Genomic DNA, 144,179 nt, shown 5'->3' on the forward strand with positions numbered 1-144,179 from the left:
TACTTGTTTCACATTTATACCATTGTTGAATTTTATTTAGATTTGATATGACTGATTTGCACACATACATGTTTTTGAGTAGCAGTGCTTTTGAGTATCGGTGCTTTTTGAAAATTTGTTTACAAAAATGTTTTTACCGAGGCTTTTTAACACGTGCAAGAAGTCATCACAAGATTGAATGAAAATAAGCCAAGAGTAATATTTGCCATATGTACATACAGTACTTTTTTATTCTACATTTCTTAACGGTTACTTTCAATATTGTGGCCCAGTAAGAAACTTTTACTTTTAATATTATTATTTTTTTCTTATTTCTGCTTGATTGGAGTCTATTAAATAAATGTCTTAAACCCTTTGCTAGGTGGATATTTTTGTAGATAAGAAAATCAATCAAAAGTTCTCTATAAGGCATCAACATTAAACTGAAAGCAAACATTTAAATAAATACTTCTGTATCATATTCTCTCATATTGAATCAATATGAATATATTGAGTCAATTGAAAAGTATCAAATATTACGCAACTTTAAAAAAATATTTCTTTAATATTTCTTATTAAAAAATGACTGAATAAGCGTATGAAGGATAATGTTTTTAATGTATGTGTAATACAAGTACCTAACAACATGAAAGAAACTCGAGATCTGTTGCTTAGTAATCTGATGCAAAAATGAGCTAAGAAGTTATCTTGTGACGCGTGAACTGTGTCGATATATACAAATAATACAGAAAATATGGTGTGATTTGATTGCATTATTTTTGTCGTCTCCCATGGGATTCCCAAATATTCTAAATTAAAGTTATTGCGTGGACAAGGCTCATTGGCCAATATTCTGATCAAATCTGAATTCATTGTCGATGAAATATACAAAATTACTAATTCTTTAATTATCGTAGATGTAAACAAAAATATTACTAGAGCCAGCACTTCTTGGTTAGAAAAACTACTTCATCAAATGTTACGGTCATTATATCTCAAAACCGAATTCGAAGGGCTTGACAAATACACATCCAAAGTTATCGCCGAAATAAAGTTTATTTATAAACAGTGTTAGAAGAAGGATAAAAGACAAACTGCTCTCTCTCTCTCTCTCTCTCTCTCTCTCTCTCTCTCTCTCTCTGATATACCCTGCATGAAATGCCAATCTATTGTTCCAAGTGATAAAAAGATCTAATTTCGGTAACTTTTGTAAATATCTTATGGAACAAATCTTTTAGTTTTAAATGAGGTCCTATTAGTGGACGGAATATCCAATAGAGTGCACGGAACGTTTAGATTCATGAACTGAATGGTAATAAAGGGACGTTATTCGTAAAAATGCATGCATTCTTATTTTGCCAATTTATTTTAAAAAATTGAACATATTTTGCATCGATTTCTTGCTTCGTATATACCTCTAAGCATTAAAAAAACTTTATTTGCATCGTTTCCATATAACGTTTTGATTACATGTATTTATTTACGGCAATCGAAATATTAGCACGGAAGTGAAGAACGCAAATAAAACAACCAGAAAAATTGTAGATTTACGTAGAAACATGTAGAAACATGTAGATTTACTTCTAAGTGTTGTTAACTGTTGAGATATTTCAGTTAACGTTGTTTACAATTGAGACATTCAACATTTGAAACGCGTTATAACGCAAATTTATAATAATTGTAAATAGAAACTAGAAAGTATAGACGCATAGAGTACAAAGAGATTTTCAAGTGACGTATTTGTTTACTTTATCTTTTGTGCGGTTTTCATTCATCATTAACAATACGTAAAAATAAGTATACTATATCAGTATCTTTGAGAGTTTGGACAATTTAATTTTAATAAGCTATTTCAATTCATAAAACTATTCATATTTATGGATAATCTAAGTTTCTCTCAAACTACGTCTTAAACAATGAAGTTTTATCATGAAATCATTTTTGTTTACGAAAAAGATATTTAAAAGTCATAAAATAAACAATTTTTCGCAATCACTATGAATTGAGCCTATCCATAAAGAATGATTTTACCAAAGAAATTGAAACAAATAGCGGTGCAGATGTGCTCAATTGTTGAAATGCTTTTGCCGACGATAATCATAAAAGCAAATTGTGAAATACATGGCCCCTGGGTCAAGTGTTCAGGCTCAAGGGTGGGGCCAATATGGCCATATAGTTAAAATGTATTAAATTTTAGAAAATCTTCTTCTCTTCTCCCATATATATTAAAATTTTGTTAAAAACTAAATGCATAGTTAAGATGTCTTCTAATTCTTCTACTTAATTGTGAAATTCATGGCCCCTGGGTCATGGGTTCAGGTTCTAGGGTGGGGCCAATATGGCCATATAGTAAAAATGTATTAAATCTTAGAAGATCTTATTCTATACTCCCACATATGTGTACAAAAAATTACTGAATACATGGTTATGATGTCCTCTAACTCTTCTACCTAATTGTGAAATTCATGGCCCCTGGGTCAAGGGTTCAGGACATGGAAGGGGGGGGGGGCAATATAGCAATATAATGTTAAAGCATATAATGTTTAAAAATCGTCTTCTCTATTCTCACACATCTGTATGAAAATTTCATGTCCCCTGGAATATTGGTTTTGACTCTAGGGCAGGGTCAAAATGGATGTACATGTGTCAATGCATATAATGTTAAAAAATTATCTTCTTTACTCCCACACACCTGAAGGGAAAACTGAATTCATGATTTTGTAGACCAGCTCTTTCAGTTTTTCGCCAAAATTATAGGTTTCATAGTGTTTTTTTTTAAAGATTTCAGGCAGGGAGGTGGTCGTCTTTACAAATTTATAATTTTTCTACTCCAGAATGAAACGTAATTAAATGCATATATGAGACTCCTCGACAAGTTTGTGTATGGGTAATATGCTACTCAGGTGACCGTTAATGCCTATTGGCCTCTTATTTATATTAATTTTAGCTCACCTGAGCTGAAAGCTCAAGTGAGCTATTCTGATCACATTTTATCTGTCGTCCGTCGGTCCGTCCGTCTGTCCGTCTGTCCGTAAACTTTTCGGATTTTCAACATCTTCTCAAGAACTACAAGGCCAATTTCAACCAAACTTGGCACAAATCATCCTTAGACAAAGGGGATTCAAAGTTGTGAAAGCATCCTCATGTAGTGTAGATTGAAAGTTGTGAGATTCTTGACCCCCGGGGGTAGGGTGGGGCCACAATGGGGGTCGAAGTTTTACATAGGAAAATATAGAGTAAATCTTTAAAAATCTTCTTCTCAGAAACTAATCAGCCAGGAAAGCTGAAACTTGTGTGGAAGTATCCTCATGTAGTGTAGATTCAAAGTTGTGAAAATCATGATCCCTGGGGGTAGGGTGAGGCCACATTGCGGGGGGGGGGTGTTAAAATTTTACATAGAAATATATAGAGTAAATCTTTAAAAATCTTCTTCTCAGAAACTAATCAGCAAGATGATTCTTTATAATTGTTAAAGACTTTGGCTCCAGGACAATTCTTCGGCCTCACAAGAAGGTTCAGAGTTTGATATAGCTAAATATCCCATATACATGTATAAACAATTGTAAAGGATCTTTTTGAGAACTGCAATAATCAACATGTGATATGACTATAAAATTGAAGCAGGCATTTATTTTTTCATTAGAATCTTTTTGTATTACTGTATTGAGTTATTGCCCTTGATTTATTGATTCTAGATTATTTTAATTAATGCATCCACTGTTAACCAATTATTGTGATGATTATTTTTATACAATAATAAATATTCAATGTAAATAAGTTGTTCTGCATAAGTAGTTTTGGGTTCGGCCGGAGTAGTTTGTTTATTTTTGATTTCCAATTTTTAGATACTATGAATTATTTTAGGCCGGCACATATATAGGGACAGTGTCTATTGCATTACGATGAGCGACTGTTTGGGGTTAAACTTGAACAGATACGGATAGATTGAGTGTGTGGACATCCCTGCTCTAACTAATCTTCATGTTTTCTAACCTACGATACAGAGTGTGCGGTCATTCCTGCCCTGTATCCCATTAATACAAGTGTGCAGTCATACCTGCTTGTATTGGTGGTGGTTGCGGTGGAGAATTAGTGTATTGTCATCCCTGCTGTTGTTCTGGCCTTTCTAGCGCAAGTGTGCGGCACTCCCTGCTTGCGTTAGGTTGAGCTGTTGGCGCAAGTGTGCGGTTATCCCTGCTTGCGTTAACGTTGGTACCTGTTGAGTTGCGTAGGTGTGAGGTCATTCATGCCTGCGTAACGTCGAGTCCCTATATATGTGCAGGAGCGGTGATTAAAGTCTGCTCTTGTAAATATTGACAGCAATCAGGGCTATCCGAGTTCCAAGGGGGAAAAATGGATTTTATTTATACAAGATCTACATGTATTATTGTACATTGTCCAGATTGTTTGTATTATGACTCCATTAAGCTGACTTTATCATTATACCTATTGTTCCTCAGGTGAGCGATGTGGCCCATGGGCCTCTTGTTTGTATTATTTAATCTAGTAGGAATACAATGTAAATGAGGATTTTTGTGAGATTGACTATATTTTAGAAGAAAATCATTATAAAAAATCAAATTGGTTACCAGAACTGTGTTTCAAGTGAATATTATGCCAAGGGGTTCTCCCTTAAATTACTTCCAGTTTTTGTAATATTGTAATTCTAACACGAATCTTTTTTTCTATGTGTATTAATCAAACAAATTCACACCTACAAAAAACAAAATTACAGTTTCATTTGGACTTTCTGATATCACTGGAAACACTTAACATTAAGGAGTCGGCTAATTAGCTATCTAGATAGCATTTCTATATCATACACGTTTGAGTTACCTCCTCTCTTACACAAACAAGTATCGATCGATAATTTTTCTGACATAAAAATATAGTGTCTATTTAAATAAAACGAAATATAACCCGTGCGCAAGAGCTGTGACGACATTTAATCCCAAATATATTTAAATCTCATCAAGGGAATAAAGAAGAACATCATGAAAACAGAAAGAAATGCAAATGCCCCAAAACATCCCCAAATTTAGTCTGTGTTTATAACATGAAATTCAATTCAAGGGCTGGATCGATATCCCCCAACCCTTCCTCTTGATATGAAAATGTCATTCTAATAGTAGAGATCCCGTTACTAAGCTAAGAGTAAATGTTGCTGCAATACATGTAATTGATTCAAAAGTGTTTACAACAGTAAAGGCTTAGTTTGGTTGTTTAATAATGCAATATCAATATATGATTCCATTGATTAGCTAATATACGGAATTAATTAATTAAAATGAATCAATGTGCCTCTTTATACGGTAATAAACATGAGCGGATCCATTTTTTTTTCGGGGTGGGGGGGTCGGGGCATTTAAAAAAAACCACTGCTATGCAAACTTCAGAAATTTGAATTTTCTGGACGAGGAGAGAAGGATATCCGGACTTAGACTCACCTCATGATTCGTGCATGAATAACGCTAGCTCATGGAAACGTTTAAATACACAATAAACAGGCCGGATACCTGTCCTTTGAATACTCGGATTAAATAATGTTTATCGACAGCAAATCAAACAAACAAGGGTCATTTTCTTTTATTTCAATCCTGAAAATAAATTAAATTTGAGAGTGGATATTTTATGCTTTCCGATGGAAATTTAGATAAAAAAAATTACTGCCCCTTTACAAAGGCCAAGAAAGGAAGGAGAACAAGGGATGTTTAAATCACTTGAGACGTACATGAGAGAGAGAGAGAGAGAGAGAGAGAAAGAGAGAGAGAGAGAGAGAGAGAGAGAGAGAGAAGAGGGGATGGTAACCGATGGAAGTGCCGCCTGTTGTTCAATTGCCTCATGCGTCCCCCCCAAGCTCGAAGATATAATAAAAAAAACATTTCATTCACAAGCTACGTATAAATATTGCATGGATCAGAGCAACTAACATTAACCTGGTTTCACAATGAATATTCTAAATCAAAATAGCTCAAAGATTTTTTTTAAAACATGCGCATTTTGAATAGGAAGTCGAAAGAGCCGTCGTCATGATGTGTCAATGGTTTTTCCAACCACAAGGCTGACTCATTAGAGGTAATATCAGGTTATGCACAGAGATTTTTCCATAAAAACTGTTTAATTTTTATTAATTTATATTTTTTTTTTTGGGGGGGGGGGGGGTTATCAATAAATGATAGTTATCTGTTTTCAATATGAACTTGAAAAACGAAAAGTAATATTGTTCTTGAAAAGCAGAAATAGATTCTTGTTGTAGAATTTCTACTTTTCATCATCAAATTTTGGGTAACCCATTCGTTTAAAATATCTGCACTCTATCTAAAAATACTTAGTGAAACTGTTGAAAGTAATCTGAATATAAATGAGACATAAATAACCCTGACAAATAATAAGTTTTAGGTTTCGTTGAAAATGCTGCTTTTTAAATTAAATATAGTTTACTAGACAAATATAGAAACTATTTAAATAGCTTCGTTTTAAGACAATTTTTAATTCTTTATAGCTTCATGTAACCTGTTGAAACGCAAGAATCGGGTATTTAATAAATGCAAAATGCAAAAATGTCTAGTAATTGAACTATATTAAATTGAATTCATATTGACGGAATCATCATTTTTTTAATGGCAAACCTTAACAAAAAAGGACATAAAGGCTCGGACAACCACCAGGCAATTTTTTTTTCAGCTGCCAGACAATTGCAAATATTATTAGAAGAGAGCACTCTAAATGACATTCCAACTTTAATTCTATAACGACATATTATAAATTGTTTACGATAAAACAAATGAAAACTTTTTAGATTGCAACATGTTAATTTATTGTCCAAAACAAGTTTCCCCTATATGAATTAAAAGTTATCTAAAATTTCAGTACATTGTACTTGAATGACAAATGTATTATACAAATGTATTGCGTGCAAATATACCCAAATGTTTGGTTTATTGCATGTAACGTCATTTGTTACTCGTTACAGTTTACCTTCTTTTTTTAAAACACAGTCATTTCTAGGCATTTTAATTGCAAAAAGTGACATACAAATGATATAGTTCGATCAACGGTTGAAAAAGACGGCGACAGTTGTTTTATTGTAACTGAAATTTTTTATTAACTATTGATCATTTTCTTTCAGGAGTTATTAGGATCTATAATACAGGAAAGAGACAGATCAAAGAACATTACTATGGAGCGACATATGAATGTCAGGAATCGCACGGGGGTCAAGGAACGGTATTTTATTATATAAATATTTTTACAGAAGTATAATAAATGTGTTTAAAATCAGTTCTATATATAAAACATAAGTCATGCGACATAGGTTTCAGGGTTCCTGTTCATTTAGATTATAATGGTGTACATGCAGTATGCAGACGTAAAAGGTATCGGTGTTAATTTCTTTATATTATATAGAGTTATCACATCATTTTTATTGAACGGCTTTTAAAGGGACTTTGACACGATTTGACTTAAAATTTTCAAGTTTTATTTTTCCATTTTCAAATTTTATTCTGATAAAAACAGAAGTTAATAATGCTATGTCAAATTTGTAAGTCAAAAATCAAGTTATAAGCAAGTTACAGAGTTCCTAATTCTTTGTTTTGTAAACAAAGCCGAATATTGTCATTATTACATATGTGTTGCATTGGTGAAAGTTTCAATCAAATTATCTTTCTTTTGTTGATAATGGTATTTATGAAAATGCTGAATTAGTTTAAATTTGTATTTACATGTCATTTTGTCTAAGAAATGGTAATTCTCTACATTACATTTTTTTTTTGTAAACAACTATAAGACTCGAGCTTTGTTTACATAACAACCAATTCTTACCTCTATATCTCGCTCGTAAGTTGACTTTAACATTCAATATTTTGGTTAATCATTTAAAATGCACCAGTAAAACATTTTGTACATAAAAAATAAAAATAAAATTTTTGATCACAAATCGTGTCCAAGTCCCTTTAAACTGTTTCCATTTAATGCTAACAGTCGTCAGACATTCTTTAAAAAATATCAATTACCGGATTTAGCGGATTTACAAAAGTAAAAATTCCCATTTTTAAATGGATTTCCCTTCCCGTGGACATTTCTTTTCAGTATTATTTTGCTTTTAAATAGATAGGAAATTAAGAAAAAAATTGTCACGTAAATGACGTGCCGAGTGGTTAACTACTCAAAGGGCTCAATGACAGTGGCCTTTTTATACTACAGTGTAAATAAATCTCCTTCAGAAGAGAAGTTCTGTGTTAAAGTTACAGGATAACATATATGTAACATTAATTTATACGTAATTCATACGTAACAAAGTTTAGAAAGTTTAGTGTTTTTAAAAAATGGTTAATAATAATAACAAATAGTTAGTTTTAAGCAGTAGAGGGACGAAATAGTTCTTAAAATAAATAGAAATAAAGAAAATTGTTATTATGAATCTTTGCATTTGTATCATGTTAAAATGTGTTTTAGAATGAGATTATCATTTGTTTGTTTTGACAAATGTACTTATTTGTAATTCATTTTAAAACAGACGTAAGCAAACGACTTTGAATATATCTCGGATAAAATATTTGTAAACATTACATGTATTGTTAAACGATTTATCATATAAAAGCAATTTCAGGTTTCAACTATTTCTGTTAACCCATCCACATATCTCCTCAAAATTATCTTTATGCTTTAAGATTGATCATAAAGTTTGTCAATTACAATCAAGCGAATTTAACATTCAACACATCAAACAGAACCATGTAGAAATGCATTATTATGTATCTTAATTTCATAATAGTAGTGTTTGCTATTGATTCAACATGAAAAGAAAAAATGTACATTTTTATTGTAAATGATATTCTTTTATGTTGTAGATGTACATGAGGCGTTGTTCATATCTAAAAACAATTAATATTTATTTTAAAAATAACAAAAATATTTCCAAAAACGTTTTTCAATTCCAGAATTCCGGAGTCAGTCTGCTGTTTATCTGAACGTTTATGAAGTTAAATAAAAAGCTTTTAACTTCTTGCCACACTGTAATTTATTGTACATTTGTATGCATTGAATAAAAAATGTTCTGCCTCCTTCCTTGTACTTGTATAAGAATTAAGATAGAAACTTTAAAACCATTGAATTTGTTTAAAGTAGCATTTGTTAGGATAGAATTGGTAGAAAATATTACTTTTGGAAAGAAATCAGAGGTTGTTATGAATTTCTCAGAGAGAGAGAGAGAGAGAGAGAGAGAGAGAGAGAGAGGGCGTTTGGACAAACGACAAACAGTGGAACCAGCTCCGCTTTGAGATATCATCTTTTCCAAATATTTCATCCTTCATTTGCATCCTTAAAAAAGATCTTGAATATAATAACAAAACATGCAATATTTCTCTTGTACGTTATTATTATGAATGCTAAAAGAATCCCTACCTATACATGCAATTTCTTTACCCCCAATTATCGATATGATGATCAATATCTTTCCTGATTGCTACTATCAAATTTATTGAAATCAGTTCTTCTATGATGAGTTGATAAGATCTACTGATTGATAAATCCTAAATCGTTATGCAAAACTTTACTTTCTTCTCTCTTCCTTTTAGAAGAATATTGTAATATTGCGATCATGTATATTCCATACATAGTAAGTATAAAATATGCCTCTCTTTGAGTATTATGACGTCACTCCTAGAGTATTATGAGGTCGTGTGTTTTTTTTTTTTGTTTTTTTATAAAACAACATTTTTACTGTTATTCTTCATTATTTGCCATTTGTGCAAAAGATAGTCAAAAGTAAGATATAATCGTTACATTGTTAATTTATGGTCAGTTAATTCCATGAGGCCAAAATAATAGATAATATAACTTTTTTTTATTTAAAAATTTAATACATTCCTTTTATATTCACATCTAATATGTTTATAGATTTAATTTGGGAATATTATGAATTCTGTACAATCAAATTAATTAGAAATTGTCAGGTAACAAAATTGACCTAACCACCGTCAAAACTAAACACCCAACAATATCAACATGTATTGTGTCTTAAAGTTATTTTTAATAGTATTCAATATTTAAGTTTAATTGAAATAAAAATCAATCTTTTAGCAAATAATATTTGATTTTGTAAATTGTGAGAATTTGAGAGAATCTTGATTAATCAAAAATTAATACTTTTGATGAATTTTCGACTTTGACACTTTGAATTATTTACTTAATTGTAAAACTTTTCTTTAAGAATAAAATTTACATTAAATATACATATACATTGAAAATCTTCTTTCAACGTAACTATTAAAATTCCGTAACAAACTTCCGAATTCTTTTAATTTGAAAGACCTACTTATTATTTACCAAAAGTTTTGAATGAGTAAGCTAATAAATATACATCATGCTGGTAAAGCATTGCACTTCCTTGTCATGAAAAATAAAACAGTGGTGCTCTAAAGACACATTATTATGACAGGTAACAAGGCTGTACCAAAACTACAGTGATGTGCATAATATTTTGTTTGGATAATCAATTTACCTGTGTGTTTTGTGTCTAAACATTCTAAAATACTAATCATACTTAATAACAAAATTTTAAAATATCTCATAATTATTAAAAGTAATGATCTCTTCTTCTTTATTCTTTTTTAAAGTAAAAACAAGAAATGTTAAATTTCAAATATCAATTTCAATATAGAACACTTGCAAATTTCTTTTACAATACCTAATCTGAAAAAAAAATCTATATTTTTTAATAACACAGGACTCAATTGATCTGAAAGTTATGCCCATTTTTTTCAAAGGCCCCCATTAGAGAGTTTACATATTAGCCACTGTCTATAACTTATTTATTGACTTAACCATACTTAAGGGAATGACACCATCAAAAATGTGAAATTCCTTAACACGTCGATTATGTATCCGAAGCTTTGCTATAGTTGGAGTCTCATTAACCTCTTGTACAGTAAGCTCATTACAAAAGGGTGTGTATTATCACCATTCCAGTCCCCTCTAAAACTTTGTTTAGTACAAACCCCTTATCTGCCATAATAAAGTCACCCTGCTCAAGTAAATCCATCTGACCACTAAGCTTGGTTATCTCTACAGCTGACCTGTAGCCAGTGTAGATACTCGAAACAAAGGTATAGGGGCACCATGAGATGCTGTTTCAACCACTCCCTTCCATGTGTGTGTACTTTTTTATGAGGAATAAAATTTAGAACCAAGCACTAAAGAGGAGGGTTTCTCAGTTTTGATATCTATACAATCGATTATAACTCGTGTCGTGGGGTACACAAAGCCCTAAAGCAATCCGGCATTTTCCTATCAATCTGTTATCGAGTTGGCCAAAGATTTATACTGCCTACAGCGATATACACAACATTTGCCCAGGTATGGTTTTCCTGCTTACTGTTTAAAAACATGACAATTGAATCGAACAGCAAGATATTGCCCAATCATACATGTACCACATTTTAGGCGGCACAAAAACATGAAGATTTTATCAATAAGAAGCTTATTTTCCGTGTCTACCAGTCAGACTTGGACAAGTGATAGCTGACATTTTAAAATAATGACTTGTCATGGAGGACGCTGCTGGCTTAATTAATTTAAAAACAGTTTTAAAAGTGTAGTTCATAATCATCGAATAATCTTTTGAAAATCTCTCAATCCGTAATCTTTCCATGGCAAGCTCCTGCTGAAGTCTTTTAATGGTTTCATCTTTTCTTTGATCATGCTTTCCAGCATCTGGACACCGTTTCACAAAAGCGTCGTAAATTAGGTACTACTTAACGAGTAACGACCTTCTAACGTCCTCCGTATGCACTTAGTTAAGGCCGTTCCACAAAAGGTACTTTGTTCCGAAGTAACTTTCTCGTATTTACATTTGTCTTAAATTACCGGAAGTTAATTTCAATATGGCAGACGAACTCGTAAATAAAATAAAAAAGGAGATGAAAAAGAATTTTTCTGTCATGGAGATTGACATTTTGGTAGAAGAAGTTAAGAAAAAACGAGCGATCTTGTTTGCCTCTCATAAAGATGTCAACACAAATCAAAAGAAAAATAAATGTTGGAAGGACTTTTGAGATCTACAACACCTTTTATATTTAAATGTCTTGCATGCTATGATTGACAAAATAGTATTAAAATAGCGTATTTTTGTATTTCTCTCAAAATAAAAACCCAAAATAACATGTTTCCACTGTATATTAAATTCTATAACTAAGCTTAACATGTTCACACTCAAAAATCAAATGTTTTACATCTTCAATTTCGCTACACATATTACAAAAAGCAGAAGACCTATATTTGCATTTAAAAAGAAAGCTGTTACAGCACACTATATTGTTCAATATTTTTAGTTATATTCACATATTCGTTTGTCATATATATCTTTTACTTTGTTTTTGTATATGTCATTCCAATATTCTTTTCCCACTGAAAACAACCTTTTCAACAATGCCTGGTGACAGGAGGCTTGAATTTTTTGAATAACAAATTTCGTAGAAAAATTTACATTTTTTGTCTTCAATGCAAGGTAAACCATTAATAAAAAGAAAATCACAATTGGATATTTTTTGTATACATTGACAACATTTCATATGAAATTTTAGTGATTTTTGATATATTGCATTTCTAACTATTCTATATTCATGCATCCAGTTATCTTTTTGCTTTAGTGTAGATGACAATTCTTGAAGAGTTTTGAATTGGCCATCAGCATTAAAAAGATCCTTTACATACAGTATGCCGCTTTGAATCCAACTTTTATGACAGATTGTTTTATTAATGTCAATGGATTTTTTACAATCATTGAAACTACAAAATACTTCTCTATAAAAAAAGGGAGTTTAAATATTATTCCAAGATTTGAGTTATTAGTCTCCGATACGTTTTATACATTAATTGATATCTACATTTAAAATTCTTAGATAACTATCAACTATTTTGTTAATTATGCATGTTTTGTCAATCAATATTCTACACCATGCAGCTTTCAAGGCCTTAAATTTCGATTCAATATCAACAACTCCTATACCGCCATCTTCTTGCCTTCCAATCACAGTATCTCTTTTTATTCTATCTCTTTTATTCCAAATGAAATTAAATATGCTCTTTTTCAGTTGTTTAATATACTGGAGGTCAGGCATAGGTAAAATAGAACCAACATAAATTATTCTAGATATAGCTAGTGAATAAACAATGCATTATTTTCCAAATATAGTTAATTTTCTTTTTCCCGGGACTCCATATTTTCCATATTTTGATAAGAGTGTAACCAATTAAGTTCATAACATTGATTTTTATTATGTCCAATGTAAATACCCAAACATCTAACAGCATCATTGGTTACATTAATGCCGCTAATATTACTATATTTGTCTTTTAAACTACCAAGAAGTATACATTGCGGTTTTTTTATATTTACTTTTGATCCAGAGTGTTTACAGAATTCTTCTACAGTCTTTATTGCAATATTTAAAGAAGAAACATTTTTTAAGGCTTAAGTGGCATCATCCGCATGTTGAATAGTTTTTAAATTGTCTACCATGTTTTTTATATTTATTCCTTGAATTTCTGATATGTTAAAGTAAACAAAAGTTCATATCGTATTTCAAGGCAAGATCTGTGCGTCAGTACCACGATGGCATATCCAATATTTTATCAAGTTAGGAAACATTTCAATATAAACAATTTCGCACGAAATTAAATCTCAATGTGATGACAAACGGTTAAAAAATGAAAAGGTCACATAATGTGGAGAACCTCCTGGTTGCATGCACTGATACAAAACAAATAAAACATTGTACACATCTAGACACGGCTATATGATATATCCGATACAAACCTTTAATCTTAATTTGAAACAAATCATCTAACCTATCATTTTTAAAGGTACCCAAAACAGTATTTTTTTTAATTTGTTGATTTAAGTATTCATTTCTCAGAGATGTCCCAGTTGATTTACACGAAACTTTAGAATCCGATAGATGTTTTTATAAAAACTACATACATATTTTTTTTTATTTTGATAATGTCACTTCCGTATTTTACGTATTCGCGTTTTTTCTAATTTCAAAGGGTCAGCTTGAATTGGAATCTCCTCCTTAACCATAATAGATATCGAATTTCCAGCTTTCAGGAATTATAGAAAAGAGATTGTAGATCTACTATTAAACATATTTGTCCATCTTAAAAGCGTTAGAACTCGCCTGGACTGAACATTGAGATTTAAAAAAGTCTTTTTTTGTTGTTTTCTTTTTGTTTTTTCTTTTCTTAAAAATATTTTGTTAAACCATGTAGAGCAAATTAAGTTTATATTTTATAAAAAAAAATTCCTTTCATATAAAGAAAAAAGGGCTTGACCCTCAAATTAGGGGCAGAGAAGGATCTAAAGACATTCATCCATAGCGCTTTACTGAGGAATATTTTGTGATAGATTATATATAGAAGCACAAATAGCTATCTTACAGTAATGTCCCCAAACAACATAATGATTTTGTCATGTTTTACGTAATTAAGGGTTTTAAGGGGCAAGAATACCAAAAAGGATATTGACCGTTGGTTGCCACGTTGCTACAATAGTACATGTACCACCTTTTAGTCATCTATGCATCTATTAAAATTAGGTGAATATGTAACAACACTGCTGTTGCTGATACATGTATCAAGTGACCTATTAGATTCATAGGGATATAATGTGGTTTCATTTAACATGTTTTCTAACTATACCAACTATTATAAAGAGCAGATGATCAGCTGACATCAACGCATGCAGAACTTTACATGTGGTTCCACTTCTTGATAAAGAACTAGCAGCAAATATGGAAAGAGGTAAGATAAACTGAAAAGTGAAAATATTTTTACATTTAAAAATTTAAAAGGGTTTAAAAAGCATAATTTAGATAAAAGACGTTATTAATAAGATAAAAAGGAATCTATTAGACTCTAAGAAAAAGTAAAATTTGTTTAAAAATGAAATTTATTCCTTTACAAATAATTAAAATGAAAAGGCTTTAAAATCTAAAACTAAGTTTATATTTCGCTTTTGATACTCATGCAATGCCTGTTGACACAATAAAAACTAAATGTCGTTCTTATGTATTAAATGATACAGCAACCTAGTGAAAGAAATTACTCAAAGGATAATGTACATTCAAGTTTACCCTTGATTTATTATTCAAGACTTAGTAGATTACTTTTATAGCAAAAAATATATTTAAAACAAATAATTGTTTTAAAACAACCCCTAACGCAATTTCTAAAACAATTCAGACGTAAATTTTCTAAATCTTTATTACTTAGGCAATAAATTTTTGTAGTTTATGCCTTAAATGCTTCGGAAAATTAAACAAAAATAGCACAATATGTGAATATGAAAACTGGTATAAAACATTGAAAGTTGATTTAAAAGGAAAGGACTGTTCTATTAGTAACATAAAAAAGTCCTTCGGGGAACATTGCAAAAATATAACTGGTTGATTAAGTTCCTTTTGCTTACAAGAAGATTGGAAGATACATTTGCATCCGAAATTTTTTTAGATAATGTTTAATATCCTTAATTGAATACATACTAATTATAAGATCTGAGTCTTGTATCAAATTGCAAAGATAAAAGCAGCCACAGTGATTTTTTTCATCAGACACAAATTCGTGAGATTCATAACATGAACTATTATTGAACACAATAATCAAAACTTACAAATTTTAAATAAAATATGCTTGTTTTATTAAAACTAATGTTTCATCTGCATCACCTTTAAATGCCCAATATCTCTCTCTCTCTCTCTCTCTCTCTCTCTCTCTCTCTCTCTCTCTCTCTCTCTCTCTCTCTCTCTCTCTCTCTCTCTCCACCAACTCCATATTCTACGATCTGATAGGACAAGGGTAAGTTAAAACATAACGCTGAAACTTCTCTGGAGTTAATACCTATTTAAGGTTTTTACTTTTTCACTAAAATTGGTAGATGGAAATGTTCATAGTTCCTGTCTCAGAATACAAATATAGTTCATCTCTGGCATAACCAAATTAAATTACTGGTCGAGGTTGTAGAGATAACGTAGAATATTATTTTAGATTGTCTTAAATTTAATTATACCGTGTATCTCGCAACGATCTCCTACCATACATGTTACCGACCTTAAGGTCCAGGTGAGTGTCATGTAAATGTCTCTTCATTAATGTTGTACATTGCAAAAAGGTTATTTTACTCTACTTAATTTAGAACAACTAGAAAAAATTTAAAAAGTCCTTTATAAAATGTTGATTTACAGTAGAAACTTAATTCAAAAATGGTATAGGTAATTTTGACAAGATATATCCATTATCATCCTTAAAACTCATTATAGCATATTTTAACACTTATTCGGTGCAGAGTCTACGGTGACATAAACAACATGCTTTTTCTGCTTGAAATAGTGATGCTAGATATTACAGTTACAGTGGTATTCAAAGCGGTGCCTGGAACTTTTCAACAGACTATTGGTTGTGGATTACCACTCATAGAAAAAACAAACAAACATAAAACAAACGGAAGTTTTTTTTTTTATCAATTTGCAGTCTTAAAATTAATGCTTTACGGTAAAAATCTGATCAAATATATAATGATAAAAAAGATAATCGACAATCTCCTTCTCACGGAGTCTCTAACGACACTCAAGTTCCTGAGTACATGTTGATACTCCTAAAGGCAAACTTGTTCTGCGTGTTTTTAATTTTTAACAAATCAGATTCAGCGGGATATGTTACATTTTGTCAATATACAATGTAATCAGATATATGTATTTTCTTACATGTGCATAAAATGATAGGTTAAAGAGATACTGAATCAAGTTACAAGGATCATTGTCGAGAATTTGACTAAAAATGTGGAGTTTCTTTTTTCAAAATATGAAAAGATAATATTTAAATGAAACAACAAGATACTAAAATCCCTATTTTATTGTTATGTTTTAAAGCTTTCCCAACCTTGACACTTGAGGACACTAAGGACTGAATTGTAGAAAGATGTACATGTAATTAACAAACATCTTTAAGTGATATTTTTATAGGCATCAAATAAGTCAGCAACTGTTACTGGTAGGACATTATCAGATCTTTTATTTATTTGCATAATAATAACATTTTTTTTTGTTTCCAAACATTTATTTAATCATATATATGTAACAAAACAGAAGGTAGTGGGCCTGCGCAGAGGCTTAGTACAGCATACATTTTGGAGTTTGTTTGGTACTACAATTTAGCACGAAAAAAAAGGAGAAAAAAATGTTCATTTACAAGTAAATTTCCGCACATGAAATGTTTCATGCTAAGTATGTCATTAATACAGCAAAGATAGAAGGGAAAAATAACTAGGTTATTACATGAAAAATATATAGATATCAAACATATATTTAGATTTGTACATACGTATTTAGCAGGTTTGTGTAACAGTATATTTCTCTGTTAGATGCGTAGGGGGAATAACAGTATAAGTGTCCAGAGAATTCCCCTTCTAGTTTTAAAATCTAAAGTTCTGGTCACCTTTAAAGTTATATTTTTAACAGTGGCATTCATTTACAAGTAAAGTTTCAACTATAAGCATAATATTTAAATTTGTACATAAATAAAGATAATACATGTAACAGCAAAATAGATATGTGTAGGGGAAATCAGTATAAGTGTCCAAAGACTCCCCCTACCAGTTTAATAATCTAAAGGCCAGGTCACCTTTAGATAAACATAATTAAGGTCTTCCGTTTTCAACGGAAGACCTTATAGTGATTGTAATGTTTTTTCTTTCTTTCTTTCTTTCTTTTTTTTTTTTCCCCTTTTTTGTCGGCAAAATTTCTCAGAGATGGATTGATAGATTTCTCTGAAATTTTCAGGAATGATAGAGAATAATAATATCTCTAGCCGTTTTTTTCATTTTTTACAATATCATTTCCGGTCGTCCGTTTCCTGTCCCGCGTCAAAAAACCTTGTTCCCTCGAGATCTCAGAATCGGCAAGCACGTGGACATCCAAACTTTGTGGGATAATAGACCTATAGCTGTAGATGTGTTTAAACTATTTTGTTTTGTTCGGCGTAACTTCCGGTCGTCACCGGAAGGACTTTAAAAATAAAAAATTTTCAGCATTAAATTTCTTTTCCATATAATAAATATTTAAGTATAAATCTATACATACGTTATATATGCGATGTTATATCAACAAAAAAATTCGACTTCCGGTGAGATATCTCAATTATCTCAGGTAGTTTTTTTAAACCACATTTTGTACCCACGAGATCTCAGAAACTAAAAGTGATCAAAGCGAAAAACTTTCACGGATGATAAACATTTGATTGAAGATGTGTTTAACCACTTTCATTTTGTCGACCGTCACTTCCGGTCCGCACGGGAAGAGTTCAAACAAATCAAGTTGTTTATCCGTTTAACTGTTTTCATTCGATAGTTTCAGTTACTTTCATAAATAATAATGTGAGATAGGCAAGTAAACAAGAAATAATAAATTTAATTTTCATTGAGGAGTTCCGTTTGTCCGTTTCCTGTCTAGAGACTAAAAACCTTATTTCGACGAAATCTCTAAAACGGTGACGACTTGAACAACCAAACTTTGTGGGATAATAGACTTATGTTTGTACATGTGTTAATGCTATTTTGTTTTATCCGGCGTAACTTCCGGTCGACACAGGAAGTACACCCAATTTTGATTTTTTTTTAAATTTGTCAGTTATTTAGCAAAGGATAACACTTAGCTATAAAAATACAAAAGTCATCTACAGATGGTAAAAAAATAAATTCTACTTCCGGTGAGAACTCTCAAATATCTCAGGTAGCCTTCTTTTTTAAAAACAAAGTACCTACAAGAGCTCAGAAACTGTGAGAGATCAAGACAAAAAACTTGTATGGATAATGGACATTTGATTGAACATGTGTTCAAGAGGTTTCATTTAGTCGTACGTCACTTCCGGTTCTCACTACGAAACGTTCAAGCAAGAGAAGTTTTTATTCTTAACTTTAGATTTTATTGAACATTTTACTCAATGTGATGAACAGTAACGTATCGTACGTAAATGTACTAAAATATGTACTTTCAATTTCTTTAATCACTTCCATTTGTTCGTTTCCGGTCCCGAGACAAAAACCTTTTCTCAAAGAGATATTAACAACAAATTAACAAAAACTTGACCGTACAAACTTTGAGGAAAGACAAAACAATGTATTAAGATATGTTTACTTTGTTCTGTATGATCACGCCTAACTTCCGGTCGTCACAGAAAGTACTCAAAAATTGACATTTTGTCTTTTTGTTTTGTTTATTTTTTGGGAATTCCTGTACAGTCTATATTATATCCATTTTCTGTTCACAAGATAAATGAATGTTTTATACAGATTAATACACGAGGAACGGAAGACCTTTTTGTTGCGATAGCAACAAGAGTCTAGTTTGAAATATAATTACAATTTTTCATTCAATCTATTAAGAATATCAAAATTAAACATAATGCTTTTTGCTGATTTAACTGTCATATAAAACTGTGTCAGTGCAATTTTCAAAAAACATAATAAACCATTATATGTTACAATGTCGTTCAAAACTCTACATTTCATTTTATATTTGTACATTTTATAAGCTACAAAAGATACAACATTATTAAAGATAAACGTGTTTTTGTTGCAATATGCTGGAAAACCAATAAAAATAACTTTCCATGTAACATTTATATTTAAGACATCAGATACTTTCTTCCAAATGGGGTTAGATATACAACAATCAAAAATTAGATGTTTAATGTCTTCTTCTACATTACAGTTCAGACAGTTTTTGTCAAAATTTTCTTTCCTTTTACTTACACATTTATTACAAGATAAAATATTGTGTATTAATTTGTAATTAAATTCTGATACATTTTTATCAAATATCTTTTTCATTTTTTCTTGTTGGATATTACTCCACAATTGACAGTCATCAATGCAAAAAAGTTTGGACCAAAAATTTTCCATTCTAGGCTCTTTTGAGTTTTTTTGTATTAAGATGTGGTAAAAAAAAATTAGATTTTTTTCCTTTGACATGTTCGAAATAGCCATGAAAATTGAAAAACAACTTTGTACTTCTATTATGTGTAATATTCTGTAAGTTAATTTTAGCGGCATATTTTTTAAGGGCACTTTTTAGAGTTATATATTCACATAGGTAATTGTTTGTAGATATCAGACTCTCTTTGATTTCGTTTATTGGTTTGAATCCATTTGAATTGCATAAATCACTCACATACTTAAAACCGCTTTTAATCCAATTTGGAAAAAACACTGTTTTTCCTTTGTACGTTTTTTTTTTCTATTGAACCATATATTCTGAAACTGGATATTTTCTCGATCAGTGTTTTTACATTCATTTAAAGCGCATATTACTTCCTCATAAAAATTTGGGAGGTATTTGATTTTTAGGTCTAGTGCGTTTGTAATATTAGTGTTTAATAGATAAGAGATATCTAAATTATATCTTTCTATACAAGCGTTCAAGAGTTGATTTAAATCATTGTTAGAATGAATAAGTTTTGAAACCCATGATGCTTTTAAAGCTTTGAGCTTAGTTTCAAAATCGGTGATCCCAATCCCTCCATCGGATATATGTCTTATTAGAGTTTTACGCTTTATTCTTTCTCTTTTCCCCCCTAGAAACGAGAAAATAATTTTGTTTACTTGTTTAAATATAGTTTTATCAGGGTTTTCAAGTATTGTTGCGACATAAAGAAGCTTAGAAACAATTAAAGAATTAATTATCTGGCATTTTCCGAAAAGAGTTAGCTTTCTTGTTCGCCAAAGTCCAATATTTTTTCAGCTTACATAGCCAGTTTTTTTTCATTACACTCTATTTTATTATGCCCTATGTAAATACCTAGACATTTTACTGTATTTATGTTTATTTTGATATTTTTTATGGTTGTATCCTCCTCAAGAATGTTTCTAATTTCTCTAATACTATACATTCAGTTTTTGATAAATTTAATTTTGTTCCTAAAACATTTCCAAAATTTTCTATGATTTGGATTGCTTTTTCTAAAGAGGTTATGTCTCTTAAAGGAAAGGTGCTATCATCGGCATGTTGAATACATTTTATTTCTTTTTCCATATTTTCTAACCTAAAGCCTCGAATTGAATTTGAGCTATTAATTTTTTCATTTAGAATTTCCATTACAAATAAAAATAATAATATTACTGATACGGGACATCCTTGTCGTATTCCTCTGTGCATTTTACATTTTTTAGAAATCCAACGATTATTTTTGATACAGAAATTTGGATTGGTATACAAAATTTTTATCCATTTAATAAAGTTATTCCCAAAATTGAATTTTTCTAGTGATTTTATTAAAAAATTCCATTCAACTGAATCGAACGCTTTTTGGAAGTCAGCAAATAAGAGAATTCCTTCTTTATTTGTATTTTCGCAATACTCGAAAATATCCAGAATAAGCCTAGCATTATTGACAATATATCTTCCTTTTATATAACCCGATTGATTTTTACTTATTAATCTATCAATTAATTTTTGTAATCTTCTGGCAAATATAAATGCAATTATTTTATAGTCACAATTAGTGAGACTTATTGGTCTGTAATTTTCTAGCTTATCTAATTCCCCTTTTTTATGAATAAGTGAAAGAACTGAACATTTTTGTGTAGAAGTTAATTCTTCTTCGATATACATTTGGGATATAGCTTCATATAGAAAATTCCGGATATTTTTCCAAAACATCCTATAAAATTCAACAGGTAAGCCGCCTATTCCAGGTGACTTATTTTATTCTTATAACATTTTTATTTCAACGAATAAATATAATACACATGTAACGAGTAAGTTTATTTTTTATTAATTTTTTAACGAGTATTTTTTTTTATCTTTTCTTTTTTTCCATTCATATTATTTTGAATTAATTTTATTGTTGTTTGTCAAATCATAGTAAAAAAATGTGCTACATATTACACTCAGTAAATAAAAAATAATTGCACATATCATTACATTAATCTAGATAAAAGAGCTTTTGAAATTTAAATAAATAATATTCATTGATATATGACTGCCGTCATGAGAAAAGGCACCTTATCTTTTGACGTCACAATGCTCAGAAAACGACGTCAAAGTTGCGGCATTGTAAACGCGGTTTTTTAATTTTCTGTTTCTATTTTTTCCTGCGTCTGTATTGTATTTTCTGAATAACTAGAGTCTGGCCTTGCTTTAATACTGCGATTAATATTTTGAAAAGTCAAATATTACATGTTGATTTGAAAAATAAACATTTGATGAATGAAATTTACACATGTAACGTAAATATCTACACATTTCGAACGCGTAATATTGCACACAAGTTAATGCTGAGACGTCTTAAAATTGCTGTTTTTGCATCCGCTGTGTTTAAATACCACATTTTACATTCTAGTGTGCTATGAAAATATGCTCTAATTGGGAAATCTCTTGTTTTAAAAATCATTGTTAGAAACGAAAGACCAGTCTGCCATGCGCGTATAATTAAATGCGAGACTGGTCGTGGATTTTCGATGATGATTTATAAAGTAATCTGAGTAAAATTATACAACTATAGTTTGCTTGAGCAATACATGTATGATTTAATAAAGTAAAAAACAAAAAACAAAAACTAAACGGCACACTCGTTTTTGATAAGAGGGATTGAAGGCTGAGACATACCGAATCGATGCATAGCAGTATTTTTCAAATCTAACAGTTATCTGTGCAGTACAAGTCAAATATTTCAAATCATAAGTTTGGAAGTTCACCTAACGGGAGACGATTCTACACTTTTTAGAATAGTCGGAAGGAACACGAGAGAAACGGCTATGTCTCAATTATAGTGCTACTGCCAACACAATACATTCTCGCATATTCTATTACAATTAGAGAATTTGCGATCAAATTTTGAAATTAATTAACGAATTAAAAAGCTATAACTAACGGATTCGAAGAGTTTGAGAAATATTTTCAAAGCGTAAAAATCTACTCTGATATATCCATTTGACTCCAAGGAAAAATCTTATTCTTAGTGACATTTTCATGTAAAGTGCCTTTAATGAAACAACATAAAAGTATATATACCTGTACGAATGAAAAACTTGTTTATTATTTGAGCGCAGCATAGTTTGTTTTCTTGTGCAATTTAACAACCCAAATCCACATGTTGTGTGTACTTTTTTAGCTTAGTTACCTAAAAAAATCAGTCATAACATGCCTGAAAACTCACAACATTTTCATGGATTTATAGCATTTTCTATGATTATATTCATCTCAAATCAGTTAAGTACATGATTTAAAGTTCCTTGAATTAAACAGGTTTGTGAACGCAATTATTATACTAATATACGTTTGATATCAAGTCGATATAATTACCGTTTTATAAATAAATTTATGTTTATCGATAAATATAAACACTGCATGTGCGTCATTTACAATTAATAACATGCATGTCCGTACAATTCACCTTAATAGATGATGGTTTCTCATCTTCTTTTTTTTTTATACCAGAAACAAATTTCGATGATACTGAAGTCAATGTTTATGTGTGTTTGTTACAATGTACAGCAATAAAATAATCCGAGAATCGCGATATTTCTTAAAGCTTCGGAATACCGTAGGCAACTTTATGCACTCTATAAATGTCTATCATTTAATTTGTCATTTTGTTTAAAATTGATAATCACTTGGACGATATTTGTATTCAGAGAGAGAGAGAGAGAGAGAGAGAGAGAGAGAGAGAGAGAGAGAGAGAGAGAGAGAGAGAGATTCATTCATCGTGTAACATCGATAATAATTTAGAAAATTAAATTTAGTCAACATGTAAAAATATTACTTCTCACTGAGTATAAGCTACGTCTATCGGCACTGTACTACCAATTAATGCAAGAAAAATGGACATAATTAATGCAGAAGTCTTATTGAAATTTACTTGCAATCTTGCATTTTGAAAAAAAAGAGTGATTAATGCTTATATATAATTAATTTTTTCAACGATTAAGGTTTTTAAAAGTCGCATAACAAAAATACAACGGTAAGCGTGAATTACAAAGCGATTGAATTGAAGTGTAGATTCAGCACGTGGGGTGGCTTTTGTATTTTGTTAGTCTGTCGTATTTGATACACTTAATTATAGGTGTGTACGAGTATATTTAAACAATAAACATAAACAAAAAGGAGCGATCAATACCGAAGAAATTAATGTGACCCGCGTTCTTTAATGTGGCTTTCTTTATAGCCCGCATGTATCACCGAAGACAGCATTTTATTGTTTATATTTACATCTTTCTTTTAATAAACTTATGAATTGGATTGATCGTAAAGAGTAATTAATGTCATTAAATTATTGTTAATGTACACCAGAACGAACGATGAAAGCTGTAGCCAAAGCGTCTTATATGGGAATTTGAGTTTGGCATTATCATGATTATATAGTTCGTGCAATCCATGATTAATATTTTCTTAGGTTGCTGAAGATTTCGACCGATCGATAAACTGCATGGTTAGAACTGGGCCGAGTTGATTTCAGTCCTGTCTGTTTCTATACAGCTGTGAATTACAATCAATTTTCGTAAGAAATAGAGGGAATCATACTTAGTGGATGTAAATTTTAATCTATAGATATAAAGGATGCCATTTTTTGTTAAAATCTTTTCTCTCAAATCAACTTTCCACATTCTTGTAGTTGTAATTACTTTTCAGCGAGACAGTCAAAGCCGAATTTTTCCATCGGTAATTTTATAAGAATTAAGTGTTGATAACGTATAAAAGAAAAGAAAAATCATGACAATAATTTAACACCATAACACCCGAGGTTAAAAAAAAGCTTTAATTGATTTGGAACTTGCTTCAGAACTATGAAGAGACTTAAAAAATAATAACAGTAAATATTCGACATAATTTCCGGTTAATTAAAAAGAATAAATATTTCTCTTTTTGAAAATGAATTCGTGTATGCATTTTTACCATCTTTATGACTGTGACATGTTTGCTTATTTAATTTGTTTCCTATGTTCTCGGTAGCTTAAATAACTTTAATGTATTTAAATGTTGGGGAGAAGTTTGATATTTGTTTTCCTTAGATATCCTTTATCTAAATGTATCTATCTTATGTTCGGGGTGGGGGTGGGGGTGGGGGGGGGGGTTATTGCATGTGGAGTCATCAGAAGTGTGCAGGACTTTAAATATCTGGATATTCAAAATGTGTTGATCTCTTTTGTTAAAATTGTAAGAAATCTGGAATTGTAGAAAATTATTAATTCATTCTACTACAATCAATTAAAGACGATGAAACAGACTATAGAGGAATAAATCAAAATGAAAAAAAAAGTTGACGTTCGTGAATCGTGACGTCGTTCGACGAGCTACGTCAAAGTGGCGTTAACACCTCTTACTAAAATTGTCATAAAATGCTTAAAATACACAAGATCTTGGACATCTTTTCTTTGTATATTTGTATTCAGAAGGAGTTGACTAATCAGAATTGACAAAAAAGTGAGTTTGTGAAATTTTGACCTTAAGGGCCCTTTTCTCGTGACAGCAGTCATATATATATATATATATATATATATATATATATATATATATATATATATATATATATATATATATATATATATATATATATAACTTAAATAAGACTACACAATAGGGAATGTCTATGCGCTTAAATAAACCACAAACATAGGGAATGTCTATGCGCTTTATTATATATTAAACTTAAATAGACTACAAAGTATGGGAATGTCTATGCGCTTTATTATATATAAAACTTAAATAGACCACAAAAATAGGGAATGTCTATGCATTTCAATATATATATAAAACTTAAATAGACCACAAAAATCGGGAATGTCTGTGCATTTCTTTATATATAAAACTTAAAAAGACCACAAAAATAGGGAATGACTATGCGCTTCATTATATATAAAAGTTAAATAGACCACAAAAATAGGGAATGTCTATGCGCTTCATTTTATATAAAACTTAAATAGACCACAAAAATAGGGAATGTCTATGCGTTTCAATATATATAAAACTTAAATAGACCACAAAAATCGGGAATGTCTATGCATTTCTTTATATATAAAACTTAAAAAGACCACAACATAGGGAATGACTATGCGCTTCATTATATATAAAACTTAACTAGACCACAAAAATAGGGAATGTCTATGCGCTTTATTATACTGAATTTAAAAATTTTGTTTTTTGATAAAAGTTCTAGATATTATAATTCACCTGAACAATATCCTCATCACGTACAACTGTACTTGAAGCCTTAACATTCTCGTTAAATAAAATTGAGCCGTGTTGATTTCAGTGTATATGCTATTGATATTCTTAAATGTAAATTATAGAGTACAAAATTGAAATATAAGCACCACAAAAAAATCTATTTGCGTAGTATTAGTAACCAACCGAATGACAGGAGACACGCTTCATCCCATATCAGTTTACTTCTGACCTTGTGATTTAATTTAATCTGCTTTTATTAGGAACTAGTAGCTTTGAAAACCAAATAAAAGTATGAAAGAAAGCACTTTACGGATAATTCAAAACTTCTTCTTTTAATCAAAGTACTGAAGTACTGACGGGAGTTGATTTTATCGATTATCATTTATTTTAAAATCAACTTATCTTTCATGGCAATTAGTTTCTAGTTTGTATTTGAATTACGCACTTTTTTATTATATGAATTTTAGACTGTTCCGACAAAAATTTCGAGAAACCCCATATAAATCATGTTTTGTAATATTTAAAGATGGATTTCAAACTATGAATAAGTAATCGAAGCAATTCCTAAAATTGTATAGATCCAAGTACTATTGATATCGAGCTCTAGTGTTGTTCAACCAGACCCTCGACTGTCTCCGTTAATCTCCGACAAGCAAGAGAGCCTCTCTGCTTGTCGGGGATTTACAGCCGAGCGTTTGGTTGAACGAGGCTATATTAAACTCTGGTGTAGGAATACATGAGACTATAAAAATAACTGAGTTGTTAGTATTATATAAAATACTATTTTTTAAGTGTTTATTGATTAGTTTTCTTGAAAAACAATGGTTCAGCTTTTATTGCATCGAGTTTTTTTATTATTTTCAAGAATTAAGTCTTGTCAGCGGTGATGATTTGTGCTTAGGTCCAAACACTGTTTAACATTCGGTTTTCCAGAGTAACTGCATAGGAGAGTTGATTAAAATCAACTTCCAAAAATTGGTGTAATTTATATTCAATTTATGTTAGTTCCATTACTAACACGAATAAAAAATTAAATGATACATAACTATCTAGTCATCATACATTCATACTTTCTAGACTAATTCCCAAGTTTTTTTTAGAAATAGTTATAATATTCCAAAGATATCAACTCAATTGTTCATTGGATTAATCATATCAAATCAATAAATCCTTTTATTTGGTACTATTTAAACGCTAATAAAGTCTTCATACATTTGGGGTCTTGTTTTTATTTCTGAAAAAAATGTCCTTAAAGTAAATGCCAAGGTAGGCTTGTTATCCAATGTAAATTCGTCGTTTATCCCGACACCCATTGACACATTTCCCATTCACTAGTAAGAGCTTCAGCGTAGCAAACATTTTTCCGTTTAAATACTATTTCTGAAAAAAATATGCTAAAATCCCAATGTGTATTAAAGCCACAGACACCAACATTTCCACGTTAAATTAAGCCCCGTGTGGAACAGACGACATTACAATACTTGCATGGTGTTTTAAATTTGGGGGCATATGCCCTTTGTCATGTATTGCCTATTACACTTGAACAGCCGTGCCAGATTATCGCTAGATTTGAGATAATATTGAAAGAAAATTAAAAATGTTTTACTACTTGTGTTGTGTCGCGCACTTTTCTGAGTCAATATTATAATAATAAAGAAAATAGTGTTATGTTGTGAAAGTACAATGCTTGAAAGCAGTTAGTCAGGGGCTCTTATACTGTGAGTCGTGCACTATGTAACGCTTTTGAATGCAAGAGAGATCTTCTTATCAAATTAATCCAATTCTTAACCTAATACTTAATTGTTGATTTAATTTAATAGATACATAATAAATCGACCCATGTGTTTTCTTCTTATCAATTTGTCAAAAGAAAGTGTTAAATTTAATACAACGCCATTTAGATCGACCACAGATCGATTGACCGATAAACTGAATCTTGTATTCGTATTTTGAGAAGTCATTGAATACGACCTTAATTAAGCTAAAGTTCAATATTCTGCATATTTTCCAAATAATGTTATACACAATCTCTAATTAAAATTCCACTCTTTGTTTTTTTTTTAACTAGAATTTAACAGATACACGCACAGGTTGACCGAGACAGTCGAACATAGTTTTAAAAAGAAGTTAATTAAAAAATTATTGGAAATTTATTTCCCATAAGACTTTATAGGTGGAGAATGTGAAAGCTTTTCACTGGGTTACATGGTCTTCATCCCCGGATATTCTTTAAATGTCAGGCTATCTTAATACATTCATGGCTGCCATACTGAGTTTGTGAAATAATGCAATTAATTTTATAGGACTAAAAATGAGTCTCTTAAATTTAAACGAGATTTGTTTTCACTGGCATTGTTTTTTTTTTCATACAAACTGAAAAACAGAATATGATCAATTTGTAGCATGCATCAATTTATGGAACATGTTTACACATCTGTATGATTTTAAAGGGACTTGGACACGATTTGGGATTCAAATTTAGAAAAAAAAAATTCTGTATAAAATTGTTTATTGGTGCATTTTAAATGATTGACCAAAATATTAAATGTTAAAGTCAAGTTACAAGACAGATACAGAAGTAAGAATTGATAGTTATGTAAACAAAGCTCGAGTCTTATATATGTTTACAAAAAATGTAATGTAGAGAATTACCATTTCTTAGACAAAATGACATGAAAAAACAATTTCAACTAATTCAATATCTTCTTAAATACTAATATCAACAAAAGAAAATCACATTTGATTGAAATTTACACCAGTACAATGAATATGTAAAAATAACAATATTCGAGCTTTGTTTACAAAACAAAGAAATATGAACTCTGTATCTTGCTTATAACTTGGTATTTGAGTTTTTAAATTTTGACATAGCATTATGAACTTCTACATCTATCAGTATGAACATCAAAACTGGAAAAATAAGATTTAAAAATTTTGAGTCAAATCGTGTCCAAGTTTTTGGTAAAAAGTCTGACTTGCTTGAGTGAAGTCTGGCGGTCGCATAAGAGGGCCTAGTCACAAAAAAGTAAAGTTTTTAAATTGTATATGCTATATTAAAATGGCAAAATTAAAGGCCTTTCTATAATTGTCTTTTATATGGGGGAAGTTACAGAAGGAATATGGGGAAATGTGTAGCACAAATGCCGATTCGGGTTTAGTCGTAAAATATAATTTTGAATTTATTTTCCCCAATTAGATATATTCAAGTTTACATAAGTAAATTGGCCAGTTCGTTTTTTCCCAATAATACTGTACCTAAAATGCAACAAAGCTTATTTCTTTTTCCAATCTTAAACGTTTACTTCAAGTTGCTGAACATCATATGTTTTAAAAGTAAAAACTAGGGGTTCTGGACCTTCTTCTCGTAATCAATAAAATTATTTACTGGTAATTGATCTGTATCTTTGGTTAAACCCAACCCCGTCCCCATCCCCACTCTTAAAGACGGTAAATTAGATTCACGAGTGTTAACAAATCATCATACCATCAACAAATTAGAAATTCAGTTCCAAATTTGTGATTTATACATATTTTTTCAAGGCGCGTTATGAGTCTTGATACTAAAAAATGTTGATGTACATTTATAAGGCACTGTGAGAAAAAATTTCAAAGTGGGTTACCTTGGTCCAAAATTAAACGCACTTTGAAAAAAAAATCAAAGTGCGTTGATTTGATCCTAAATTTAACGCACTTTGAATAAATTGAATAAAGTGCGTATTATTTTCAAAGTTCGTTGCCACAGACCAATCGACGTCATTGACTCACCTTTTCTTAACAAGCTTTTTAAAAGGTATAAGAATAAATAACAACAAGAAAATAAAACGAATGGCTTTCAAAAAGATTTTCAAAATAATGCTTAATAATTGAAAAGTTCCGAAAAAAAACAAGACAACTTATTGTCATCATTGCACACCATAGAAAGCTTGCATGGCAGATAAGGCAGCCATAGCAAGCAGATTTCCTGGTACCTTAAAAATGCTTATGAAATAAATGCAATTTATCCCGAAGTAGACTAATGAGAATAACAATTATTGTTCAAAAAAAAGATATTGAATCAGATCATAACCGTTAAACCACTTTTTAGAATGGCAATTCTCAACTCAGTAATACATGTACATATAAGAGAATGATATTTACTTCAAATGCAGAACAAACAATCCCTACATTTAAATCATTATTAATTACATTATACCTGAACTGTCTCTTGAGTTGAAAAGGCCGGTGTCACTTTTTTTTTCTCATACAGTTCTTCAACAACAAATTATTGAACAAGTATAGTTTTCATATTTTATCCAAAATATACATGGACGTAAAATTTTAAATGACCAAATCTTAAAACGATATTTTATTTGGGATTTTAATACGTCTACTTCCGTCAACTGAGTTGAATACAGGTTATTTGCCAGAAGGAATAATTTTACCATTCCATTACAGTCTTAACTGTGAAAAAATTGAACTTATTTTGAATTAAATAAAAAAAAAAATCTTAATCTAAAGATAAATCATACAAAGGAACTTCATTTCTTGTGTAAAACATGTACTAAGTATGTTGTTAATTTTTATTCTTCGACATTCGATTTCGTTCCTCACTTCGCTTGGCATTTCATGGTTCTCGAAAATATGTTTATAAACGTAGATTGACATTAACCGTGGGTCTTACATAAAACGTGATGTGGTCGAAGAGTGCTGATAGACCGCAAAACGTAAGACTGGTCGAAGATCCGCTAATAATCGTCGATGACAGATATATTTTTTTTTCGAAGGTTTAGACTTTACAGGTGAACATGACTCATAAATAGGCACTTAAACCCTTCAATTTTGCTAACCACCATTGCAAACCTGAAACTTGCTGTTGGCATGTAGTATTCTCTTTGTGATTTTAAATTATGTGTGTTTGTATTGTGTGTTATTTACTGTTTGTAATCAATGCATTGACCTGTACTTTTTTTAACGGGCCGGCGGAAGGCGGTCCGTTATTTGATATACATTTAAATATTGTTACTGCGTTTCTGCGGGATAGTTCTTTTTTAATAGAATTAATATTATGCTTATTTTTATGAATTAAAAGTAAATTTACGTGTAGAAATATGTAATTTGCCTTTTCAAAAATATCACATATCTTTGGTTTTACTCGTAAATAAAAAATAGGCCATACTTAGTAGATTGTCGTGTTTGGTGCGTTTTTATCAAGACTATAATCTATTCGGAAAATTTCGGAGTTCTTCATTCTTTTCAAAACAATGCATCAGGATCGGTATGCGGGACATACTGAAGACCTGAAATACTAAAGACCTGAATGTCATTAAATTTTATATAAATGATATATTTGAATTTCTTTGTGTCGTGTTAAATGAAATGACTTTGTGTGTGTATTTTCATATTTCCATGTAAAATGTGGCAGAAAATATCATTAAATGACATCCATATCAATTATTTACGAACAATATGACAGAAATGAAAATTTGAATTGACTGGAAAATTTGAACTAATCCGTTTTTATTTTATCATGTGGTCTCTTGAAATCATATAAACTAACACACTAAGTTTTCATTCAATACAATGCAACAAAAAAAACCAAAATGGTTTGAAATACATAATCTCCAAGAGAAAAAAGATGAGTTGAACTTTGTACTAGAGTAATGTACGAATCAATGTGTTCTCCATTACTTCTTGACATAGGAATGCAGCGATCAGAGATATGATGGACAATGCCTAAAACAAGTCTTGTTCACTTCAAAGTTTGATAAACTTTCAATTTGTCAGATATATAAACATCCATTTTTGGGGGCAATTTGATTCTATTTTCACAACAATGTCATCAGAATAATGTGAATATTGGTAAAAGTGTCAAATTCATGAACGATTTATTGTTGAACTTAGCTGTTAGAATAGGACAAATTAAAAACCTTGCATGTTTTACATGCATGTATTACAAAACATTCAAAACTTAAATCAAAAATCGATAATTATCAATTTTCCAATGTGTTGTATCATTGCATGTTTAAATGGTGCCTCACATGTGTAATTATGATTTAATATTTTAAGTTTTAAAAAATTAAAGAAAAGTGAAATAAAAAGAATAGGTAACTTTTATATGTTTGATAAATTTAAAACATTACCTAAGATGGTTAATACTTGTTTACTAGTTTTAACATTCTTTTATGAAATATGCTTTTAATTTTTTTTTTTTGGCAATTTTGTGAAGGAATTAAAGAAAACAATATTCATTAACATACACAAACAAACATACACAAACACACACACACACACACACACACACACACACACACTCACTCTCTCTCTCTCTCTCTCTCTCTCTCTCTCTCTCTCTCTCTCTCTCTCTCTCTCTCTCTCTCTCTCTCTCTCTCTCTCGTTCTCACACAGAAAGCAAATAAAACTTTAGATTGTAAACAACATAAAACTGTTAATGCATAAGGATGAATTAACACAGATGAGCTAAGACTGCAATCACTTTCTTGGATCGATATTTAATGATCCAAAGCGTCAGTGAACTGTGAAGCAATCAAAAATGAATTATTTGTTTTTTGCTCGGCATGTCGTAAATTTGGTTGATGTACTACCAATTAAAATTTATACTACGCTTTCTTAATTTCAGGAACAGAATCGAAGACACCAAAGTATTTCTATTTCAAAGCAAAATATTTCCAAGCTTTTCATTATATTTACAAACTTGCAAGGGACTGTAAAAGTCGTATAGAAAATGTTCTTAAAAACAATGACAGACGAGATGAAATGACTGACGATGTCTTCATCAAAATAGGAATCGTAGGAAAGTTCACGGATGCCGACCTTAAATTAATATCGACAGGAAGAGGTAAGAAAATTCAATAGCAGAATTTGCTTTCAACTGTTTTGTTTTTTTTAATTTGTTTTGTATTTTAACAAATTGATATTAACTTAACTTAACAGTGACACAAGAAATACCAAATGATGGCAAAATCTGGGCGGTACGTCCACTTGTTTGCTTTCATCCTAATCTTTCACTTCTATCGGGGTTTGAGGTATGTCGATTAATTCATAATTCAGCACATTGAAACTAACTATTAAGACCAATTCTATGTAAGAATCAAAATTCGGTGGCCACGTATAGTCACGAATGTTCTTCATACTTGACAATTTGATAGATTTTGGTGAGTAAAAAAGCCTAACACCATTTGTTTGTTGCTATGTGGTCCCGTTGCCATGGTAACCGAGGGTAAAGATGTAAAAATGGCATTTTAATGCTTATTTGAGAACATATTGTGAGGAATGTGCAGAACTTGGGGTTTCCAGGGTAGAATATATTATTAAAAATAGTTGTCATTTTTCTAAAGAAAGACAAAAATTCATGGAGAAACGCATATTTTTAAAGCGTTTCCATGGTTACCTAACAGAAATTTTAAAATCTGTTTTCTTGATTTAATTTGAATAAAAAGTGCAAATCTTGGATTTTTTGGTAAACACCATTATGATTGTGCAATTAAGAATTCAAATATGAAAATTGAGAACCGTTGCAAAAAACTTATTTCAAAAATTTGTAACGGTTTCCATGGTAACATTTTTAAAGTATTGGTTTTTCCGTGAATTTTCGGATATAATTAAATAATTGAAAATAGGACGAAGGCTGTTTTATGTCTTTGGTAGTTTACATTAGTGGGCAAAACCTTCTTATATGGCTTTAAAGTAAGTAAGTTTTGCTATTTTTCCATCTTTAGCCTCGATTACTCTGGCAACGGTTACCCCTAGCAACCAACTTTTAGTGGGTTTTTGCGTTTTGCACCTAGGTGTGTCTATGTATGAAATATAAGGAAAATTGGTGACTATGCGCGGCCAGACCCTTTTATAAATCTTTGATTCTTACATAGAATTGATCTGAAAAGCCTGAATTTATCAAACCTAATTCTATTATACGCATACAAACGTCGTTTTAGGGCTTGCATATCTTGGATCTAACTGGATCTAATGCGATACTTATCATCAAATGCAAAGACAACGAAAGCGACAAAGGAGATAATTCCCATTTTAAAGACGATGACATCAAAAATCAACTTATCAGAATTATAACTATATTTTTGAATAAACCGTTAAGGGAAATGCTAGAGGGTTGGTTGGAAAATCTAGGAACTGAGGATTTAAGCAAACAAGTAGCGGGAATAAAAGCAGAAATAGAAGCTATCTGTAAACAGATGGAATTTGACGATGGCGACGAATCAGCTGCTGTTTCTGTACCGATTGTTTATAACAAATCCCATGTACCAGACGATGTAAAGGAATATTTATTCAGGTAACGTTTTGAACTCAAACGGGTTATAAATTAAATTTTAAATCACAGCAATAATTTCAAAGAAAAAATTAGTTTTCTATAGGGTGTAGGATATGTTTTCATGTATAGTATATAAAGTGAATATTTAAAGAATAAAACATAATTGTTTTTTTTTTAAATATACACTTGTACACATGTAATTACTACATGTTAAAAGTCATAACATCAGCCATTCAAGAATTTGCTTTGATGGTACAGATGGATATAAAATTGTTTGCAAAAAGTTGCTGAAAAGTGATCGGGCGGTTTTTTTTTTCCATTTTACTCCATAGCTTTCATTTTATGATATCGGATATAGTCGCTATACGATAGGTTATTCATAACATTTTCTCCTCAAACAAATATAAAAAAATACATTGTCTTTTATAACCCGAAAATTGATCACTTTTTTTTAGAAGGTCATTTAGTAACAAAATAGCACTTTCGTTTTTCTGTTCACATGTTTAATACTTCTACTTCTATAGCGAAATAAATATGTACATGCTGAACAGTTTATTAGCAATCTGGTTGAAACGATGATAAATGGTTCAAATAAAAGCAGATACAAAATGTTCGTAGATATAACGTGCACTTTTATCACATTATCACTTCTGATCAATCTGAGTGTTATAATCTCCGATAGTAAATAAAAAGTTATCTAACTAATTTTGAAATAGGTAAATTAAGTCTGAGAATATATGAGATTATAGGGAAATATTAGAAAATGGGTTCTTGAAACAACAAGTCACAGTCCAGACCGATATGCTTTTGTTTCAAATGAATATAAAAATATATGTGAAAATTCCTTCTGAACACTATGAAAATACTTCTTAAAGACTTTCGATGTATTTTTCACACTCATTCTCATTGAGCAGAGCAGTCTTAGATTGTTTGTAAATTCAATTATAAAATCTTATTATTAAATTGCGACATGCGTTTAGGGATATTATTACCGTTCCCCATGCATGAGATCGTTATGGTATAATTTTTATTTTTTGGTTTCTTACAGAAGCTTAGATGTTAGCTCATTTGGATTATGGAGGAGTTCGTCATTTAAAGTATTTGTCAAGAAGAATACCCATGAAGAAAGATTGAAGGATGATCTAATGAATTTAAGCCCAAACTTCTTTGCAAAATATCATCTTGAAATAGAAAAAAGAAAAATGGTTATGAAACAGACCCTTAAGCAAGGTGATTCAATACTAGCAAAGACACAACGTGACGATGAAAAATATTGTGAAGGTACACTTGGAGGGTTTGTCACAAAAGTTGGTGATAACACGAAAATATTTGCTTTGACCTGTAATCATTTATTTGCAGAAACACATCAACCTGCGTATATGGAAGACGATCAAAACTTGAAAGAAATCGGATTTTGTGTGTTCACAACAAGGGAAAAATCTTGTGATTTTGCTGCCATTGAAATAAAGGAAGCCCTTGCAAATGAGTGCGACATAGCCTTAAGAAGAGAAGACAAAAAGAAAACCAATGCAAAAGTAAATACCAAGAGGTTAGAGAATGTCGGCATCGTACATAAAATAGGAAAGGCAACAGATGTGACCACTGGACTTGTCCTAAGTCCCGAATATTATGATAAAGAAATGGACGACAGCAATAGGGAATACCTTTTCTTAGTGAAAGGCACAAGCGGAAAGTTTTCTGAAGACGGTGACAGTGGTTCGCTTGTTTTTTGCAGGCCAAGAAGTGTGCAACAAACCCACATTGATATTTTGGGCATGGTATATGCCAATAATCTTACAGTTGATGATGATGATCAAGAGGAAGATGATGATCATGGAAATGACGAACGGACCAAAAGTTCTCCAAGTGAGGGTACTGTGGAATTGGAAGTAAACGCCGAAACTGCTTCATGCAAATCCTTATCTTTCAAAACTGACAGTATTGCTTCAGCTGATAATGCCCAAGACCCCGAGCATATCTCGTGTTGTTATCGAATTGACACAGCGCTTAAACTATTTGAAGATCATTATTGTGGGCAATTAAAGGTTAAATTTCAAGATGACTTGTCACAATTATCAAACTCAGACGATTCAAATGAGGAAACATAGGACTGAAATTCTAAATAACTTTTTCAAACTGAAAGCTCTGCTTTGCTTATGATATGATGTGTTGTACATTAATTAACGTTTGTTTTTAATTTGGAACCGAACCTTTGACAAAAGTACAAAAAACAACGGTCATAAAGATGATTAATCTTCCATTGTACATGTAACTAGGAAGATATATTATGAAGTTTCCGCTATTAATCTATTTTAAATCTTAAATTAAAATTTGTGCGTTATATGTTTATATACATTGTTGTTCGTATCTTTTTTAAGATTTTCAATTGTAAAACTATATTCTTGACCAAGGTGATTTAAAAATTGTCATATTGTTAAGATTTGAAATTCATTCACTCGTAACTTTACTATTTTACACGAATGTTTTGTTAATTAATATAAATTAATATGAAAGAATACTCCGTTAAGGTTCTCCGATCCTCAGCCTCAAAGAATTTCATAAAAATGTTATTTATCTTTCAAACTATATAAATGAAATGAAATAAAATGAAATTTTTATATGGTTTTATTGCTTTTTTCAAGTTATTGCGAATTTATCCTCGATGAATATAATGGAAAAAGTATACAAGTTGAAGAAAAATAAAATGTTGCATCGGTGGCTCGAACCCCTTTACCTATATGTATATGTACACGTAGTTGATATCCTTGGATCTTGAATTTTGAATTCAATGATTTTGTTTTAACGCCCTGCCTTTATCTTAGTATGCAAAATGGTCTAGATATTTACACATCTTCCACAGAACTAAGATTCCATAGTTTTATTATGATAAGCTTAGCATTATCAAGGTATAATCTATATATTAACTAAATACTTATAACGGAACACCGAGTTATGCCGTTGATCACAAAAGAATGCACAACATGCAAGAAATGTATTCAACAGAAATGTTCAAACACCCCACAATGTTTCCAGCTGTTTCGATTTTGCTTGACATACATTTCATGCTATTGTAGTTCTTACTAGTACTTGATACTTGTATAGTGAAAATCAATATATTTATTGCCCCTTCAACGAAACAATAAAAAACAGACGATATCAATAAAACAAAAACTTTGAAAATGAGACAAAGAGAACAATAAACTTCTACTGAACTTGTTAACTTTAACTTTTACTTATGTCTATAAACACGGTCCTTTGATATTCTCCCTCATTAATACATGTTATTGGTGTCAAACTGCTTATCAAAGTTTGCATTTTTACCCCATAAATAAGAAATATAGAAAGGACTATATATGGTATGGGCCTAAAATGGCCCCCTAACACGAATATCATTATTTTACGGTAATTTTTTGTGTTCTTTGTACAGATATATATGTTTTGTCTTTACTAAATGATCATTTTGATTCAAGTGCCCACAATTTAGATATACGGCATTGTAAAGACAACCTTTCCCGCCAATATTTGCATTTTAGCATAAAAGAGCTTGTTTTCAAGCAGTTTTTCTTTCAGGAAACATAGAGCACATGCTTGAACCAACAAAATATTTTAATCAGAGATGTATCTAGCCAAGTATAATAAGTGACAAAAAAATTGTCCTAGTTCAAGCATGTGCTCTATATTTCCCATTCGTAAAAATATGAGAAAAATGTTAATTTTCGTCTGATTTTGATCAAATTATAGAAATAGCGTCACTTCTGACGTCATATACTGCAAGTGGGTGCAAATAAATCAAACAAATACGTGAAAAATATATTTCATATCATCTCTTCTAAATTATAACATATAATTTTATTGTACCCGAACCACTTTTAATAATAATGAATTATGGGGGCCAAATTTAAACCTATCATATATAGTTCTTTATATTCAAAATTATTTTGCATGAATAATGCGACCAACTGAACAAAAATCTATTTACAATCTGTTTTATCGTTTGTGTTTTGATGTGTTTTACATAGATTAAAGAAGATAAATATCGCCGTCAGAAATACATGAATTCCTCAATTTGCAGCAGATTGCAGTTGTTTGAATTTGTGAAGCTGGAAATGTACAAACATGCATGGTTTATCTGAGTAAATTTACTTTCTGATAGACAACATCTATGTAGTTTTTTTTAATCAAGTTTTCCAACAATCTGTTGGCATTCTCATGGGTTCCAATTGTTTCCCAATGTTAGCAGACCAATTTTTGTATTCATATTAAAAAATCTTGTACGTGAAAAAAAATCATTCGCCGTGGCCTTCAACTCAACATTCAGGTATATCGACGACACATTATCAATTAACAATAATTTTTGTAATTTCCATACTTACGTCGACTCGATATATCCCAATGAACTTGAAAAAAAGACACCACAGAGTCTACGTTATCTGTTTCAGTTATTTCGCAAGGGTATGCTCTTCGTATGATCAGTTTCTAAAGCGAGGCAAGCTACTGACAAACATAAATCAGTTATTTTGATAAAACAGGACTATCAACAGTCTCATTTGAAGTCATCTTTTCGTAAGTTTTATGGTCGATAGAACAACCCTGTCAGCAAATACAATCTTCTTATTGGTCGCATGTTGACTAACGTTTTTCATACTAATTGTTAGACCATAATTAATCACCTTCTTGTCTACGGACTTTTCCGTTCTTTCCTGATTCCGAAAAAAGATCACACGGCGGGTGTAACAGGTCTGCAGATGATGCTCACTCCTCTAAGGCACCTGATCCTACTTCTATCTTTTTAGATGTCCGTGTTACTCTGTTTTGAATTTGTTCTATTGATTTTTAAGATGGTTGACAGTTTTTTATTGTCATTTTTCATTAAAAAAATACCCTATAGTATTAGAAAGGTATACAGGTACCTGGTATATAAACCCTTAGATTTCGTTACACCCGATTGAACACCTGAAACTCGTTGCCGACCTGTAGTATTAATTGCATTTATTTCTTATGATATGCATAGGCGTCGGAAGCAAATTGAAAGTGGGGGGGCTAGACTAATCCTCAGAAAAAAAAACCTCCCAAAATCATGGAAATCCTAATCCGTGGGGGGGGGGGGGGGGGGGGATAGTATACCTATGCTTCAAAAAAAAAAATTCTTACCCATATTTTTTTTTTCAAAATCATGGAAATCCTAATCCGTGGGGAGGGGGGGGGGGGGGAAAGCTAGTATGCTTCTGAATCTAACTTCTCAATCTTTCAAGCTAAATTTAGGAACAATAATCTTTCCTGCGAGAAAAAGTGGGGGGCTGAACCCTCTATCATGCTATGTTTCTAATGGATAGGTATAACTTGGCAAAAAAAGTGGGGGGGCTAAGCCCCCCCTAGCCCCCCCGGTTCCGACGCCTATGATATGTGGTTATTCTGTTTGTAAGTAATGCAGTACAACATCTATTTGACGTTATAATTTTGCTGGCTTGAAAAAAGTGCGTACAATTTTATAATTTCCTCGTTACCGAGTATTACGGCGAGACAAGTTGTATGCCCACACAGGTGAGACCTCTACAGCAAAGGACTTTGAACTGTTTAGAGGTCTGCGCCCTCATATGGGTTGTAGGAACAGTATAGGTGAAAGATAAATATGGCGGACAGTGCCTACTCACGAGCAGTGTTCAGCTTTAACTGACTCTTATCCCGATTAAGATTGTCAAACCTGATCTTGATGAGAGTTAAAAACTTCAGATGAAAAGTTGTTGCGAAAATATTTATTCATGAGTAGGTCGTCGCAAGCACAAATTTACTTAAGAAAAAACTAAAACAAATCATGAAAAAGAGATAGATGCATAACGAGGAATTTAGCAAAATATTAAGACCTACTATCATTGGATAATTTTATATGGACACATTGCATATGCGACTTTGTTTGCGTTGTCAGGAGATTTTCCTTTCATTATTTAGCAGAATTTCCATTATCATCCAAGATCTAGGCGCGAGTCTTTAAGTTAATCCCTCTTCGATGTATCATATGATTTATTGTAGTTTTTTTTTTTAAACCTGTTTAACCTCTTGCTTTCTGGAGGTTACAGCTCGTCACTGTATACTTCATTCATGATGCCTGTGTAACACTGTTAATTGTTTAATCAACTTTTTTCTCACTCAAATTTCCCTTTTTCGGATCAAAGTCTTTAAAAAGGAAATAATTAATACATGCATTTTCCCGTAAAATGGCTGTAAATACAAGATCAATTATATCAATCATTCAAGTGGCTTTTTACATCATATTTAACTCAATACAGTACTGCAAACTGAATATCTAGTTCAACTAGATTCAGCGCTAAATAAACAAATTTGCCGTACCACATGGAATAGTCTGTTTTTATGTGCCTCTAAAGATTTATGTCTGATCGCCTAAAAACAATCTGTGTCCAACTTGTTGATACTGCCAAAGAAAAAAAAGCAATTGAACGCTGCTTCTCTTGTAATATTCATTTGTAAAAACAATAAAAGCCATTACTTAAAAAAATATATTTTGCATAATTTTGTTGCTTTTCAACTCTCTAAGATAATGTTAATTTAAATTCCATGGTTTCATGCAAATCGCATTGATTCTAAAAATTGAGTAAGGGGATCAAAGTCAACTATCATTCAAACTATTAATGTACTAAATGCTAGAAAAATGCAAAATCGTTCATAAAAGCATCTAACACTATTTCTATACACATGCATTAGTCGACTAGCATCACTACACTTGTGAAATGAATTAAACAAAGCTGTGCTGAGCTTTTGTGGAACTGGCAAATCGTCAGAAATGTGTTTTTTTTTCTAAAGTAAAGACAAGTACACGGAAGATTTTATCCTTCATTTTTTAAAACTTAAACAAGTTGACATTTTCCTTATGGACTTTAAGAACTAAATAACACAGATAACCCTGTATGATAATTTTTATGTTAAAAAGCTAAGAGTGTTGTGCTTGCGAATATACAATATAGATTGACAGATGGGTTTTTTCTTATATTCCAAAGTTCGTTTGAATAGTTTCTGTATGTGGATTGAAATTTCTATAATTTTTTTTAGCACTATTCATATTTTAGACTTTCACTCTGAGAATCTTCATGTACTCCTGTTCTTTCGATATTATCGTTTAAAATCTCAATGTAAACATGGTCTTGCAAATTGTCAGTAGTCAATTTCGATTCATCTCTAGTTTGTGAACAGATATGTGGATTGTGCATTGGAATATCTGCTACGATTTCGCTTTCCGCAAAAATATTTGTTTCACTTTTCTCATCGTTTCTTAACACAGGTGTAAGATAAGTCAACTCCAAATTAGCCTGTTGCTCTTGTTCTGAATGTAACGGGCTCTCATATTTCACTGCTTCAAAACTCAAGGATTTGTATTCAGATTCACATTGGTTGCTTTTAAGTCTTTTACCATCAATCGTATGCCGGAAGCACTTGAAATATATGTAAGTGACAACGCATGCGGCAAAAAAGAATACGAAAACTCCCACTAGACTCACAGCAGCTTGAAATAAATTAATTACAAAGCTATTTTTGAATAAGTCAATATCTGTTGGTAAATATATTAATGTAGAATCTTCATGTTTGTCGACATCTACGGAAAAATCTTGATCAACGGTTTGGTACAAACTTGTAACGTTTGACACCGTGAAGGTTACCGATGCACTGTGTCTATCTAATATATCCCTCGTTGAACCTGTAAAATGAATTGCATGAAATTCAAAGGAACATTTATACTGACTAAAAATGGCGATTTTTTTTTAAAGCAAAAACAATCAACATTGTTTCCAAAAAATATTATTGGGATCGTCGTTGTGAATATTGCAGACACAAGAAATGAAATAAAATACAGTTCATTGAATCTCTAAATGGAATAACTATAAACAATCTGGTTATACTATCGTTAGGAAGGCACTGTACTCCACCACTTTTATCAAATCTTGTTAAACAAATGTTTTACCAAAAATCACACGTGTGTTTATTTTATAAAGTTCATTTACAATTAAGAGCCTGCAGTTTTAACCGCTGCGATTGGAGCAGCAACTTGCTGTTGCAATCAATCAAAAACATAGAGCTTGTCACCGCTTTATTGTAAAGAGATCTGCCAAGGGTTTATAGGGACCCGTCGGAAGTGAACCGAAAACTTGGCTAGCAAAGATGGTATATTTAACTGTTTCATATGTATTAGTGTATGGTCTAAAACTGGTATAAGAGTATTTACATAATTATTATTAAAACTTGATATAACAATACTTAGTTGCCAATGGTACGTTAAAGTTTCAGTGTTCTGGAAACATCCCGTTACAAAATGACAGTCAATATCAGGGCATTGGCATACAGACTGACAGTCTTCTCCATAGTTTGGGGGGCTGCATTTTTCAGAACAGTGGTCGCGATAGTATCCTATCATACACTCTGAAATAATATGTTAATATAATGACGATAATAGGATACATTTAACACAAATAGTTGATGTTGCAGGGACTTTGCATTGCTAAATGTAATTTAAATGCATTAATAGATAAACAGCTTTGTACGTTTGACGAGGCTAGATGCATTTGATTTAGGATATTTTCTATCTCCGAAAAAAAAGTTATTGTATAATTAGGCATCATTCAAATTACAGTTTAACAAATGTAGTTCAAAACCAATCAATAGAAACTCAAACATTTATGTAGAAAAAGATAAGGATTTATTCAAAAATATGTTGAAACCCCTTACTTTGGCATAGTCCAGTTGTTTGATTCAGCACAAATCCATCACAACAGGCCTTTCCACTCACTCTAAAACAGACAATTTGGAACCAAATAATTTAAGAATCAGAAATATTTTAAAAATGTATTAATAAAAGAACTTACCCCCAACATACACGGTTTTCTATTAATTGAAACATATTAAAAGTAAGTAACAACATTAGAATTAGAAGCAAAACCATCATCACTTTGAAAAATGTACAGGGAAACATTTTTTATCATCAAATTGCTAGTTAAACCATGCGTAAGTTCTTCTTCCTGTATCCTTGATCCTCCTTAATGATATGAAAGGTTCAAGTGGTACTGTGCATGTGCGTGTGAAAATATTTTTAATGTATATATAACTTTAATAAATCAAAATATTATTTTCATTGATCAATGTCCTGTGTACTTCTAAAACCAAGTTTTATTTTATTAAAATAACGCGGTTTGGGTAATATAGTCACGTTTGTGGTTTTCAATTGGATTTGAAAAAAAATGCACCATCGTCATCTGAAATGATCAATGTAATGTACATGTAGGTAGAATGAGCCAAAGCTAATCAAGATTAGCAAAGCAACAAACAAACAAACAAAAAACAAAAAACAAAAAAAACAAAAAAACAAACAAACAATATCAGTAGAAAGAGTTTTAAGAGGTCTGGAAATTGTTGAATAAAAAACTACAGGTACATGTTATTACTAGATCACTGAGTTCAAACGGTTAATGCAGAAACTTATCTTTAAAACCTTTTAATTATGATAGTATACGAATGAATAGATACATGAATGATGACTTCTATACAGAGTGTTATGATACTGAATGTAGCATAATAAAGTGTTTTATTTGATTTATAATTGATAGTAAGTATTTTATATCTCTTGTTTTTTTTACATTTCTTCAACTATAAGAACCAGCTCTGTGGAACACTATTTTAACTCTTTATAACCGATCTGTAAAATAACAAAAAGACATTCGAATATAAAAAAAAATCAACCAATCTATTAAAATTCATTCAAACCCAATCGAATGAAAACAACATGTGAAATAAAATAAGTTATCTCAACAAAGGAGCTATTGGACGATGAGACGATAGTTGCTTTTGTTAAAAAGGATTGAACACATGGAACCTCGATTCACGAGTTTATTAATGGATATAAAATTTATATCAATTGATTTGTTATACGATAAAATTTCTGCAACATGAAAAAAATGATCTGAAAAAAACTTGAAGCTACTTGAACTCAATTCTATGGATTTGTAAATGTCATTCAAAGCAAAATTTATAAATTCGAATATAAAGACAATTACAATGTATGATTAAGGTTTAAAGCTGCTGAAAATAAAATACCCTCACAAGTTAAAAAAATAAATATAATGGTGCTTTATGTCAGGTTTAAATTGTTAAAACAGGACTTCAGAAGAACGATTGGACAGAAAAATAGACTCCGAATATAAGTTGTTTAGATAAAGTTATACTTGACTAGTCAGCTTCCTAGGTTTCTACATTTTAATTGAACACATGAACTAGTTCCTCTGCAGAATTAATACCAAAAACAAAATATATGATAAAAAGGGTTATAGATGACCAAAAAAAAAAAAAACTAAAGATAAAACTAAACTTTATAGCAAGTACAAATAATAAGGAAAACCCTGGGACCAGATGTTCATCTGGGAAGATTAAACCATACTCATTTAGACTAGGTATATATAAACAAGATAAATCCAGATAAGCACTAATGGTAAGCCGGAATATCCGATAAGCTCAACACCTGTTCTTCAAAAATGACAGCAGTGTCGGAAGTGAATTCAAATCTTCATTAAGACAACGATTAATGAATTCATACGTTCATAATTCGTAGGAGGGGGAACCATATCTATAAGGGAGTAAGATTAATAATCAAATTGCAGTCCAGAGTTAAATGTTTTTAAAAGTGAAAATATCAATCAATATTTTTAGCCTGCTCTCTAATACCAATGACAACGAGGGGGGGGGGGGAAATGTTGTGGCTATAATATTACAAGCTTCTCTTTCCTTTCCAATGAGAAGAAAAAATATAAGTGGTGTTATATGTTATTGTCATAATACATTGAACCCCCCTGTCCAATAGCAACAGAAAATAGGCGATGGGTCAATATTTCGCTGCTATAATATTTTTAACCTCTGGATAAATTATTTCAAAGGGGTTCAATAATTTGAAACGAAATTTCAGATAAAAAGTGTATGCTATAGACGGATATTGCTGTGTGTCAAAAACAGAATCATCTTGATCAAACTTTACCATACAGTGATGATTGACAATGATTTTTGATTAGGTAACAGCACTATTTAACTTATTTTGTCTGAGTAAGTGTGTAGGAGATTTGATTAAAATCAACTCTCAAACATAGCATTAATATTTTTCATATCCTTTAATTATACTGATGTTATTACGACGCTTTGTAACCAAATTATTATTATACGTTTTGCGATGAAACACAATTTGAGAAAATGTCTCAAAATCCTTTTATATGCAGTCGATTGAATTGAGTACTAGTGTTTTATAAACTGTATATATAAGGCGCAGCTAGAACATAATTTGCATTTTTTATTTACCTTAATGCGTTAAAATATAATTAAAAGAAAGGTTTAGCAAAGTGTACACGTATGTGTACGCGTAGAATGAAAAATGTGCATTAGGCCATATGTTTTTGTGTACGAATTACTTTTAACTAGGAGATTGTGTATTATGTGTACGTCATTTTTTCTGCATACCGCGTAATTCCACAAGTTGTACACAACGTGTAGAATCAAAAGTACATGTAAATGAAAACTTGTAGCATATTTTAAATAAAGATGTAGACTAAGTGTATATCAGATGTTGTGTAAAGTAAAACAGACGATAAATTGAGGACGACACTGCTTTTGTTTTCATTAAATTCACAGAATTATTACATAAACAAATCTACCCGTAGACATACATGTATACGTTCAAATGCTTAACCTCTCTGTTTACACCTGTGAACGCATGTGTAGATTGCGATGTACACTTAAGGTCTAAATTGTAGCTTATGTATACTTGTTGGCTATATATTTGAACAAATGTTTTTATATTCTCTAAAACCATGGTATTTGATGCATCTGCTGATATAAAGAAAGCTAAATTTTCACTAAAATATGTTGTGTTGTAAAGTTTGTAATGCACTTACCGCTTCTTGCAAAAGATGCAATGACTTTTTATCATCTTTTTTTAAAAACATATACGTATAAAAAAAACGATGTTTTTTTTTCAAACATTTATTCAATCATATATATGTAACAAAACAGAAGGTAGTGGGACTGTGCAACAAATGTTTTTGAACTTTTTTGTACTACAGTTCATTTACAAGTAAATTTCCGCATATGATTTGTTTCATGCTAAGTATGCCATTAATACAGCAAAGATGGAAGGGGAAAAATACCTGGTTGTTACATGAAAAATATATAGATATCATACATATATTCAGATTTGTATATAAGTATTTAGCAGGTTTATGTAACAGTATATTTTTCTGTTAGATACGTAGGTGGAATAACAGCATAAGGGTCCAGAGAATCCCCCTACCAGTTTTATAATCCAAAAGTCTGGCCACCTTTAGAATTATATTTTTCCGTTACAAGATATTTTAGACAAAATGGCATTCATTCACAAGTAAAACTATAAAATAGAGAAGAAAACATCAAAATATTTAGATTTGTACATAAATATAGATAATACGTGTACATGTGACAGCAATATATTTTTCTGGTAGATATGTGAAGGGGAAATCAGTATAAGTGTCCATAGACTCCCCCTACCTGGGGCCCGTTTCACAAAGCTGTCATAAGATTTATCATAAGACATGTCATAAGATTGTCATAAGATTTGACTAATGATTATCATAAGATATGACATAGCTGTTTCACAAAGCTGTCATAACTTTAACTTATCATAAGATAATCTTAAGATAATTATTATAGGAGCGATTGCATAAAATTCAATTAGTAAATTGTAAAGTAAAGAATTTATTTACGAAATCTGCAGTATAAATGTATATTTAATAACATAATGATTACTGGATACCTTATAATGTACCGTATATTTTTGTACTTTCTTTTGATAAGAACAATAAAAACAAATCAGTGAAGAAAATAGCGTTGTTTTATTGATTGATGAATAATAAGGTGGCTGAATGTTTGAAAGATAAATCTATAAAAATAGAAAATGATAATTTTGAAACCATAGAATCCTAATTTTTTCTATAGTAATTCAAAATTGTAATATACTGACCATTTGGCCTTCTAAATACCTGTATACAAATGCATGTCTCGCATTAAAATGATGAAATATCTTTAAATTACTATTACTTTATCATTTATCATTATATAAAGCAAAAGAAACAATTTAGAAATTTTAATTTAATTTGAAAGAACACAATATTCAAAGGAAAGATGGCATTTACTTAGTTCTCAGAATCGAGTTTAAATTAATCTTCTTCTAACTTCAGCACCGTCATTGTTTACTCCTTGGTATATAACATTGTCTGGTTGTTGAAAAACACGATAATTATTTATGTCTCGGGGCACATGGACGTTATTTTTTATGCAAATGTTATGTAGCACCACACAAGCAGTGTCACGATTCCACAAGCTTTTTCGGGCCGGAAAAATAGGTTTCCTCCGGAGCGATCGATGCATAGGAACCCCATTTTAAGGACACCAAACGCTCGCTCAATGGGGGCCCTGGTTTTTGCGTGGGCATCATTGTATGCCTCCTTATGGGGGCTGCTTGGGTTCAAGACGGCTGTTAGTAAGTGATTCTTTAACGGGTACGCACTGTCACCAAATAGACAACCTCTAATGATGTTGCCATTCTCAAACATTTGACACAAAACAGAATTTGAGAACACAAATGCGTCATGAGATGATCCAGGCCGCTTTGCTACCAAATTCAAAAATTTCAAATTGGAATTGCAAACTGCCATCACATTTATTGAATGAAAGTTTTTTCTGTTAACAAACAAATACTCACGAGTTGAAGGTGCCTGAATAGGAATATGTGTCCCGTCTATTTTCACATTTGGGAAATTACATACATGTATATGAGCGAAGTCCAGTATAGTATTGTTTATATTTCTGTCAGTAGAAGGAAATTTAATGTAGACAGGACTTAGGCAACTAGAGTAGATGTAACAGCGTAAACAATTCTGGACACACTTGCTTAACTTATACCATAACGATCTGCACATACAGCTTGAAAACTTCCACTTGCATAAAAGCGAAGCGCAACCATGACTTGCAATGGAGTTGAAGGGCATATGTGATTTTTTGGTGGGGTGCTCTAAACGATCATTGAGCTCATTTCATAAGTCAAAGATAACATGTCGTGGCAAACGGAACTTCTCTATTTTTTTTTTCAGTTTTCTGAACTCATGACTAATTGCAATTGTAAATCGCTAAGAAAATTATGTGTATTTATTCCAAATATTGTTGATGCTCTCTGCTCCTCTTAGTTGTTTTCCTATTATGATCCTTTATACCAAAATCTTACATACGTAGTGATTCTATAGTCTGTCCTTTTTTATTTATATTTTTCCCTGTATGAAAATGTACCTGTTTGTGTGTACCTCTGACGATTTGTATTTGTGTCTATTATATTTATGTTCCTTTTGTACCAAATTATTTGGTTTGAGCGAATAAACTGAACTTGAACTTGATCTAAGATGTCACAACCGTCCATGTAATCTAATGGGTTGATTCTGTCCCTGAATACACGCCCGAGCCTTTTAAGCTACTCATACCTATTACTTACCGCCACCATGTTTAAAAATTGACTTAAAAGAAGTATCTGGGTGTCTTAAGATTTTGAACAATCTTAAGATTATCATAAGTTAAGACACTTTTGTGAAACAGCTATGATAAAAACTTATGAAAAATTTTGGCCTTAAGACAGATATTTGTCATAAGATAGCTTTGTGAAACGGGCCCCAGTTTAATAACCTAAAGGCCAGGTCACCTTTAGACAAACATAATTTGAAATATAATTACAATTTTTCATTCAATCTATTAAGAATATCAAATTTAAACATAATGCTTTTTGCTGATTTAACTGTCATATAAAACTGTGTCAATGCACTTTTCAAAAAACATAATAAACCGTTATATGTTACAATGTCGTTCAAAACTCTGCATTTCATTTTATATTTGTATATTTTATAAGCCACAAAAGATAGAACATTATTAAAGATTAAAGTGTTTTTGTTGCAATATTCTGGAAAACCAATAACAATAACTTTCCATGTAACATATATATTGAATCTATCAGATACTTTCTTCCAAATGGGGTTAGATATACAGCAATCAAAAATAAGATGTTTAATTTTAATTAATTACTGTTCAGACAATTTCTGTCTAAATTTTCTCTCCATTTACTTACACATTTATAACAAGCTAAAATATCGTGTATTAATTTGTAATTCAATTCCGATGTTAATAAATGAAAATATCACTTGCTATCCTCAGTTTCGACTGTGATTATCAATACCAAGATTAAAATGTTAGAATTTAAAACACTTACCAGTACAAGTACGCGTTATAACTGGTAAACAAGAAAAGCAATGTGAACTGGTACATGCATATCTCTCTTGAATCCTACACGTACAAGTACACGTACCTGTTGGTTTGCTAAACCTCTCTATTATCTATATGAATTTTATTTTTTATTTTGCAGAACAAGTAGTTGAAGATGACATCCTTTGTCCACGTGTCATTGGTATTGATACTTGCAACGATATTACCTGAGGTAATGTGATCCAAACATATATTATATTCAATTGTATACCCTCACTATTTAACTCCATATCGACAAATTGTCAATATTTGTAATGTTTGCTTTTCCAAAATTTTGATAATTACGAATTGTTATGTACAGTTCATTAAATTCAAATGACGTGGTGTAAAGGTACCATAGGGTTTGCATAAATAAAAAAAACTGACATAATTATGTTAATGTTTAAATGTTTAACTGTACAATGTTAAAATGTTATCGATATACCTAAAATTAAATATTATGAGGTGACGAGTTCTTTCGATATGTGATGAACTTTATCACAAAGCGCTTTGGGTTTTATTGTATTTGACCACGCCCAAACCAAAATAATCACTCAAAATAATCAAAGAATGATTTCCTTAAAAAAATCCAAAACCAAAGCAAAACATTTATATATTAATAAAATTAATCTAATATTTCCCAAAAAAAATAAGATTTTCATTTCATGTTAATGTTGGACAATCGTTTTGTGATAAGATAGAAAAGGATTGTACATTAAGTGAATTATATACATTCATAAAACAAAACTTTTTTCAATCTTTTCTATTAAAATTCTCCGATATTCAGCCTCAATTTTTTTTATCTTAAGAATGTATGTCCTTCAAATTTATAAATGAAATGAAAAAAAAGAAAAAGAATTTTATTGATTGTATCTATACAATTTTTACCACGATGGATGTAATGGAGGAAATGTAAAAGTTGTATCGGAGCACCGATTGCTTGAGCCTCTTTTTCTTTATGCAGTAAATCTCCGATGATCCACTAAGCATAAAACTGTTGAATAACTAATTTGATATGTACACTAGAGAACTAAATAAATTTGTCTAAATACTAGTAAATGGAAGATTAAATATAGAATTATCAAACATGGCTGTGGATCGTTTAGCTATGGCTCTGGGTTTAAATAGCAAGATGGGCCTTTATATTAGTATATTCTCATCTATGTGAAATTTAAAAAAAAGATATTTGTTTTGATTGAGTATTCATAATTATTACTTTTAGGAGTATTAGTAAACTGAATTAAATTATTCATTTCATGTCTTGTAATCTTATTAGATTTTAACTGGTGATCAAGAAAAATGCAGAAAAAAATTTCACAGTGTAGAAGTTGTGGCATCCTGTCCGACGACCAAACGCGAGTTCAATATCGCTGTCAGGAGGAAGAACTGTACAAACCTACCCTTCGCTGTAGAGAAAATGTGTAGAAAACCATTCGTCTACCACTGCATCATCAACGAATTTAGAAATCAAACGTTGGAAGTTTGCGCACCAGTAAAATTTATATTCGGTAATAATAGAGAGGTTTAGCAAGCCGACGTGTACGCTTACGTGTACGTGTAGTAGGGGATTCCCCCGGTAATGTGCGCATTGTGTCATCAGTTTTGCTATTGACGAAATTCTACAAATTGCTGAAAACGTGTGAACTAGCGAGTACCCGTAAGTCAAAACTTGTAGCTTGTATTTTCTTTATTGTTATATATTGTGATAAAAGTGTGTGTTATCCTTAAACTTGGAGACGTATTACGATATTTTTTACAAAAAATTTAATTTCTTTCGTTGAATATTTTTTATCGAGTGTTTGAAACACCCATCTCGTCTTTAATTATAGGCTTCTGAAACACACTGAGCTGTGACGAATCGTGTATAATTTAACTTTTCAAATTATAGAAAAGAGTTATTAATAATAAATAACGTTATGTTAATTATGTTAAAAAATAGCTTAGCTTTTTACGAGAGAGAGAGAGAGAGAGAGAGAGAGAGAGAGAGATCTGTTTATTTGTTTTCACTTCTGGTTTTTTTTACAGTTAAACATGTCGGAGCGTAAAAAGCAAATTAATACGATTTTCGGAGAATGATGATTTGTCATTTTTGAAATAAGTGTTAGCAAAAAATCCATTTAAAGACCGGACTTCTAAAGTGGTCTGAAATTAGCAATGCAGTCAGCAGGGTTAGCTTTTTTGTGGATGACAGACGGGTCAGGGAAAGGACGACTCCACTGTTGGACCATCATAAGAAGAGCGATGCCGGAAGCAAGAAAAAGTAATTGAATATATACACATGTGTCAACAAATCAATGTATTGTAGATTAATCTTATTATAATAATATACTATAGAGTTCTCAAGTTAATTTCATGATTATGAATTTCTAAATAATTGTAATTGTATTTTAGCTGTAAATTAATTTTTATAACTTCGGTGTCGCATAATGTTAAAACAAATGTTTTGTTGAAGACTATGACGAGAACACGGCATTATTATACGACATTTAAGAATTAAAAGAGAAAGAGGAGAAAGGCAAGGGAATTGAAAAAGAGAAGAAGTCGACGGATGATCAAAAAGGAAAGGATGTACGCAAAAGAGATCTTGAAAATTTAAGCAAAGGTAGATAAAACAGAAAATATGGGCGTACTTTGAGCTTTATTTTGATGAGATCGAGTGAAACCGAATCTTAAGTTAGATCTTGGAATAGAATTAAATGATTGATTTTCTCATGCCAGCACTGGTCTGAAACTATTTGACATGCTCTGTGTTTTGTTGCTTTCAGTTGATAAATTATTTAATTTGATTATTTTAGATGAAGAAGAAAACCAAACTCAAAAGAAAAGAACATCTTCTACAAATGTTATGGAATACTTACAAACAAAGGTCAACATTGAGAACAAAAATAAGAGAGAAGAGTTAAAGATAAGGAGCTTAAACTTGAAAGAAGAAGATTTGAGTTAGAAAGAGAAGAACGCAGGGAAAGAATAGAAACGGAGAAAAACGAAAAAGCTTTATGTTACAACTTCTCGAGAAAGTATTGAATTAAGAATGAATTTCAAATATAATGAGATAAAATTGTTTATCACTAAGTATCAAATTTAATATAACATAAATAAAACATGAATAAAATTAAATACTTCTGTCTCTCTGAATTACATGTAGCGTTTTGTAAAAAGTCAACGATGCAGCTATTCTTGTAGGGATGGGGAATTTAAAGCGAAAAAGGAACCGGTTTCACTCCCATACAAGCATGTGTGGCAATTTGCAAGTAATGCAACTACTTTATAGTATTTTCCGACGGATTGAAGATAAGAGTTTGTGGGGGGTTTTTGTAATCAAGAAAAGCAAACAGACTCAAAAGATTTCCGAAAACCCACTCCACACAAATTCTGACGCTTGACATGCGCTTGTTTAATCGCGCTTGGTTAGCTGATAAAACTGCACCTTTAAATGGGGAATAATGTACGGGGTTAAAGGATATACAGGATATCCATATACTCAGTAGACTTCGTTGTGCGGAGTAGTCATGTGTCCATGTATGTCAATTTCTACCCAACTTTCCGTTAACAGACCAGGATCGTGTCGTCTCTCATCCACTGGTCCATAAAAGTGGGCAATGATTCCATTTGGGGCCATGATGTTTTGAAATTTTAGGCCATGGACCCTTTTGTGACCATTATAAACAATTTTGATGATGTGCTGGGCGACATATTGGACGCATAGTTCCATCGATAAAACCCCAACAATTTTCTAAAGGACTGTTTTTATTTTTAATAGCGGTTGACATGACCTGGAGCTGATCAAGTGACAACCAGTGTCTGTTCAATGTATCGAGAAGATGCGAATAGTTTTCGTGTACATAATCAAGACTGGTATTGGATATGTTTGACAGTTCGAATTTTCTTCTTCCAATTAGCGGTGATAAATCATCGAGACGATTTGGATATGCTAGCCGCCAAATCACAACGCACAAGCCTTCAATTCAAGAACAAGCTGTGCGATTATTGCATCGAAAAACCTGTGGAATTTCCATCATGCATCTCAAATCATTTAACCCCTCTTTATCAAAACGAAATAAATGCTTACATTGAGTATATGAAATGTCCTCTAACTGTAGAATTGATGGATATTTTTGGGATTGCACTGTGTCCAGTAGCAATAGATCATCATCATCATCTAAAATTGCTGCCAATGTCTTTGAATTGAGCGCCATATTGAACAAAAATTGTTTATTCAAAATTGATTGGCTTACACATTCAAATTTATTCAATCATAAAGTTTGCAAGTAAAATACTTACACGTACACGTACACGTTACAATGGCTAAACAAGAAAAAAAAAACCCGCGTACGTGTAATTCTAACTTGTAAGCTACACGTACACGTCAGTTTGCTAAACCTCTCTATTGTTTAATTTTAGAAAAGAAATGTTGACGTATTAGATGATGAAACAGCTAATTTTAATAAGCTTTTTTTTTAAAGATTATTGCACAGAGTTTAATGTTGGTGGTGGAGTTATTCAACGTCATGCTCAAGGTCGATGCAATTCTGTTTTTCCCAAATGCGACAAGAAGTACATTTCCTCGGACGCTTACAAATGTACGTTTTAAAACTATAAATCTTTTAATTTAAAATAGTCTTTTATATATTTATCTTATGTTAATTATTTTTCTACAAGAGTAAGGGAACTTCGATCAAAATTGTAGTTTCTATTATAAGCAGTTAAGCAAAATGTAATAGATTAATTTCCAAAAATGCTTTTCTTGTCACAATAATTTAAAAACGGTATCTAGATAAAATGAATTTATATAGAATATCATGTTTCATTAATTATATTTACCTCGTCAAAACACTTACATTGTATCATTTGCAAATGAAAACTATAAAGATAATATTCCTAATCCTTGCTAAATGTTTTTCAAGCGGAAATAACAATTAAAGCCCTTAGAGCGAGCACAGCTCGCCGGCGCGGAGCACCGGCAAGCGAAGCGAGCTTTAAGAACCAGTGTGCGCGGGAAAAAGAACGAGCTAAAACTATGAGATTCATCAAACAAAATGTTTTGTCTACGTCCAATAATGCTATCTAGTGTTTTCACACGTAGTGCTATGCCAAAAATGGCCTACATACATGTACTTTTCAGTGTCTTGAGGTTTGAAGACACGTTCTGAGTACTGCACAAGCTTTGGCGAGGCCCAAGAGATTTGTTACATGCTTTCATACCTTTGTATTGAGTTAAGAAATGAAGATAATAATTTTTTCTATTGATCAACGTATCAAAGAAAAAATTGACCGGAAAACTTTTTCATCAATGCTTCATTTCTTATCATTGAATAAAACATTTTCAAATCAGAAAATGTTAAGTGTCATTGATCAAAAATGTAAATAATGTAAATGAAGCGGCGCGTATGAATACAAAACAACGACAGCAACAATATTCGAAATGGATGCGCATTCAGCTGATGCAGAGCTACTGAGCTGAATTAATGGGTTAAACACAAATAGTGAGTTAAAATCTGAACCGGCTGAATTGAAAACAAAGGGAAAATACTTGCTATGGCTTGTGATATTATTCACTGTGCTGAAAAATTCGTAATAAAACTAGTTTTCATGTGTGATCGCTGAAATATGCAACTGGACATAACCATCCAAGGAGAGGCGATCGTGTACGAAAATAGTTGATATGTCGACAAAGAATAGTATGTATAAGCGACTTTTGTAAACGTTGTGGTAACTAGCTAGCCAGTGTTGTACTTTAGGTAGTCCATCCATAACTATCATATTTCATATCTAATAGATTTCAAGTTTGATCACAAAAATCTCTGTGTGATTTTAAGGGTTTTATTAAATAATAAAGATTCACCTTTGAAATTAAAAAAAAAATGAATATTAACAAATTTATCATACGTTCAGGTTAACATTAAAGTATATGGGAAAAATGCATTTTTAAATATATTTCTTTAGTACAAGTAATTTTCTCACACTTCTCTTGGTAAAAAGTTGCAAATGCTTTCCCCTTTCTTCGAATATGCTAAAATAATTCATAATTAACCATACATATTTTCAGAAAATGACATTTTTAAGTTTTCCAAAATAGCAGACAACTCTTTAAAAAAGTTTTAAGTGCAAAAAGTTTATTTGACTACATTCATACTCCCGAGTTTGGTTTGTGTCGGCCTCATAATAACTTTAAAAATCGTATTTGATGTAGTATGGATCAATCAAAATTGTTAAATTTGCCTTAGTTATGGATGGACTACCTTAAATGGTATATCTGCCGCTTGGAATGCACCGGAGGAGTTGATGCATTACTCTTAGCTTTCCTTTACGATGCTTATTCTGATGACCGATCATGTACGTGTGTAAATTTAAAAATCATCGTTACCAAATTTGAACAGCAGTGTTCCCGTGAAAGGGTATTGACTTCTATGTTCGTTATACTATTCTTGGAAAAGGAACAGCCAGCCTCGCTGTAAATGTTGGTTGATCTCAAGCAGACAAAATCGTGAGAGGACGCTTAATTTTTTATTTCGTGAATCAAATAATGTGTTTTGTTTATTTTTAAAGGTAAAACTTTCAAGTTTTTATGTTTATAAAATTGTATTTTGCTGACAATTTAACAGACATAACTTTACATTTTGTTGACAGCGTTTATTTTGGAGATTCCCGTTCTATAAATAGTGTTAGCACAGAACAGTTGAGATAAGTATATCCGGAAATATTTTATTGATTGAGGTACGTATCAAAGAAATTTTTCGACCAATCAGAAGCGCCAATATTTCATCAAACCAATACATATTAAATGATTCGAGATTCGTAAACAAAGATAAAAACAAGTCATGGATGACGTCACAGTGCTCTCGCGCTATATTTCCCTCGATAAACTAGAAGTGGATCAAACATCTGTAATGCGTGTACTAGCAATTTAAGTATAGACTTCGATACCAGATGATGGGGTTTTTTGGGGGGTTTTTTTATAGAGAGATTAAATATATACTAGCAAGAGCCATACTTTACTGTCATATCGACCCAATTTTAAGCTAATGTTGCATGCATGTTCAGTAAATATAAGTAGGGCAGTTTGAAATATAGGTCATTTTTTGATCTAAATAAAAAAGGACAAAGAGAAAAGACAGTTTAAAAATCTATACAGATATTACATATTGGCAAACCTTTAAATTGGAAAATGGGAAATTACACACCCACAAACAGGAACCAGGGGCACCTTATGTAATTAGAATGCAAAATTAACAAACAAAAAATATGAACCCGGGGAAAACAATTAAATACTACATTTATCGTTAACACATTTGACCAAATCAAACACAAATTACGTTTTGACGGACTGGTTAATTCTCCCCAAAAGTTCTATGTATTTTGTAAAAAAAAAAATTAATCTCTCTCTCTCTTTCCCTCTCTCTCTCTCTCTCTCTCTCTGTGAAATTCTTTTTATAGTTGATAATTAAATAACATGACTGATGCAAGGTATATGTAATTCTTGCTAGCTGCGCTCGCCACAACCGTAGCACCGTAAAACATATTACTTTCTCTTAATTTTCAAGTATTTGCAGCTCTTATCTAATCTAAAGTGGAAGGTACATCGTCAGAATATGTCGACATCCGTTTTGAATTTCCATTTTGCTCCGGATTAATAACATTATGTCGTGGTACAAAATAACTATACATTGTTTAATCGAACCCTTCTAATGAGGGGGATGAGATATAAATGAAATCATCAAAGCGCTTAGAAAATATGTCAATTTTAACTAACAATGATTATCAGCTGTTTTGTACGGAAAATGTAAAATCTAAATAAAATAATGTTTCCGTGCTATTGGCATTATAAGTTAATTATGTTACCTGCAACAGCCATACGTATGTGACGGATTTTCGATAAAGGTAAGCCGATATGATATTATCATAAACTATAAAGGAATGATGAATATATTGCTAAAGTATCGCTGTACGATCTCTTGGATTGATCCTAGCTTCCTAAGTTAAAAGCATATGCAGTAAAAGACTTGCACTGAAAGTTTGACATGCATTCATCATAATATAATTTTTCAGATTCAAACATTATCATTAGCACTACTTATCTTATATTTTTATATTTAGCATAGACTTGTTCCACTTTTTTTCGTAATTTTTATTATTTAATAAAAATTGGTCCAAAGATATTTGAGACCATGTAATATAAAGAAAGACAATTCTTAAAAAGAATCGTTCATACCAAAATTATTCAGTATTTCTTTTAGTTTTTTAATTTCATTTATTTTTGGGAGTTGATTTTAATCAACTCTCCTATTCAGTTGCTCTGGCAAACCGAAAGTGAAAGTGTTTGGACGTAAGCACAAACCATCATCGCTGACAAGACTTAGTTCTTGAAAATAATAGAAAAATTCAAAGTAATGTATGCTGAAGCATTGTTTTTCAAGGAAACTTATCAATAAACACGATTTTATATAATACGAACAGCTAAGATATTTTTATAGTCTCATGTATTCCTACGCCAGAGTTTAATATAGCTTCGTTTAACCAAACGCTGGGCTGGCTCCGTAAAACTCCGACAAGCAGAAAAGCTATCTTGCTTGTCTGAGATAAACGTAGACAGCCGAGCGTCTGGTTGAAGGAGACTAGAGTTCGATATCAATAATGCTTGGATCCATGAAATTTTAAGAATTGCTTAGATTACTTATACAAAGTTTGAAATCTATCTTTAAATATTACAGAACATGACTCATATGGGGTCTCTCGAAATTCTTGTCGGAAAAGTCTAAAATTCATATAATAAAAAAGTGCGTAATTCAAATACCGACTAGAAACTAATTGCCATGCAAGATAAGTTGATTTTAAAATAAATGATAGTCGATAAAATCAACTCCCGTCAGTACTTCAGTACTTTGATTTTTCTTTATCTCATTAATAATCAAATATTGTTTAAATTTTCAGATTTTTCCGAGATTTCGTCCAGAAGTTTGCCATAAAAGAATTTTTTGTATAATTTAGTCTCATATTTATGTGGATTCCAATAAAAATCATGCAAACGTCATCCATGATTATTTTCTTTTTATTTCTAAACTTTGTAACATTTCATTTTCGTAAGAATTTTAAAACAGACGTGTTTGAAAATTTTACAGGCTATGTAGAACCAGACGGATATTTTAAAAATTCTCATATTGTCGACTAATTCGCCTAGTATTTGTAACAAATGCATGCACCAAAAATCTGCTACACTTATTAGGTGTAGGGATCCACCTTAAGGTCATTGTTTTATTTTTTTTACCTCTGAAAAAATTTACATGTTTTATGTATAACACTTTGACTTGTTTATCAATTAATATTTATTCGTTTGATGAGATATCGGCTCTTCTGATTGGTTGAAAAATTTCTTTGATACCTGCATCAATAAATTTTTGCCGGATCTACTTTTCTCAACTGTTCCGATCTAACACTATTTCTAGAACGGGAATTTCCAAGATAAACACTGTCAACAAAATGTTAGGTTCTGTCTGTTTTATTGTCAGCTAACAAAATGCAACCTTGTGAATATAAAAACTTGAAAGTTTTAACCTTCAAAAATAAACAAAACACATTATTTGATTCACGAAATAGAAAATTATGCGTCCTCTCACGGATTCGTCTGCTTGAGATCAACCAACATTTACAGCGAGGCTGGCTGTTCCTTTTCCAGGAGTAGTATAACGAACATATAGGCCTATAAACTTTCACGGTAACATTGCTCTTTAAATTTGGTAACGATAATTTTTAAATGATCGGTCATCAGAATAAGCATCGTAAAGAAAAGCTATGAGTAATGCATCAACTCCTTCGACGCATTACAAGCGACAGATATACCATTTAAGTACATCACTGGCTATCTAGTTACCACAACGTTTACAAAAGTCGCTTATACATACTATTCGTTGTCGACATATCAGCTATTTTCGTCCACGATCGCCTTTCCTTGGATGGTTATGACAAGTTGCATATTCCAGCGATCTCACATGAAAACTAGTTTTATTACGAGTTTTTCTGCACAGTGAATAATATCACAAGCTATCGCATGTATTTTCCTTTCGTTTTCAGTTCAACCGGTTCAGATTTTAACTCACTATTACTGTTTAATCCATTAAATTCAGCTCAATAGCTCTGCATCAGCTGAATGCGCCTCCATTTTGAATATTGTTGTTGTTGTTGTTTTTTATTCATACGCGCCGCTTCATTTGCATTATTTACATTTTTTATCAATGACACTTCACATATTTTTATTTGAAAATGTTTTATTCATTGATAAGAAATGAAGATAATTTTTCTATTGATCAACGTATCAAAGAAAAAATTGACCGGAAAACTTGTTCATCAATGCGCGTAGTTTTCCGGTCAATTTTTTGTTTGATACGTCGATCAATAGAAAAATTATTATCTTCATTTCTTAAAACGTGTGTTCCGTTAACCGTTAGTACTTCGAGAGATATTATTAGGGTAATCCGTTTCCAACGGAAGACCCTATGGTTTTTGTCAGGTCTACTTTTCTCTATTTTTCACTATTACATGTATTCTTCTTATTATTTTTTTTCTTTACATTTTTCTTAAAACTCTAATATCTCGAATATGCTACAACGGGTTTTTGAGAAATTTTATGAATAATACAAAATATCAAGGTCTTTTATCACGTACATTTTTGTTGATGACGTCCCTTCTGTTATATTCGTTTTTCTTAGTTTTAAAAGTGATTCTGTCCTCCCTTTTTCTCAAAAACAATTCAAGGTTGAACATTGAAACTTTCAGGAATAATATATAATTGAAATCATAGGGTCTATCAGGTAAAATCATGATCGTCCATTACTTTCTCAAACATTTGTAGAAAATTGTGTTTTAAAAATTTTTCAAATTAAAAAGATTTACAATTTTTTTCGTCAGAATATGCTTATAACTTATGAAATTTTAATTTGAGCAGGTCTTCCGTCACTTCCGGTCGTCACTGGGAGTGATTGCAAATTTTCGATTTTTGGATTGTAAAGCATAATCGTTATAGACATTTGTGTACTGAATACAAAACTAAAAACCGTTTTAAAATCGGACAACGCACTACAGGGATATTGCAGTTTAAAAATGACCTTTTTTACGGAAATCTCAATTTTGCAGTGTATGTTCAAAAATAAGTTTAACAGGAAGTTAATATAGTAACTCGTTCCTAATGTCAAGATTTTAATTTAACCGTAATATTTATTCATAATCAAACGGAAGACCCACTCGTTGCTTGCAACGAGATCGTGTCTAGTTTTACATGCAACTTTGTTTTAAATTCTGACACAAATAGTGAATATTTGGATTGCTTTTTTCAAGTATTTGAGCAATGAGGTTGATATCTGAAAGTTTAATTATATGATTAAATAAAATTACAAGAATAGCAAACTACATATATTTTATATTTCACAAATGTTAAGAAGTACATTAGTTTTTTTTGTCAATAACACTAAATAACTTGTTAAGCATGGATAAAATTAAAGAAAAGAGCCACTGTTAATCACTTTGACTTTAGGAAACCAGAAATTGCCTGTAAACACAGCTCGAAGTTGCATCAGTTTATTCAATTGTTGATTTTATACATGCTGTAAAGAGCATTCGTCAAAAAAAAACTCTTAATAAGCGGGTTTTTTTTATGAAAAGAATTTTTTTCATAAAACAGAAATTGTCATATTTAGAAAAATAATGAGTTTTTTTTTTTTAATTTCCAGATCCTGACTGTTATGAGCTTGCTTATGAACACAAAGCCTTAAAATCCACTTTGTCGTATTATCCAAACTCTTCCGATTTTGAAACAAGGACAGTTCCCCCAAAGAAAAAACAAAACTTAATGAAAAAAATTACAAGTAAGATTTTATCTTCATGTCAGCTTTCAATTTTTTTTGAAATATAGATCACTAAAAAAAACCTCTTTAAAAACTCATCATTTGCTTTCAGAATAAATCCAACTATTGGTGCTGAACTTATTCTGGTGGCTACATGCATAACTTTTTGTAGTGTTTTTGGATGCTTTCTGATTCAGCTTTTGAGAGGTAAGTTATATGTACAAGCTTTATTTACAATGCACAGGTGATATATGTCCTTCGTTTTTTAAACACATTCAAACATGTATAATTACAGAAAAGCCGTGGATAAGTGAAAGGACGAGGAAAAACAATATAGGTAAGGAAAAATATCTTCACGTCATACTGGATAATAATGTTCAGAAGTAACATTGTTTTCAATCAGTATATATATGTCTATTGTGCCATATATTCATCGTTAACTTAGATTATTTTTCGTTTACCTAGACATTAAAAATCATGATAAATAGAAATAAAAATCAGATATACTGTTGTAAGTTGAAACGTAAATTGAGGGCTATTTGAAATTTCAAATGCATACAATTGTTGTTACGGCCAACTCTTATATAAAAATCATTATGGCATGTTTATTGCAATTTCAGAAGAGCCAGTTGATTATATATACATTAGCACAAAACATCTCGGACATTTTCAATATGTCTACACGCTGGCAAGGAATTGTACACATCGTATGATAAATGTGTGTACGAGTGAAGATCTGAGCGATTTTAGGTCTGAAGACGTCTTGATAAGAATAGGAGTTGTGGGAGAATACACTGAGGAAAACCTAAAGCTTTTATCAAAAGGGAAAGGTAAAACGCAGGCACGTAGCATAAGTAACAAGGGCACCGCTAAGCGGAGCATCCCCTCGCGACACGACTTGTTGTAAAGGGAAATACATTATTTAGGAATATACATGTAAATTTATCAAATCAAAATAAATTACACAAGTATTTCCTAAAGCAACTTTGAATTCATAAGATCTATTTTATTCGAATCTCCAAGCTTTGTGTGGTATATTGGGGGGGGGGGTACATTTACGTGGATGCACAGTTTTCTTATTCCTAGCAGAAACTCAGCACATATGCTTTAAAATCTAATATTTTAGTTTCATTTACTGATTTAGTGACATTCATTTGTATATAGGGCCTAAGCATACATAAACGATCCGTATACACCATGAAACGTAGCTTAAGATCTAGCGATCTGTACAGCTGCTGTAGTCTGCTCTGATGGACAATTCTAGTTGCTTTTCGTATGTCAACCCATAGAAGTAAATACGCAGCTACTATTAATATGAAACAATTTTTGCGTGTTAAATGTGCGATATCTCTCAAAGTCTTTACTGAATTTTGGACTAGTTCTATTGTAAGTAATACGGGAAAATTTGTCCGAAAGTCGACTGCTTGTTTCGATGTAAATCGGATGATTTTAATCTCTTGCCCGCTTCAATTTTTAACTATGAGCAATCTTCTAACCCTCCAATACTACAAACATTTCCGTGTTTTACCCTTACTAGATTTAAATCCCCCCAAAAAATGCCAGGTTGTTGATTTGAACTGCATACGGAAGCGATTTACTTCAAGTCGTACATAAAATTACCGGAAATGTTTATTGTGAAATCGTACATTAAATTCCTGCTTTAACTTCGTTTTTTTAAGAAATTTAAGATATATAGAATTTTTTTGGCTTGGAAATCAATAGGGTTTGTCCTTTGACCATGCCAAAGAAATGTACAAAGTTTGATGAATATTCATGGGAGGGTTTTCTTTGAATTTTGCTAAAGAGCTCACGATGGATACACAAACATTCATACATACATACACACACGCACAGCAGCGATGCTATATCCCCCTCGCAACAATTAGCGTGAGGGGATAATAAGGAAATAAACAGGAAACTTGAAATGAAAGGAATAAGTGCACCACCACCCCCCCCCCCCCACCCCCCCATTAGGATTTTCAGGATTTTGTAAAATAACCTTTTCCCATTTTGATTAACAAAATCATTTGGATGAGTTTGCCCCCTTCCCCCCCCCCCCCCCCCCCACCCCCCAAGAGGCCCACTTTCAAAAACGATGCTACGTGCCTGAAACGGCTTTTTAAGATTTTCACAAATCTTAAATAAGATTTAGAAAATTTCTTGATTCAAAATAAAAAGTCAATGCTTCTTATTGGCAGTAAAAAGAAATAAGCGACAGAAGCATTGTGATGTTTGGAAAATAGCCACACTTCTTTGCTTTCAAAATCATCTTTCGTCAAAATCAGCATTAGAGGTTTGTTGATATTTCTACAACGAATGGTAATATAATGATCTATTAGTTGCTTTTTTTCGGAGTTAAAAATAATTAAAACTTAACATAAAAACCTCATCAACAAATCAGTATGGATATGTATCTATAAAACCACATAATTTTTTCTAGATGTTGCGTAAAGGACATGCATGTCACAAAATCCTGATACAATCTGAAAAATATTTTGCCAAAACAAAGAAGATTACATTGTTACTGTTGGTCAGAACAAGCGACACATTAAAGAAATTATCACAACATGTTTGGAAACAGAACTAGATCTAATTCTACAAGTGTGGTTGAGAAAAATCAAAGCAAAAGGTTCCTTAAAACAAACATCCGAGATGATTGAAGAAATCAAGGCTATTCGTAAACAGCTGATACTTGACAACAGTAAAAGCACGGCAGCCCCTGATGTACCTTCTATTGATAGCAAACTTATTGTTCCAAAAAATGTTAGGGAGCATTTATTCAGGTAACATTAATAGTTCATATTTATAGATATTTTCTATTGAAGTGATTTTTAAAATGTGTCTTAAACATTATATTGTTGAATACAAAATCCGGTCTGTTGCAGATTTGATTTGCGAACTACACTTATAGGAAGTGTTGCGAGCTTAAAGTTGATTAGCTTAAATTGAGGGGTTCAGACCAACAAATCAGAGCTTCTTATTGTAACATATTTATTCAAAACAAACAATTTTAATCAATGATAACAATACATGTATTAGATTAAATATACTGATAAAAACTTGATCTATTTGCCAAACGAAAAATTAACTAAAGTTGTTTGGTAAATAGCCAAACAAGGAGGTTTTAAGATGTATTTTTGTTAATTAAACAATATAAGAATTCAAGCTAAATTCTACAATAATGTGTGGTTAAGGCTTCATTTCTTTTTTTTTTGATTAACTGATTGACATCTTTAATTCTATTATTTGTTTTCAGGCGGTCGGACGTAACAGGGTTCGGAATATGGGGATGTTCAGCATTCAAGATCTTTGTCAACATGGCAAACGATGACGAAATATTAAAGAGAGAATTGATCAAGTTGAATAAAAACTTTTTTTAAAAATATCAGTTAAAAATAGAAACTAAAAATATGATAAGACTATGCAGCACTATGATTCTACATCGCTAAAGTAAAATTTGAAAGGAAAATTTCAAAAATTATCTACAAAACCATACATTAGGAGAGGGAACAGGACAATAACCTTCCATTTATTGATTACTCTAGGGAGTCAAAATCCATTGCTCTTTGTCTTTATAGAACTAGTAGCTTTCGTCAATTTGAAATAAATGAGTATGTTAGGGATATTGAATGAGATCAGAAAAATATATTTCCAATGCGTGGGAATAGAGAATCGCATGTGTATATTTTGGTAGAGTTTGCTGAAACGTGTTTCATATTTGCTCAGTGCTTGATTTTTCCCCTGCATTTATATTCTCTCCACAGTCGTTAAGGTCTGAGTATTCAAAATTTGATCACAGTAACTAAAACATTTGGGAAACTAATTTTAATTCAGTTGTATCGTTTAAAAGATAAAATGACAAAATTGGGATTCAGTTGAACTACATTTTAATGTGTGCATAATGCTACAGACACCGTTACAACAGTGAGCAAATTAAAAAAAATCATTGCCTTTCTATTATAAATGGATATATTACACAGGGTTTATTTGACAAGTCCTCTTCTACAGTTGCATATAATCATCACACGAGAAAAAGAAAACCGTTCTGAGTAACTTTTCTAATCGTACAGCACACTTTCACAATTTGATCTGACATTTTCAAAGCTTGCTTTCCATCTCTTATATTTCAAATCTTATTTCTTTTTTCCGCTTTGACTTGTATAATAAATTTTTATACAAAACTTGTCCTTGGTGTATATTAGTTTAAGTGCGTGTTTGGAGGGTACCGGTTAAAATTGATACCCCCGAGAAAACCATTGTCAAAAACTTGAAGCGGAGGTTAACAATGGTTTTCGAGGGTAGTCAAACTCTTACCTTCCCAGACAGCCACTTTTTTGTTATATTAATTGTCTTTCTTTTAAATCAATTCACTTTACTGCTTTTATTCTTATTAATTTTTGCTGACTTCTGAAGTGAATTCTATGGCAACCTGAACGCACACAGTTTATGCGCATGTAACAGTTCATTGTGTAACCCGTTGCCAACTGTGTTGCTAATGTTGAGGGTAATAGAACTGATTATAAACTGTTTCTAAAACAATCAGATTTTAGTATTTAAAATAAAAGTATGATAATATATTTTGCTATTTTAAGTCAACATGTTGGCTCAACTGAGAGTTCTGGTCTATAACATTCTATTATCCCAATTTTTAAACATTTATTCTTCCGTTTTTGAACTTAAAGAAAGGTAAATTTGCTTGAACACTTCCCTAAATATGTTTTAAACATGAGCTTAAACGGTCATAGTTTAGCGCTGACTCACATCTTTGCACTTTAATATAACATTTGGGGAAGTGACGTAATAAGTAAAACATAGAATATATCCCCCTTTGTGATACATTATCATATTTCATCTTTATTTTGACATATAATATCACTACAAATAGCATGTAGAAACAAAAGGAATACAGTAAATAACAAGAGATTCACAGGAAAGTTGAACGCCTGATTTCACAACATTATGCATTGAATAGTCTACACTTTTGTGGATTACCTTAAGTTATGAGTTTTGTTTATGTATCATAATCCCAACGACCTTTAGTCTGACCCAAAAAGGGACATAAATTAAGTTACTTTTTGCAGAGTATTAATTCAAAATGTACAGGTATTTTACTATGTTATTATTGGGAAGCCCATAACTAACTCGGCAAATTTGGGTCGTGCTAAAGAGCACACAAACTAAATGTTTTGGGTTCTAAACAATGAATTAACCTAACAAGTGCATAGATAAGGATTTAACCATTAAAGTAGTTCATGTTTTATTTAAGTTTAAAGAAAAAGAAATACAAAAAGGAAAGTTAAATTTTAGCCTATAACTAATAAAGTGCCAGTAGAAGAAATAATTAAGAAAAGCAATTTTTTGTCGAAAAATCGAATTTTAATCCAAGGTAGAGAAATTCAAAGACAATTTTGACCTCCTTTGTCACGTGTAGGTGAATATACTGTTATGTTTTTCCATATAGATAAATGGAAATCAACCAACCAAAGAGTTAGGAATTAATCAGTCATATACTTAATTGATATAATTAGTTTTTGCGTTTTGCTACTGTTACATGGTCCTCGTAATCGACGCCTTTAACGATGCAGAATTTGTTAAATTGATATAATACGCGGTAGGTTATGGCAACTACGAGTTAATGGACCGTCGATATTATGATCAATTTAAAATTGTTTATTTCCATATGATTTTACATATGATATAATAATAATATTGTATCATATTAAGCAATAGTGTATCATATCATACAATACTCTACCATAGGAATCATGTTATATCATTTAAGAACAAACACATCTATCAAGCAGGTTTGAGTGAGGTAGATATTTTTCAAACATCCTTGATAATGGAGATCAGGCTCTGCATCTGAATCTACGTCTGCGTTTCATTTATATTATAGTTAAATCAACTATACAAGCTATTATATATAAAACAAAGGACCTGTTCCAAAAAAGCAACCGTAACCTTTGGTTCAGATTCAGCATTCAAGCCTGTCAGGTGCATCAGTATCATAAGACGCATTATTCATGCAAGTTTTGTGAAGTTAGGACCAGTAATAAATAAGATCTTATCATCAGAGGGCACCTGTTTCAAAAACTTTAACCAGCTATTAAAACATTAACCTCCTCCAGCATCTGAAACCTATGGCTCAGATTCAGCACCCATGCCTGTCAGGTGCATCAGTATCATAAGAACCACCATTCATGCAAGTTTGGTGAAGTTCGGACTATTAATAACTAAGATATGTTTTTTTTATCATCCTTGATAATGGAGATCAAGCTCTGCATCTGAAGCTATCTCTGTGATTCATTTATATCATAGTTTAATCAACTATGCAAGTTTGAAATAGTACATGTACTATTATCTATTAAACATGTGAACTGTTCCAAAAAACTAAACCTTATCTAGCATCCAAAACCCTATGGACTAGATTCAGCATTAAAGCCTGTTCCGTGCATCAGTATCATACAAGTTTGGATGTTAGAACCAGTAATAACTAAGATATCATCATCAGAGGGCACCTGCTTCAAACACTCAAACCAGCTCTAAAAACCTTAACCTCCTCTAGCATACGGAACCTTTAGCTCAGATTTAGCATCCAAGCATGTCTGGTGCATCAATATCATAAGACACAACATCCCTGCATGTTTGGTGAAGTTAGGACCAGTAGTGACTTAGGTATTGCTTATCAAAGGGCACGTGTCACTAAAACTATAACCTGCTCCAAAAACCTTGACTTCCTCCAGCAACTAAAATTCAGGACCCAGATTCAGCATCCAAGTCTTTCAAGTCCATACGTAGGCTCAGATGCATCACCTATGCAAGTTTGGTGAAGATAGGACAAGTAATAACTTAGATACAGGACCTGCAAAAAACCTTTAACCAGGTCCAGTCGCCGACGCTGGGGGTATAGCATAAATCCCCCCCCCCCCCCGACTTCGTCTCGGTGAGCTAAAAATAATAAAACATGGCAGGTTTAGGTTGAAATATACTAAGCCTAAAGCATTAGTTAAAATGGACAACGGTTATCAAACATTTCTCAAAAAGTTCTTCAAAGCCGATGGTAGACTGAGTAAGTAAGCTCACAACATGTTTTTAAATTTTTGGAATAGTTCCTGTCAGTTAAATGTACTGCTTTAATTAAGTAATTTGTTTCCATGAGTTTTTATTCATTGAGCAAGATCAGTCACCCCATGTGAAAAGATGGTCAAGCAAGTGATAGTTAATGTAAGCCATAGAGGGTCCAATTTTATAACAGTTTATTTTAGTACTGTATATTCATCTAAACTTTGTTTTCAAAATACACAACTTAAATATATATACAGTTTCGTAAAAAAAAAAATCAGTAAAATAATTGAAACGAAATATAATATCGTAATCCGAAATATGACACGGCGGGTGTGACCGGTCAGCAGAGGATGCTCACTCCTCCATGGCACCTGATCCTATCTTTTTAAAAGTCTGTGTTGCTCTGCTTTGAATTTGTATTTCGTTTTATGGATTTTTGAGATGGTTGACAGTTTGTTATTGTCATTTTTCATCATTAATGCTTAAAAGGGGATGACATTTTACGATAAAATAGCAATGGGTCGTTGTATTTGCGTTGTGAATGATGTAACGATTGACGAGATGAAAAAAATCTTTAGAATTGTCAAAATTTCCATGTTTAAGATTATTTAGCTCAAATCCATCCCAGAAATAGTTTCCAAACTCTAAACATAAAATTCAGTGAAAACAAACTCAAAACTGGTTTGAATAAATTTGACTGAAATATTTGTATTTTAAAAATCCACATGCTCCAAACACACGGTTTTAAAATGAAAAGATTGTTAGAAAGCACAAGTTCAAACTTAAACACCTTGGCTATGGCAGCAATTCCAGGAAATATATTTTTGCTATCGATAACATGACAAATCCATGTGCTTTGAATTACATTAATACATCCTGTTACTTTATCACTTTGCAACGATGTGCAGTTTTTAAGTGGGTTTGCATGCAAATTTTAATTTTAAAAAAAATCTATTATTTAGATCAATGTTCTATGTACATTTGGAACTTTTTTTAAACAAAACCATTTATTCAACGAAAAGTACCATTTTATATTACCAAATAATATAACTGAACGTTGAAAAACATAGTACCACATGCCGATGTATTTTAGACTTCCGCTTTTTGTAAACGTAATTGACAAAAGTATCAACTTAACCCTTTTTTAATGAAATTATCGTTAAGATAAATTGTAAAGTTACTTTATATAATCATGTTTACTGTTGATAATGGCAACAAAAAGATAAATGTCATTTCTTGGTTAATATGGACTTTTTTTTTAAATAAGCCAAAAAAACAATGAGTTTTATTTCATTAGGCAAATGAAGAGAATAAAGATTTCAAAAGAGTCTTGGTTTAATATTGAATTGAAGAACTTTATAATCATTTTCGAATCATTGACCGTTTAAAAAAAATCCGAATACCTAAGATCTTGTAAGATTTATCCGACAGAAATATCAGATCATCAAAAAAGAAAGAAAAAAAGAAGAAGGAAAACACCAAACAGCTGAGAAATCCATCTATAAAGTTGGATATTTTTTTAAGCGACATTTTAAAGATGCAAAATTGCCTGTGCAAATTTTGCCATATATGTAATATTAATTTATAGCACATACGTATCAATATCAATAAGCAAAGCAAGCTGAAATCAAATCAAGTTAAAATTATAAAGTAGCTAATCTACGTAGCATCCGTGCATTTATCCCGGTACTTTCTTTGCAAATCAATACTACTTTGTTGAACATATCTCCTGCATATCACCTATATAGCAACACTTTGACAATAAACGTGATTAAATTTAATGTTATCAACAGTAGTTTTACAACAAAACTGTTGCTATGTACAGACACTATGCATTACAAATCTTGACCTTGGAAGTTTGAAGATAAATCATTCATGTTTGACAGTCTAATGTACTCTTATCAAACTCTTGAAAGGTAAAACAGATAAAGTTATCTATAAGTATACCAATTGTACTATAAGTATCCTGGATACGATTGACATACATGTTGATAAAGCACGAGCAGGCAATGTGTCAAGTGAATTGCACATTCGTAAATTAAAGGCAACAATATATATACGTACTACTTTAAGGTAGTTATCAATACTATTATCGTCAATGAAGAGCTTCAAACACAACAAAAATTGGTTGACAGATGGGCGTTCCAATTTATTCAAATATATTCAAATGCACAAAGTATGATTCGTTATACATCTTATTCGACCAACCGATAAACTTGTCCGTAAGAGATAAAGGGATTCATACTTAGTGCATTTGAATATTTTTGAATAAATTATAACGCCCTTCTAGTCTTTTTAAAAATCAAAATATAGTTTCTTTTACGCCTTGTGCGATTTTGAAATCAGGAGCTATAAACAGCCAAGTGGAGAGTGAAATAATTAGAGCAAAGATTATTAGAGTATATAAAATGAATTCAGCAGATTCTATATTTTAGTAGTGAGGAATAAAATATAGTGAAGCCACAATGGGTAAGAAATAAGATCTTTGAAATCTTAATTAAGGTCTTCCGTTTCCAACGGAAGACCTTATTGTTATTCTTCGGTTTCTTTTTCTTTAGTGTTATTTTTTTCCTTCCGATTATTGTGCACGCGACTCGGCCAATCTCAATCAAATTTCCACATGTGACATATATTGGTTTGAACCTGATAGCAATTTTTTTGCATTGATACGTTACATCAGTTTTTGAGATATTGAGATTTTTCTAATTTTGATACGGGTATTTTGTCTGCTTACGTTATCCTAAACTATAAGAGATACTGAATTCAAGTTCCTCCGGTAGCTCGGTAGGCCTCGAAAATTGAGATATCAAAATTGTCACTAATTTTCGTGCTTTTATTTGTTTATCTCTTCTCTGGAAAATATTTTGTTAAAACATGTAATGTAAAAAAAAGTTTGAATTTACAAGACCTTTCATTTGATATCAATAAAAAAGGGGTGGGTCCCTCAAATTAGGGACCAAGAGGGCTCTAAAAAAATTTATCTATAGCTCTTTACTGAGGGGTATTTTGTAATAGATTATAGAAGCAAATGTGTTTATCTTACAGTTATGTAGCCTACATTTGTAACAGTATAATGATTTTCTCATGCGTTACGTTATTAGGGGTTTTTAGGGGTCAAGATCCCAAAACTTTGATCACCTATATCTCAAAAAAGAATTTTATTTTGAAGTGCAATATAGAAGGAAAGATTCTCAAAACAATGTACTTAAAAACGTGCAACCTTTAAAGTTTGGTTCCGCAGCCCCGATAAGGAAATAAGGAACCAGTTCCTGAAACGTCGTTTCTCATATATCTCAAGAGCGGTAACGAATTTTTAAACACTTGTTGAACAACATGTCTTAAGAATTAAATTACCTTTCATTGGATATCAAGAAAAAAGGGGCTGGTCTCTCAAATTAGTGGTCAATATGTTCTCAACCAAAGCGCTTACACCTGAAACAAAATATTATCTGACCCTTAGAATGTAGGCCCTGTTATTAACTTCTTGTTTTCGTTCTATTTTTCTTTTTTTTCCAACAGATTTTGTGCAGGCGATTTCTCAAAAATGACTCAACTGATTTTCCTTTAACTTTCAGATATGATAAATACTTATCTAAACTTTACACGTAATGTTTTTTTTTGATGACGTCATTTCCGTTTTTGAGATATTAACGTTTTAGCAATTTTCAGAGGGTCGACTTGTCCTGGGATCTTCTCCTGAACGATTGCAGATATTAGGTTAAAACTTTCCGGGATTGTAGTCAAATGATTGTAGATGTGTCTTTAGGCATTCATTTTTGTCTCACTCAAAAAGCGCTGAAGCTCGCTTGGACCGGGAAATTGCGATTTAAAAAACGTCGTTATTTTTTTCGCGTTTTCTTTGATTATCTCTTTTCTAGAAATCTGTTTTTTATTTTGTTAAGACATGTAATGTAAAAAAAGTTTATATTTACAAGATCTTTCATTTGATATCAAGAGAAAGGGGTGGCTCCTAGAATTAGGAGACCAAACAGCTCTAAAGTTGTTTATCTATATCCCTTTACCGAGGGATATTTTGTGAAATGTTATAGAAGCAAATATGTTTATCTTATATTGTTATGTATCCAAGCAAATATAAAGATCAAACATATATCTCAAATTCTAAAGTCAGACGAAAGACCCCCTCAACGAGATCGTGTCTAGTTGAATCACTATTATTATAAGGAAGGCAATTGTTTTAGCGAAACAACAGTATTTTATTTTTCTTTACTTTTATTGCACTGTATGTTAAAGAAATCAGTCTATAATATTCAGGTTAAACTACTGAACTAATTTAATGACACATACATGCAGGTGGAATGAGAATTAAACTTTATTCTTGTTTTTGTTCACAAAAAATATACAGCAAAGAAAGAAAAACTATATTCAACAAATTGTTGCAAAAAATGAAACTGGTTGAATCTATTTACAAAAAAATCAACTATAAAAAACAAGTTTTGATAGAAACATATCGAATGCACACTTATGTTCACAATACTAAAGCTTTGTTTAGAAATCAATTTTAAACTTTGTTTGTTATTCAAAAGATATATAAAACGATTTGGCATTCAAAATTTTAGGCAACATTATCAATACTCGTGTTTAGCACGCAAGATATTCACATCGGAGGAATCACAGTAGAAAATGAGCTCTAATTCTGCTGCCCATGAATCTTTAAAAATGCAGGATTGGGTATATTTACACGATGCCAAATACACATGATTGCTTTTAATTACATAGTAAACTTAACAGATAATATTTTTGACCGAATGCAACGTCTTTTGTTCAGACAAATTACGAAACTCAAATATTATGCAATGCAAGTATATGAGGAGAAAGGTTTTTAATGTAAGACCCTCAATCTTTTTGTGAATCTAGATACCCAAGGTTGTTGAAAAACGCAAATAGAAAGGAGGACAAGGCATGTGTTTAAACTAAATAATGTGTTAAAGTAAATTTTGAGGTTTTAATTTGTATCTATATGTTGTTGCAACCACTATTGAAATAAAAGTAAATTTTGAGGTTTTGATTTGTATCTATATGTTGTTGCAACCACTATTGAAATAAAACCACTATTGAAATAAATTATTTCAATAGTGGTTGGGAATGCATTTCGTTAGAAAAATCACTTTGCAACCACTACTGAAATAAAACCACTATTGAAATAAATTATTTCAATACTGGTTGGAAATGTATTTCATCCGAGGAATCACTTTACAACCACTATTGAAATACAACCACTACTAAAACAAAATATTTAAATCGTATTCCGGGATGTATTCCATTTTGGAAATCAATTTACAGACACTGTTAAAGTACAACTACAATACAAATATTTTTTTCAATCGTAGCTTAGAATGAATTTCTTCATTAATTTTTCTTTGAAAATTTACATTTTTTTCTTTACATTTCTCTTTCTACAAACATATCATGTCCTATGATAATGTATATTAAGCCCCTTTCACAATTGGCGCACGAGCAGAAGCGACCAAATATTCGTGCGATCGAAAAAATTAGATATAAATCGTTAATTGTTGCCGAAATAATCGCATATGCAAAAAGTATTCGTACGAATTTCGCACGATCTAGGCGAGCGTTGTGCGATGTAAACGCATTGAATCTTGCGATATATCTTGCGTCTGTATGCGAATCTTGTACAATGAAAGCTACCGTTGAAAGATAATACGATAGGAACGCGCGAGAGACTAGGTGATCGGACGATTGAACGTGCGCTATTGTGATTGGACGTGCAATTATGCGTTCCATGGTATGAATGATCGTGCGAGTCAGAGGGGGTGTATACACCGCCCATATTAAGTAGACATAGTTGAAAGCGAGAAAGATGCCGCCCAAGAAGATACAGATATGCAGCAGCATTTATCATTATACCTCAATATGATTATTCTATTATATCTTATTGGTCTACAAAGTCACGTGGCAGGGCGATGTCATAGGAATGAAAAAGCCGATATGAGCATACTATGTAGACAAATATGATTAAATCGAAAATATTTAATCATTATGATTCTCTTTATATCTTAGAACCAACTAAACTATCTATGATTTATGAAAGAAAAGTGAGACACACAGGGCGAAAAACAATCTTTAAGCAAGTCCTTAAAGGCGGCTTAAAGGTGGCGTAAAGGTGGCTTAAAGGATATACAATCTTTAAGCCACCTTTAAGCTGAGCTTATAGGTCCTTAATGTCCAAACTTCTTTAAGTCACCTTTAAGCCATCTTCAAGCTACCTTTAAGCATCTTTAAGTGGCATTTACGCTCCCTTTAAGTTGTCTTTAAACCATCTTTAAGTTCCCTTTAAGTCAAGTTTGGTCAAACTGAACAATACAAACATAGCTCTTTTATAGGGAGGGGAGGGGGTGATCCGAGTGATATAATTTCCAAGGAAGGGGGGGGGGGTCCAGGCGGATTTAATTGTCGCTCCATTAAACACATATCGCTATCATCAACAACGCTCCGATGGACACAGATAGCCGTTATAAATTTCTTTTAAAAAAAAATTTCGTTTCAAAATTATTCAAAATTATTGTAGGGTTGAGCGCAGTCTCTGTATCTAAATCTGTGCATGGAATTATATTTAAGTATGTTTGTTTCCTATTATAAATTAATCGGTGAAATATCTCTCTCTCTCTCTCTCTCCCTCCCCCCCTCTCTCTCTCTCTCTCTCTCTCTCTCTCTCTCTCTCTCTCTCTCTCTCTCTCTCTCTCTCTCTCTCTCTCTCTCTCTCTCTGTTCATCCGGTTATTAAACAAAATAAAGATAATGAACCAAAACTGCATGATTTAATTTAATAATTGGTTGAAGGTATATATTTGTTTTCAATTTTAATTATTTCTAGGTCTAATTCTAGATCTGCTAGATACATGTTAAAGATGAAAAGACTCTCAACTGCCTTTGTTATATCGGGCAGGATTTTACTGCTTTGTTTGTCTAGACATAGTATTGTTCGTTTGTGTATATCTAATTAGAGTCTATTGTTTGTCCAACTTAAGAAAACCCCTGGAACTAACACAGAATATACAAGATATACACAAAAGTTGTGTCGTGTGCCCAGGTGCACGTTTGTGTATATCTAATTATAGTTTATTGTTTGTCCAACTTAAGAAAACCCCTGGAACTAACACAGAATATACAAGATATACACAACAGGTGTGTCGTGTGCCCAGGTGCAAGTCAGGGTTTCTAAAGGCGTTAAAATCTTAGTATGTATGTGTATACGCTAGGTCTAGTGAATAAAAGTTTATTTACATTTGTAATTCATTTTCAAAGTATTATTTCCTAACTCTGGGTTTTAAAAATGTTACGTCTACAAATTTAGGATACACGTACGTAAGAGTAAAATCTAGAGGCTAATTAATTCCAGTACCGGTGATCATAAATAGGCGGTAATTGTTTAAATATGTATAAGAGTAAATATGTCACATACCCGCCCTGGTACATCATACAATTGTATGTACAAGTATATGTATACATCATTTGCAATTGCCACATGCAGTAAATACGTCACCCGTAATTGGTAATATTGTTTGTAATAGAATTGTTAGTCTAAAAATCATGTATACAATTAAATGCTTAAACAATTTTTTACATACTGGAACAGCGCCGTAATTACAAACACCGGGAAAATTGTGTAGAACTAATACCCGAATAGTTTCCATGCATTTAATAAAAGAAATGATTTCATCTTCTTCCTTGCATTTCATTTAGCTATGAATTAGATGAACGTTTATCTACTCGGTTTAAATTTATTTACTAAGTAAGCCGAACGGTTTCCATTAAGGTATAATATATATTTTTTTCACTGAAGACCAAGTTCCGTATTTCATTCTAAATATATGCATGCAAGTAATTTATAACTTAGATATGATTGATTGTTACAATTTGAATGGAAGTCAAAATCTTTTCAAGCAAAAATTACACATTGAATACATTGATTCAAAATCCTCTGATATATAGGATATAAAAACCTCCGTGAGAATGTAAGTTGCCGTGGCGCAGAGGAAGCGATGTGCTGCTGGTAAACGAAGGGTCCCGGGTTCAATCTTCGTCCTGGGCGTTTTGATTATTTTTTTTTTCATTTTATTTTCTAGTATAAAAACCGTTTTTAATACCTTTTCTATCATTATCATAAACTTAATATATTATGTTGGTAAACTAAGCACAATATTGAATTAAATTTTTTTTAATGGCTTAAAGGTGGCTTAAAGGTGGCTTAAAGGTCGCTTAAAGGTAGCTTAAATGTGGCTTAAAGAAGTTTGGACATTAAGGACGTATAAGTTGTCCTTAAAGGTGGCTTAAAGATAGTCTTCAAGCTGCCTTTAAGCCATCCATCTTTACGCTTTCTTTAAGCCATCTTTAAGCAACACATATAGCTTAAAGGCGGCTTAAAGATCTCCTTTAAGCTACCTTTTTATTTAAGCTTCTTTAAGCTATCTTTAAGGAGAACTTAAAGATGGTCATTCATCCTGTGACAGTTACATGGGAAATCAAACAATCACGACGTTAATGTTGCGACTGTTGAAAAGTCAAACATTATCAGAAATCAACGTATTTTGTGTAATCATATGTTGCTTGGTATAATAAAACGTTTATTGCATTAATGTTCATGGAATATGGATATTTATTCCCCAGAAAAAAAAAATCTCTCGAGCAAAGCCCTTGGGAAATATGATTTTTCTTGAGGGAATAAATCTTCATACATGTATTTCGATTCCCTCACCATCATGTAATAAATGTATATTGTAAATTTTGTTCTGAAACAGAGATACTTATAGAGCGTATATATTATATACTAGTAGCAAAGCATGGCATATTGAGGCTGATAAGTCATGCAATGATAGTAAAACGTTGCAAGATTACATGAGACACGTTGAGCAACAGTCTCACGGTTTCAAAACAGACGCATAAACACAAGCGATTTATCTTACGATCTTTATAAATCGTGTATCACTCTTGCGAGTACACAAAAAGTTGTAAAACATTCGTACTAATGTTTGTGCGTTGCACTGCGATGATTTGGATCGCGTTCTGTCGCGTCTGAATAGTGTGCATGTTCACTATTCAGAGGAGATTTGATGCGACGATCGCAAAGTGGTGTAGAGTGGTCGTGCGCCAATTGTGAAAGGGGCTTTGTTTGCACAATTGTGAACATCTTGTTAATTGCAAGAACTTCTATTCAAACCCTATATATTGAACAATTATTGAACAATTATTTAATGATAAATTTTATTATAAATATCACTATTAATATAAATTATTTCAATTGGGGTAGGGAGTTACTTCACTACGACCACTATTGAAATATATTATTTCAATAGTGGTTAAGGATGCGATTCATTTCAACCACTTTTGAACTAATTTATTTCAATAGTGTTTGGGGATACCTTTCATTTCAACCACTATTGAAATAAAGTAATTCAATAGTGGTTGATGATGCATTTCAGTTTTATGTCTATTATTATGTCTGTTTGTTACATTTTCCTTTCTGCTAAGGGGGTTTCTTAAGAAAAGAAGTATGTCTTATGAGATGATGAATTCCTTTTTGATTATGATGTTCTTTGATTTACCTCTATATGGTCATGTTTTCCATACCACCTGTCATCTGGAACCGAAAGTGTTATGTACAGTCGGAATAATAGGCATTAGAATAACATCCTACCACTATTGAAATATTTTATTTCAATAATGGTTGTAATGAACCGCATCCTTAACCACAATTGAAATAAATTAATTCAATAGTGGTTGTAATGAAATGCATACCAAACCACTATTGAAATAATTTATTTCAATAGAGGTTATAATGAAACGCAGACCCAACAACTATTGAAATAATTAATTTCATTCAATATTGGTCTTAATGAAGTACATCCCCAACCATCATTGAAATTATTTATCTTGATAGTGATATTCATTATTACATAAATCTCTAATGATATATAAGCTAAAAATTATTGTTTAATCTGCAGGGGTTTTGAATAGACGTTCCGGCAATTTACAAGGTTGTCTTCTGGTACAAATAATTTACAATTTCCATAAAACATGATATTTCTATAGAAAGAGAAAGGTAAAAAAAAATATGAAAAAAAATCTATATGTTGATCTGCGAGGATTAGTTATTTCTGCACAACAGTGAAAATCCTAAAATAAGTACATTTACATCATAGTCTTGATTACTATTACCATAAAATATGCAAGTCTTTAGTACCTTAATTGTGTATTTGAATTGTTTGTTAAAAAAGAACAAATGTATATGCATGCTTTATCTGCGAGAATTGGTTATTTACTTCTACACAGCAGTGAAAATTGTACCATAATTATGTATTTGATATTAGATATCTTGCATTTCAAAATAGTTAACAAATATGATATACAACTTCTTTCTTTCCAAATGTGTTACATAATAGTGATTACAAAGTTATTATTATAAGTAATTCATTTCCATCTACAATTAAAACAAATTAATTGTAGTTGAACTTTAATGGTGTCTGTAATGTATTTCTTATCATGAAATACATCCCCAACCTCTATAAAATCATTATTTCAATAGTGATTGTATTTCAATAGTGGTTGCAAAGTGATTTTTCTAATGAAATACGTCCCCAACCACTATTGAAATAATTTATATCAATAGTGGTTTTATTTCAATAGTGGTTTCAAGGTGATTTTTCAAATGAAATACATTGATTTCCCAACCACTATTGAAATAATTTATTTCAATAGTGGTTTTATTTCAATAGTGGTTGCAACATATGTCTATATTTTTTGAATGGTGTGTTTACAGTTGTTATTCAAATTATTTACAAACAAAATAAACATAGATAAACGGGAACCTATTTTTACATCAAAGTACTGAAGAACTGACGGGAGTTGATTTTGTCGATGTTTATTTATTTTAAAATCAATGATATGTTATTTTGCATGACAAGTACATGTAGTTTCTAACTTGAATTACGCACATCTTTATGATATGAATTTTTGGACTTTTTCTACAAGAATATCGAGAAACCCCCATATGAATCATGTTAAATAATATTTAAAGATAAAATTAATTCAATCAAACCATGTATCAGAAATAGAAATGTATGGATCCAAGCAATATTGAACTCTAGTCTCGTTCAACCAAACGCTCGGCTGACACCGTAAATCTCCTACAAGCAAGCTTAAGAGAGACTCCCTGCATGTCGGAGATGAACGAGACTAAATTGTACTCTGGCGTAGGAATACATACGACTACAAAAAATATCTAAATTGTTCGTACCATTTAAAATCTGACTATTTTCAAGGTATTTATAAATAAGTTTCCTTGAAAAACAATGCTTAAGCATACATTACATCGAATTTATCAATTATTTTCAAGAACTAAGTCTTGTCAGCAGCGATGATTTGTGCTGAGGTCTAAACACTGTTTCACTTTCGGTTTGTCTGAGTAACTGCATAGGAGAGTTGATTAAAATCAACTCCCAAAAATGAAATGGTTTTACACGGGGATTCTCTATTACTCGTTTGAAATTAAATGTTTGAAATTTAAAGTTTACCCTCAAGTAGTCAACCATGTCAACTAATTAAATACTCTGCTAAAAGACTGACTGTTAACAAACAAATGTAATATCATTTGACTGCAACGATTAAAAAAGTCTCCTGGACATAAATCTATGCATGTATTTTCATTATAAAATTTCATGTGTAAACTCGACAGCTGTTTCATGCATAATATGTCTAACAATTAACAATTGTAAGAACGTATGTTTCATAAAAAGATACATTTAGATTTGTTGTTGTTGTTTCTGTTTTATTTAGCTTAGGTCATAGCAATAAATCCACTTACGTGTATTAAAAACTCACATATTCTGTCAATTTGGTAATTTGAAACAAATATTCTTCCATTTTCTTAGGTGTAAAAAGCAGACGACATGATTTCAGAAATGTTTGTTAAAATGAACCTTTAAATCTTTCAGTTATTTGTAAGGTGGGACAACATAAGTCTTCACATATTTTACCAAAAAAAAACCAAAAAACAAAAACAAAAAACAAAATCAGAAGTAAGAGCAAGGGGGCAACATTGCTCACTTGATAAACTATAAACATTAATCAGCGATTTGTGGCTTTTCTATCTTTCTGATAATTATGGTTTAAACATAATTGAATTTCCACTACCTGATGATACTTCAAAAATAGTTTATTCTTTTCAGAGTGGATGATTTTTTAATCGATATTTTGAAAAAATGCCAACAAATTTTAATATTCAATTCATTAAAATAGTGTTATCTTTCTTTTTAATTAAATTTGATTAATATTTGTTTATTCAAAGTAGGATCAGTACTTCTGGAAAAATTATTAAAAATATAAACGATATCTGACAAACGACTGATAAACAGACAAACAGATGGACGCTGGGCAAGGGGTCAGCAGAATAGCTCAGTTAAGCTTCTGCTGTGCGAAAATTAAAACTATCGATCTGAAAAACGCGTGAAACAAACTAGGTTGCAAGTAGTTGCAAGTACCATGTGTCTGAATTAACATTAGCTGAAAGTAACTATTAAAGATATAGATTTTTATGAGTGATAATTGATAATAAATTTTTTTTGGGGGGGGGGGCGCAAATAGTGCTAATAAAATGCGAATTTTGAAATGGATTATTACTTACAGATGGTTTAGTAAGAGTGGCATCAACACCATATCACAAAAAGAACATTCACCATGGTTAAAAAAAGCATTTCATAATTATTTTCGTTTTTAACATTCAACGCCAAGAAAGTTATCAAATTAAAAAAAACCATATTCACCAAAGGTAAGGAAATGATAATGAGGATACTTTACAAAAAAAGGAAACCCTACGGCATTTGTTTTACCTCACTTCGTATTTCTTTCTATTTTGAAATAGTAGTGTTACTATCAAGTCTTTATTAAATTGATTCATTTTAATGATTTTTTTTAATTTTTATTTTTATTGGCTTTTTTATATTATTGACGTAAAATAATCATTATTATATCTTTTTTCAACATCTCATCTCTTAATTAGGTTGATATAAAATGTAATTGTCACTTGGTTTTAACTTTTTCTTAAAATCCCTTTATTTTTGTTGATGATATAAAAATAATTTGCACATACAATATATACATGTAAGCATATTTAGCACGATTAACAAATCCGTTGATAAAATCGATTTCAACAGTTTAAAGGCAGAGAAAAAAAGGAAAGTAGGAAATAGAAAGTGGGGCAGAGAATGGGGGAGTCGTGAGAAAGCATGAATGATGTCAGAAATATATACTTATACATCAGCATATTCAAAATATTTACTGCCGAGTTGTTGTGACAATGTAAACATAGATTGTGCAATTGTGTAAATACATGTATGTCAATGGTCAGGGTCTACATGTACATGAGAAAAAGCTAGTCAGTCCATTGGTTTAAGAAATTATTATATTTGCCTTGTTTTACATATATGGATTTTGAAATCAATTAGGAGTTCATGGATTGATAAGTTTTTACGAGACATCTTTTCCTGTATATGTAAGCTTTGATTAAAAATGGTAGGCATATTATGACAATTCTTGGTCTTACTGGGGTAAAATTGTCATAATATACGGGATCTTGAAATCGCTGTTTAACCGAAGGAATCTGGACTGCGCACCGCTATGGGGAGTGGCGTCCTACCCGCTCTTGGGTGTAAATTCTTTACCCAAGCTCTGAATATATAACAACGCAGACAAGACTTCGGTTTACCACTCATTTATAAAATATTATTAGCCTTTTATTTTTATAATTTATAAAACATTCCAATTTTAACCATTTAACAAATCAATATAATACATAATAATTATAAAATATTGAAATCCTCTGGACAACTAATAAATAAATATGATCTTACCTGAATATAGAACAACGCAGACAAGAATTCGGTTTACCACTAAACCAAACGTCCTATCTCCGCCGTCCATATGCCCTAACCTACGTCACCTCAACCTCCGTACCCTTATATGTTCATCTCACAACGCGTTCACTTACTCCGACGCGCCGTTGTCAGTTTATATCGTATTTTTAATTAAACACTTAGCCACTAGCTCGGTTCCGTGTTTCTTATCATATATCAGCAATACAATTCCCCTAATGATGTAAACATAACCCCTAGTTCATCTCTTATGAATTCTCTATCTACTGACCAGCGGAAAATAATCTTATCAATGAATCTGTACACGTGTTTCTAATCATTGCCGCGGTATATTTAGCCTATATTTACCCACATATACTTTAAGCAAATTTAATGTAAAATATTATTATGATAGGCATAACTATTTCCGTATTTAAATAATAGTCATTGTTAGAATGACAAGTCGGCATTTGAATTGATTATTGGCATGTTTTCTTTTGTCTAACAATATAAATACAGTTATTTTTTTCTTCAAAATACGTAATTATGAACACAAGTGTAATTTGGATATTGTCCTTAATAAATTTTAGTGTGAGTGAAAAAATTTCAGTTATTTTACGGATTCACTTCGATCCTCTAGTTTATTAACAAGGTCACAGACCAAATTTTCTCTGATGGAAAAACAAGCTGGGCAAATATTAGAGTGACCCATCCATCGCGTCACAACAGTTGAACGTTGTTTATCCGATTATCGTGGAGGCACCTCAACAATCTCCGTCCTGCCCAATCTTCCCGATCACCGTGGTAGTTTTCGAAAAAAAAAATTGTCGCCACACCTTAATACAAAGATTCTGCTGTCGCAACTTGCAGCATAAGGGCCTATTGATGTTTTTTGTAGATATTCAGGGCCTCGTCCTTGGACTGAATACTAGCACCAACCGCTATAAATTCAGATCCGTCTTTCTGCACCGGTTCTGAAGAAACGACAGAAACGTCGTCCTAGGAATGATATTCATTACTCAGAGGAAATTTGCAAGACGTCCGCACCGATATAAGGGGCACCTGTTCCTCGTATTTCGAACCCTTTGGCATTATTATCTCGTTTCTTTCAACTTTTACATTAATGTTCTGCTTGCGAAATGAATCCGTTTTTCAAAAAGTTTTTTTCTAGCGAAGGTAAGGGGTGTGAGCTGTTTGGGAGTAAGAAGAAGGATAAACGCTGTTTTGCAACTTTTCAGAGCCTCTGTGCGTTTGCTTTCTAACATTGGGTATCGCTGTGGCCAATTCCTCGTGTTAGGTAAAGGGATAGTTGTGAATTGATATATTGTCTTTAATCGATATAGAGCGAAGATCAGTTATATCATCATCCATGTGTGACAGTTTTCTGTCCATTCTAATTGCAACCGATCAAATCAAGTTTGCGTCCAAGTTGAGCATTTTCGGAGCGCAAGGTTGTAATTTCGTTGTAATTACACTCGGCCTGGTCTGATACGTTTTTTAGTTTGTCACATAAAGGCCCTGGCCACAATTGTCTTTTTGCTTGGCTTTTGGTGAACAGTTGTCAGAATTTTTTTGGAAAGTCCTTTGTTTCATGTTTCCATGTTTCAAACAAATCTAAATTGAATTTCTTTTTTCCAGTGTATTTCAATACAGAACATTATCTTACACACAGTAAGACAAAATAAAATCACACTTTGAATTAAAAAAAAACACCTCAATAGACCAAAATCACCAGCACCGCCTTTGGTGTCACGTGACTTTAATATGGAATAAACGATTGAACAAATCCACTCATTTGAAATATAAAACAAGATTTATTTCATTAAAAGTAATTAAATCATCCAAATTAAAGTGTACAGAGTTGAGCATTAGTACACAATTGATTTACAACTAGTCACACCTATATCATTACACGTAAAACAATAAAACATATCTAACCTAATCTGATTTTTTGTTGTATAAATGTCTTTAAGTTTGTCAAACACACCAACTTATATGCACGTATTATCTTTCATATTTACTATATATTACTATTATTACATTTTGGTCTTATACCGTACCTCAAAACTACGAACATTACCACATTATTTATATCGAGTTATTAACCTATTCTTTTTTAGCAAATGCTATTATGCGAGTATATATTAAAAGTAAAATGCTTCGTCGCTAAGCAGCTTGTACATTTATAACTATATCCCTTTATAAAAGAAAAGGAATTATTTAGGCAGTGTACAATCAAGATATGTTTCACATTTATTCATAATAAAGTATTCGCAAATCTAAAAAAAAAAATACCTTTTTTAAGGATTGTAAATTAATGTCTGAAAATCTTAAAAAGGAAAAAAACAGCAACAAAAAAGTTGTGTCAATGTTTGTCATAATTAGTTTAAAGAAACTGTAAAACAAGAGTTCCTTTTTTTCAGATAATGGACCACAGTTGTATCGCCCAATCGCAAGAACATATAGTGCACCTCCTAACTATGGCTGTTCCTATAAATTTAAGGTGCAATAATTAAACGTGATAATAATAATCAAGTATTTGAATATGAATATATCGATTTGTTATATTAGTTATGATCTATAAAGAAAGAACATTAAATTGCAAATGTAAAAAAGACCATTATATCTGCATCGTAACTTTGTTTCCTCTTTTCAGTCCCTTTCCATTTTTTATCATAGTTTTATCTGTTCAAAGTAGGTTTCCTATTTTGTTTTCAGAGCAGTGGTAGCATTTCTTACGCTGTGAGCAAGGACTGCGATAGTTCAATTGATATGAATAAAAGCAAAGAAGAAAATGATATAAAACATAATTCACCTAAATGGACATTAATCAGACGAGTCGGTAAGAATATTTATATTGACACACAGTTCAATTACATCACAACACTAAAGTAAAAAAACAATAAAAACACAAGTGCATCAAACATACACCTACTTATATGCTCGTATTATCGTTCAAATTTATGTTATATTATTATTATTACATGTTCAGGAGAGAACATAAATAGGCATTGTGCCTGCTGTTCAATCCATTTCAACGTATTTATATACTTGAATAAAATACTTATTAAATTAAATTATTAAATTAAATTATTACATTGTTATTATAAACAACACTTCAAATATAAGCGCATTATCTTTAACCTGTATTGTAGTTAATTATTTACATTTACCGAGTATGATTCCCTCTATTTTTATGGAAACGTATAGTTAGTTTATAGCTCTGTAGATGCAGTCATACTGAAATCTACACGCCCTGTTTATCGAACGGCCGAAACCTACAGCGACCTGAGAAAAATCACGGACTGCATGAAATAATCATATTAATGTAAGTGACGTATTTGTTTACTTTATCTTTCTTACTGTTTTCATTCATCATTAACAGTTCGTATAAATAAGTATACTATATGAATATCTTTGAGAGTTTGGACTACATAAGGTTAATTTAATTTTCATAAGCTATTTCAATTCATAAAAACATTATTCACATTTATGGAGAAATTTTATTGTTTCTCTCATACAACGTCTTAAACCAATGACGGTTTATCATGAAATCATTTTTGTTTACAAAAAAGAGATATAAAAGTCATCAAATAAACAATTTTGCGCAACCACTATGTATTCAGCCTATCTATTAAGTATAGCTTTTACGAGGTTTGATCCAAAGGAATTTAAAAAAAATGCGGTGCATTTATCAGAGTTGCTCAATTGTGTTGAAATGCATTTGCCGACAATATATATAAAAGCAAATTATTTGAATTGACAAGCACGTCGATTCATTTTTAGAATCGTCATAATAATCAAATCGATTGCATATAAACACCTTCTAACCACGAAATATTGTTTTAACATAATTCAACTTTTAAGTACAATTTAGAAGTAGATTGGATTTGAAGAATTGTTTAAAATCAAATAACGTTTTGAACAGAGGAAAAATTCACTCTGTTCACCTGACCTGCAATTAAGCTTTACCGAACACCTGCTATCCGTGGCCCATCTGTCCGACACTCTGCCTGTTTGAAATTTGGCGTTTGACCAAATTGACTCAACTTATCATAACATATTCTTATAGCATGGTGTTTTTTTAATTGTTTAAATATAGGACTAAACCCTTTTAAAAATGCGGGCAATCATATATATCTTTGTATTCTCATAGTAAATCATAGTGACTCGATTCAGTATGTTAATTCATATCTATAGTTATATATTTCAATTTGATCAGACCTTAATCATCAACATTTATTTAATGGTATATCTTACAACCTCAATATGTTTTTATCAAAAAGTTAATCACGGTAAAGGTTTTACTTTTTGTCTTTATTCATTTTTCGTTTTTGCTATTTTATCATTTTGATAGGTTTAAGGCTAGGAAAATAAGCCATTTTATGCATTTTAGAACATAGGATATGAAACTTTGAAAGAAGATTCCTTTTTTATATTGTTGTGTGTATTATTTAATTTAGGAATTTGTGAGGAGTTTTTGTGAGATTGGCTATATTTTAGAAGAATTTCATAATAAAACAAAATCAAATTGGTTACCAGAACTGTGTTTGAAGTGATAAATGTTGCCAACGGTCTTCTTGCTTATATTACATTCTGGTTTTTTTAAAATAATGTAATTCTATCACGAATTTTTTTTATCAATGTGTATTTATTAAACAACTTCATATCTACAAAAAAAACCCAAAATAATCAGTTTTATTTGGATTTTCTGATAACACTTTTAAACACTTAGGGGTCAAGTAAATAGCTATCTAGTATTTTTATATAATAGACTTTTGAGTTACCTCCTTTCTTACACAAACAAGTATCGTTCGATAATTTTTCTGACATAAAAATATAGTGTCTATTTAAATAAAACGAAATATAACCCGTGCGCAAGAGCTGTGACGACATTTGATCCCAAATATATTTAAATCTCATAAAGGGAATAAAGAAGAACATTATGAAAACAGAAAGAGATGCAAATGCCCCAAAACACCCCCAAAATTAGTCTGTGTTTATAACGTGAAATTCAATTCCAGGGCTGGATCGATATCCCCCAACCCTTCCTCTTGATATGAAAATGTCATTCTAATAGTAGAGAGCCCGTCAATAAGCTAAGAGTACATATTGCTGCAATACATGTAATTGATTCAAAGGCGTTTACAACAGTAAAAGCTTAGTTTGGTTGTTTAAAAATACAATATAAATATATGATTCCATTGATTATCTTATAAACAGAATTAAGTAATTAAAATGAATCAATGTGCCTACTTAGTCGGTAATAAACATGAGCGGATCCATATATTTTTCTTGGGGGGGAGGGGGGGTTGGGGCGGCTATGCAAATTTCAGAAATTTGAATTATTCGGACGAGGATGGCGGACAAGGATGGGAGGGGTACGGACCCCAACCCACCTCTTGATCCGGTAATGAATAACGCTAGTTCATGGAAACGTTAAAATACACAATAAACAGGCCGGGTACCTGTCCTTTGAATATTCGGATTTAATAATGTTTTTGACAGCAAATTAAACAAATAAGTCTCATTTTGTTTTATTTATTTATAATACACTTAATTTGAGAGTGGATATTTTATGTTTTCCGATGGAAATTTAGATAAAAAAAAAATTACATCTCCCTTGACAAAGGCCCAGAAAGAAAGAAGAACACTTAAATCACTTGAGACGTACTAGAGAGAGAGAGAGAGAGAGAGAGAGAAAGGATGGTAACCGATGGAAGTGCCGCCTGTTGTTCAACTGCCTCATGCGTCCCCCAAGCTCGAAGATATATTTAAAAAAGTCATTTCATTCACAAGCTACTTATAAATATTGCATGGATCAGAGCAACCAACATAAATCTGGTTTCACAATGAAATATTCTCAATAAAAAAAGCTCGAAGATTTTTTTTTAAAACATGCGCATTCTGAACAGGAAGTCGAAAGAGCCGTTGTCATGAGGTGTCAATGGTTTTTCCAACCACAAGGCTGATTCATTGGAGGTAATATCAGGTGATGCACTGATTTGTCCATAAAAATTGTTGTTTTGTTGGTGGTTTTTTTTTTTTTTTTTTTGGGGGGGGGGGGGTTATTAATAAATGATAGTAATATGTTTTCAATATGAACTTGAAAAACGAAAAGTAATATTGTTCTTGAAAAGCAGAAATAGATTCTTGTTGAAGAATTTCTACTTTTCATCATCAAATTTTGGGTAACCCATTCGTTTAAAAAATCTGCACTCTATCAAAAAATACTTAAATGTGAAATTGTTGAGAGTAATCTGGATATAAATGAGTCATAAATAACCCTGACAAATTCTAAGTTTTAGGTTTCGTTGAAAATGCTGTTTCTTAAATTTAATATAGTGGATTAGACAAATATAGAATTTATTTAAATAACTTCGTTTTAAGACAAGTTTTAAATTCTTTATATCTTCATGTAACCTGTTGAAACGCAAGGACCGGGTATTTAACAAATGCAAAATTGTCTATAACTCTAGTAAGTCTATAAGTCTATACTAAATTGAATTCATATCGACGGAATCATCAATTTTTTATGGCAAACTTAAACAAGAAAGGACATAGGGCCTCGGACAACCACCAGACAACTTTTTTTGAAGCAGAGTTTAATGCCTGGGACAAGCAGAACCGCGGGTATCTAACAATGGAGGAATATGTTAACCTCTTTGAATTCCTCCAATATGGAGATAGATCCAAAATAATTGTAAGTATACATTATAAAACTTTTTCGGACATTTCCGTGATAGACACAACTCAGCTGCCGGAAAATTGCAAATACATGTATCATTGAAAGACGGTATAATAATTGACATTCAAACTGTAATTATACAATGGCCGATTATAAATTTTTTTACCATGAAACAAATGAAAACGTAATAGAATAATGTTTTTAGATTGCAACATTTTTATTTACTGTCCATAACAAGTTTCCCCTATATGTATATAAAGTTATCTAAAGGTACATTGTACTTGAATGACAAATGTATTATACAAATGTATTGCGTGCAAATCTACCAAAATGTTTGGTTAATTGCATGTAACGTCATTTGTTACTCGTTACAATTGAAAGAAGTGACATACAAATGATATGTTTTATTGTAACCGAAAAATTTATAAACTATTGATCATTTTCTTTCAGGAGCTGTTAGGATCTATAATACAGGGAAGAGATAGATCAAAGAACATTACTATGGAGCTACATATGGATGTCATGAGTCGCCCGGGGGTCAAGGAACGGTATTCTATTATATAATTATTTATTGTGTTAATATCAGTTCTATACATAAAACATAAGTCATAAGACATAGGTTTCAGGGTCCCTGGTCATTCAGCATATAATGGTGTACATATAGTATGCAGATGTAAGTAATATCGGTGTTAATTTCTATATACATGAATCATACAGAATTATCACATCATTTTTATTGAACGGCTTTTAATTAAAAACTGTTTCCATATAATGCTAAAAGTCGTGAGAAATTCTTAAAAAATATGAATAACCAGATTTAGCGAATTTACGAAAGTTAACATTCCCCTTTTTAAATGGATTTCCCTTCCCGTGGACTTGTCTTTTCATTATTATTTTGCTTTTAAATAGATCGGAAATTAAGAAAAAATTTGTCACGTAAATGACGTGCAGAGTGGTTAGAGTGTAACTATTGAAAGGGCTCAATGACAGTGGCCTCTTTATACTACAGTGTAAATAAATCTCCTTCATCAGAAACTTTCTTTGTAAAAATTACAGAATAACATATCAATTTCAAAGAAAGATTATATGTAACTTTAATTCATCATGAATTCTAAACTCCCTTATGTCAATGAATATGTTTACCACTATTTTAGTACATCCCGACACAGAGATTTCTTCATGACGTTCGCCGACGGGAGTGATACAGCAACTAGAAAACAAATATTGCAGCGTTACGAGCAAATAATGGGAGATCAGTTTACAGAGGAGCATAAGGAAAAGATCTATAACCTTAAAATAGGTTTTGATGGTAAAGTGACTTACGAGGATTTCTTTCGGAGTTACTTGATTGAGAGAGGGCAAGCGGGAGCTTTTTGTGAAAAGAAATAAAAATATGCACTAATGTGGTATCATAAATATTCATGGGCACGAGTTTTTGTGGATTGATTTAGAATCGCAGCTTAATGTGGAAGTAAGCTTGTTTCAAATGATCCTACAAATCGAGTACGTTTCTAGAAATAGTGCTGAAATGAACAATTAATTTTGTAGATCAACTTACGTAACAAAGTTAAGTGTTTTAAAAATATGGGTAATAATGATAACCAAAAGTTAGTTTTAAGCAGTAGAAGGAAGAAATAGTTCTTAAAATAAATACAAATAAAGAAAATTGTTATTATGAATCTTTACATTTGTATCATGTTAAAATGTGTTTTAGAATTATAGAGATTATCATTTCGTTTGCTTTGACTTACGTACTTACGTGTAATACATTAAATTAAAACAGACGTATACAAACAACTTTGAATATATCTCGGATTAAATGTTTGTAAATATTACATGTATTGTATAATCATTTATCATATAAAAGCAATTTCAACTATTTCTGTCAACCCATTCAAATATCTCCGCAAATTTATCTTAATGCTTTTAGATTTATCATAAAGTTTGTCAATTACAATGAAGCGAAATTAACATTCAACATATCAAACAGTGCCATGTAAAAATACATAGTTATGTATCTTATTTTTATGATCGTAGTTTTTGCTAAAATTAGCTAACTATACATCATGAAAAGAAAAATGTACATTTTTATTGTGAATGATATTCGTTTATGTTGTAGATGTACATAAGGCGTTGTTCAGATTTAAAAACAAATGATATTTATTATAAAAATAACAAAAATATTCCAAAAACGTTTTTCAATTTCAGAATTCCGGAGTCAGTCTGCTGTTTATTTTAACGTTTATGAACTTAAATAAAAAACTTCTGTAACTTCTTGCCACACTTTGATTTATTGTACATATGTATGTATTGAATAAACAATGTTCTGCCTCCTTCCTTGTACTTGTATAAGAATTTAGATAGAAACTTTAGAACCATTGAATTTGTTTAAAGATGGCATTTGTTAAGATAGAATTGGTAGAAAATATTACTTTTGGAAAGAAATCAGAGATTGTTATGAATTTTAGAGAGAGAGAGAGAGAGAGAGAGAGAGAGAGAGAGAGGCGTTTGGACAAACGGACAACCAGTGGAACCAGCTCCAATTTAAGATATCATCTTTTCAAAATATTTCATCCTTCATTTGCACTTAAAAAAGATCTTGATATTACTATGTGAATTTAATTAGGAAAACACCCAGTAATTTATTCTTTATTTTTTAAATATGAATGTTAAAAGAATACCTACCTATACATCCGATTTCTTTACCCCAATTGTCGATATAATGATTAATATCTTTCCAGATTGCTACATTTAAATATCTTGAAATAAAATTGAATCAGTTCTTCTATAATGAGTTGACCAGGTCGACTGATTGACTTAATCCTAAATCGTTATGCAAAACTTTACTTTCCTCTCTCTTCCTTTTAGAAGAATAATGTAATATTGAGATCATGTATATTCCATACATAGTAAGTATAAAATATTACTCTCTTTGAGCATTATCACGTCGCTCTTAGAGATAGCATTATGGGGTCGTGTTTTTTTTTCTACCAAAATTAAAACTAAAGTCTTAAAAAACGACCTTTTTACTGTTGTAATTCATTATTTGCCATTTGTGCAAAGGTAGTCAAAAGTAAGATATAATCGTTACATTGTTAATTTATGGTCAGTAAATTCCATAGATTTAATTTGGGAATATTATGAATTCTGTACAATCAAATTAATTAAAAATTGTCAGGTAACAAAATTGACCTTAAACACCGTCAAAACTAAACACCCAACAACATCAACATGTATTCTGTCTTAAAGTTATTTAAATTAGTATTCAATATTTAAGTTTAATTGAAATAAAAATCAATCTTTTAGCAAATAATATTTGATTTTGTAAATTGTGAGAATTTGAGAGAATCTTGATGAATCAAAAATTAATACTTTTGATAAATTTTCAACTGTGACACTTTGAATTATGCACTTAATTGTAAAACTTTTCTTTAAGAATAAAAATTACATTAAATATACATTTAAAATCTTATTTCAACGTAATTATTCAAATTCGTAACGGAAAACTATGGTTGTTTTGCAAAACCTGGAATTACCAAAAACAACATAACACGTGGCGGCATTGCCTTTCTTTTTCGAAAATCTAGCGAGATCTCTGCAAGAGAAGTAAACATAGTAAATGAAAGAGTGATAGGAATTGAAATAGGATATGAGACAAACAAACTCTTTATTATTGGATGTCTCCTCCCTTCCACTAATCTTCCGCTTGAAGAATACAAACAGGTGATGCAAGATGTGTTCGACTTGTTCGATGAGCTAAGTGAAATTGGCCCCGTAATACTATGCGGCGACTTTAATACAGATATTAAAAACAAATACAGCAGTCCAAAGTCAAAACTCCTTATGGAAACTACACATGAAAGAAATCTTAGTAGCTTATTCTCATATGACACCCATTTTACGTTCCAAACAAAAGATAAAATATTTAGATCACTTCTTGACTACATCTTTGTACCCGAGTGGATTATTCCAGAGGTGAAATATAAGGAAATATTTCAAGACTTTGCTTACGATGTTTCTGATCACTTTCCATTACTATGTGAAATTGACGTCCAAAATATCTTCACTCACCTACCACCAGACTATTCAAGAAATATTCCGAAATGGAAGTTAGCTGACACAAACAACCTAGCAGCATATAGAATTACATGTGGTAATCTTTTAAACTCAACAGATATGGTACTGTCATCTAAGGACACCATCGATATGTTCCTTATCCACCTAACCGCTTCTCTTTTGTCATCTGCTGACGAACATATTCCATATGGAAAATTTAATTCACACATCAAACCATATTGGAAAAAATCAGAGTTACACAACGCCCATTATGAAATGCGGCGTTCTAGAAGAGCATGGAAATCAGAAGGTTCGCCTAGAGACAAACAAAATGAATCATATGTAAATTACAAAAAAAACAAATGTAAATTTAGAAAACTTCACAGATTAGCAAAAAAAGATTGGACACAAACAATATTTGATGAAATCGATAAAGCCGCCGAAATAGATATAGGAACTTTTTATAGAACAGCATGGAAAAATAAAAAACGAACAAGCACATCCCTACCTTCCAAGTTAAGATATAAAGAAAAAACTGCTGAAAACATAACTGACATGTGTAACCTCTGGGAGGAATATTATTCAGATCTTGCGTGCGAACGACATTGTCCAGGTAAATTCGATGATAACTTTAAAAACTACATTAATGAAATCGTGGAAAACATTGATAACAATCTAAACTATCAGGAAAAACCACGGAACAAGACGCTATAACAGTTGAGGAAATAAAGCATCATATTGAAAAACTCTCAAAAGGCAAAGCCCCTGGACCAGACTTTCTTACCACCGAGCACCTGATATACAGTGGTCATATTCTTATTGAAAAGCTATGTCTTCTTTTTAATGCTATAATGAGTGAAAAGTATGTACCCGAAATGTTTAAAGTTGGAAAAATTATATCTATCTATAAAGGTAAAAATAAGGATAAATGTGATCCTACTAATTACAGAGGTATTACATTGACATCTGTAGTGAGCAAACTGTTTGAAAAAATAATTCTATCGAGAATTGAAAATGACTTCGCTAACAAAAATGTATCATTCCCACATAATTTGCAATTTGGGTTCAGAAGTGAATATGGTGCCATACCAGCTTGTTACGTCTTAAAAGAAGCAATAAGTTATGTAGATAAAGGTTCATCAGTATTTTGTGCATTTCTAGATAATGAAAAAGCGTTTGACAGAATTTGGCATAATGGTCTCCTTTATAAACTATATAATCTTGATATTGACTCAAGGTTATGGCAAATTATAAAATACTGGTATAATGGCAGCAAATGTTTTGTGTCATTCTGTGGTGCAAACTCCAACTTGTTTAAAGTTTTGCAAGGTGTAGGACAAGGAAGGGTTCTAAGTGCTTTTATGTTTCTTGTTTACATTAATGATTTGTTATCTGAAATTTGCCAGAATGGTAATGGTCTTGTTTTGGGTGATATACACATACCAGGTATTTTATTAGCGGATGATACTGTTTTAATGACCAACTCGCCAAGGTCTTTACAATGTTTACTTAATGAAGTAGACAAATATGCATATACTTGGAGACTTCATTACAATCCAAGTAAAAGTGTCTTCATTGTTTTTTCCAAGACACAAAAATGATCTGTTTCTTATAGTATTAGATTATTTGGTAGTGAAATTCCTCAGTCTGATAACACTGTTTATGCTGGCTGCCTTCTACAAGCAAATATGAAAACTGACAAGCTAACCGAACGAGTGTGCAAAAATGCAAGATCAAAAATCCACTCATTATACTCTATTGGTGTTAATAACTCCGACATTCATCCAGTTGTGTCTGCCAAAATATGGAAACGGGTTGTGCTACCCTCTGCCCTCTACTCCTGTGAAATATGGTCGTCACTGACACTCACCGACATGCAACTCCTAGAGTATGTACAAAGACACTTCTCCAGAATAATTCAAGGATTTTCCAAATTTTCTCCGTCGCTCTCCAGCATCTCAAATATTGGACTGTGGACCATGCAAGGCTACATTGATAAATGCCGCTTATTGTTTTTAGGGAGATTACACCGATCAGAACAAAACTCTTTACAAAATCGGATTTATAGGTTTATTTCTGATGTTCATGTAACTGAAAAACTTTTTGCAACTAAAAACTTGTTACAAACAGCTAAGAAATATAAGCTCTTCGATGTGATTTTTAACGACAGTAATATTATTTTTAACAACACAGAATATTCAAAATTGGTTATCAAAACAATTTGGGCAGAGGAAGAAAAACAATGGCTTAGCTCTCTCTGTGTAAACCCTGAACTCTCTTTTTTTCGTAGAATACATACGAATTTGTGCCCTAATAAGCTTTGGCAAATTGCTAAAGAAGAACCCTCAAAACGACTGTTGATCAACTTTTTAGTTCAAGTTTCGTCAATGAAAACTGTATGTAAAACTTGTCCTTTATGTTATAAGGAAACAGATAGCTATAATATGCACCTTGTTTTAAGCTGTTATAATCTTTTAGAACACAGAGAAATTATGCTTGAAAATATTTTAGAAATTCTTGACGTCAACGAATATATATTGTTTGAAAATCAAAATCCAGAATTACAGTTTTTATCCCTTATGGGATGTGTCAATGGTACAAGTTTTGAAAATATATCGTATACAATATGGAAACAGATTATGTTAATCGTTGCATTTATGTTGTATAAAAACAGAGGTTTCTTTGCAATAGATTGTCGTAATTTATAAATGTCTATCAAAATATGTACATATATAAATGTGTTTTGTTTGTGTTCTATTTTCACTTGAGTTTATAATTTGATTATGTAATACTTTCCATTAATTTGGAGGAAATAAAGAATATCTTATCTTATCTTATCTTACATCATGCTGGTAAAGCATTGCACTTTCTTGTGATGAAAAATAAAACAGTGGTGCTCTAAATACGCATCATTATGACAAGGTTACAAGTCTGTACAAAAAAAAACAGTGATATCCATAATATTTTGTTTGGAAATTCAGTTTACCTGTGTGTTTTGTGTCTAAACATTCTAAATTACTAACCATACTAAACAACAAAATTTATAAACATCTTATAATTTCGCTATCAATGTAAACAAAAAAAAAAAAAATATATATATATATATATTCCAGATGACTAAAACATTTATTGTTTTATTTATTATTTAATTGATTAATATATCTACAGTGTAATTACAATTTATGGTTAATCAGTGTTTTTTTCAGCAAAAGTTTCGTTCATGTTCGGCCATAAGCTTTAATTATATAAATATATTTGCAGGTATTAATAGACAATTAGATATTATCTTGATGAATTGACTTTACAGTTGAATTATTTTTCGAAATGTTCTGGACGGACATTATTATTTTCATTTTTTAAATTGAAATAAACATAGGGATTAAATTAATGATATCTAAAAAAAGTATACTGTGGATTCAATAATTTCTTTTGGGCCAATTTTCGTGGATTGTTTTTTTTTGGGGGGGGGGGGGCTTATTCATGAAGATGTAATTTTGAGGAGACGTCAGTTTTCAGTTTAAGTAAGAAAGATGACTCTTTCTAAAATTGTTTTCCAAAAGTCTGTAATTCGAAGGGGGGGTGGGGGGTGCTACCCTCGAATACCACGAAAAATACTATGAAATTCAATGATTCCACTGTATATGTGCGAAGAGTTTTGATTTCAAAGATGATAGGAACTGTATTAATTGTGGAACAATCTTTGTAAATAAATTAATTCTGCAGCTGACAGTAAATCTTAATGAAGAGGAAGGACCCTATTTATAATGTAATTAATCACCAGCAATGTTTCAGAAAACGTTGACATCTCCATGCATGAACTCATAAATAGTTATTTGACAAACCAGCATCAAAAGCAAAAAAAATGTTAAATTAATTATCGTTATTAATTAAACTCTCACCTTGAAACTATCATCGTTTTAGAGAAACAAAATCAATTAAACCAAAATATTCAAAACACGAGTATGATAAGCTCCGATTTGTTTTCGTCTTGTAATTGTTTACACACGTGATTCGAGGAGGTTGAAAATGCAAAGACCATGTTTTTATATCTTTAAAAAAATAATATTTATGAATACAAGTGAGCTTGTCACTATATCAACATACAGTCTGTCAATGACTTTCAAACAATAAAGCTACAACATAAATGAAAACAAATTGAAAGAGGATTTTTACCTTTGACATTTTTTTTTCACCGAAAGCATTAGGCACATTTATTAAATCATAAATTAGTGTCTTAATGTATGATATTTCCTCTGTAAATTTCAAACATAGATAACACAGTTATGTATTGATGTATTGTTAATAATGAGTGCTCATTGTATAGCAACACTTCAATCTTCCAAAACAAAACAAAAAAAAAACAAACAAACAAACAAACAAAAAACATGAACCAAAATGTGATTTCATTATCCCCAAAATACGTATTTAGCCTTGGTATGATTCGATAAAGCTTAAAAATCAGAAGAAGAAATAATAGTACATAGATGCAATAATGTAGCCCATTTTATTTTTTTATTCTTATTTTTTTTTTTGGGGGGGGGGGGGGGCTACAACTCCATAGAATCTCCGTATTTATACAATTGCGGGAGTGATTCACTCTCGCAGCTATTTCCATTTAAATCGTATATAAATGACAATAACATTTGCATTTGCATGTCTTACCTGAACTCAAACATTGTAGTTGTGAATGGCATAAATTAATCAAAAAATATCAAGTATAGTCCATATATCAGTTATTTTTTGTGTATGTCAACAACTGAAGTTGAATTTGTCCGCCATGTTTAATGACTTTGATCAGTTTTATTATGGGACAGCCAATGATAATTCAGGAGCGGATTTTGAACTGGATATAGTAATTCCCCAATTTTAAACAAAATTAACGCGGTAGATATGATTTTTTTCATTATTTACCATTTCCTTAAATGATTTTTAAGTGATAGAATGAGGTAAGATTGCTATACACTATATTTCAATCGATTAAATCGTTTTTAGGTGTTTAGTAATCTTGAAATTCTTTTCATTAGAACTAATAATCATTTAAATGATGAGTTATGAGATAAGGAAAAAACCAATTAGAATATAGTTTCCATCTCTTGTAGCAGAACATTTTTACATAATATCTACAAATGCAGCTTATGAGAAAGCATGCTTTCTATAAAACAACGTATAAAAGAGATAAATAAAAAGGATATATTACCGACTAAAAATATTTTATTCCTTTTTGCATGGTACATTTAATTCAAAGTCAATGATGAGGAACCTCCTTTTCGCATTAAATGTCATACTAAAAATACATTGTTGTTTGTCCCCCCTACAGCCAGTGTTAATAAGCAAAGAATAATTAATTTATTAACAATTTTTTTTAAATATAGAGACTAAACGGCGCATGATTTTTTTTTTAAATAAAATTAAATCATATATTAAGTCAGACAAACCCTCATGAACGCATCTCATTAAGATTTTGCAGGTGAGGTTAATTAATATAAAAAGAAACAGTAACTAGAAACAGCACAGGTTCTCAGAACATGACCTTTGAAAACATCTGAATGCGGAAACGTCATAAATATCATTTATCTCCTAATGATTCAATTAAAATTAATTTAAGCACGTAATACTGAGTTAAACTTATATCAAATTGATACATTTGGTGAATTCTATGCACGAATGTAGTGAAAGAGCGACTTGTTTTTGGCGATGTGCTCTTATATAAGATCCTCTGTGATCAAAATCTTTATTCCACGAAATCTAGAAGCCATGGAAACAACTATATCTGTACTTGTGTTGGTGGTAGCCCTCATGGTAAGGCTAAATATATATTCCTTTTTTTATTTAACAAGCTATAAAATTCAATATTATTAATCTATTGTCATGTATACATTTTGCTTTTCTTCTTATCTAACCTTAGCGTCATCAAAATAGTTTTGTCTTGTAAGAGAAAATATTGTTGCTTTATTATGCCCTTTTTTAAAAAAAAAGAAGAAGATCCTCTTGCTTTACTGCTGTCAATCTGTTTATCAGTCGGTCGGTCGGTCGGTCGGTCTGTCGGTTGGTCATCCAACAGTTTCCGGTTTCCGTTGGTTTTCTTCGCATAGGTTGCACATAATGAAATGAAATTTTTATACAGATTTATCATTCAATTTCGAATGTCAAGTTTGATTCTGGGTATGATCGAGCGATTCTTGACATAGTTGGGCCTCTTGGGATTAAAAAGAAAATGCTAACTATTTGCAAATTTCGTTTTTTTTCTTCGGAGAGGTCTACAGTGCTAGGAAGGTGGGGGCATAATTGTTTCTTTTGTAAGTTTTCTTAATAATTATAAATTTCTATTATTGGTTTTTACGTAAATATTGTAAACATTAAAATAATGTAAGTAATCATATGTCTAAAAATCGATATTGATTTCTTAAGATTTTATCATACCCATTTCGATAAGAACACTGCAACATGGCTCAGCCAATCATCTCCAAATAACACTAAAGGCATTTTTTTTTAAATATCATTTTTGAGGGAAAGGAAAACCAAATTTTTTGGAATCAATAAACAGCACACTCACATTTCCTGTAAAGTTAGTCACACTAGTCACATTCGATTTTATATGTGTTTTTGTTTTGTTTTGTTTTTTTATTTATTTATGTTATTTATTTTTGTTGTTGTTGTTTTTTTGGGGGGTGGTGGTAAAAAATACCAATGATAATCGTTTTAATAAAAAGAAAATAATAACTATCTTTAAAACACACATAAATACTTGACATACCAGTCAAACCAGTCGGTCAATCGGTCCTCCAACAATTTAGGTTTATTTTCTTCGTAGAGGTTGTATATAATGAAATGAAATTTGTTTACAGATTTATCATCCAAATGTGAAGGTCAAGTTTGATTCTGGGTAATGATTGAACAGTTTTTGGCGTAATTGGGCCTCTTGGGATTAAAAAGAAAAGAAAAGACGGTCTGCAAAAATGTGACAACTTTAGTGTTTTTATAATAATTATTTGATGTACTTGAAAATGTTGCCAAAACACATGTAAATTTAAAGGTTTGTGTCAACCTAGTATTGACTCTAATGTTATCTACACGGGCAATATAAGAGTTCATTGAAGATCAGTCTCTTCATACGGTTCCCTCCTGTTCAACATGAATTCCCCCGGAGCTGTAGTCCTGGACTAATTGTGATGTTGTGGCACAGGATTAGTTTTTAATCACCTCAATGATTTTTGTCAAAAACCAACATCACAAGCACGGTCTGCACAAATGTTACGACGCTACAATGTATTGTCCAAGTAATGAAACAACTGATTCAAAGCAACATATCAAAATGGGCAGAAGATATTCTAATATAAATCAAAAATAGTTATCCATATCTGTCGATATAACTTTAAGAATATTTGAATGCACGGGAACATGTAAACAATGTTACAAACAATATATCGAAACAATATTTCCGGAAACTCACACACCAGACTCAATTCCACGTATAACATTTCAATCATATAATAACAGAAAAGTGTCAAGAAAATACGTCCATGACACAAAACATGATAACATTAGCGATAGAAATATATCCATCTGCCTATATCTGTCTCTCAACTGTCATACCTGAATGACCTCACAAGTAACGTGAAATCAGGGCTGCGTTAAGATCGTAGCTGCTACGTAGGGTACGTAGTTAAACGATAAGCTAGCCTAGCCGCTACGTAGATATTCTTAGCCTAAATATTCTATGCTAAGCATCAAATTTAAGATTTTCAACAAATAACACTTACAATGTATTTTTCTTTAAATGAATTGAAAAAAACCCGGAATATGTCAACAAATTAAAAAAAATTGCAAACTATGTATTAAAAACGTGTGTTTGGTTCCAGGGCTTTCCTTGTAGAAGTATTCGGAACACAGACTACCCAGCATCTGGCCATTACAATACGTATGGTGGTGGAGGTTCTCACTATCCATACCCAGGATATCCACAAGGTGGACCAAACTATCCATTTCTAGGATCAAACTATCCATTTCCAGGCTATCCAAATGGTGGATCCAATTATCCTTTTCCCGGATGGCCTCATTTTGGTGGTGATCTGAATCTTCCCGAGGGTAAAATTTAAACCTAGCCCCAAATATTTGAAAACTGTTTTTTATTTATGTATTTAAAAAATAATCTATTGCAGAAAGCTTATTCTTGCTTTTGGAATGTTTAAGGATACCAACTGATTTTATTGTTGTATATAAAGCACTAGTGAAACAGGTGAAGCTTAATGTTATATCTCTTTTTTCTTATTATTATTAATTCATTCTTAAATGTTAATGCATATTCATTGTATGATTCATAGATATAATGTAATATTGGTTTCCTCTAATAAAAGAACTATTTTTTACAGCATTTTCAGTACAAATATTAAACTCTGTCCACTTTTTACTATGAAAGTTATAATTGCATATTCTGGCATTTAAAATAAATTGAGAATAAATCGTGATTAAGTTATCCTGATGAAGTGTACAATAGGTATTCAATTGATTTTATCAGATTTTATTATTTTTTATAAACCATAAGAAAACATCGTATGCCTTAATACACATTGTATGTATTTAAATTATGCTTACCAATTTATAGGCTGTGACTCTATTTATTGTTATGTTGCGGCTTGCCAGATACAAAGGTGTAGAAATTTTCCTCAAGCTCGTTGTGTGTAAGTACAAATATATTTATGTCGATATATTTATTTGCATGTCAACCTCATCTTACCTCACGTCACCTGACATATTCCTTACCTTACCCATACCTTACCTTACCCATACCTTACCTTACTTTGTCTTACCTTATCTTACCTTACCTTACCGTCTGTTGGTCAATTTAAGTAAAATTTAATTTTTGATGTTGTTTATATACATGAAGGTTATCTCACTATCAATAATAACATCTTTAATTTTAGTGGTTTTTGCAATAGCTGTATTGCACGATTTTTCGTCGGAGGAGTCAATGTAACTCCCTTCTGTGGAGGATCAACACCCCCAGGAAATCAACATAAGAAGTACTAGTCGGAAGGCGTTGAATTTACCTTCCAGCGCTTATATTTTTATTATAAAATAAAATAATGTATCAGCATCACATTTATCGTTTTATTCTTCTTTTTTTGTGTTTTATATCCGATAGCAGTCACAATATTACCATTAAATGATAAAATTTACGCAACTAGTCATCAATGATTTTTACAACAGCTTACGTAGAAGTAAATGGTAATTAATGCATAGGATTCTAAAAAAAACTTTAAAAACAAAGTAAACTATTATTCAAAGCAGTTCAAATTGAAACGAACATATAAAATGAATTTCAAATAATCTTTGTTTTGCAAGCAAATATTACGTGTATCAAGCTGCAAAAAATGCAACAAAAAGCATGTTAGCTGATATTTTCGAAGTGTGAACAAGAAACTAGATGACTAGGCCTGACCGAAGTTTTAGTAAAACTCATTCTCATCTTCACTAAAATCAAAATCCAAAACTAACCAGGATAACTATATCCAACAACCCTTGCAAAATAGACATGAAAGTATGTAAGAAAAATAAACTGTCAAATCAGCTTATTGCAAATAACACTATCTTCTTATTCACTGACCCAATTTTAGTATCTTTATTCTTTCCAATTATTGTTTATTTCACGAATACCACTTTACGGAAGGATAAAAAAAAAATAAGAATAAAACTTTGTCTGAATTTATCTAATTAGTATATACTATCATACATGCATTTTTACTCAACAAAGCTCGGGCATTTAGATAGTTATTAACTGTAAAAGATTTTTTAAATGATAATTTAGCAATTGCAATGTAAACGATATGTAGGTTTATAATCATATTTATAACTAACATCTTAAGAAGTTCTCCGTAAAATGTGAGTAGAGATTATATCATATACCTCGCAGAGTATCCACGTGTTTTGGACTAGGTGAGACAGCAACCAAAAGCTAGGGCTGTATCGCTTTCCGGGCTGATATTTTTCTGTCTCAGCCCGTCGTCAAGGAGGTGTATGGCCCTCAAATTTAAAATCGCCAATCCCCAAATATCTCTGCATGATTAAAACTAGTTTGTGAAATAACGATAGAATAACAAATGAATCTTTTAAAGCATCATCTGAGTATTTTTATATTTTGCTGAAAATAAAAAAAATGATAAATCAAAAATAGCGCCAAAGTGCGATGTGTATCTCAGTAAGGGGAGGTAACCTACACAACCGTTGCGTATTTAGAACAATATCACGCTTTGTTTAATGAAATTATTGAGGATATAGAGAAGGATGAAACGAGACTAAATCGAAGAAACCTAGAGTTTAGATTGTAAAAATGAAGTGGTTAATGTTATGGACGCGCTTATGAACGTTCACACTATAGCAGTATGGATTTTTATGAATGGAATCTGACAAGAAACGAAATCCCAATGAAAACAATTGACTTATTACGAAATTGCGTAGGATGGAAGTTTCTCTCTTGATAATTTTGAATTCTAGAAGATATTACTGCTTCATCTCAGACGACAGACTCCATTCTATATTCTACTGTATTTCAAACCCCGATGGTTTGCCAACAAAGTTCGACAACACTTACATTTCTTAACACATAAAAAGAATAAAAACGAACGAGTTTTGAGAATCCGAGAAAAATCCATACCGTAGATTCTTCATGATAAATAATATTTCTCATTTGGAATTTGGATTTGAATAAAAGTCTTTGATTTTAGATATATGATATAAACAACATCACACTGTTATTTTGATCTCGGCCCTCGTTTCAGCCCTCCGATGGTATCCGCCCGCGCCCTTTGGGCTTTGGCCGATAGCAATCGCTCGGGTTGATACCAGGGCCGAGATCAAAAGAACAGTGTGATATTCTATATATCATGACCAGATAGATCCATACACAGTACACAGAAGTATAGAAAGAACAGATATCTACTATAGATGATAATAATAGTTCAATTAAGTGACAAAATATCGAAATCTTGTTCCAAACCTGCATAATGGATCAAAGGAGACGTACATAGGAAATTTATGAGAAATGTGTTAAAACATTGAAAAGCATTATACTTTGCATGCTGGTAAAGAAAGATTATTTTTACACGAACAAGATCCCAGAATGACTGTCCATATGACAACCTATTAGCAGAAAAACAAAACGAAAGTGTTTCAAGTGCACAAAAATACGCAAAAGTTGTTATATTTAACCAATGTTCATCAAAAATAATGTTTCAGGTATCGAACACGTCTTTGATGAACACAATTGTTGCGGCAATGACATGTCAAAAATTCCGAACACAGAAAAAAGCATGTAGTACAATTATATTCCAAGTGTTGATTTTACCGCTTTATACCGGTATCATACAAAGTAAGTTTTGTTGTACTTCATCCCTTAGTCCAACATATCGTAGTGGACAATGCACTTGCTTTTCACCGCTGCTACCCTAGTTCGATCTCCGTGATCGACAGTGGTAGTATGAGATAGGGTATGGCGGTCGCCCATTTGGACACGTGTGTTCTCTCCCGGTACTCCGGCTTCTTCCAACACCAATGACCCCCTCGCGCTAACATCCGGGCCAACGAGAGATATTAGTATAAGTTGTAGAACATGCTTTATAAATGAAGTTCAGCTCACTTATTTTTATAATCGGACTTTCAAGATTCAATTAAAATGCTGTGTCAAATTTGAGAGGAATTTTGGGAATTGGGTTTTTTTTCTTAAATCAACAAGCAAAAAAAGGCATTTTAACTTATTGACCCTTATGATCGAAATGAAAATCACAAAACCTTTTAAAAAATCTACATTACACCCCAAATCATGTTTTTGAGGTAATAAAATGCAAGAGCAGTATGTTACAGAAAAACGTGAAGATTAAGGGGCTGACTGACGGGCGGAAAGCAACAATATACCCAATTATAATATTTAAATAAATCAGCATAATGTTTATAAATCAGATGTTTTAGCTTACTAAACCGTTTTAATCAAATGTTTAAATAACAATGTCGAAAATTTTAAAGAAGGTAAGTAATTAAAACATAACTTAATTCAAACATTATTGAAGTGTTGTTTATTGTTTTCTTCAGTTGTTATTTTAAAAGAATTACAAGACATTATTCGTCCTAGATACACAAAAAACCATGCAAACAAATCTTTCTGTGATATTGATGGTTGCCCAAACGGTAGGTTTTTTAAACGCTTTTTCATCTTTTTATGTAAAATGTTTAATTCATTTGAATACCATATGATATCACTTTCATTTCCTTTTATACATTTTTTATAAAGTATGTAATGTCTGTCTCTCCTGTTATTTCTTCAAAATTCGATATATCATCCAAACATTCTTTATAAAAATAATAATTACTTGTAGACGTTCCTTGCTTACTCTATGTATACATTTGACAAATCTAAACGTACACGTTCATTTTCATTTTACAGTGTTCTAGACATAAAATGAAGAAACTTGTGTTTTTCTAAATTGTATCATTTAACTCGAGGTATTTTTTATTTCTTTAATTATATTAAGACAGGAAAATAACGACTTTTATTTTATTGTATTGCCTGGTTTGTGAGGGTTTCCCTTATATTGGAGAATACTATCCGAAAAGCGGGTATCACTATCATACACAGCCAAATTATGATCGTTCCTATATACCATACAGACAATATACAGATACAGATTTTAATATGCATCCCAAAAAATACCAACAAAACACCTATGACCTGAATTTTCCCCTTGTAAATACTTTGCTAAGTTTAACATGCGCGGCACTAGAGGGAAGGGGGGGGGTAGAAGGGTCCGGAATCCCCTGTAAAAATCAATTTTTTTTAAAAATTACATCATAAAATTACCAAAAATGTGCCTCAGAATTCCCTGTCAAACTCAAATAATCGTCGGACCCCCCCCCCCCCCCCCCCCCAGGAAATTTTTTTCCGGATCTGCGCATGTTTGACATTTGTTTTAATATCCGCGTTGAGGATGAATCGATCGGCATTTCAGATTCTGGTTGTTTAAGGGGTACTTTAAATGTCTCGGGTGGTTGAAATTGATACATGTAATCTTCGTCAGATAATCGATATACAATAGGTTTAAACGATTGAGCTATCGTTAACACTACCCACTTAAGAATGTCGTTTGTAGTGAGATACCCTTTTTGAAAGAATACTACGTCTTCAATCAAGACACCAGTTTAACTGTCTAGGATGGTTGCCTTCAGATACGATTTCTTTACTTTACATAATTTGTAAAGAAATATGACTCTTGCTTGTCACTTGATTTCTAACATTGAAATTTTGGTAAATCATTTGAAATACACAATTAAACGATTTATTCATCAAAAAAATGAAAAATGATGTTTTTCAACTCAAATCGTGTTAGGTCCAGTTAACTCACATTTTTACTATACTATTGAACACTTTCAGAGTTTCACTTTGGCAGAGTTTCATATTCTTACATATTAAACGAAGGAAATTTGCCTTTTAATTTTAGACCTTGTTTCTACAAGAACACCGTGGCCACTGTTAACAGCTGAAAAGTCGAAAATACCTAATATTATTTAAATTTAACAAGATATCAACTTTTTACTAATCAAATAACCTGAGACTCTTTGACAACAACATTGCCAAGCGCATGGGGGTCAAAATAATTAAGCCATGTGACTGAAACGATAACAGGGGCTTATAAAACATTTTGACAAATCTTTAGTATTTAAATATTTAAAGGAGTCTTACGCAGTAAACCAACATGGGTAAGAAATGTATTTACATTTTTGAAATATATTTGAATATTGTTTTTAGGATATACAATTTTTTCATTGAGTAAATTCACTGTGATTATAATTATTTGATATCAAAGGCGATTTTTTTTAAATGCCATTTGATTGAATATGCTTAGATTTTATGAAAAAAATTAATAAAACTAAATATTAGTTTCGAAGTACATAAACAATCCTAAAAGTTCTATTTGTCTTCTCATAGATATTTACAAGAAATTATTATAAAAAACGGATAAAATGCGACTTAGCCTTAACATTCTCCTTGAAAACGTAACTATATATTTAAAAAAAAACCTGACGAATTCCAATGATTCAATTTAAACAACACTTTGATTATTTGGGAAATGAAGTGTTTTTTAAAGCAAACATGTATGTCATAAAATTCGTTCTGAGGAATTTGATAAAATAGTTTGGGTTTCATACTTTTTTTCATGGTAAACTAAAAGAACAGCTCATAATAAAAATGAGGTTAACTGTTGCGTAATTTATAAATCTTCACAGCATATCAGACAGAGAGAACAGCCAGTGTTACGTCACTAGAATTCACCATTTATCATCAAACTTTACTTTTACTTAAAGCCAAATATAATAAAAAAATTTATCCCCTTTGCTCAAAATTCGGCATTGTTATAAAATATGTGCTACTGGATTCATTTTGACACACATTAAAACGTGTTAATCGATCGCTGTTTCAAGTATAGGTATTCCCGCATCACCGTTATGGAACAAAATTGTTATTATTAGATTCATGAATTATGGTCAAAGGTCCTAACATCAACAGTGTCCATGTCTCAACAGTTTGTTTCTTTTTTGTTAAAATCTCCTTGCAGGAGCTCGAACAATTATATGCATCTAATACTATTGTTGACCGACAATCAAATGGAAATTTTTTTTTCAATGCAATGCTGACAAATTTTTTTTACGAAGATTCCCAACAAAAAATAGCAAATTTTGTATTTCCACTATTACTCTACAAAAATAAAGAAGCACTGACGAACCCTTTGATGTTTCATCTGCTAAGATTCAATTAACAGATAAGTAATGCTGTGAAGATAAATTAGACTGACAATGCAATTTATACAAAGAGTCGAATTTAGGACAAAGTACTTGCGACACTCATGATTGTTTTGTTGATGAATTTAAACTTTGTGATTTGAAGTTAAAAGGGTTTACACAATTTATATTAAAAATCAAGATATGATCGATATTCATGATAAACGTCTCAAATTTCTAAATTATTGGTGATATATCATTTGTTACGTAGACCTTTTGATTAATACTGTCGAAATACTGAAGCAGAAAGATACTAACAGTAAATTGCATTTTGTAAACCTTCTTTATAAATAAATTATTGAAAAGTATGAACCAAAAAAAAAGTGCAGTGACTTCCATAAAACATGACTTATAAGTCTTGATATACAGCTCAAAGAAATTACTTTCGATTGTTCTAAACATTTTAAACATATTTAAATCTGAGAGGTTCGAAGCTAAACTCAATGGATCAAATCAGCATGCAATCATTAAACATTCAACACTAAAAGCGAAATATGGCCTTAAATCATATGGCACTTGTGCTAACTTGCAGTTTTTTCAGGCTCTACAGAAAGATTCGCTGTAAGCCAATGCTACTTGAATATTCAAAATTAAAACCCAAAATAGCGTCAAAGTAAAAGCTTCCGCTTAACTAAATACCTACACAAGGAACCTTGTTTTGTCAAAATATTTTGGTTTTTTAACCAGAAAAAAATTAGCAAGAAATAGTTTTTCTTCTCATAAATTACGGGATTTAAAAACAGCACTACGCAAATCTTACACATACACTGCGCATTAATTTTCATGAACTATTTACAATTGGTATACATAGTACTTAGTATACGTTTGCTCATCGACGAAAGTTAGGAATTTATATCGCTTGATTTAAAATTCAATGCACTTTTGGTTAAGTTTTTTATGGACAAACATATTAGCTGCTAACAAAATAAAGAACCCCTCTGGTGCTTTGCCGTTATTATTACAGAGAGAGAGAGAGAGAGAGAGAGAGAGAGAGAGAGAGAGAGAGAGAGAGAGAGAGAGAGAGAGAGAGAGAGAACGAGAGAGAGAGAGAGATTGCCAGGTTTTTTTTTACAAAGCAATATTCATAAACATACAGAAAGAACCAATTACTGCAGTACTTTGACATTTATTTCTTCTAGTTTTGTAAAGCCAATTTTTTGCTATATTCATTTTTTCTGGTGATTTTTAGGGCAATACATATCTTTGCTATATTTTTTGCGCAAAAAAAATACTGCGCCCAATTTTGAAATTCTTAAACTAAATAGGATAAATATTCTGTAAGAAATATTTATCTTATTTAGTTTAAGTTTAGTTTAGTTTGGAAGCCCTCACTGGTCCCGTAAAGGGAAGACGGGTAATTTATTTACAGGAAAAATTTTAATTTTTGACATGCATTTAACATATCTTACTTTCTGAGATGTGTTTAAGAAATGATTGAGGCAAAAATGTGGTGAATCAGTAGTAAATATTTCGGATTTTATTTAATGAAAATAACAATATGTTCCTAGCTTTGTATTATAAGCCACAAATCGTGCGCAATAAATATAATTATTAATGGATGGAATATGGGTCCACGGTCCGTCAAGCCTAATTTCTCAAGAAGCATACTTTCAGTATTTTCAGTTAAGTAGAAGAGACTGTCTTAATTTAATTAATATCTCCCAAGGCATTTAATCTTTTCTAGTACAATCCATTTTTTCCATACACTTATTTTCAAAATGAATGTTACTTCAAATGAAATACAAAAGTATATGCTATTAAGTAAAACATGGGTTTTTTTCGGGGTTTTTTATGTGTCTCAGAGATTGTTTAAGAAAGTGTAATATAATTGAGACACTATTGACAGTTACAAGGTCTCAAACTTAATCAACTCAAATGTTATTAGTACCGATACTAATGGTGTACTGGGTTTTAGCTCTAAGATTCATTTTATTAATTTTATCATCATGTTTTGATTTTTAAACAAAAATCGATGTCGGTTGTTTTTCAGAAAAACCAATTTTTACATTATTTTTATTTCGGATTTTAGACTAAAACATTAAAAAAGGAATGTGCCTAGTCATTCTGAAGAACTAGAACTTATTCATATACTGTGAAAGAAATGGTTAATTAATAGCTTTTTTCAATGTTTAACATTTGAAATTTATATTGCCAGTACATAGTTTTTGGGAGTTGATTTTAATCAACTCTCCTATGCAGTTACTCTGGCAAAACGAAATTGAAACAGTGTTTGGACCTAAGCACAAATCATCACCGCTGACAAGACTTGCATGTAGTTCTTGAAAATAATCGATAGATTCAATGTAATGTTTGCTGAAGCATTATTTTTTAGGAAACTTATTTAAAAATACCTTGAAATAGTCAGATTTTAAATGGTACGAACAATGTAGATATAATTTGCAGCCCTATGTATTCTTACGCCAGAGTTCAATATAGTCTCGTTCAACCATCGGCTGCCTCTATAAATCTCCGACAAGCAGAGAGTCAGTTAATATTTAGAGGTCACATCATCAAGCTTTCACGTGAACTGGTGTCGGCGGAGAGTATCTTTCGCATGTCGGAAATTAACGGAGACAACCGAGCATCTGGTTGAACGAGAGTAAAGTTCATTATTGTTACAATTTTTGAAATTTTCGATTACTGATACATAGTTTAATGGAATCAATTCTATTTTTAAATATTATACAACATGATTCGTACTGGGTTTTCTCTACATTCTTTGTCGGAAAAGTCCGAGAATTCATATATAAATATGTGCGTAATTCAAATACAGACTATAAACAACTTGCAAAGCGAATTAACATATCGTTGATTTTTAAAAAAAATAATAGTCGATAAAATCAACTCCCGTCAGTACTTTGATTTAAATATCTTGTCACTTTCTGAAAAATACAATAATTGCTGTTTTGAGGGCAATAGAATGATTTTGAAGTCCGAGAAGTACAATTGTCACCTTGAAGGTTGCTAAACCATAGTATTGATCGAAAAAAAACCAGCAATAATTGTGTTATTACAATTAGTGAGGTATTGATAGGGACATATCAGATAAAGTGTTATCAAACGAAGATTTTAGTTTTCTGGGCCATATATTTTTTGTACAACATAGAGAAAATTCAATGATAAATTGACAAAATATTCTATTGACTTCCTAGATCACATGCAGGTGAAATAGCGTTTGTTGTTTTTATCTTGATTGTGAGATATCAGCCAATCAGAAAGCTAGAGTTATGAATTAAGGGGGAACAGGACACATATCACGTGACTATCATTGCAATGATGCTTTAATGTGCGAACGCTATTATGACGTTATAATTGATTTGATTCTATATCACTTTGATGTCATTTATCTATTATGACTTGATACTGGATTTGATAGATCTTTTTCCCGTTCTAAACAGCTCTAAAGTAGGCATTGTCAAAATATGACCTGGTAGAATTTAAACATTTTTGATTTTAGAAATGTAAATGTACAAAATCATAAGCGGTTAATTTAATCAGATATATATTCTGATAATGATCTGTTCATGTTAATTAATAAATTTAAATAATTCATTACTTTTTGAAGGTTCAATACAGACTTTGGCACAAAAGTTATAAATCCAGAATAAGGAGTAGGGTGATTCCAGAAATCTATTGATTTACCTCCGAAAAATTCTAAATATGATACCTCGTAAAAAAAACATGATGTGACCCTGGAAAATCACAATTAAACCTTTAACATATCGAGCGACTTTTCAATGATTTGCGAGTATTTTGTTTCAATGTATATCAGCCGTGCTGTATGCATGATTGTTTAAAGTACCTGAGAAATTAAAAATCCATTTGTTTCATATATGTGAACTCAATCTAAAAATGAATCACTGAAACTGGCGAAAGTAACTTTACTAATAAGACAGAAATAACTCTGAGAAATTCTAACGGAAGTTTGTAATCAGGACTTAAGTAAGAAGGTTGATTTCTAAATTATATATGAATGGTGAGTAAGACAAATATTTCATCGAAGTTGTTATATTTATTTTTTATTTTTTAGAACCCGTTCAAACGCAATAATCGTTATATAAGAAAATTGTGTTTTATTTTAGAATTGAATTGAATTGTATTAAACTGAATACTCATATTGACAGGGTCATTAAGATATTTTATGGTTAACTTTAGCAGAACCAGACATGAATAGCCCAGAGGACCACGAAACTAAATTTTTTAAGGCTGAATTTAATGCCATAGTCAATAAGCGCCACGGGTCCCTTACGATGACGATGGATGAATATATTAACCTCTTTAAATTTCTCCAATACGGAGATAAGTGCGAAATAGTCGTAAGTATGCATTTAAAAATTATGTACATATATTGATGTTATAAAGACATATTTTATATCATCTACAAAAGTTATATCACAAATGTTTCAATCAACGTTGACAAAGATGGCAATTGTTATTTCATATAAACCGAGAACGTTGCAATTTGTTTATTACATCATCGAATATTTATTTTTCAGACACTGTTGAAATCTTTTATACAGGAAAGAGATAGATCAAAGAACATTACTATAGAGCAACATTTGTCTTATATGAATCACCCTGGGGTCAGAGAACGGTATGTTTTATTATATAATTATTTTACAAAAGTATAATACATGTGTAACCGAGCAGTAAGGAAATCCATGACAGCCGTTTTTATTTAACATATTTAACATATTATAAGTTTTAAAGTATATCAGCTGCATCTTGTGGTATGTTAACATTATATTTACTTATATGTTTCTTTGCTACAGGGAGTGATTAGGGCTATTTTTAGTGCAAAGTTTATACTTTATCGTATTTGATCGTATTTGATACGCTGGATTGACCGACGACGTTAAAATTGAAGTTTTGCATAATTTTACGTAGTTTGAACCGTTACTTATTTGTAGAAAATCAAATTTATTTGATAAATATTGGAACCAATAAAATATTTAAAAGAACCATACGCGCGCAATAAAACTTCAAATGAATTATTATTAAGAATATACTGCACAAAACGAAAATAGAAAAATCCAAAAACCAGTAAATACATATGAAATACAGTGTGCAGACGTAGAGGATATTTATGTTAACTTCTATCGTAAAGTACTATCAAAGTATTTCATTAAACAGCTTTGAAACTGTTCCCGTTCTATTGTAAGAGTCATTACATATTCTACAAAAAGCACACGGCTAGCGTGACCAGTCACTCTTCAATGGTATCAGGTCCTAAATGTACCTCTTAATTTTTTCGAGGTCTCTGTTTGCTCAGCCCCTGTTTTGCATTTTTCTTTAGACTTCTGATTTTGAACAATGTTCATTATCACCATATGTCACTTTAAAATAGGTGAATTAAAAACGAATAATTAATCCTAGAACAAATTGATATATTTTTTTTAAATTAAGTCGTATATGCTGCACCCTTACATGCATATTGGATAAAATAAATTCCCTTCAATCGATATGAGGGGAAGCATTAGCTACAGATTGGTTTATTGAGATAAAATTTTTATATTGTAATAAATACTCAAGGCACCTGATTAATAATGTTAACGGGAAAACACTTTTGTGTTGTGTCATCACTATATCATTTTAAATATATATTCTAGAAAATATCGACATGCTAGAGCTAGAATAATTTTTAAACTTCATAAGACACATTTCTGCCATTCATATGGCGTCTCTTCCTGGAGATGCTTTTTTGTTTTGTATCCTAAAATTGTGAAAAAGCTTATAGAATATACTTTTTTTTACAAACGCATCTATTTTCACTATTGAATAAACGAAAAAAGATTTGTCACGAACTCTTAAGAGAGTTCAATTGCAGGGGTCATCGAGGATTATCATTTAACAATGTATATAGATATCCATAGAAGAAAAGTTCTCGATAAAAGATACAGAACATTTTAAGGATAGATGGACTGTTTTGTCAGCTAACGAATTAATTATTATTCAGCACATCCCGACAGAGAGACATTTTCATGAAGTTCGCCGACGGGAATGATACAGCGACTAGAGAACAAATATTACAGAGCTACGAACAAGAGTTTGGAGACGAGTTCACAGAGGAACATAGGGGAAAAATCAACAACCTGCCAATAGACGGCGATGGTAAAGTGACTTACGAAGTATTCCTTCGGAATTACCTGTTGGAGAGAGAGCAAGCAGTAGCAGGACCTTCTTGCTGAAACATGTCTGCAAAGGAAAAAAATTACTTTAATGGTATCATTTATTTCTTTGGCATCATTTTTTTGCATTAGGTTAAAATCTTAAAGTTTCAAGAATATGTAAGTTTGTGCCAAATGATCTTACTAATAAAATATGTGTCATTAATTAGAAAAATTAACATTTAATTTTGCAGATCGGCTCAAGAACAAATTCCAGGAAAATTGGTATTAAATTGATGTTTGCAGATGAAGAAGACCAAAAGTTAATTTTAGAATTAGAAAGAGAGGATTTTTGAAATATATAGAAATAAGGAAAATGTCAATGAACTACTCAAAATATTCAATGATCCAAATATATACCCGAACTCTGAACTTATATCAGAATTATAAATATTACATGTCTTCTTATTCTTATTATCATAAGCGAATTTTTATATGTCCAACCTAGTCAGCATGTTTATTTTAATACTTAACGATGTATCAGAAAACTTGTCAATTACAACGAATCAAATTCAACATTCATCACATTAAACCGAGAACGGTAGAATTCTCTTGGTTCTGTTACAATCTGCAATTTAACAAAAATATTTTTTTTATAAATTTATACATTTTTTAGTTGAATTAATGTTTGTTTATGATCTATTAAAGGGGCATGGTCACGATTTTGGTCGACTTCTATTTTTATGTTTTTATTATTTACAATGCTTTAGAAATGCATTTCTAATTATCAAATAAAATTTGAGTCATTCGTAGAGTTATAAGCAAGATACAGGGCTCACAAGTCTTTGTCATGTAAACAAGGCTCGTGGCCTGTTTTTGTTTACATAGGTTCAATATACCAGTAAAAAATATTTTTCCTGCTTATTTGTCTATCTTTTTGTTTATTTTAAGCATAGATAAACAGTTCCTAACATTTAAAACATTCGTTTAGGTTTAAAACTGATTTTTTTTAATTCAACGTTCAAAATGTAAACAAACGCTTTGTTTACACAGCGAAGAATTTCAAGCTCTGTAACTCGCTTACCTGTTGTCTATTAAAAATGCCTCTCTGCAGCATTGTAAATATTAAAATCGGAAAAATAAAATAATTTTTGACCAAAATCGTGACCAAAAAATAACAAAAATAATGAATCTTGAATCCGAGAGTAAGTAAGTCTATTAACGTATATAAACCTGTATGATAACAATATTCTTTAAACTTATTTTGGAACTAAAGTATTAAAGTATAACTTAAGAACAGGTAAAACAAAAACATTTTCTTCTTAGTTTTTTTTTATTTGATTAAAATAATTTAGTTTAAAAAGTCCTCGTTTCACTAGCATGAGATAAGAACACACAGCTCAAATAGGTGTTCTTAAAATCCCAGCTGCAGCTGATCTCCGATCTTGAATGTAATAAGAAATTCATATGTGTCCGAGTTTTGCCGATCTTTAATATAAAAAGAAATCCATATGTGTCCGAGTTTTGCCGACCTTGCTTTGAGATTTGTATGCTATGCTATGAGAAATTGAATTGAAAAGCTTCATGATATGCTACATGTATGCTAGGGTATGTTACGAGATTTGAACAACAACGCCTCCATACACAGAAGAGTTCCCCTCATTTCAAAGTAAAATAATCAGAAGCCAAAGTTTACCACAATTCTATTATGTGAACATTTATTTTTTGTAACATTTAAAACCGAGTTCAGATAATGTTGTATGCTATACTATGGTATGCTATGAAGTGATATAACAAATGCGATTTTAGGTTTTGTATTCAGTTTATTTGGAAAATAACTTTAAAAATGCAGATTACAACTATATGCAATAAGGAAGTCGAAAAAAAAAGAAAAGAAAGTGAGACAAATATGGCAGTTACTCATCTGAAACTGAAACGCGAACGAAAATGGCAAAATATGCAATTGAAAATTGATCGACGAAAACCTTAACAGTTACTCAAAATTAAAAAATAAATTCTTTTAAAATATGTAGTTTTAACAAATGATTTTAGTATTGTTAATTAAGGTGCCAAACAAGTGCCAATTAAAGTTGTTGACGACAAGCGACGAATCACGGCCGTATTAGCGATTGCTACGAAGTCCGTTGATTCACTCTTCTCCCAACTATTGTATCAAGGCCTCCGAACAAGCGTCATCCGAATTGCAATTTGCCTTAAGACATGGGTATATTCCATAGCAAAATCACTGGAGTAAAGTGGGTACGTCGAGAAAATCATCATTCCATACATAGAGCGCATGCGTGACAAATTGGATTTACCGTTGGGGCAAAAAGCACTCATGTCTGTGTATTTTTGATGTTTATAAGGCACACCAAGACAAGTCCCTTCTGAATTTAACGGAGAAAAAAACCCAGATTATTTAAGTTGTGTTTGTACCAGCGGCGTGTACCGACAATTTACAACCCCTTGGACATCAAAATAAATGGCCGATTAAAAGCCCTCTTGCAATTTAAATTTCAGATGTACTACGCCAACGAAGTAAAATGTTCACTGAAAAAATGTGTCGATGTGAGAATGTTGAAGTTGACATGCACGTGTCTAAAATAAAACCCTTCCATTAGAAATGGCTCGTGAAAGCATCTGTTCTGCATTAATATGTGTAATATATGAAAATCAAATGACGTAAACACATACAGTAATTTTGTAATGAATGTTGATATTCACTACAATTGAAAACTAATGATAGTATTCACGATGGTTTTAATTTCACAGAAAAATGATCAATCGCTAACACACTTAAATTAAAAACAATGGTGCTTAAATTAAAAACAATTTATCAAATAACGACTAGCTCAGGCTGGTCTCCGCGAGGACAGCCTCTATAATAACCGACTAGAGGCCGGCTTCTAAACACGATTGGTCTTATAAAAATCAATGTGGTAAGCCTCTCTCTCAAGGCAAACCCACTTACCAAATTGTACTTTAGTCTCGCAATTCCTCTCCGTTGGAACTCTGCTAGGGAAGAGACCGCTGTGACTGCGACGCACTCGTTTATATACCCTCTGTGGGTCACGTGACAATCCCTGCTGGTTGCTATGCAACAATACAAACACAGTCGTCATGTGCCGTACGCATGATTCAACATTACATTACATAAAATCGTCACAATAATAGTTAAAACCAGTCAGTCTTATGTTATACATGCATGTCCTCCGACAAAAATAAAAAGTACATACAGTTCGTGTTATATAACCGGTCGACTTGTTTATTGATAGTTGTCTGAAGAGCTGTATCACAATGGGTAAGCGCACTTACTTGATTGGATGTTTACGTGTATTATACGTCAAGATAGAGCTGTAGTTATCTAATGTTAAAGTGTTAAAAATGAACAGAATAAGGTTGCAAAGAAAATGAAAGAAATAGATAGGTGTATGACTCGAGACATTATATCCCAACTTGAGGTCATGGGTCGAACGTACCAGTAAAGTTATTAGACTGGGGATCAAGTCACAGAAACTCGTACGTCTACGATTACACTTTAAACTTACGAAAAACAAACGTACGTTTACGTTTATGGTGCTATTCACAAAAGCTGTCGTAAGATAATAACGTTTTCGTACGTCTGTTACAGTCGCAAGTGTGTCTAAGTTCTTAGTTACCGACAAAGCTCTTGCGCAGTAACGTTAGGCATTGTGGAGAAATAATGTCATGCTGTATTCTCGTTTATATCTATTCGTGGAACTTTTTAGCGCCTTCGAGCACAATTGTATGTAACGAAGTTACTTCTTTCTTTCCATACATCTATTCTAACGTATATAGGTTTATAATTATTGACAGAAAGAAAATCCACATGTGCCTGACGTAAAAAATATTTTTAATTATGATATAAAGATAATTCCCTGTTTTATTATAGCATTATTATATTTCTGGGAATAATCTTGTTATAAAAAGAAATATTTTTAACGTCAGACGCATGTGAGAAAATCCTATTTCGGTATGAAATTTATTTCATGTTTTAAACTTCCAAAAAATCTACTACAGAATTTGTTTGTAATAAAACGTGGCATACTTAAAATACTGTCAAAAATTTATCGCTAAATGTACATTCTAAATATGTTGGGGTTTTGTCTGTTTCGGCGATAATATAGTCACTAAGTGTTATCACCCATATCGGCGCGTCCATTGATTATTTTTCTTTCGATATTGTGAATTTTTTGAACGGTTTCAGGAATAAATGTAATATTTCTTTCATATTTTTCCTGTAGAAAAATCAATAAGAATTTCTTTAGTTCATGACTATCATTAGATTTTAAATAAAAATATGACTAACATGATGACTTTTTGTGCATAATTCAATAAATGATGAGATCATCCTTCATTGTATTAATATTTGGCTGTTGAATATTTGGACCTTGTTGTGAGCTAAGGCTCACAATGAGAAAACAAACTAAAAGTGATTTCCCCATTTTTATAGCAAGATTACCCCCGCGGCGGAAACCCTACTTTATAGTAGATTTTTCTCCTGTTTTACACTCCGGTCATGTTTATGGCGGACCATTCGTGGCAATAATTTTCAATATCTGAGATAAAATTGATTACTCATAATAAAGGGTCACATAATTTATAAATACATAGCATAAAAATACAGGTTTTTGTACCCCAGATATGAGCACAAACACGCTCCTTCATTACATTCTTGTATTATCACACTTTATTTTCGCCCTTTGTTGCTCCTTTTTGGAATACTTTTTGGAATACTTCGGATCTTTTTTCTTTTCTATTTTCCTTTTCTTATGATCAATGCATTAAAATTATCTGCGCCAACACAAGTTTTATATTTTACCCACATGCATTTACAGTCGGGTTCGACATTCGGTGAAACATATTTCTGGCGCCATACTTGTAATCAGTTTGGTATTTTCTGTCAGTAAAAAAAACTTCACTGCATTTATACGTTAGCTGTGGTTCCATCATGCTTAGCGCTGTCAAAATATGCATTAATCAATTTTGATAAAAATACATATTCTGCATTCAATATCATACCTATGTAAACCTTACAATTATTACAGCTTATACTCAATTCAAGAAGCACTGAAGAATAACGAAACATATTTTGATTATTGTATTTACAGCTTCATCAAAAAATAAATTAAAAATAAGGAATCGAAATGAACAGTGGAACGCAAATACTACGACCCCCAGCCCCCCAAATACACACTGCACACACACACACACACATTAGGATTTTCATGATTTTGTTAAGTATTTTTACATTTTGCTTGTCAAGATTTTTTACATATTCAAAACACAGAGTTGTGCATATAAGTTATGTATATGCATCTTGTCAAACCAGGTTATTTATTAATTATTTACCTAAGTTATATGTATTCCATGATACGTATGTTCAATTTTCAACATTGGTATTAAATCGGTAAAACGGAACTCAACCTCCTGTACAGAGGACTTCAGGTATATGCAACCTGGGTGTTCAAACATTAAGTCCTTACTGAGTATTCAAAAATGATTTTTATAAAATCTGATCCAAAAACGCGAGCGAAAAACTACTATATAGTAGCTTTTTGCCTCCGAGAAGAAAGGCTACAACATGTACGTATATAACGGTTTTATCGGTTAGAAAGCTTCTATGGGGGAAAAAATTAAACCACACCCGGACGCAAGGGGTTATAGCATAAGCTACCCCGACTTCGTCTCGACTAAAAACTTGTTATTTATATTCTAAAACGTGTTTTCTTATTCAATAACCTTATCGTTACACTTCTTTAACCATATCATTCTTATTTCCTTTATGCAAAAAACTTGCGAATGATATTTAAATCTATGTTTAATCATTTTGTGATTCATATCCCACTCCTGATATCTTAAAGCGAGATTAGGTCATTCATATTGATTTCTCATGCCAGGTGTCAATTATAAGTACCAGATTTCAGTAAAACAATCTCTTTGAAGATTTTAAATTTTAAAGTAAATATGAAGATAAAATCACCATGCACAAAGCGCATAGTGCATTTGATATTCCAACAATGTGTCTTTTAAAAACAAAAAACATCGCAGTAATATCATAAAAGATTAAATTACACACTCATTACTTTACTTTGCGTACTCTGTAAACGTAAATGTAGATGCATGTATATTAAGTAACATATGCAATATCTAACCGCGGATAAATGTATCCCTGGTAAACAATTGATGGCCTTCAAAATAATGCAACTAAGAAGACACATATGGGATATCATGACCACAATTACCTTGCCATTATGTTATCTATATGGTTATTTTACAACAAATTAAACATTATATTACATATAGATTTCAGAAAAAAATGACAAAACTGAATTTTTCTGTTTAAATGATAGTTTCCAATTTGATCGCATTATAACCTGAGAAATTTTTTAAAATGAAAACATATACATGGAGTTACGTTTTCAAAATTTCTTCTTTAAAGTTGTTGCTGAATTGTCTAACACTTAAATGATAAATCACAGAGGTGTGGGATCAGAATGAGTGAGTAACATTTTTTTCTCGACAATTATCATTCGACTGGTATAAAAATCACTAGTGATATGCAGTTTAAACAAAATATAGTAAACTAAACAGTCTTTCCAACGCCTTCATCGTTGTACTTGTAAGCAAATATTGATAGACGAAAAATTTAATGATCTACAGCTTAGGTTAAATGGGACAGTTTTAGATAACTGTCTTAGAAAGAAGGTATTTCCTATCCCAATGACAATGAATAGGCTAAAGTTTATTAAATTGTAAACCCAATTTTTTTGCTATATTCATTTTTTGAACTTCCTAAACTAAATAAGATAAATATTTTGTAAGAAATATTTATCTTATATAGTTTAAGTTTAGTTTAGTTTGGACGCCCTCACTCGTCCCGTAAAGGGAAGACGGGTAATTTATCTACAGGAAAAATCTTGATTTTGACATGCATTTAACATATCTTACTTTCTGAGATGTGTTTAAGAAATGATTGAGGCAAAAAAGTGGTGAATCAGTAATAAATATTTTAGATTTTATTAAATGAAAATAACAATATGTTTCTAACTTTGTATAATAAGCCAAAAATCGTGCGCAATAAATATAGTTATTAATGGATGGAATATGGGTCCACGGTCCGTCAAGCCTAATTTTTCAAGAAGCATACTTTCAGTATTTTTAGCTAAGTAGAAGAGACTGTCTTAATTTAATGAATATCTCTCAAGGCATTTAATCTTTTCTAGTACAATCCATTTTTTCCATACACTTATTTTCAAAATGAAGATTACTTCAAATGAAATACAAAAGTATATGTTTTATGTAAAACATGGGTTTTTTTTCGGGGTTTTTTATGTGTCTCAGAGAATGTTTGAGAAAGTTTAAAATAATTGAGACACTATTGACAGACGTTACAAGGTCTCAAATTTAATCAACTCAAATGTTATTAGTACCGATATTTATGGTATACTGGGTTTTAGCTCTAAGATTCATTTTATTAATTATATCATCATGTTTTGATTTTTAAACAAAAACCAATGCGGGTTGTTTTTCAGAAAAACCAATTTTTACATTATTTTTTTTTCTCGGATTTTAGACTAAAAAAATTAAAAAAGGAATGTGCCTAGTCATTCTGAAGAACTAGAACTTATTCATATACTGCGAAAGAAATGGTTAATTAAAAGCTTTTTTCGATGTTTAACATTTGAAATTTATATTGCCAGTACATTGTTTTTGGGAGTTGATTTTTATGCAGTTACTCTGGAAAACGAAATTGAAACAGTGTTTGGACCTAAGCACAAATCATCACCGCTGACAAGACTTGCATGTAGTTCTTAAAAATAATCGATAGATCCAATGTAATGTTTGCTGAAGCATTATTTTTTAGGAAACTTATTTAAAAATACCTTGAAATAGTCAGATTTTAAATAGTACGAACAATGTAGATATAATTTGCAGCCGTATATATTCTTACGCCAGAGTTCAATATAATCTCGTTCAACCATCGGCTGCCTCTATAAATCTCCGACAAGCAGAGAGTCAGTTAATATTTAGAGGTCACATCATCAAGCTTTCACGTGAACTAGTGTCGGCGGAGAGTATCTTTCGCATGTCGGAAATTAACGGAGACAATCGAGCATCTGGTTGAACGAGACTAGAGTTCAATATTGTTTCAATTTTAGAAATTTTCGATTAATGATACATAGTTTAATGGAATCAATTTTTTTTAATATTATACAACACGATTCGTACTAGGTTTTCTCTAATTTCTTTGTCGGAAAAGTCCGAGATTTCATATATAAATATGTGCGTAATTCAAATATAGACTATAAACAACTTGCAAAGCAAAATAACATATCGTTGATTTAAAAAAAAAATAATAGTCGATAAAATCAACTCCCATCAGTACTTTGATTTAAATATCTTGTCACTTTCTGAAAAATACAATAATTGCTGTTTTGAGGGCAATAGAATGATTTAGAAGTCCGAGAAGAACAATATTCACCTTGAAGGTAGCTAAATCATCGTATTGATCGAAAAAAACCAGCAATGATTGTTTTATTACAATTAGTGAGGTATTGATAGGGACATATCAGATAAAGTGTTATCAAGCGAAGACTTTAGTTTTTTGGGCCATATATTTTTTTATACAACATAGAGAAAATTAAATGATAAATTGACAAAATATTCTATTGACTTCCTAGATCACATGCAGGTGAAATAACGTTTGTTGTTTTTATCTTGATTGTGGGATATCAGCCACTCAGAAATCTGGAGCTATGAATTAAGGGGGAACAGGACACATATCACGTGACTATCATTGCAATGATGCTTTGCCACTATTATGACGTTAAATTTGATTTGATTGTATATCGCTATGATGTCATTTATCTATTATGACTTGATACTGGATTTTATGAGCTAGAAGAAATTAAACATTTTTAATTTTAGAAATGTATATGTACAAAATCATAAGCGGTTAATATAATCAGATATATATTCTGATAATGATCTGTTCATGTTAATTAATAAATTTAAAAAATTCATTACTTTTTGAAGGTTCAAAACAGACTTTGGCACAAAAGGTTATAAATCAAGAATAAGGGGTAGGGTGATTCCAGAAATCTATTGATTTATTTATTTATTTATTTATTTAGATATGATACCTCGTAAAAAACACACGATGTGCCCCTGAAAAATCACAATAAAATCTTTAACATATCGAGCGACTTTTCAATGATTTCCGAGTAGTTTGTTTCAATGTATATCATCCGTGCCTGTATGCATGATTGTTTAAAGTATCTGAAAAATTAAATATCCATTTGTTTCATATATGTGAACTCAAACTAAAAACAAATCACTCAAACTGGCAAAAGTAACTTTAATGCTAATAATACAGAAATAACTCTGAGAAATTCTAACGGAGGTTTGTAATTTGGACTTAGGTAATAAGGTTGATTTATAAATTATATATGAATGGTGAATAAGACAAATATTTCATCGAAGTTGTTATATTTATTTTTTTATTTTTTAGAACCCGTTCAAACGCAACAATCGTTATATAAGAAATGCAAAATTGTGTTTTATTTTAGAATTGAATTGAACTGTATTAAACTGAATACTCATATTGACAGCGTCATTAAAATATTTCATGGTAAACTTTAGCAGAACCAGACATGAATAGCCCAGAGGACCACGAAACTAAATTTTTTAAGGCTGAATTTAATGCCATGGTCAATAAGCGCCACGGGTCCCTTACGATGACGATGGATGAATATATTAACCTCTTTAAATTTCTCCAATACGGAGATAAGTGCGAAATAGTCGTAAGTATTCATTAAAAAAGTAAGTACATATATTGATGTTAAAAAGACATCATTATTTGATATCATCTACAAAAGTTATGTTATGGCAATTGTTATTTTATACTAACCGAGAACGTTGCATTTTGTTTATTATATCATTAAATATTTATTTTTTTCAGACGCTGTTGAAATCTATTATACAGGAAAGAGATAGATCAATGAACATTACTATAGAGCAACATTTGTCTTATATGAATCACCCTGGGGTCAGAGAACGGTATGTTTTATTATATAATTATTTTACAAAAGTATGATACATGTGTAACCGAGCAGTAAGGAAATCCATGCCAGCCGTTTTTATTTAACATATTTAACATATTATAAGTTTTAAAGTTTATCAGCTGCATCTTGTGGTATGCTAACATTATATTTACTTATATATTTCTTTGCTACAGGGAGTGATTAGGGCTATTTTTAGTGCAAAGTTTATACTTTATCGTATTTGATCGTATTTGATACGCTGGATTGACCGATGACGTTAAAATTGCAGTTTTACACAATTTTACGTAGTTTGAACGGTTACTTATTTGTAGAAAATCAAATTTATTTGATAATTATTGGAACAAATAAAATTTTTAAAAGAACCATATGCGCGCAATAAAACTTAAAATGAATTATAATTAAGAATATACTGCACAAAACGAAACTAGAAAAACCCAAAAACCAATAAATACATATGAAATAAAAGAAATAAATCTGTTCTACCACATAGATATCAATTTTATCCATAAAAAAAAATAAGGCATATGTTTCAGAATTCTTGTTTATTTTTAAGTTAGTGTACATACAGTGTGCAGACGTAGAGGATATTTGTGTTAACTTCTATCGTAAAGTACTATCAAAGTATTTCATTAAACAGCTTTGAAACTGTTCCCGTTATATTGTAAGTCATTACATATTCGACAAAAAGCACACGGCTGGCGTGACCAGTTACTCCTCAATGCCCGGGTTTCATTCAATGGTATCAGGTCCTAAATGTACCTCTTGGTTATTTAGAGGTCACTGTTTGCTCAGCCCCTGTTTTGCATTTTTCTTTAGACTTCTGATTTTGAACACTGTTCATTATCACCATATGTCACTTTAAAAGAGGTGAATAAAAACGAATGATTAATCCTAGAACAAAATATTTTTTTTTCAAAACTAAGTCGTATATGCTGCATCCTTACATGTAAATTGGATAAAATAAATTCCCATCAATCGATATGAGGGGAAGCATTAACCACAGATTGGTTTATTGAGATAAAATTTGATTTTGAAAAAAATATTCAAGGCACCTGATTATTAATGTTAACGGGAAAACACTTTTGTGTTGTGTCATCACTATATCATTTTAAATATATATTCTAGAAAAGATCGACATGCTCAAGCTAGAATTATTTTTAAACTTCACAAGACACCCTTCTGCCATTCAAATGGTGTCCCGTCCTGTTGATGTGTTTTTTTATACCTTAAAAATGTGAAACGCTTATAATATATATACTTTTTTTACAAACTCAACTATTTTCTTTATTGAATAAACGGAAATAGATTTTGTCACGAACTCCAAAGAGGGTTCAATTGCAGCGGCCATCGATGGTTTTCATTATACAGTGTATATAAATATCCAAAAGAAGAAAAGTTCTCGATAAAAGATACAAAACATTTTGAATATAGATGGTAAAGAAATCATTTTTGAAGTTTAAAAAAAGTAATTATGTATATCCCCAAGCATATATCAATTATTATTTCAGCACATCCCGACAGAGAGAATTTTTCATGAAGTTCGCCGACGGGAATGATACAGCGACTAGAGAACAAATATTACAGGGTTACGAGCGAAGGATGGGAGACGAGTTCACAGAAGAACATAGGGAGAAAATCAACAACCTGCCAATAGACGGCAATGGTAAAGTGACTTACGAAGTATTCCTTCGGAAATACCTGTTGGAGTTAGAGCAAGCAGGAGCAGGACCTTCTTGCTGAAACATGTCTGCAAAAGAAAAAAATTATTTCAATGGTATCATTGATTTCTTTGGCATCATTTTTTTGCATAAGGTTAAAATCTCAAAGTTTTAAGAATATGTAAGTTTGTGCCCAATGATCTTACTAATAAAATATGTGTCATTGGTTAGAAAAATCAACATTTAATTTTGCGGATTCGCTCAAGAACAAAATCAAGAAAAATTAGTATAAAATTGATATTTGCAGATGAAGAAGACCAAAAGTTAATTTTAGAATAAGAAAGAGATGATTTTTGAAATATATTGAAATAAGGAAAAGGTCAAAGAACTACTAAAAATATTCAATGATCCAAATATATACCCGCACTCTAAACTTTTATCAGAATTATAAATATTACATGTCTTCTTATTCTTATAATCATAAGCGAATTGTTATATGTCCAACCTAGTCAGCATGTTTATTTTAATACTTTACGATGTATCAGAAAACTTGTCAATTACAAAGAATCAAATTCAACATTCATCACATTAAAGCGAGAACGGTAGAATTCTCTTGATTTCATATTAGTGGTTCTGTTACATTCTGCAATTTAATAAAAATATTCTTTTTATAATTTATACATTTTTGAGTTGAATTAATGTTTGTTTATGATCTATCAAAGGGGCATGGTCGTGATTTTGGTCGAATTCTATTTTCATGTTTTTATTATTTACAATGCTTTACAAATGCATTTCTAATGATCAAATAAAATTTGAGAGTCATTTGTAGTTATAAAAAAAATCTTTTTCCAGCTGATTTGTTTATCTTTTTAAAACTGAAATTTTTTACTTCAACGTTCAAAATGTAAACAAACGCTTTGTTTACACAGCGAAGAATTTCAAGCCCTGTAACTTGCTTATAACTCAACAAATGACACTCGAATGTCTGTTGCCTATTACAAATGCCTTTCTGCAGCATTGTAAATATTAAAATCGTGACCATGCCCCTTTAAAAACAAAAAATAACAAAAATAATAAATCTGGAATTAGAGAGTGAGTCAGTCTGATATTTGTTTTAACGTATATAAACCTGCATGGAAATCTTTAAAGTATACTTATTTTGGAACTAAAGTATTAAAGTATAACTTAAGAACAAGTAAAACAAAAACATTTTGTTCTTAATTTTTTTTATTTGATTAAGCTAATTTAGTTTAAAAAGTCCTCGTTTCACTAGCATGAGATAAGAACACACAGCTCAAATAGGTGTGCTTAAAATCCCAGCTGCAGCTGATCTCCGAGTTTTGCCGATCTTTAATGTAATAAGAATACCATATGTGTCCGAGTTTTGCCGATCTTTAATGTAATAAGAAATCCATATGTGTCCCAGTTTTGCAGATCTTTAATGAAATAAGAAATCGATATGTATCCGAGTTTTGCCGATCTTTAATATAATAAGAAATCGATATGTGTCCGAGTTTTGCCGATCTTTAATATAATAAGATATCAATATGTGTCCGAGTTTTGCCGATCTTTAATGTAATAAGCAAACCATATTTGTGTTATTCGTAAGAGACAGCTTAGAGAGTAATATGTTGCGCAGTAGACATAGCCATGGACAAATCATCCTCCTCTTCACTAGAGAGACAACGATATTTAAGTTATCCGATCCCCATCCTCAAAGCATTTTTTCATCATCAAATGTTTTTTTACTTCAAACTTTATGAATACAATAAAGTTAAAAAGAATCTTCCTGGTATCCATACATTTTACGAAATTATTGCAATTTTGTCTACGATGAACATAACGGAATACAGTCATTTCATGCATATCTTTTACAATTGTATGCTATGCTAATAAAATATGCTATGGTATGCCATTTTAATGATATGCTATGAGATTTGTATGCTATGCTTTGAGATTTGTATGCTATGCTATGCTATGAGAAATTGAAATGAAGGGCTTCATGATATGGTATGCTACATGTATGCTATGGTATGCTATGAGATTTGAACAACAACGCATCCATACACAGAAGAGTTCCACTCATTTCGAAGTAAAATAACAAGAAGCCAAAGTTTACCACAAATCTATTATGTGAACATTTATTTTTTTTTCAAATAAAAACATTTGAAACCGAGTTAAGATAATGATCTATGCTATGGTGTGATATAACGAATGCGATTTTAGGTTTTTTTATTCAGTTTATTTGGAAATGAACTTTGAAAAAGCAGATTAAAACTGTATGCAATAAGAAAGTCGAAAAAAAGAAAAAAAAGTGAGACAAATATGGCAGTTACTCATCTGAAACGCGAACGAAAATGGCAAAATATGCAATTGAAAATAGACCGACAAAAACCTCAACAGTTACTCTAAATTAAAAATAAATTCTTTTAAAATATGTAGTTTTAACAAATGATTTTAGTATTGTTAGTTAAGGTGCCAAACAAGTGCCAATTAAAGTTGTTGACGACAAGCGACGAATCACGGCCGTATTAGCGGTTGCTACGAAGTCCGTTGATTCACTCTTCTCCCAACTATTGTATCAAGGCCTCCGAACAAGCGTCATCCGAATTGCAATTTGCCCAAAGACATGGGTATATTCCATAGCAAAATCACTGAAGTAAAGTGGGTACGTCGAGAAAATCATCATTCCAAACATAGAGCGCATGCGTGACAAATTGGATTTACCGTTGGGGCAAAAAGCACTGTGTATTTTTGATGTTTATAAGGCACACCAAGACAAGTCCCTTCTGAATTTAACGGAGAAAAAAAACAAGATTATTTAAGTTGTGTTTGTACCAGCGGCGTGTACCGACAGTTTACAACCCCTGGGCATCCAAATAAATGGCCGATTTTTGGGAAAATGTGTCGACATTGAGAATGTTGAAGTTGACATGCGCTTGTCTAAAATAAAACCCATCCATTAGAAATGGCTCGTGAAAGCACCTGTACTGCATTAATATGTGTAATATATGAAAATTAAATGACGCATTTCATTGCAATGCACAATCTGAGTTATCTCTCTTTGTATACGACTATAATACGGCACAATGAACAAAGTATAAGCATTGGTACGTTTTTGAAAACTAATGATAGTATTCACGATGGGTTTAATTTCACAGAAAAATGATCAATCGCTAACACACTTAAATTAAAACCACCGTGATTATTTGCCAATCTACAATATTTATCTTGCATGTCGACATAACTACATGCACAAAAGGGGCAGAAGTATTCAACACAGACATCATTTTTTTTTTTTAGATCAGATAAAGTTAAATTTTCATGTGTGTAAAATATAGTTTAAGCAGACCGATGTCGCACCGAAAATTTTCGATCTCAAAGGCTTCAGATATGCATATTGAAGTTACGCATCTTCTCAGCTCCATGATACAGCAATAGCCGGGAAACAAATGGGAGTATAGGTGACAAGTGTTCCTTTTAAAGGAAAGATCGGCATTTAGTATCGTTGGTCAGCTCTGTTAATGTAATACAGAAGCATTACTATCTATCTATCTATCTATTTATCTATCTATCTATCTATCTACCTGTATGTCTCCATCTACCTACTGTTGATTCCTGATTAAACGCGAGGAATTAACATTAGCATAAAATCGCTAGAAGCACATTTTATAACCTCGCTTTAATTTTTCGAATACACGTTAATTATAAGAAACTATGATAAATATTCGACATTCGCATATTTTTAGTCCCCTACCGGTTTTCACCGGAGAGGGACAATAGCTTTCATCTGCGTCCGTCAGTCCGTCTGTCTATCCGTCCGTCTGTCTGTCTGTCCCACTTCAGTTTTCCACACTTTTTTTCTTTATGCGTTTGAGGAATAATATGAAAGGACTATATATGATATAGGCCTAAAATGGCCCCTTAAATGACCATCATCATTTTACTGTAATTCTTTGATTTTTTAGTTCAGATATATGTGATGTGTTCAAATGATATTCATTTTGATCCAAGTGTCCACAATATAGAAATATGACATCGTAAAGACAACCTTTTCCCGCCATTTTTGCATTTTTAGCATAAAACAGCTTGTTTTCAAGCAGTTTTTCTTTCAGAAAACATAGAGCGCATGCTTGAACAAACAAAATATTTTAATCAGAAATGTATCTAGCCAAGACTAATAAGTGACAAAAAAATGTATGTTGTTAAAGCATGCGTTCTAAGTTTCCCATTCGTAAAAAGATAAGAAAAATGTCAATTTTTGACTGATTTTGATTGAATTCTAAAAATAGCATCAATTCTGACGTCATATACTGCCAGTGAGTGCAAATAAATCAAATAAATATATGAAAAATATATTCTATATCAACTCTTCTAAAAAATTAGTTAACTTTTTATTGTACCCGAAACACTTAAAAAATGGCGAATTATGGGGGCCAAATTTAACTCATATCATAAATAGTTCTTTGCTGAACAGCTTCAAAATGTCAAACTACAGATCAAGTTTACACTTTTGTAGCGTCTGGTTGACATATTCTCGAGGAAATTAATTTTTTATATTCAAATGTTTTAATGTTCGGAATCGATATTCTGCATAACAGTGCATTGCTTTCACAATTTCCACAAACCGGTAGGGGGCGTGTATTGCTTATGCAATACTCTCAGAATACTTGTTTAACATGTTTACGAATGACATGAAATAAAATTACTTAGCAGCATCCTATTTGTTGTTTGTTTGTTTACTTTGGCAACCCTTTCATTGACTTTGATTAAATATAGTAACGCACTACAAGAACAGTTCTGTACATATACGAAAGCCCATCTTCGCTAACCAAGGGTTTTCGGTCTACTCTGCTTCCCATAAACCCTCGGTAGATGTCATAACGAAAACTCAGTGATGCGGTGGCGCTATCAAGCAAGCATTTTGGGTTACGCCCCTTGAATATTTACATTGTAATCAAATGAAACAAACGGTTATATACATTCTACGACATAATACAACTTGACTACATTTTGACTAGTGATTGTCGGAAGATAATAAACGGAGCTATTGATAAGGAATGAAGATATATATAACCTAGAAAAGTAAGGTATGCATTGTTTATAGTGTTTGTAAGGGAACTTACCGGAGGTGAAAAAAAATCGCTGATATATGAAAGTTGTCATGCCATAAAACCATGTATCGTCGTCGTGAATATTGCGGACAAAACTATTTTTAAAAATACTGCTCATTGAACCTTTATAATCCTTATACTATCACGCGAGCCTTGTCAAGTTTGTAAACTCTCTTCAATCCCAGTAAAATATATCATTTTTTAAGCGATCTGGTTAGACCATCATTGGAGAGGCACTGTACCCGAGCACTTTTGTCTCAACGTTTTTAAAAGCATCGAATGTTTAACAAATAATTACACGAGTGTTTCTTTAAAAGTTTATTCACAAGCGCCTGTTTTAAATGCTGCGATTGGTACAGCTACTCGCAGCTGCAGCCAATCATAAAACGGAGTTTGTTTCCCTATCTATCTATCTATCTATCTATCTATCTATCTATCTATCTATCTATCTATCTATCTATCTATCTATCTATCCATCTATCTATCTATCTATTTATCTATCTATCTATCTATCTATATATATATCTATCTTTTCCTCAATTAATCCATCATTCCGCCCTCTCTGTTTGATGTTAATTATAATTTCAATTAACCTTATGTTTTCATTGGTTTCTGCAATGGCTGTGTGGCTCGATTTTTCATCGGCGGAGTCAATGTTACTCCCTTCTATGGAGGATCAACGCCCCCCGGAAGACCACATAAGACGTACTAGTCATTATACGCCGAGTGCTCTATTTAAAATGTTTATAAATGACATGGAATAAAATTACTTAGCAGTATTCTATCCGTTGTGTGATTGTTAACTTTGGTTATCCTTCTGTTGACCATTAATTGTATTAAAGGCACCACAGAAACATTTTTGTAAATATAGGAGAGCCCATTAAGCCCATTCAATATTTTTCTATCCAAAATTTATAATTGAATAATTCCAAATATGAATCACTACAATGATAAAAATCAAAAAGCCACCGTTATAAGCTAAATACAAGCTCAGAATTCATTGTCAGGTAATTAAAAGATAGTTCGTGTCTTTGATTTTATTTACATTGGTTTAATATGCTCCCAAAAGTTGTTTTCAAACTGACCTTTCTCTCTTCTAATTCTTTGTTAGCAAAAATAGATAGTTCCTAGCGTTTATGACATTCATTATTTTAGGTTTTTAACTAGAATATTCCCTTAAATTTTCAAATCATAAAATAATCGCGTAAACTTTGTTAACATGACAAAGAATTGAAAGATTTGTATCTCGCTTAAAACACGACGACTGACACTCAATTTTTGGATGAGTATTAGAAATGCCTTACTTAGCTAGCATTAAATACAGAATAAAATTTTAAAAGATTGGACCAAAAAAGTGACCATGCCCCTTTTAAAGTTTGTGGATTATTTATGATTTATGAATAAATCCTTAGAGGCATCATTTGAGATATTATAACATAAAAATTAAAAGGTAAAATTGTAAAAGATCATTTAGCATTTGACGAGAAAAGCTGAAACATGCGTAGGAGCATTATCAAGCAGTATAACTGCTTTTCTTATTAAACGTATTAATTCGGTGTATGTTATATGAAATCAGAGACCTTGATATCATAACATGGCAATCCTGAAATGTAACTGATAAGAAGCACCCCAAGTGCACTAAAGAAACAAGGTGGTAAACTCTCAACACACGTTTATTTGCGTCGTCTTATGCAACACTTTTGAACCACTATTACTGACACGATTTTACACAATTCCATTCTCATTAGTTGCAAGAAGCAAAGAGTTGATATACAAAAGTATCATTAAAAAGATGCACTGTGTGTATCTTAGTATCATTCTCTAATCCATAGTTAAATTTTATGACCTAAAAAATTTGTAAAAAAGATGACTGATAAAACAAGCATTCTGAGAGTATTGCATAAGCATATAAAAGAATGGAATATAAAAAAATTAATTTTCTCGGAAATATGTCAACCAGACGCTACAAAAGTGTAAACTTGATCTGACATTTTGAAGCCGTTCAGCAAATTTCATATTATTCCTCAAACGCATAAAGAAAAAAGTGTGGAAAACTGAAGTGGGACAGACAGACGGACGGGCGGACAGACGGACGGACGGACGGACAGACGGACTGACGGACTCAGAGGAAAGCTATAGTCCCCTCCGTTGAAAACCCGTAGGGGACTAATAAACATGTGGTTAAATATATAATAATTAGGTTAAAACGCTATAATGAATAAATTGCACAAGCATCAAAATTTACTCTAAAATCATTTGTTTACCTGAAAATATCAATGTAATTTTCAAAAGTTTGTCACCTTCCAGTATCATTCAGCTATTACAGATTATATTTTTATTACGACGCTTGGTTGAACTTACAAACCGTGGTAGCAATTATTAAGTTTTAACGCGCTTAGAATTTAAACCAATCATAGTTGTTTTGACAGCAAATGTCACCCCTGCCACTGTTCCAACTTAGGTTCAACCTAAATACCGAATAGAATATAGACCTGATTTTTTGACAAGGCATTTCCAAGGTAGAGCATCAGCGAACTCTATCATGTTAGGGGTGCGAATTGAAACGGAGTCGTATAAAAAAATACACATGTTGCAGTCTTTCAAAAAAGGACCACAATACCTGGACCATTTGCATGTGTTTCCAACGAAAACGAGAAAGCCTTAAGATTATTAGATCTTCCACCCACTCTAGCCTCCTGCTTTTAACCACCTAATGTGCATGTTGTATTACGTACATATAAAGCCCTGACTTTTTATCTCAGAAAGGGTTTATACATCTAAAATAATTATGATCTCTCTATTAATGAAGATTACCTGCATAGTATCAGACTTTCGGCGAATTCTACTATTTGCGCACACATTACGATTCGCACTACTTTGTTAACTATGCAGTGACAGCTTTGTGTAAATTAATTTCATATTTTGATGCATTTTTCCTGAGATTTAAACTTTTATACAGTAATGTAATTATTCAATCAAACTTAAAGGCTTAAAAAAATTAATCGGGATGTTTACCCTGATATGCAGGTCGTCTCTTTTTCTGCTTGAGTGTATGCAAGTACATGTTACTGCAGTGGTACTGTGTGATACAAAAATGTAATATATGACTTATCGCACTCGTCCTCCTTTGACAATAAATAGGCAGGGCAGACTTTAGTCATCTACACTCTTCGTATGCTATAGCTTCACGACTTGTTAGTTGATAAATGTTTGCAAAGCTGTATCAAAATAGGTGAGCATGAATTCGTTATTCGATTGTGTATTTTTTTTTTTACTTAATTTCAAAAAGTATATTGGGATGATTATGAATTCATTAAGTGAAGCCAATCTGTCATAATTTCTTTAATTGGAAGAATTCAGTTCTCCTGCAAGACACGATACGCAAACAATAAAGCTTATCACCAAAATCTCGCATAAAAATATCAAAATGCTTATAATTTAATCTCTAACGTATTTTTAATTTAACCGTCAAATCAAAAATCTAAGAACTGCGAACGCTAACGCCCGTTTCCCACCTACATTTTTACGTCCAAATATTTCGGAATTTCTGTCAGATATTCAAAAACTAAGTTTTCTACGTAAAACTATAATCAAATCCTAATCAAATTAGACCAAAATAAAATTTGTAATCAAATTATTTATCTTTAAACAAAACTTTTGCTAACGCGGGGTTCTTAAAAGAAATTCATTTAAGTCAGTCTCTATAAAGTGAGGAAATATTATTTAGCGGCCAATATGTGCGTAAAAACTTAATATTACATATTTTCGATATATATTTAAGTAAAATTTCAATAAAATTCATATCTGTTAATTGTTTTTCGAAAATTTACTGAGCAAATTTCTTTTTTTTTTTTTGATGTATTTCGGTCTGTAGACATATGTTCCTCCTGTGAAACACAAACCCTTTGGTAAAAATATGCTAAATAACAATAGTTAAACCCCTCAAAAGGAATTCTTGTTTCACGAGGGGGGGGGGGGGGGGGTTCTAAAGAACATTTCCATTTTCCGTTATTTTCTCTTATGAAATGAGCTATTTTAACCCAAAATATAAAGTGATCTCTCTTTGTTTTACCAAATCATTTATATTTTATGAAAATATACATAAATGTTTACATTATTATAAAAAAAAATAACTTTAATCAGACAACTTTCAAAAAATGACTTTTAGTTAGGCGGCTGGACAATGCTATCGTTCGCAGTCCTTTAATAGTTGCTTTAATTCGAATTTAGTTATTGTTTAAATATTAAAAAATAAATTTATCTATGATTTATATTTAGATAGTCAAGAATGAGCGTCGTCTGATTTAAAGCATTTCAACTGCCAACAAAGATTACTATGGAGGTACATATATTATTTAACAGTTATATCATTTGTATTGAATATAAATGGGCAAACAGTGCACAAATGTGTAAGGAATCAATAACATGTTTGTATTATTTCCATATAATGAACTATTCAGATTAATACCGAAATACTTTTTTTTCGTTCAGGTCATTGAGAATACACTTCCAGACCTTAATAAATTTCAACTGACCTCCACAGGTAAAACAATAAAGTGCAACGAAATCATATTCTACTTGCTTCTGTAAGATAAGATCTGTCGTTTAATTAACAATCTTCTCTACATTTCCATTTGGGATCACATATGTTTAATTCTATTTCAAATTCATAACTGTCGTATCTAATTCAACTTCTTAATTTGAATTCAAAGCTGTTAGAATATGGTTTTAGTTTACTGAATTTGGTTATAAAATGTCATTATACTAATCTACTGTACATATATCATTTTATATAATACGTGACATAATACATCTATCAATAAAAATGTAAAACCTCAAAAACGCCTATCAAAATTAATCGACCAATTTTATAAAGCAAAAAAACTATTTGTTTTTTGCAGAGATAAGTCAGAGTGCAAGGCCAGAAACTTCAAGAGCACTGATTTCAATTCCACAAAAATTCAGTGAAAGAAGACAAGAACAGGTATTTTCAAAATACACATGTATATTGTTCGTTGAATATAATTCTAAGATGACGCTCTACACTTGGAAAGAGTTTCTCTTATCAGCAGAGAATTACTTGATTTTGGCAGATGTATGGTGCATGTGAAGTATACAAGTCCAAAAGGCGAAAAAACTTTTTCATATCAAAAGTCCATATATATATATATATATATATATATATATATATATATATATATATATATATATATATATATATATATATATATATATATATATATATATATATATATATATATATATAAATATTATATATATATATATATATATTTATGGGCAAACACAATGAAAACAAAATCTAGCACTATAAATCACACTGCTGAAGAAACTATAATTACTACGGTTTTGATAATCAATGTTGATAAGGTGGCAGGGGACAGTTTTTTTGATACAATTCTTTGTAGCCAAGGGATGCATGTCTTCGGAACTCTGTAACTAGAATTTCCTCAGTTCCCATTCAGCACAAATACCTTTAATTCACTCTTTATAAGGCCAATCACCAATTTCTGAAGAAAATTACTAATCAAAACCTGTAAAATTCTCTACACACTGGTTTTTATGAGATTTTGACCCTTTCATCTTTTGCTAATTTTTCATGATTTTTCAGCTTTTTAGACCTCCCCCAGCTAATTCCCTGCAGAGGGTTGACCTTCCGTACCGCGTGCATGTTGCACTATCACATGTCACAAACTTACCGGTGTTTAGTTTTCAATGTCCCATCCACCTACTTTTCGTGTTATTTTACCTCCCGTCTGTAACTTGCAATTTCACTGTGTAAAGTCAGCACAACAGTCATAGCCGCAGGTTTCGCATTTTACTTCTGATTCTCATGTACCTAACATAAGGGGCCTACATATTTCATATCAATTTCAACAATAGACACCCCTCTAACTAATGATAATCATTAAAAATCATTTCATGAATTTTAGCAACACTCATAAGCCTTCAAGTACAGCAACTCTCAATTTTACAAAAATATTGACGGGTACTTTATTCGAAACTGTCCCTTGCTACCTTTAACATACACTAACATTCTCTGAAAAGTCATCTTGTCTTAAAATTAAAAAGCTTATGCTATTCTGAAAAAAAGTACACCACATTTTGCCAATTCCATTGAGGTTTAATAAAAATATGGCCATTTAAGTGAACCCACCATTTCCACTCTCCTCTGTTTAACACAGATTCACAGGGCTCTCCATAAATAAAGCATCTTTACCTAATCTTTTAGAGGTCAACTGTTGTTCAACCTCCTTAAATAAGAAACCTTATTCAATACTACATACATCTGCTTGATATTATTAGGATAAGAGCATCACATCACTTAGAAATCCCTTTACATGTATACCCTCCCCCTATCTTTTGATTTTCACATGAAGCATTAGTTTGAACACTTTAACCTAATATTATGAAACCTGTGGCAGTTTCCTTGAGTCATTTCTTACACATAATTGAAAACACCCATCACTGATATCTAAAATTGATTTTTTTTTTTTGGTAAATGGATGATTTGTAGCATTTTTATTCACAAAAAGTCATGTCGCCCTACATGTGATTTCTTGTTTTCATGAAAAACTAAGCCTATAATCATATTTAGTGGATATCTTATATAGTCTGGTTTCTAGTCTCCTTTTAACTTTGCTAAATTAGTAAGACCTACAAGTGTGATGTGTGCATTGAATTAAAATGAAATTCAAACACACACGGGTACCTGGGGACGGATGAGAATTCTATGAAAAATGTTCAAATTTTACATGTTTTTCTACATTTTTGATGCATATATACAATAAAAGGGTAAAAATATGTTGTTTTTTGTTCATTTCAAGAGTAATTATCAAAGCAGATGTTATTTCAAGGTCAAATGTACATTTACATATCCTACATGTAATGGTAATGGAGTCCATTGGAAAGAAGGGGTGGCTTTTTCAATTCTGTAAATACATCTAAAATACCATTTTTTGATAGGAAGGAGCAAAAACTTCAGTTTTTTGACATATTGTATACTTTGATAACTGCATTTGTCTACATGTAAAGTTCATTTGAAATAAAAATATGCTGTTTTAAAAAAATTGGGTGATATAAGTCAGGTGGATTAATGTTATTTCATAAAATCAGACAGCAAAATGGCTGCAAATTCATAAATTTAATGATTTAATTGATAAAAACTGTTTTAAAGTATTTATTCTTATCTCAGTAATTAACTTAAGCCTATTAATTGTCATCAGGATAGGAAATGCCTACTCTCTAAGCCAATTTACTCTAGTGGTGGTCATTCTACACATTGAAGAGGGAGTTACTCCCCTTGAATATTTTGGCTAATAAATCATGTCATGACATCTACAGCCAAGAAAATCATCCATTTTCACAAAATGTATTACTTATGGTACAAAATCCACTCAAAATTAAACTCAAAGGAGAAATATGAAAATACCATGTAGTCTTGAAGGTGGCAGGGGACAGTTTTTTTGATACAATTCTTTGTAGCCAAGGGATGCATGTCTTCGGAACTCTGTAACTAGAATTTCCTCAGTTCCCATTCAGCACAAATACCTTTAATTCACTCTTTATAAGGCCAATCACCAATTTCTGAAGAAAATTACTAATCAAAACCTGTAAAATTCTCTACACACTGGTTTTTATGAGATTTTGACCCTTTCATTTTATGCTAATTTTTCATGATTTTTCAGCTTTTTAGACCTCCCCCAGCTAATTCCCTGCAGAGGGTTGACCTTCCGTACCGCGTGCATGTTGCACTATCACATGTCACAAACTTACCGGTGTTTAGTTTTCAATGTCCCATCCACCTACTTTTCGTGTTATTTTACCTCCCGTCTGTAACTTGCAATTTCACTGTGTAAAGTCAGCACAACAGTCATAGCCGCAGGTTTCGCATTTTACTTCTGATTCTCATGTACCTAACATAAGGGGCCTACATATTGCATATCAATTTCAACAATAGACACCCCTCTAACTAATGATAATCATTAAAAATCATTTCATGAATTTTAGCAACACTCATAAGCCTTCAAGTACAGCAACTCTCAATTTTACAAAAATATTGACGGGTACTTTATTCGAAACTGTCCCTTGCTACCTAAGGCTATTGGCATTGCAACAAATTGCTATGGAGTAATCAATCGACTGTCAACTTCACGCCTGATTAAGTTAATTAAGCTAATTAAAAATGACGTCAGGGTTAATAATTGAAAATTTAAATCCCCGATGATAATTTGTAATATAAAATAACTACATAGGTATTAGGTGATAAGTAGCTATGAGACGTTCATGATATTAATTTGCTTGCTCATTAGATTAAGTCGGAATGATTTAAGTCTGTGAATCCTGAAGTTTTCCTGGCGTCCTTCCAATGAGGATTATGGTCAATAACGCCACTGTAATGTCTCCCCAGTTGTGATATCTCACATTGAAAAGCTCTGCGATGGGCTTGTTGATCTTTTTGGTCTTTATGGCCGAGAGGTGGTTGTTGATTTTTTTGCGGAGGTCACCTGTTTCCCCAATAAATTGCTTAGAACAAACCTTGCCAAAGTAGTATTTGCGGTAAGACGTGTTGTCCAATATTTTGTAAGTTCGACCCATAATGGGGCATCTAAATATGTCAGTGTTGATGGTGTGCTTGTACAACAGGCATCTGGCGTCTGAACACCTTTTAAAGCCGCCATTAGGTAACGGGTTGTTTAATCTTGCTTCCACTGCCATGTCCTTTTGGAAATGGAAATATCATCTGAAAACTCAAATGAGTTATGGTAAGAGTTGGAGAAGGTTTTGAAATCTTTAGGGATTCAAGAAGAATCAACAACCACCGTTCGACCATAAAAACCAAAAACATCATTGCTTATCCCGAAAATTGTTGTACCACAGTATTTGCAGCAACAAGGTGGTCTGTCTCGAGGATCCATTTCCCCGTTGAACTTGTTAACATTAGTTTAAAAATGTGCTGCGTAAATAATTTCGAACATACTCTATATTAATAGAGGGAACCCAAATCATGTTATATAAATTTGTATAACAAAGAGCGTGCGTGAAACAAAATTAAACACTTTGAAATAAATCATTTCTTTCAAAAAGGTAAATCCCAAGACAAATAACAATCCAGAACAAACATGTACAATACAACATACGGAACAAAATAATAAAATGTGCACAATCAATATAATGAAGAACGTATATACCGCCAAATTGATAGATAATTATGTGAAATAATGAATTGGTGATTCGAGCAAGTTTAAATGAATGAAATACAACCAATGTTGTTATAATTAAAACACAACTGCTATATAATTATCTTATTATAAACTGCATAATATTAAAATGTTTTTATTCACGTTCACAGAATAAACCAATGAATTTATTGAGTTCTGGCAACACAGGTAATAAAAAGATACATTAATTGATTATAAGTAATCGATCAAAAGCATCTTTTGCAATTTTTCTTAATTCTTGAAGGGAATGGATTTACAAATGAATATTTTGTTTATTTCAGAGGAAGTTACTATCCAAGCAATAACTTATATATATTATAAATCAGGAAGTGTTTTCAAGAATTTTACATACCTCTATCACCTTACTCGAAATTGCAAATCTCGAGTAGATCTAATGCGAATTATCACTAATAATTCAGTATCAATGCCAAAACACTTCATGATAAAAATCGGAATCGCTGGAACGTTTACCTCAGATGACCTTAAACTGATATAAAAAAGAACAGGTGAAGACCCTTTTTTATAATTCAATAACATTATTAAAATAAATTGTTAACGTTTAGTTCTTTTCATATAAATGTAATGTGGTATCATTTCTATGGATAGGGAAACAAGAAATATCAGATGACTGCCACATTTGGGAAGCGTCCCCAATTCTATGTTTTCAAAATGACTTGTCTTCTGAATCAGCTTTGGCGGTATGTGATCTTCTTATCAATATTTTTCACAAAAACGAAAAAAAAGTTATTTTTTAAATTATATTATATTATATAAAGTAAACTCGGCATAAATGAAAGGATACTTTGAAGATTTTACGTAGAGAAAAAGCATGCCATGTGATCTTCGTCAATTCACATTTTTCCTGCCTCGAAAAAAAAGAAGCAGATGATCCGTTTATCTTCGTTGACCTTTGCAATGAGCAGATTAAAGAAGCAATCGCTACCTGTTTGGTAGTACCACTTCATCAAATGTTACATGACTGGTTTGAAGTCTTAAAAACCAAAGGCCCGAATGAACTTCACTCAGAAATTCTATCTGAAATACAGGCTATACGAAAACAATTGGCGCTTTGTACAAGCAGAAAAAGAAGTCCTTCTTCTGTTTTACCGAGTAATTGTACCAACTCTGTTATTCCAGATGATGTTAAAGAGTTCCTATTCAGGTAAACGCAAATAAATAAATGTAAAACTTTGACACGTCAATAATGCAGTATACAATTTTCGGAATTCATCATGTTGCATGCGTTCCTCAGTAACCCACCTATCTTTTAAGAGATCTTAAAATCAGTTTGTTTCTGTTTCTATTTGACTTACTTATAACATATCTTTGGATAGCCGACTAAAAATAGATGAATTAGTTTCAATAAATTCATTGTTTTATACAATTCATACAATATATACATAATATACTTTGAAATTAATTAGATTCCTTATGCTGTTTTTCGTACCACGTTAGGAAAAAAAGCATTTTGTCATTAACATAATTTGATCAAAATTTGAATGAAAAGTCAATTGAGATCATACGTTTTGCACGCGGATCTGTTGCGCAAAATTATGTTATACAACATTAATGATTGCGGATGCAACCGAATTAAATTATTTAAGGCTATTTAAAATAACAGTACAGTTTGTTTTGTTTTATAGAAAACCTGGCGTGCATTCTTTTGGAATTTGGAGATATTTAACTTTCAAAGTCTTTATCTCAAAGACAGCTGACGATGAGTACCTGAAAGTTGAGTTGATGAAAATAAACAAGATATTTTTTTCAAAATATCCGTTAGAAATAGAAAAGAGAAAATTAATGGAGAAGCCGACCATGAAGCAGGGTGATCCGCTTTTGTCAAAAATACCAAACGTAGACGAAAACTATAAAACTGGAACACTAGGCGGATTTGTTACCAAAACTGACGACGCAAGCAAAATCTATGCATTAACTTGCAATCATGTTTTTCCATTTGAAAATCAAGTTGCGTATACAGAAAACGCCCAAGGTTGCAATGGGTTTGGTAACTGTGTGTTCACAACAAGGGAAAAAAGTTGTGACTTTGCGGCTATTGAAATTATGGAGACATTCTTAGACAAATGCGATGTGGCCTTACGAAACACTATGAAAAAGAAAATTAATGCACGGGTCCATTCCGAAAACTTAGAAAATCTTGGAGTCGTACATAAGATTGGAGCCCAAACTAATTTGACAAATGGCTATATTGTCAGCCCCGAATATTATGATAAGCTAAAGGATGAAAACAACAGAGAGTACATTTTTCTTGTAGAAGGCATGGGAAAATACTTTTCTGATGAAGGCGATAGTGGATCGCTCGTATTTTCTTTGCGGCCAAACTATGTTGACGTTGTTGGCATGGTCTACGCTAATAACCAGAAGGTGTATGAAGAAGAGAGTGAAGACGAAAAGGCCAATAAAAATCCTCATGACCTAGATGGTGCTCAAAGACAGGCAACAGCAAACACATCCACTTCAAATGACGAAAAACAATATGCAACAACTGCAAAAGGGCATGATGCTAAGAGTATTTCCTTCTGTTATCGTATTCACACTGCGCTTCAACTTTTTGAAGAAGACCAAGGTGAAGATTTCTCAGTTAAATTCAAAGACGATTTGTCGTCGTCATCGTCGTCCACGTCGGACTCATCTGAATCTGATCATTCAAATGACGAAACTAATTGAAAAAAGTCTGCAAAAAATTTGACATTTCTTAGCTTATTGATTTCATTGTAGTATTATTATATTTTTTGCCCTTTTTTATTGTTAGATGATACAATTTTTTGCTAAAAATCAAAGATTTTTTTTACAAATCCTCGTTTATTTTAAATAAATTTGTTACCATTTTCAGAACTAAAATACATTTTGTTTTCAATTTATGTTCAAACTCATTCATACCAATTACTCATGTTCATTTTTGTTCATATATACCTTAAGTTTTATTTGATGTTTTTCATTCATAAAACCCATGATTATTTTTCAAATATATTTACATTTTTAATTATTCTAAAATCTTGTACATTGTAATCACTGCTATCTGGTTTCATTTATATGGGAAAATGATATTTTTTTTTAATTTGATCTCATGTTTGTAAAATGATTGTTCAATTTAATATACTTTGCATTTTTGAGAGAAATTTGAATGCATTTCCTATGGTTTTTTTTTTTTTTGGGGGGGGGGGGGGTTTGGGTTGTGGGGTTTTTTTTTTGAAGATGAATGTCTACTTCAATTAATAAATTAAAATATTTATTAGGAAATATAGAGTGTTTTTCTTTTATTTTAAATTTTTAACTATAAAATATCTCACTTTTTTAAATATTCGTCTAAGTTTTTCTTAGTGTATATTTTACTCATAGAAAGATTACATAATCAAGTTACTTAATTCTTTATTTGGTTCAGTTTAATTAAACATTACAGTTAATCTTTTAAATATATCTTTCCGCATAATTTGATATTACTCAAACGTCGTTTGAAGGTAAATTCGGGGGAAGAGGGGGGGGAATAAATAGTTTACGTAAACAATTATATCATTTTTAACGTTATTGAAGCAAGCAAATAGAAAAAATCAGGATTGGGAAGGGGTCATAAACTCTGACTGAAAACAATGTTAACGACAGAAGAGAAGTAATCGGTGTATACATGTATATCAGTCAAACGATAGCTGTGAAAAACACTTTTGAATAGCATGCACTCGTCTGTAATTCAAAAGCGTTCTTATATAAGGGAGGCAACGAAATCAGCTGGACTAGATATTCAATTGACGATCGAGTTAAGGTGACAAAGAACCTGTCATTATATCATAAGGTCTACGCATTTTG

The 144,179-nt window shown here is 31.5% G+C and overlaps 5 protein-coding genes and 3 long non-coding RNA genes across 18 annotated transcripts; 7 read left to right on the forward strand and 1 right to left on the reverse strand.

The window, feature by feature from the left end:
- Positions 1-14,649: 14,649 nt before the first annotated feature.
- Positions 14,650-37,079, forward strand: LOC136270342 (uncharacterized). 4 transcript variants are annotated; one of them, XM_066067752.1, is made up of 6 exons: positions 14,650-14,784; positions 32,815-33,033; positions 33,129-33,220; positions 34,130-34,482; positions 35,510-35,742; positions 35,821-37,079. In XM_066067752.1, exons 1-6 carry the CDS (start codon positions 14,775-14,777, stop codon positions 36,567-36,569), a joined length of 1,656 nt encoding a protein of 551 aa, XP_065923824.1. In that variant the 5' UTR covers positions 14,650-14,774; the 3' UTR covers positions 36,570-37,079. The 4 variants fall into 4 exon arrangements, with proteins under 4 accessions (XP_065923824.1, XP_065923825.1, XP_065923822.1 ...); XM_066067753.1 differs by having other exon boundaries at positions 35,510-35,691; XM_066067750.1 differs by having other exon boundaries at positions 35,510-37,079.
- A 3,882-nt stretch (positions 37,080-40,961) lies between these two features.
- On the reverse strand, positions 40,962-43,724 carry LOC117687058 (uncharacterized). 2 transcript variants are annotated; one of them, XR_010712078.1, is made up of 4 exons: positions 43,329-43,724; positions 43,192-43,253; positions 42,724-42,885; positions 40,962-42,166 (listed from the first exon to the last, which is right to left on the reverse strand). It is a non-coding gene; the product is annotated as an uncharacterized lncRNA (long non-coding RNA). The 2 variants fall into 2 exon arrangements; XR_010712077.1 differs by having other exon boundaries at positions 43,192-43,333.
- A 6,206-nt stretch (positions 43,725-49,930) lies between these two features.
- On the forward strand, positions 49,931-65,295 carry LOC117687017 (cilia- and flagella-associated protein 251). 4 transcript variants are annotated; one of them, XR_010708096.1, is made up of 12 exons: positions 49,931-50,002; positions 51,086-51,466; positions 51,835-52,069; positions 52,262-52,411; positions 52,605-54,389; positions 61,527-61,661; positions 61,753-61,847; positions 61,936-61,977; positions 62,261-62,470; positions 63,839-63,933; positions 64,081-64,423; positions 64,897-65,295. XR_010708096.1 is itself a non-coding variant. In XM_066067760.1 (10 exons), the coding sequence occupies exons 1-5, from the start codon at positions 49,946-49,948 to the stop codon at positions 61,755-61,757; spliced, it is 546 nt and encodes a 181-aa protein (XP_065923832.1). In that variant the 5' UTR covers positions 49,931-49,945; the 3' UTR covers positions 61,758-61,847; positions 61,936-61,977; positions 62,261-62,470; positions 63,839-63,933; positions 64,081-64,423; positions 64,897-65,295. The 4 variants fall into 4 exon arrangements, 3 of the variants coding, with proteins under 3 accessions (XP_065923832.1, XP_065923835.1, XP_065923837.1); XM_066067760.1 differs by lacking the exons at positions 51,835-52,069; positions 52,262-52,411 and having other exon boundaries at positions 51,086-51,317; positions 54,273-54,389; XM_066067763.1 differs by lacking the exons at positions 51,835-52,069; positions 52,262-52,411; positions 63,839-63,933 and having other exon boundaries at positions 51,086-51,317; positions 54,273-54,389.
- A 5,728-nt stretch (positions 65,296-71,023) lies between these two features.
- On the forward strand, positions 71,024-85,892 carry LOC136273821 (uncharacterized). Its single transcript, XR_010712079.1, has 3 exons — positions 71,024-71,174; positions 85,011-85,090; positions 85,306-85,892. It is a non-coding gene; the product is annotated as an uncharacterized lncRNA (long non-coding RNA).
- Positions 85,893-88,414: 2,522 nt separating this feature from the next.
- On the forward strand, positions 88,415-91,739 carry LOC117687190 (uncharacterized). 2 transcript variants are annotated; one of them, XM_066067774.1, is made up of 4 exons: positions 88,415-88,569; positions 89,141-89,290; positions 89,726-89,823; positions 90,430-91,739. In XM_066067774.1, exons 2-4 carry the CDS (start codon positions 89,231-89,233, stop codon positions 90,662-90,664), a joined length of 393 nt encoding a protein of 130 aa, XP_065923846.1. In that variant the 5' UTR covers positions 88,415-88,569; positions 89,141-89,230; the 3' UTR covers positions 90,665-91,739. The 2 variants fall into 2 exon arrangements, with proteins under 2 accessions (XP_065923846.1, XP_034319321.2); XM_034463430.2 differs by lacking the exon at positions 88,415-88,569 and having other exon boundaries at positions 88,856-89,290; positions 90,430-91,737.
- A 7,171-nt stretch (positions 91,740-98,910) lies between these two features.
- Positions 98,911-102,385, forward strand: LOC105339763 (uncharacterized). Its single transcript, XR_010712080.1, has 3 exons — positions 98,911-99,130; positions 101,191-102,009; positions 102,253-102,385. It is a non-coding gene; the product is annotated as an uncharacterized lncRNA (long non-coding RNA).
- An 18,241-nt stretch (positions 102,386-120,626) lies between these two features.
- On the forward strand, positions 120,627-126,687 carry LOC105329681 (hypothetical protein). Of its 2 annotated transcripts, none has more exons than XM_034463320.2 (4): positions 120,627-120,783; positions 123,928-124,088; positions 124,247-124,344; positions 125,858-126,687. In XM_034463320.2, the coding sequence occupies exons 1-4, from the start codon at positions 120,780-120,782 to the stop codon at positions 126,087-126,089; spliced, it is 495 nt and encodes a 164-aa protein (XP_034319211.2). In that variant the 5' UTR covers positions 120,627-120,779; the 3' UTR covers positions 126,090-126,687. The 2 variants fall into 2 exon arrangements, with proteins under 2 accessions (XP_034319211.2, XP_034319212.2); XM_034463321.2 differs by having other exon boundaries at positions 120,631-120,783; positions 123,931-124,088.
- Positions 126,688-135,346: 8,659 nt separating this feature from the next.
- LOC105329682 (uncharacterized) lies at positions 135,347-143,285 on the forward strand. Of its 2 annotated transcripts, XM_066067794.1 has the most exons (7): positions 135,347-135,463; positions 135,613-135,664; positions 136,023-136,105; positions 140,492-140,528; positions 140,642-141,058; positions 141,170-141,522; positions 142,004-143,285. In XM_066067794.1, exons 1-5 carry the CDS (start codon positions 135,458-135,460, stop codon positions 140,854-140,856), a joined length of 393 nt encoding a protein of 130 aa, XP_065923866.1. In that variant the 5' UTR covers positions 135,347-135,457; the 3' UTR covers positions 140,857-141,058; positions 141,170-141,522; positions 142,004-143,285. The 2 variants fall into 2 exon arrangements, with proteins under 2 accessions (XP_065923866.1, XP_065923863.1); XM_066067791.1 differs by lacking the exons at positions 135,347-135,463; positions 135,613-135,664; positions 136,023-136,105; positions 140,492-140,528 and having other exon boundaries at positions 140,915-141,058; positions 142,004-143,283.
- Positions 143,286-144,179: the final 894 nt, after the last annotated feature.

This window comes from Magallana gigas, chromosome 1, assembly GCF_963853765.1.
Source record: "Magallana gigas chromosome 1, xbMagGiga1.1, whole genome shotgun sequence".
Taxonomy (NCBI): domain Eukaryota; kingdom Metazoa; phylum Mollusca; class Bivalvia; order Ostreida; family Ostreidae; genus Magallana; species Magallana gigas.

Excerpts from the sequence above, each read along its gene's own strand:
- LOC136270342 (XM_066067750.1), top strand. Across the intron at positions 33,221-34,129 it reads CACTTCTATCGGGGTTTGAG|GGCTTGCATATCTTGGATCT; the intron begins GTATGTCGATTA and ends ACGTCGTTTTAG. Across the intron at positions 34,483-35,509 it reads GTAAAGGAATATTTATTCAG|AAGCTTAGATGTTAGCTCAT; the intron begins GTAACGTTTTGA and ends GGTTTCTTACAG.
- LOC117687017 (XM_066067760.1), top strand. The coding sequence starts at position 49,946 with ATGACATCCTTTGTCCACGTGTCATTGGTATTGATACTTGCAACGATA. Across the intron at positions 50,003-51,085 it reads TTGCAACGATATTACCTGAG|ATTTTAACTGGTGATCAAGA; the intron begins GTAATGTGATCC and ends TAATCTTATTAG. Across the intron at positions 51,318-54,272 it reads ACCAGTAAAATTTATATTCG|ATTATTGCACAGAGTTTAAT; the intron begins GTAATAATAGAG and ends TTTTTTTTAAAG.
- LOC117687190 (XM_034463430.2), top strand. The coding sequence starts at position 89,123 with ATGGCAAACTTAAACAAGAAAGGACATAGGGCCTCGGACAACCACCAG. Across the intron at positions 89,291-89,725 it reads GAGATAGATCCAAAATAATT|GAGCTGTTAGGATCTATAAT; the intron begins GTAAGTATACAT and ends ATTTTCTTTCAG. Across the intron at positions 89,824-90,429 it reads CGCCCGGGGGTCAAGGAACG|TACATCCCGACACAGAGATT; the intron begins GTATTCTATTAT and ends CCACTATTTTAG.
- LOC105329681 (XM_034463320.2), top strand. Across the intron at positions 124,089-124,246 it reads GAGATAAGTGCGAAATAGTC|ACGCTGTTGAAATCTATTAT; the intron begins GTAAGTATTCAT and ends TATTTTTTTCAG. Across the intron at positions 124,345-125,857 it reads CACCCTGGGGTCAGAGAACG|CACATCCCGACAGAGAGAAT; the intron begins GTATGTTTTATT and ends TTATTATTTCAG.
- LOC105329682 (XM_066067791.1), top strand. The coding sequence starts at position 141,329 with ATGTTACATGACTGGTTTGAAGTCTTAAAAACCAAAGGCCCGAATGAA. Across the intron at positions 141,523-142,003 it reads GTTAAAGAGTTCCTATTCAG|AAAACCTGGCGTGCATTCTT; the intron begins GTAAACGCAAAT and ends TTTGTTTTATAG.